Source organism: Colossoma macropomum, unplaced genomic scaffold, assembly GCF_904425465.1.
Source record: "Colossoma macropomum unplaced genomic scaffold, Colossoma_macropomum, whole genome shotgun sequence".
Lineage (NCBI taxonomy): Eukaryota > Metazoa > Chordata > Actinopteri > Characiformes > Serrasalmidae > Colossoma > Colossoma macropomum.
This window is the reverse complement of record NW_023495386.1, coordinates 1387804-1531982: the sequence shown is the minus strand read 5'-3', so window position 1 is coordinate 1531982 and position 144179 is coordinate 1387804. Positions and strand designations below refer to the sequence as shown.

Sequence of the window (144179 nt, the reverse complement as noted above, 5' to 3'; positions counted from 1 at the left end):
TTTGTGTGCCTAAATGGCCATAATTCATTATTACATGAATATTTTCCAACCTGTCCTCATCTCTTAGAATTGAGGCTTGTTTTTGTTACTGTGCTTTTAATTGAATGAGCTCTATTTGTTTGGCTGTATTGTGTTTCGTTCAAAAAGCTGCATTCCTCATAACGTCTATATGAATGGATGGGCTAAACTAGCCTGAATAGGTGAACAGATGAGTTGGTTCTCATGAAATCAGAGAAACAATGCATTCAAACCAGGCTGTTTTTTCAGCACAGTTTCCAAATATGTATTGTACGGACTGGGTAGTGAACACTTTCAAACTTTGATGGTATTTAAATATTATTTCAAACTTCTTTATTTCAAAATAATAAGGTAAATTTGGTGTTCCATGAAGGTTTTGGTTATTAAATCTGCATACATAGCGAATCACTGTGACCTGATTACATCTAATGCCCTTTACAAAGTAATGTAACATGCAGGACACTTGTACTAAACATTTCAAGTGAAAATAAATACACAATTCTGCACATTTTAATGCACAATTGCTGTTTATTTTCTTGAAGTTAACCTTAGAAAAGAAGAATAAAACCTAAGATTTTAGGTATTAGGTATATAATACATTTTATGTATTATATTTTATTCCTTTACAGTATGTTAAACTCAGCAAATAAATTGAACTTCTGCACTAAAATATTTCACTTATGTCTCTGTAGATGATGTGTTAACTTATTTTCATGTAAAAATTCAACAAACCATGTCATTGCAGGGGGGTTTTCAAACTACTGCCTCTGACTACATGTCTGCATAGGCACTCCTTCAGTTAGCTGTTTCAAATGCTTACTGGTTGACTGCCTGTGTAGACAGTAGCAAAAATATGGCAATCAACCTAACGCTTGACAAAACACTGATAGTACAATTTACATTTCATTCAGCATTTAGCATGTAATTTGAAATATATGTGTAATAGTGATCACATTTATTTATGTACAAATGAGGTAAGTGTTGTCAGTTTGGAAATAACTTTAATTAAAATTCCATTGGTTTGACTTGTAACTCAATCTGGATTGCACTGACTGAGTGATAAATGTCACCCACATTTTGAGGTGCATTGTGGGGTATTATTAAAATTTCTAATTTCTAACCATAACCCTTAAAAACTTATAGCATATTCCAACCAGTGCCAGCTCTACCTAAAAAGCGACAGAAGCAGTTGCTTAGGGCTGTGCTGCCGCCAGGGGCAGCCATAACAAATTCTGGGTTAAAACTTTGCCATTAAGTTGTCTAAAATGCTCGAATGTGGGATAAAAAACAACGGGTTAATCATGTCTCAGAAAAGAACATCTGAGAACATATACATCTGAGAAGAGAAGATGAGGAGAAAAGGCTTGAAGATAAAGATGTTTCATTTTATTTTGAGTTGTTTTTTTTTTTGGTGTTAATATTATGCCACTAAGTTTCAGCATCACGAAACCTAACAAACACAGTCATGGTTAACTCGTTTTTATGCAGTTAACAATTTTCTACCCTAATACTGGCAATAAGGGGTACTATTTGGGGTGCACCCAGTGCCTTTCTACACTTTAATGTCAAAGTTACAGGTTCATTTCAAATCCATTGTGAAACAGAGGATCAAAAGAACAAGAACTTTGTCACTGACTACAGTGCAGGTTTATTGCAGGACCCCTTTAGGAATGAGATTTCAATAAAGAATTGATAGTCTAATACTAAAGGGTTCTCTATTCCATTATATCAAATTATTTATGATTCAAACTTGGTATCTCATTCACTGATGTTTTAGCAGTGTTATGAGAAACACTGAGTTAGTGAATGTTGTATTTTTGAAGTCCACTGTGGAATCAAGACTGATTCACTCTAAAAATACTAGTCCTAAAAAGGGGTTATTTGCAGCAACACCAGTGAAGAACCACTCTTGGTACCCTAAATTACTTTCTAATGGATGGTTCTTTTAAAAAACAGTTGAAATCACAGAAAGGCTCTTCAGGAAACCAAGGCCTAATCTCATTTATTATTTTCACCCCTACCCTTGTTTTGAGTGTCATCTTTCCCCTTGGAACTGAGTTACAAGGGGTAGTGGTCGAAATCGTCCCCTATTAAATGGAACAACCCTCAAATAAAACAGAACATGACTTCATTAACAGGCTACTAGCAGTTGTCTGTAGGCAAACCTGTCAGTCTGCAGTGATAGCAGAGGATAAAGTTCAGCAACCTCGTTGCTTGTCTTTAGTTAAATTTAGGGAATCATATGCCTTCAAAGAATAGAAGAACTTGCTTCTGGTTCAAATTTTCCTGTTCCACCTTAAATGGAAATTTACCTAGCTAGCTACCAAGACATCAGCAGACTATTTTTATGCTTGTTATGAAGAAAAGGACCACAACACATTGAAATGACATTAAACTAAGATAATACAATGGTTTTCGTAATTCTTTAACAGAGAAAATACTCACATTTGTGGGTTTCTGTGGTTGCTTGTGCAGCCATCTTGCCGGTTTTTCTTTTTTCTCCGTTTGGAGGGCCATGTAGCCCTAACACCTTGCCCTACCTCTCTATCTCAACAAAAATCGGGATACCCTACCTCTAGGCGTGAAAACGCAAAATGACAGGGTAAGGGCTAAGTGGTAACGGTTAGGGGTGAAACGTGATTGGGCCCAAAAGTGGATCTTCACTCCAACCCTTTGTGACACATTTATTTTTACAAGTGGAGTAAATGTTAAAAATTTAACATGAACATTTGTGAAAACAGGTTGTTAATCTTGGTTCATCTTGGTTCGAGCTAGTTGCATTTGCCTCACCTACCAGATTTACCTACCAATGTGTCTTCCAAATGTGGGGCATATTTTTCCGGTAGGGGCTGGAAGTACTTTGTGGGAACATTATGGAAGTGCTGGAGATTAGCCCCCACAGGTTTTCCCACAGATCAGATTGCTCTGGCCCACCATGAAGCTATCTGAGCCTCATGTGGATGGGAAACACAGTGCCTATTCAAGACTGTTCTTTCATAGCAACTGTTGCTAGGGTGGACAAGTTTTACAGAATGCTGGCAAAAAACCTATTCAACCTTATGAGAAATTGCAGCGCATTCAAATTTTACATTTCATAAATCCACATTTAAAGTGTGCTATTGATTTCAAATTATACTTATTGTTTTATGCATGTGATATGATAAATCAGATTTGTCTTGCAATCGAGCAAATGTTGGCATGGTGGCAAATCTGTTGTCATTTCAAGCTGCTTAGTTTTGATCACTAACAGTGGTTTCCACAAAAGACAGCAGATCAGAGCGTGTCCATGATACACAACATCAGCAATGCAGTTTTCAATTTCCATTTTCAAACTTTCATTTTTGCAATTTTTAATATTGTATCAAAATTGTTACATCCTTAGAAGCTACAGCAAATCTGCCACTTTTGAATCATTCTCAAGGGTGTAGGTGTGGTTTCAGAAATGAGGGGGCACTATAAAGTTAGATGTCCTCCCCTACCAAGTGGAAACTACGCCTTTGATTGCTTCTAAAAAAAAGAACCTGGTGGCAGCGCAACATTTTAAACTGGAAACAACATGTTATGTAGCTACTCTAAACGAAATGTGCTACAAATTCTCATCAGATTCAATACATTTTTGCCAACAATCTATAAAACTTGTCCATCCTAGCAACAGTTGCTATGAAAGGGTGCATGGATAATCAATTTGACAGTGGAGCTCGGTGGAGGAGTGAAGGTAGTAAATGGCATCTTGCTGTTTCTTTGATTCACTACAAGAAAACAATTGAATTGTATTTGAAGCACTTCCACTTCACTGTCTGTGGGCAGTAAGATTCCCAGACACCAGGACTTCTGATTGGCTACTGTATGTACACGTCCTCTACAGTAAACAAATCTAAATATGTCAGTTTTCTTCAAATTTTAGATCACAATTTCTATTTATTTATTTTTTGTCAAATACATTACAGTCAACAAATAAATAGTAATTTTGCATTACAATGTGCAGGGGTGTCCCAAGCTTTGCATACACCTTTATACATACACTGGTATTCATTACAATCTTAAATGCATCTCCTTTAACGTTTATAGATCTGCGTTGGAAAAGCAGTGTTAGTCTTAGTAAATGCTCTCTGTGCACTGCCTGTGCTTACTGCCTGCCTGTCTGACAGAGAAAATGTATCATTTTGTCTATCAGTGACACTGACAGTGGGCAGCAGGGGGCAGCAGAGAGTTCATACAAACACACACTGTAGTCAGGCTGACTCTGAGTGTAGTGATAGAATGAATAAAGTGTTTTTATTTCGTTCATATTAATTTCAAATACTGTTCAGCATTCCATTCAAACGTGAAAACACAGAAACTTTCAAAGAACAACAACACACACATTAACATAGATAATAAACCTTTGGCGGTAAAATTAGGAATACTCTGTATGGTGTGTTGCACACTAATATCCTCTCCCACTATCTCTGACAAATAGTTTAAGAGGTTGAGACCTTCCAGAAAATCTTGAGAGAGAGGGAGAGAGAGAGAGAGAGAGAGAGAGAGAGAGAGAGAGAGAGAGAGACTTTGAGACAGGCAGATGGAGTCACTTTCTTGTTTTTGTCGTTGAGAATTCTTTTTTAGCTTGTTCTTTTTCCAAACTCTTCCCACTCTACTTCTGTTGTGTGTGTGTGTGTGTTATGCGTTCATGCCGTTATGCAACCTGTCAGTTCATTCTGCTCTTGATGAGTTTAGATCCAGAACAGTAGCCCACACACAATATGCACACACACACACACACACACACACACACACACACACACACACACACACACACACACACACTCACAGCCCAGCCCAAGTAGTATTTATATTTAGATAACCTGCTTAAGTCAGTTACTCAGCTTTCAAGTTTCAGATGCAGTTTGTACAGAGTTTATTACAGTTTGTTAGGGAGTTTAGGATGTTAGTATTATAGACCTCGGTCCAAAAGAGTTGTGACAGTAGATAAAATGCAAATAAAAACCAACAACAATGATTTGCAAATCCTTTCTGACCTGTATTTAGAAGATATTTAATATTTTAACTTATTAACTTAAATTAATGTTTTTTGTACATATACACTATACAATTTGATGCCTGCAACAAAACAAGCTCTTCCAAAACAAACTGGGATAGGGACATGTTTACCACTGTGTTACATCACCTTTCCTTTTAACAAAGTTCAGTAGTCGCAGTGATTGGAACCGAGTAATCAGAACTGAGGACACCAATGGTTGTAGTTGTGAAAGTTGAATTCTTTCCTATTCGTGCTTGATAACACATCAGCTACTCAACAGTCCAGGGTCTCCATTGTCGTATATTGCCCTTCATAATGCACCACGCATTTTCAGTGGAAGACAGTTCTGGACTGCAGACAGGCCAGTCTAGCACCTGCACTCGCTTACTACCAAGCCACGCTGTTGTAACATGTGCAGACTGTTGCTTGGCATTGCTGAAACAAGCAGGGACATCCTTGGAAAAAAAAAAAAAGATTGTCTAGATGGGAGCATAGGTTGCTTGAAAATGTGTATGTACCCCTCAGCATTAGGGGTGTCTTCACTGATGTGCAAGTCACCCATACCATGGCACTAATGCAGCCTCATACCATGACAGACGCTTTTGAACTTTATGCTGGTAACAATCAGAATGGTCCCTTTGCTTATTGGCTGGTAAACACGAACTTGTCAGATCACACCACACATCTCAACTTTGTCTCAGTTCAATTCATGTGAGCTTTAGCCCAGAGAATTCAGCAGTGTTTCTGAATGTTGTTGATGTATGGCTTCCACTTTGCACAAAGAAGTCTTAACATTCTTTTCTGGACACAGCGATGAACTGTGTTTAGAGTTTTCCAAAGTATTCCCAAGCCCATGTGGTTGTGTTCATTACAGAAGCATGACAATTTTTGATCTGAGGGATCAAAAGCACAAGCATTCAATATTGATTTTTGGCCTAGCCCTTTCCACACAGAAGATTTCTACTTTTGATGTCTTTTAATGATATTCTGCACTGGAGAAGGTGAAATACCTACAATCCTTGCTCATTGAGGATCATTGTTCTTGAACTGTTGATGTTTTTTTTTTGGGCAAAGTGGCAAGTCTCAGCCTTGCACATAAAGGACTTTGCCTTTCCAGGATGCTCGTTGTATACTGCAGTCTGATTGCATCACCTGTTTAAGATGTTTTCTGGAATATTACAGGTGGCCTGAAATGCATGCACCAATCTTAAGCCTTGCACAGAAAAAGTGCTTTGCAAGAAAAAGTGCTCTGCAAGTTTAGCACTCACTCAGTCTTTAAGTTCATTTAAGAGCCTCCCTCAGTGCAGTAAAATCAAGGGTACTAGTGTTTAGCTGCAGGGTAAAGTAAAGCCATGACTTAGCAACTGGTTAATTTATTTTAAGTAGCTTCACAAAAAAAACACTTTGAAACAACTTCAAACCAGTCGGTCACTGCATAGCTCAACTTAGAGCTCTGTAAGAAGATGGTCCCTGTAGTTTTATTCTAATATGGATGATATGCAGGTGCCAAAAACTGGTTTTCTAAAGAACATTTCAATGGATGATTTTTTAAAGATTTATTTTTGGAAAAATTAGATGTAGGAGTGTCATGAACATTTTTAAAGTTTGAAGAATCTTCACATAATGTAAAGTTTCTATACAAGGTGGACAATTCATGCTGTCTGTCAGGGTAAGATAGACTCTCAAATATAAATTCAGGGAAAAAAGTTAATTATTTAGCTGCTTCACCCGCAACCAGCGAACTATATGGAGACCTCAAGTATTTCTTATTCATCTCTAAACCAGAGATGCAGCACCAGTCTGCCTCAGGGTGGCGCTGTAGCAAATTGGGTCACCCAGTTCATCTTTCACAACCTAACAATTGTAATTGGGATGCCCAGATACCTCTGAAAAAATTTTACAATATCCCATCACATATTTTTGAATGTGAAAACTGGCCCAACTTCCCAAGTGTTCAGTAGAAACCCTGAACTGAACTAATTTCTCAAACCTAAGACAAAGAGATGATGTGTAAGGTCTCAGTTAATGTGTGGAATAGTGCAATACCATTGACGTTGAAGCTAGCATTAGTGCCGCTATGGAGAGTGAGTTAGTTTAAAAAAAACACATTGGATCCCTGATTGCCAGGGGGTATTTTGCACACTAGCTCAATAGCAATTAAACATTTTACTAGAACTGTATATCCAAGCACAGAATTATTTAGGATCCTTTATTGTGCAAAGTGTCCTGAAATCCTTCTCTTACCATTCCTCTCTGTTCCTGTCTCTTTCTCTCTGTCTCTCTCCTTCTGTCTCTCTCTGTCTGTCTGTCTGTCTGATGTTATATAATTGATAGCTTCAGTCTGTTTTGCAGAGGTCCGTTATTTAAAGGTTCTTCTGCTGGAACATCACTCTTTTCTTCTCTGCTGCTTTTCTCAGTCTCACGCCAAACAACGACAGGCAGGGTGTGCGTGTGTGTGTGTGTGGCAGCCTGGTGTTCTCCGTCTCTGCGTGCCTGTCCTCTAAACTGCAGTTCATTTGAGTTCAGCCTTTTCAGCAAAATGTCAAATCACATTCCTCTCACACACACACACACACGCACATGCACACACACAGAGAAGCAGACAATGAACTGAGAGAGAGAGAAAAAAAGCAGTCCCATCAGTCTCAGTTCTTTAGCTTCCCTTACTCGTGCAACAATCACTTCACAGGCTCAGGACAATAACACAGTCCCATTAGAAATTACAACCCCTATTAATTACAGCTGATTTCTTACTGTTAAAATGCCACATTATTCAAAAGCTACAAAGTAAAGTTAGTCTAAGGGTAAGGCTAGGGTTGAGTTTACAGCTAGGCTTTTTTAATACTTAAAGATACTTACATATGCAGTATATAGAGGTTTGATTTACTTAATTTACTTAATTTCATTGTCAAAATAGCCATTCTGTACAAGTCAGGAGATATTTCTATTCTGTTGAGAATACATATGAAACTGAGAAGACAAATCAGCACCATGAGTCTGAAAGGATGTGCAGCTGACAAGAAGCTGTTACTGAAAAAAGAAAATAGACAAAAAATCGGGCAATTTGTAAATCAAACAAAGAAGCTGCTGGTGTTATCAGAACATGGACTGACCATATAAGAGTCCAGACATCAACATCATTGAATGTGTTTGTGTTTACTTCAGAAGCAGAAAATGCAACTAGCTTCTAAGACTGAACTTTGAAGGAGTGGAAAAATATCCCTGCAGATGTCTTTGAAAAACTGAAAGCAAGTCTCCCGAAAAGAATGGAAGCTGTAAGAAAAGCAAATGGTGGACACACTGCATCTGCATCTACAAATTGTGGAACAATTTCAGAAAAATGTTCCTCAGCATAAAATTGCAAAGACTGTGGGTATCCCACCATTTACAGTACATAATATCATCAAAAGATTCAGAGAATCTGGAGAAATCCCTGTACTCAAGGGACAAGGCCGACGGTCAATATTGGATGTTCATGATCTTCGGGCCCTCAGGCAGCACTGCATTAAAAACAGGCACAATTCTGTACTGGAAATCACTGCATGAGCTCAGGAACACTTCCAGAAATCATTGTCTGTTAACACAGCTCATCATACAATTCACAAATGCAAGTTAAAGCTGTATCATGCAAAAAAGAAGCCATATGTCAACACAATCCAGAAACGTTGCCGTCTTCTCTGGGCAAAAGCTCATTTAAAATGGACTAAGGAAAAGCATTCTGTGGTCAGATGAATCAAAATTTTAAATTCCTTTTGGAAACCATGGACACCATGTCATATGGACTCAAGAAGAGAGGGACCATTCAGCTTGTTATCAGCTCACATTTCAAAAGCCTGCATCTCTGATGGTATGGGGTTGCATTAGTGCCTGTGGTGTGGGCAGCTTACACATCTGGAAAGGCACTATCAATGCTGAACAGTATATAGAAGTTTTAGAACAACATATGCTCCCATCATGACAACGTCTCTTTCAGGAGAAGCATTGCACATTTCAGCAAGACAATGCTAAACCACATACTGCATCTGTCACAACAACATGGCTTCGCAGAAGGTGCTGAACTGGCCTGACCTTTCAGACCTTTCACTAATAGAAAACATTTGGCGCATGATGAAATGAAAAATCCAGGAAGGAAGACCCAGGACTGTTGAGCAACTAGAATCCTACAGTAGACAAGAATGGGACAACATTCCTCTCTCAAAACTCCAGCAATCGGTCTCCTCACTTCCCAGATGTTTACAGACTGTTGTTAAAAGAGGGGATGCTACACAATGGAAGACACGGCCCTGTCCCAACTTTTGAGATGTGTTGCTGCTATCATGCTGCTATTGCATTCTGTTTTTATTTACATTTATTTACATTTTGCACAGTGTCCCAACTTTTTTGGAATTGGTGTTGTAAATGAAGTGTGGTTTCTGATTTTTGCATAGTGCTGCATATAATGCATACTTATATGATCAGGTTGTATTTATAACTCTACAAACTGACCATGTGTAAAAACAACCATGCGTGTGTAAGTGTGCTCCAAAAAGGACAGGATTTTTTTGGACTGCTGCAGTTATACCCTTGAGCTAGGCTTTAACCCCAAACTGCTCCATAGAGGCTGCGACACACAGGCACACACACAAACACATATGCACTCATGTGTGTTTATACCTTGTCAAGTCTTATACTATTATATCATATATACATTTACTGGCCACTTTATTATGTACATCTACAATCCCATTTCCAAAAAAGTTGGGACGCTGTGCAGAATCTAAATAAAAATAAGATGCAATGATGTGCAAACCATGCAAACCATATTTTTAAAGGAAAATACTACAAAGACAACATATCAAATGTTGAAATTGAGACATTTTATGGTTTTTTGAAAAATATGTGCCCATTTTAAATTTGATGACAACAATACATTCCAAAAAAGTTGGGACAGGAGCATGTTTACCACTGTGTTTCATCACCTCTTCTTTTAACAACACTCTGTAAGCGTTTGGGAACTGAGGAGACCAATTGCTGTAGTTTTGGAAGAGAAATGTTTTCCATTATTGTTTGATATAGGATTTCAGCTGCTCATCAGTTCGGGGTCTCCTTTGTCGCATTTTTCATTTCCTAATGCGCCACATGTTTGCAGTGGGTGACAGGTCTGGACTGCAGGCAGACCAGTTTAGCACCCGGACTCTTTTAATACGGAGCCATGCTGTTATAGTACATGAAGAATGTGATTTTGTATTGTCTTGCTGAAATAAGCAAGGCCTTCCCTGAAAAAGACGTCATCTGGATGGCAGCATATTTTGCCAAAACCTGTATATATCGTTCAGCATTAATGGTGCCTTCACAGATGTGCCAGTCACCCATGTCATGTGCACTAATGCTCCCCTATACCATCATGAATAGTGGATTTTGAACTGTGCACTGATAACAAGCTGAGTGGTCTTTAGCCCGGAGGATATAGTGTCCATGATCTCCAAAAGAATTTAAAATGTTGATTTGTTGGACCACAGAACACTTTTCCACTTCACCTCAGTCCATTTTAAATGAGCTCGGGCCCAGAGAAGGTAGCAGCATTTCTGGATCCTGTTTATGTATAGTTTCTTCTTTGCATTTTAGAGATTTAACTTGCATTTGTGGATGCAGTGATGAACTGTTTTCACAGTGTTTTTCAGAAGTGTTTCTGAGCCCATGCAGTGATTTCCACTGCAGAATCATGTGTGTTTTTAACGCAGTGCTGTCTGAGGTCCTGAAGATCACAGCCAGCAAATACTGTTTTTGGCCTTGTCCCTTGCATACAGAGATTTCTCCAGATTATCTGAATCTTTTAATGTTATTATGTACTGTTGATGATAAAAAGCGAAAGTGCTATTTTATGTTGAGAAACATTATTCTTATTTGATTGTGCAGAGTGGTGAACTCCTCCCCATCTTTACTTCTGAAAGACTCAGCCTCTCTGGGATGCTTTTTCATACCCAATCATGTTACTGACCTGTTGCCAATCAACAACCAGGTGTTTTTTTAGCATTTCACAATTTTACCAGCCATTTGTTGGCCCAGTCCCAACTTTTTTGGAATGTATTGTTGGCATCAAATTCAAAATGGGCATATATTTTTCAAAAAACTATAATATTTTTCTCAGTTTCAACATTAGATATGTTGTCTTTGTACTATTTTCAATTAAATACAGGGTTGAAATGCTTTGCACGTTATTGCATTTTGGCTTTATTTACATTTTGCACAGCGTCGCAACTTTTGGAAATGGGGTTGTATGTTGTATTTTCACTTACTGTCCATTTTATTTTACTACCACCATGTAGGTGCACTTTGTAGATTGTAGTCCATCTGTTTCTCTGCATAATTTATAATCTTTTCTTTACCCGATTAATCAAAGGGCAGGACCCCCACAGGACCACCACTGAGCAGGTATTTGGGTGGTAGATTATTCTCAGCGCTGCAGTGACACTGACATGGTACAAGAATCAGCCAGGAATCCAGCTCCAAAAACCAGCCAAAACCCACTCACTACCATTATATTAGCGTTCTATTAGCTTTTAGCCTTCATATTATAACAAAAGATTAAAAGAGTGACATGATTCAAATATCAGAACACTTATGATAGTAAATATGCAACTCAATTTAAAATAAAGCCTGTCTTGTTGTTGTAGCACTCAGGACAAAAATCAAAATCATGGTGGCCTTTCCTTTTTTGCAAATTTTTATTTCTACTCAATAATAAGCAATAGAATGAACCACCATCAAAATTCTTGCAAAATTAAGCTCACAGACACTCTAGACGAGCAATTTTTGAAGAGGTAACTGAACTGACACTTGTTTTCAAGATCTGTAAATTTTGCAGGTGCTAATTACATTTTTGATCAACAATTAGACAAATTCATAAAGATATTAGACTTCTGTTAGCACTTACATGTCAAATCATGTCATGTCTGAGTAGCCCAGGATCTCCCAAAAATAACAATGTATGGCATGTTTGACTGTTTCATGTAAATTCATTATAATTGTAATAGCAATTGACCAAATAACTAAAACAATTACACCATATTATCCCAGGGTTCTAAGAGTTGATTAAACAAGAAAGATTGTTCAGTTACTGCACTGCTAATAAAGAGGAGGTTTGAGTGATGGATGCTAACAGTTACCCTTTGCTAGATCTAATGCTAAAGCTAACACTGGAGCTGTAACATTCTGTAACATTATTTATTGCTAGACTTGATATTAAAATAATTTTTGGCAAACACAGTATACTAGATAAAAGTTTAGCTTATCTTAAAGTATGTTAATAATAGTGCCATTGAGCTGTGCATGTAATCTTCCACATAGATTCATCCCAAATCTTCACAGCTCCAAGAATGAAATAAAAACAACAACACCCTTCAGATGATCAGGATAGCTTGAGTCTCAATTATGTGTTCCCCAGAAACACCTTCCCTTAGCCTAAAGATTCAGACTAATTTACTGCCACCATCATTCTCACTGCAGGTTTGTTCTGTGGAATTTTCCTGGAGTTTGGCTTGATGAAGGAAGTAGCGCTTAGAAACGGTGGAGATTGGCATGTCAATCCTTATTTTACAAACAGTCAATAATAACCCGGAAAGTTTCGGTTCTAAATCTTAAGCTATTGTAAAGACATTGTGACCACTTGTGAAGTCAATCATGAGTGCACCCCTAAATCGTCATAAAATCATTGTAATTCATGGCCTCTCGTATTTTGTGAGAAAGAAAAATGAGAGACTAATAAAGAAATAGATTCAACAGCATTGAGAAAAAGGCAAAGCATTTCAGAGGAGTGGAGGAAAAGCAGGTATGAGAGGACCTGAATTTAGGCACTCAAGAGTAAACCTATCACATGAATCTTGGAAAATTTTAATGTCTTCTGCAAACATAAATCCTCACACAACTGCTCAGCATTCTTACTGATAACACCATGTTTACACACACACACACACACACACACACAGAGGAGTGGAAAGAAAAATGATGATGATGGCCGTGCGCTATGACAGGTTTAAAAGGTTAAATACGACACTATAGAATAAAGTCCATTTCTGGGCGGAGGTGATAAGATTGTGTGTGAGACAGAGAGAAGCAGAAAGAGGGGGAGGAAAGAGAAGAAAACAGGAGAGAGAAAGGAGAGAGATAAAAGGGAGGGAGATAGTGAGGAGAGAGAGAAGGAAGAAAGAAAGAAAAAGAGAAGAGAGAGTAAGGAGAGAGAGGTAGAGAGAGGAGAGATAAAGAGAGAGCGAAGGAGAGACAGAGAGAGAGGAGAGAGAGGGGAGAGAGAGGGAGAAGAGAGAAAGAGAGAGAAAGCAGAAGACAGCAAAAGATAGGAAGAAAGAGAGAAAGGTAGGAAAGGGGGATAGAGTGAGAGAGAGGAGAGAGACAAAGAGAGAGTGAGAGAAGGAGAGAAAGGAAGGAGATAAAGAAAGAAAGGAGAGTGAGAGAAAGAGAGAGAGAGGAAGGAGAGGACAGAGAGAGGTGGACAGAAAGACAGAGAGAGGTTGTAACTTATCCCCAACTCTCTTTAACATATAGTTTAACAACCTGGTCACAGCCCTTGAACAATCGTAAGGTTAGGAATATGAAAATGCAAGAATATGAACACACTGGTAGAAAAAGCAAGAAAGATATATTACACTATTAAAAGAATCAATAAACATGTTCAACCCAGCAATGCCAGGTCATTTCTGTAATTAAACCCATACTTTATATGGTAGTGAAGTATGTGGACTAATAATTTATCAAAAAGATACCTTATGGAACACAAATACCATAAAAAGTGTAATCTAGAATTTTGTAAAGATATCATAAAAGCGCATCCCACCAGCACACGCCACAGCCCAGTACGCCCTCTCACCAACACACACCACAGCCCAGTACACCCTCTCACCAACACAGACCACAGCCCAGTACACCCTGTCACCAACGCACACCACAGTCCAGTACACCCTCTCACTAACACAGACCACAACCCAGTACACCTTCTCACCAACACACACCACAGCCCAGTACACCCTGTCACCAACGCACACCACAGTCCAGTACACCCTCTCACCAACACAGCTGGAAATGATCCACAAAACACACCAAAAACAATACATTAATAATTGGAACAATACATTTTTTTCAATTAATAAATTAGAATTACTGAACAGAGAGTACACTAGCAGATTATCTGATTACAATAAGGAGAGGCTCCAGAATGTGTTCAGCTAGCAGGTAATATATGTGTACAGCTGCCACACATGCAGTGGAAAGAATGAAACAGGACCTTTAACTAATCCAATGTAAATATATTATTTATTTAATATTATATGTATTAGTATGTACATGTATTATAAGTCTCTACTTGTATCTATATATAAATGTATGATTTTACATTACACATGATAATTATAGTATTTTACTCTTTCTTTTATACATTATTTTCTTCCTCAACATTATCTCCATATTCTATTACTTGCTTTGGCAACAAGTGTTCATTACAGTTCATGACAATAAAGTTATTTGAATTTGAAAGAGAGTAACAGACAGACAGACAAGGAGAATGAGACAGAGAGAGAAGAGAGACAGAGAAGGTGAGAGAAAGGACAGAGAGGTGGTCAGAAAGACAGAGAGAGAGGAAAGAGACAAAGACAAAGGAGAGAGTGAAAGAGCGAGCGAGAGGAGAGAATGAGAGAAAGAGAGAAAAGAGTGGAAAAAGAGGAGATGAAATAGACAAAGAGAGAAAGGACAGTAAGTGAAGGAGAGAGGAAAGAAACAAAGAGAGAAAGGAGAGTGAGTGAAGGAAAGAGGAAACGAGACAAAAAGAGAATGGAGAGAGTGTGAGAGAGAAAGGAGAAAGAGAAAGGAGAAAGAGAAAGGAGACAGTGAGGGAAATGAGAGAAACAAAGAGAGTAAGGAGAGAGAAAGGAGAGGACAGAGAGAGGTGGATGGAAAGAGAGAAAAGGAGAGAGTGAGACAGAGGAGAGAGAGAAAGAGAGAGGAGAGAGAAAGGAGAGGACAGAGAGGTGGACAAAAAGAAAATGAATGAGTGAAAGAAAGAGACAGCAAGAGGTGAAACAAGGAGAGAGAAAAAAGAGGACAGAGAGAGGTGGGCAGAAAGAGGAGACAGAAAGAACAGAGTGCAAGAGCAAGAGAAGAGAGGAAGAAGAGAGAGATGGACAGAAAGAGTGAGTGAGAGAGAGAGAGAGGAGATAGGGAGAGAGTGAGATAAAGAGGGAGACAGAGAGGAAAGAGAGATAAAGGAGAGAGAAAAGAGAAGACAGAGTGGAGAGAGAAAGACAGAGAGAGGGAGGTGTGGGAGTGCATGTTTTATGGAGAAGGACATGAATATACTTTCCTCCTCTTTTCTCTCATTTCTATAAAAATAGTAACATCATAACATAGAGGCAACAGTAACACAGCAACCACAGTGTCGGCTGAGGGTTTGGAGATGCCTTATTAAACTGATCTTGACTGATTTGTCTGTGAGAGCAACTTACTGAGTCAGAACTGTTCACAGTGGTGTTAATAGGAACCAGACATCCATTGTTTTATGATAGTTTTGAGATTAGAAGTTGACCTTAAATGTATTTTTAAACCCCATACATGGTGTTTAAAGAGGTACATGCACGGTATTGTAAGGCACAATTGTCCAGAAAGAAAAATGATTTTTTGTATTTGGTATGGATTTACAACTATTTCATCATTAGCGTTACATAAAAAACTGGAAGACACATGTAGGTTCATGGGTGGTTTTGCATAGTAAATCAAATGATTATATTTGCAATGTTGACAACACAACTTCTGTGTAAAGTAGGAGGCATTGAGGCAGGATGCAAGTGTGAGTTGCTTTTATTTAAGTGAGTCCAAAAATACAGTGGCAGGGGTGAGTGGAACAGATAAATCCATGACAAGACAAAACAAAGTAAACCAGCTCTAAACAAGCAACAGGGTACATAGGCAATGCAAGACAAAGGGACTGAGCAAACAGGGGTATAAATACTTACAGAAAACGAGAAACACCTGAGACCAATGAGAGGGTGGGGCTAGGAGACAAAGAACAGGTGAAGACAGGGCAGGACAGGGGAGGAGCCAACATGACAACAAAAGCACATGTCACAAGAAAACAAAGGCACATGGCAGATATACAAAACACACAGCACTGGGAAACCAAGAAAACGGCAAAAACAGAGAGACCAGGACAAACAGTGAACAGAAATTACATTCTGAAATCTGAGTTGGTAAATTTCTTTGCAATGCACCATTTCACATCCAACCACTCTGTACACTCTCAGCAGTGTTGGATATAGTACAAACTCATTTTCTTCACCTAACCATTACTGCCACTGACCAAACTTTGACAGCATAGGTGTAATCTGATATAACATTTATCTCTGATTTTGAATTCACACGCACTTTCAGCTGTGCAATAGGTAAAACACTATACAACAGTTTTTCACAGTAAAATCCAGTAAACAGCACTTCATTAGGTTTCAAGCAGACATCTACATTCATCTAATTCTCCTCAGCAGATTTTAGTTTTTGGAACTTTTACGTCAAAAGCAAAACCGAACAGTGTCAGGGCTTAAGTTATCTGGCTTATCAGGGCTTAAGTTAAGTTAACTGAAAATTCCTGCTTTATGAAATACCCCCCTGGTTGTTGGTTGTGATTGCTTGAAGTCGTTGTTTTGAGGCCTTGTTTTGCATTCACTGTTGGTTTTCTCCACTCTTCTTAGTTTTTGATTTCTTTTAGTTAAGGATCTTGTTTTCTTGTGCTTTTCTTTGTCGTGTTCTTAGTTTCTCTTGTGGATTTCGTTCATATTCATCATAGATTGCAATAAAATTTCAGACTCACACTTTCAACCTGCCTCCTCACCCCCTTCACCATTATAAACACATGAAACTGAGACATTTTATGTTTTTTTGAAAAAAAAAATATCCAATTTGGAATTTGATACCAACAACATGTTTCAAAAAAAGTGGAACGGGCATGTTTACCACTGTGTTGGATCACCTCTTCTTTAAATAACACTCTGTAAGCGTTTGGGAACTGAGGAGAACAATTTCTGTAGTTTTGAAAGTAACATGTTTTCCTTTCTCAGCAAGGATTTCAGCTGCTCAACAGTTCGCGGTCTCCTTTATTATATTTTTCATTTCATAATGCACCAAATATTTTCAATGGGTGACAAGCATGGACTGCAGGCAGGGCAGTTTAGTACCCGGACTCCTTAACTATGGAAAGTCTCAGCCTCTCTGGGATGCTCTTGTTGTACCCAATCAACTTACTGACCTGTTGCCAATAAACCATCAGGTGTTTTTTTTAGCTTTACACAACTTTACTAGTCTTTTGTTGCCTCATCCCAGCTTTTTTAAAACATGGCATCAAATTCAAAATGGGAATATATTTTTCCAAAAACAATAAAAGTTCTCAGTCACAAAATCCAATATGTTGTCTTTGTACTATTTTCAATTAAATATAGGGTTTAAATGATTTGCACATCATTGCATTCTGTTTTTTTTTCAAATTTCACACATTTTGTGAAATGTGGTTGTATTTTCATATCAACAAAACTTATTTGACCAGGATTGTCACAAAAAAAGAGGAAGCATGGTATTAATTGTAGTTATCATACAATACCTGATTTGGCTAATCAATACTTCTTTGAATTTAAATGTTAAATCAGGTGTGATGATGATAGAATTGAACAAATCCATGTGATGGCTAGGGGGAGATATGTGGAACCATACTTCATAAGATATATGGATTTAAATAGACTGGTCCTGTGTAGCAACTATGATTGCCAATCAGGAGCATTAGGGGAGCATCAGGTGAACACTGTGACAAATTTAGTTCATCAGTAATCAGCATCCAATTTGATGACAATAAAACACATCAGCTATCTCATTTCTCAATTCTCTACTGCTCCTTTCCTCCTGCTCCTGCCCCCCTCCCACCTCTTCTCCACATTCTTTCAAAGTAGGAGCCAGAGTCATCCATCAAAGTGAGAAGAGAGCAGAGAATACACAAGTTTTGCTGACCCTCATAAACCAGGCTATTAAAAAGCTTTAAAAAAAAATTGTCTCCAAAGAACTGGAGCTACGATGAAACTGCCTAGAAGAGGATGGAAGTGTATTTTGCCGTACCCAGAGTAAGGGGGATGGTTTAAAAGGCTAAACTTTCCCTATCGATTACAACTGGACAGTTGCTGAACTTGGTTGAACCCCAGGATCACCAAGTCTCCAAATTGACAACTACACGCCACCTCTGTGTCAACAAACTATTTGGAAGGCATTGCTGCTCCAATGTAAGAGGAACTTATTATTGGAACTTTGCTTGAAATCAGGATCTGTGGGAACAAACACCAGAGATGAGTTTAAAGCAAAAGAGTCATGGCCATATAGAAAAGAACCTAATCCCTTCTGTAACATGTGGTTGTAGATTTGTGATGTTGTTAGCTATCTTCATTCCAAAGGCATTAGCTTAAATGGCATCAAAGCCAGATCAAAATAGTAAAATGGCTGTGTCTAAAGTTTTTGGGTTGTCCTACAGAATAATGCCAAATCCATATAAAAATGGTTCTATCCCCACAAAATCAGACCTTTGCAGTGGTCATCACAGTCCCATGATCGTTAGCCCTTTGAAAACCTGTGTCTCCACAAGTAAGGACCAATAACTGAGAGATCTGAAGAGGTTCTGTAAGTAGGCAGGGTCTCAGATTCTTTGTTTGTGTCCTCTCACCTCATCCAGCATAAAAGAAGACTGTTATCTTCAGTGCTCAAAGTGCTAAACACAGGTGTGCTTTAATTTTAGTGCTTTTAACAATTGTCACAATTATTGTAATTATGAAGGGCATTGTCTGTTAAGTTGCAGTTTGCCAGTGCAGAACTGAGAACTATAATAGATCAGTAAAGCAGTAAGCTAAGCATGCTTTCCATGTTAATTATAGGGGAATTTCCTGGAATAATCAATAAAATAAATGCAATTCATGTGTGTTTGTTTGTTTTTAAAACCACTGACTCTCCTCACGCTTCTCTTCTTAGAACCATGATCAAAGTGTCACAGCTTTCTTTTATGGATTTCAAGTTTCTTATAAAGGAACAACAAAAATGTCAAACTCCAGGTGCCAAAACATCTCTTTGGAGAGACATATGGTTTCCTAAATTAACCATTAAATGGATGATTCCTGAAAGAGACATATTTGCAATGAGATGAGTGTGAAGAACCTCTACATAATGTAAAGGAAAAAATCTAAAAGAATAGTTTTCTCATAGAATTCAAAGCAAGGAACCACATAAGAATCTTCATTTTTTAGAGAATAACCCAACAGAACGTCCATCACACATTCTAATACTGACTCGTCATTCACAGACCTTAACTTAATAACTTAACCAGCAATTCAGTTCTTTAAACATTTAATTAGATAATAGCTTTGTATCATTTGTATTGGAAAAAGTAGTCCAGATGATGCAGATAGCAAACTACCTGATGGGGCCTCAGGTTTGGGTTGTGCTCCAGTTGGGTTTGTGTTTGTTTTCTAAGGAATGATACTTTATGTAGTACTTTTGTATTAGTTTGAAGGAATATGATTATATAAATTCTGCATACTCTCTGGATTTCTCCCATGGGTTCTCTCACACTCTCTCTCTAGTATAGTGTATGAATTAGAGCTATAATCGGGCCTGAAATTGTGGTCCAAAGCTGAAACCAGCCCAGAGAATTTTGAGTACAAATCCAAACGAAGTCCAACAAAATTCTATCCAAACCCAACCCCACCCGAACCACATCATCAAGTTTTGAGTCTGAAACTGACCTGAACCCGCTCATCATCACGCAAAGTGTTGGATTAGACATTTCTAATGATGTTAATTTAATGTATAGCTAAATAATAGCTGTCATTAGATCATAAAATGTAAAAAATCTAAAACAACATAATAAAATAATCATCTGTCCAAATTCTACCTTACCAAATTCATTCATTCATACTTTCAAATACTATTCCAAATGTTTTTCAGTCTGACTAAGTTTCCCATAATGTGTTGTTCTCATGCTATGTGGTGATATAGCAAGTTAGCCCTCACCTGTTTAAACCTAAAATTCTTTCTTTACATAGAACGTTACATATAACATATTGAACATACAAAAAGTGCTTTTGGCCAAAAAAATTAAACCTAGTTTTGACTGCACTAAACTGAACTTTCTTTGGCTGTTTCACGGTTTATTTCCTGTGCATTTATTTTCTTACAAGCATGGGCCTTGTGGACCTTGGTGCTAAATTCTGTCAACACCACCAGTGCCAGATTAAAACTGTTTTAAAGTAATGAAAGGAAAGAGGAATAAAGTAAGGAGAAAACCCAAAGCAGTGAAAATGTGGAGTAACATTTGTTAAAAGTGTGAGGTGGATTATAAGAATGTGAAATCTGAACCTGAACTGAGCAGTCAGATCCCATAGGGTTTGTACGTATATTTAACAGGAGGGTGCAAAAAGGCAGCCCTGTCTCAAGCCTCGAAATGTGTGAAAGCTGCCCATTGGCTTTTAGTGAGAAATACTTTACAAGCAAAAAACATTCCATGCAGTCCACAGATTTCTCTCCTAAAGAAACTATCAACCCATGTACATCATGATATTGGCATTGTAACTGGAGTTATGGCCTTTAACGAAGCCTGTTTAATCTGCCTAGACAGTCTCACAAGTGAGAAGCCAAAGCAGTTTTCCATCAGCATTCTTAAAGCACATACACACTGTCTATGCACAACAGATCTGCAGGAGAACTAGCTGGCTTCCTAACTTAGTTAGTTAACTAGCCTACAGCATCACAGTTTGTGTTCACAATTTCGCAAAATGGCCAAGAGGAGCAGTGAAAGGTGCAACTGAGAGGAAAAGAGAAGGCGTCCTCAGAATTACTTATTCGGCTAGAGAGCAACGGGTCAGTCGTTACTCTCCTCTACTCACCTGATCACCTAGCAAGCTGCTACTGCTATAGTCTGTTTCCCTCCATCAGGAAATATCAAATTAATCCACAACTGATTTCAGTAATGATAACATGTTCAGAGTTTGCTTACAAAAATTGGCCCAAATGCTGCACCCTAGCATATTCATCTTCCAACTGATTTTACACAATTTGTAGTTTCTGCATAGGGCGATTAAAGTTTATTATTTTTAAATTTACATTTTTCGAGACATTCCAAAGTACTTTTGCACAATACATACAAAAATACTGTTATATTTCGAAGAGTTAAAGGTATCACTAAACTTTAACTTCACGTGTCCAAGTATTTATAATATTATATGGAATTGATCATCATTTACACTGGGGGGTTTAGGTGACTGAGCTGATTATGGTGCTGTCATACTTCATGGATGGGTATCATATTAAATAAGCTATATAGTATTACATGATGTACATTTTAAGTCTGGAATCACTTCTTATTGTAAATAAACAATAACAGGCATCTTATAATATGAAAAGTCATTCTTCTAGGCATAAGTGTTTATTTGTTCCAGAAACATCAACATTAGAATAAATAAATACAAATAAACAAATAAAAAATCCATTGTGATTTGATGTGTTTTAGCTAAACTGTGCTCTGAATCTCTCCTGGATGAAGTCTAGTATTTACAGTCACCATCCAATACCTGGTTTATCTAATCAATCCTTCTTTAACTTAAATCAGGTGCTGTGGAGTGCAGCAAGAAGTCAGGAAACAAACCTGTGTTCTTCTAACAGTATTCATCTAACCTTCACAATAAATAGCATCACTGCCAAAGAACACATTATATTTTTACTGTATTTGTGGTTTTTGTATTTATGCCCATGTTTTATAGCAAACCAAGTAAATTAGGTGCTAGTGGGTAAAGAGGCATGCCTTGAGAGCATCAACTCGTTTGAGACATAACAATATCGAATAAATAAGCAAATTACATTGTCACTTTTTATTTAGTAAAAGTAATTTAATGGAGGGAGGGGCATTATTTTTTGCACTAGGGCCCAGAGGATCCTAGTTACACCACTGAAAATTACTGTACTTGTGGCATGATAAAAGAGAATGTTATGATTTCTTTTTAAAAAAGTAGTCTTTTCTAGTGTAGTATGGATTGCAGCAATTAGAATTCCTATCAATTATCTGAATTACATTCTAAGATGTCCACAAAAAGAAAGTACATAATCGTAGACATTTCTTGACTTAGTAAAATGTCATTAATCATAACCCATCAGAAAATCTTAACTCAACAGTTTCACTGCACTCAACATACTGTCCTATGTTTTTTTGTGTTTTTTGTGGTTTGAGTTTGTCTTCATAGACTACTTCAGTATTGAATTCCACTCTCTTAACAAAGCTTAGCAAAGACTGACTGAAATGTAGACCTTACTTTGTGGTAGAGTAGGTTTTCATATTTTAAAATGATTATTTTAAATATATATACATTATATAAAATTGTATAAATTGTATAAAATTGTGTAAAAATCAAAGAAATATTCCCACTCACATATGTGTCAGTAAATTTAAATGTTAAAAAATGGCACAGTCAAATACATTTAGCACACATATTTGCTTATGTTCAAATATATGTGCAACATGTGAAATGTTTTAATATAAAAGTGCTAAATATATTTAACTTTGCTGTTTTGAATATTTAAATGTATGCCAATATATGCACATGTATGTCAACATATTGATTATAGGCTTGACACATATTTTGAAAAATATTTGGAAACATATTTCCTTTGCATATGGGATGTAAAAAGTAAATGGTAAATAGTGTAGATATTGTATAGTGAGATGTGCACGAATGAGTTGTGAAAAGCAAAAACAATACACAGGAGCAGGGCAAAAATGAAAATGTATTGTATTAACTGTACTGTTGAGCTACAATACACAACTAAAAGTGCTTTATACTTAAGGTGTGATCCACAGACAGAACAGCAAAAAAATCCCAAACTACCTTGAAGACAGTGGAGTGGCCAACTTACTTACATAAAACAATAAACAACATCTACGTGCCAGAAAATTCCTCTTAACTATTACACATTTACCTATAAAATAATAGGTTCTTACAGTACCATTAAATGTACTAATATAATACCATTAAAGTGCTACCAAAATTCCTCCACCAAGCAAAGTAGTTTGAGAACATGTTCTGCCTGCCAAGCACTACAATGATCAAAGACTCTATGAACATCACAATGGTTTTCAATGATATTAATACAGAATTCAGTAGATCTGTGTGACCAAATATGTGTGTATATAGAGTATTTTACAATGGCTTTGAATGCAGCCAATCAGATTTTAGAATGGGAATTTTGTATACATGAAACATTTTTGTATACATGAAAAAAGGCTTCAGCCTCTTTTCCTTGTTTAATAAAAAATGTACAGTGAGTCATTACCTTTAATCTCAGCCTTAATGTTATGCCACTTTTTGGTAAAAAGGGTCTTTAGGTGGCTGGTCACAGTGCCTTCATGCAGATGGTGTTGAACTCCAGGAGGCCTGTCCTGCTGCCGTCTCCCAGTTCCCCAACGACACAAAGCAGAGACAGTTGGGTGAGTGATTATTTGTGTTACTGTACGTCTATACATTGATTCTGTCTGGACACTGCCGACTGAGCACTGACTCAAATGCCAAAAGTGTTTGTGTTAAAAATGTCAGACACCCCAGGAGAGAACCCAAAAGAACACATCTACGTAGGCAGCACATAAACACACATGCCCATACACACACACGCATGCACTCACTTCTAAGGGGCAACATTGATCTGGAACTCAGCATGAGTCTTCTGAAAGAAAATATGAAAAACGCTAGGAGACGTGTAATAGAATGTGTGGGTGCGTCATCTCAGCAAGGATGACAGAGAGAAGTCAGAGTTCTGACAACTTAAAGTATCACAGAGCTTTCAGTCAGCTTTATCTGTCTCACACACACAAACAATCACACATATGCCGGTGGGGAACCTTCAGGGCCTTCTAGGCCTTCAGAGAAAGCCTAATGATTTTTCTGAAATAAAAAAATATATGTTTGTGATTTCAGTTCATTTTTATATAATAAAATCCTTCTATTATGCTTTTTGTATTTAAACTCTGCAAGTACTTTATAGTACTACTCTTGGTTGGAAGCAAAATGGTTAAATTCCTGAAACATTTTATGGAAAATGATCCTATCAGGATTTTCTCCCCTGTGATATCTAATTAAAAACAGTCAAGCTAGCTCTCCCTTTGGTTGGGACTTCAGGAGCTGAACTGAAGGCCTAATGTGTCAGATTATCGTGTAACATCATAATGAAAAGAACTGTCAGTGGAATCAACTTATCACGTTTTGATTTACAATGGCTAGAATAAAACTCTTTACTAGGACTCTTGAACTGTAACAAAAAAGGTAAAATGTATGTTAATTTCTGTTTCAGGCTTTAAAGATAACAGGGAATCTCTTTTAAAAGCTTCAGATGTTCGCATTTGGAACAGCCAAGAAATGTTCATGTAAATCTCCAAACTTCAAATCATGCCATTTTAACATCTGAAAGTCTGTGAGACTAAACTCTGTGAACCTCTTGGTGAGCAGGTCAGCCCAACAGACATTCTTGCCAAAATGAGATTAATAAACTACTAACAGGATATCTTCTGCAGCCCCTGCCGTGCCAAAGCCTTGATCTTGTTGAAAGAAATCCAACAAATAAATAGTTTTATTCCTCCAAGTGTCCTTTCGCATCATACATCTTGGTCAGTGTTTGGTCTTTCCTTCAATATTGAAGTTACTGCATCCCCTAAGCATCAGTTTTATTATCAGCAATTCATCATCCTCAACAATCTGCAGCTGCTGTTTCTTTCAGCCTGTCAGTCTTTACAAAGAATAAAAATTCCAATGAAAATAAATAAATAAATACATACATAGATATGGACGTCTTCGAATGCCTACAGTGCAAAAATTCTAGCTTATGATTTCAATGTAAGTATTACTCTACCAGGTCCACTTTTCAACAAGATTAGTTACAATTTTCAAACATTAGTTCCTTTCTCATGTGCACTTTGGCCTGAGAGATGTGTGTATGCAGTACTGTGCAAAAAGGCCGCCCTTCATTTATTCAAATTCCAGTTAAAACATGCAGGAGTGATTCACAATTCTGTATAATTCAATCATTAACATGTTAACAAAATCATTCAGAGTGTTTCAGTGAGAAATGGTACACTGTAGAGAAACGTACAGAATCAGATTTATTACAGTGGTGCTGATAGGAACTAGGGGTTGCCAAGTCTGCAATACAATTATAGTCATTTTACTTGCTATCCAAATCCAGTGAGCCTATACACATATTCTGAGTTTTTAAATGTAATGTTAATGATGTTAAAATAGTAGTTTATAGTAGTATATAAACTACTATTATTAATAGTAGTAAATTTGTTTTATTTGTGGACTATTTTGCCTGATGACACCCTGCATGTACTGCTCCACCATGATAGTATTTTAAAAAATATACTTTAGATCAAATTTATATCATAAAAACAAAGTCTCAGGCATCAACCAGCACATTCGTGACCATTTCATGTAATAACTTTCTGTAAAGGGGCATTAAATTCTTCACTTTCCAGGTTCCTGTCACCACCACTGTGATCATTTCTGACTCCATAACCATTTAACCTACTTAACTCAGGGATGTCAAACTCAACCACTAAAAGGGCCATATTAAAAAATCTCAACAAATCCATGAGCCAGAGAACAACCATGTTTTTATTTCTTTTTAATTAATGTTGTGCTAGAACCTGAACTGGCAATTGTTTATTCAAAATACATGAGAACTTCTACAGGAAAATATAGGCACTTGTAGTAGACCTTGAAATATTACATGAATACTTAAAATATTTAAATTTTAAATGTCCCCAAGAGCTCAGTCTTTTAAACCTACCTATTTGCTTGAACTAGACACCTGGCATATTTTCTTTGCTGCAAGTTCATTAATACTTGGGCTCAATGTCTGAGCTGCTGAGTTAACGTTAAGTGTTTATGTTGGTTGAACTGCAGCAGAAATGCAGCTAGTGCATTTGGTGATACGACTGGTGTACGGGCCGGATAGGATTGTGTCGTGGGCCTGATCTGGCCCGTGGACCTTGTGTTTGACTGATCAATAAAAACACTACATACATTAAGATCAACTGTAAAAAACTTTGTAAAACATTTAGTGAGAACTTCAATCAATTCACACAAAGCCAAACAACTAAACTGAGCCTCAGGTGCATCTGAGCTTTGAGTTGATGATTTTGTTAGTTTTGCTCCTTATTGAGAGTGATGCCTGTTTTGAGCTTGGTTTTCAGTTCTTTAATCAAATAAGTAAATAAATAATAATAAATAATAAATAAATGAATAAATAATAAATCTTCATTACCATGTTGGCTACGGACTAACCTGTAGCCTATAAACACAAAGAGTTGCATAAACTGGCAGCCCTTGTGGTCCAGCACCCCTGGGAAATTGATGAGTCTGCTCTGCCCACGCGCCAGCCCTGCTAACTGTGCACGTGCTACATAACGAAGAGTTTCACCTCCTCCCCTGCATTTTTTATCCCTTGTAAGCTCATTCTCATTTTCATTCCTCGCTCCTCATCTGGTAAATGCATTCAAAGCAGTCACCCAGGCCAGTGTTCATTGGCCACACCATCACCACCACTTTCAGGGACAATAACTATTTTCCTCTATTTCATTGTTATTGACATTTACCAGTTTATAACTAGTTTATAACGCAGATATGATGCGTTACAAGTAGTGGTGAACCTTACCACCCATGACACCATGACCCCCCGCAACCCAAGCACCCGACCCACCCAACCCACCTAAGTGAAGATACTATAAGTGGTGAAGAAAAGGGGGAAGGATGAAGGAGAAAAAGAAACAAAAACAATGCAACAAAAAGAGACAGCAGACAGATGAGCGACAGACACACAAACAGCAGACAAACAAGGCAGATATGATGAACAGAGAGATGAGAACACATACTGGATCGAGAGGCGGAACCTGAAAGTACATTGTTGGGTAATTTATCACAGCATGATTAAATAAAAAAAAATGTATGAAATACACACACACACACACACACACACACACACACACACACACACATTGTTCAGTTGGAGGGAAACGTATACATTACTCAAAGCCTGGAATCACTTTTCATTATGACTCTGGTTACCTAGGAAAGACCTTCATAATGCAGACTGAAATAACACAAACTTAATTATGACTTCTCAAACACAACCCATTCTATGTATTAATTTCACCACAATGTCATTCTCAAAATTGCACTGATTTCTCAATTATTTAGAGACCTATCAAATTACGCATTATCAGAATCACATTCAGATCAGTTCATAAATAAATCTTTCTGATATAACAGTGATTCCAAACTTTTGACAATCTTACAAAACTGACAATCTGCATACACAACTGCTGATTTATTACTATGCATTCATATGGATTTGATGCGATAATTGATGTGTCATTGAGAGAAAATATAAGTTTGCTGTAACTAAAAAAGACCAGACGGTTCCACTCCATCAGGCTGATTGGTTAGATGTGCACTCTGATTGGTCCAAGAGCTGTTTATGATCCAAAATCCTAACGTAAAAAGCCCCAGAGCAGGTCAGGATCCAGCATAACTTGCCTTGGTGATGCAGCCTAGTAAGAAGTGATCCACTGTCATGAGGCAGAAAATCCAGGGTTAAGATTGAACTAAGCCTCAAGTTAGCTGGCTAAGCCATAAATCCTGCTTCATGAGACAGTTGCCTCATACACTACACAATCCGCTAGAGACGTGGGCATGTTACTGCTCCCAGCTTGTTCTTAAAGAGCATGACGTCATGTAAAAGAACTTTGAATAGAATAGATTGACTGTACATGTTTTAACCCAGAGATCTTTAGCATGTCATTTTAAAAAATGGATTAGAGGTTAGACTTACGCATACCATTTGAAAGTAGGACGTATTTCCAGGCACAGAAGTTAGTGGAAAAAAGGGCATTTTCATTTACAGCATATTGCAGACAGTCTAAAAGACACAGTGGAACCATTTTTCAGAGAAAAACCAAAGGAACTATTAAGAGTTCACTAATCATTTATATTAGGAGCTGAGAAGTTTGTCTCTTATGAGTGTGTTTGAGTCTGCTCTTGTTGTCCTGTGTCAGTGTATACACTGCCAAGCTTCTGACAAAAAAGTATGTATTATGTATTATGTATTGCCCTTGTATTTAAAATATGAACCATGGGTATAAATGTACCAGTTTATATTTTTCTCTTCCATGTTTTGAGTGATATTGGGAATATACTGCTAGGAAAAGCGTTCAGAGAGCAGAGGCTGAGGACCTCGGACCCTTGTGTCTGCAATTGCCCTGAGGATTTTGTTTGTGCCAGTTGTTTAGGTTGTAGCTTCACTGCATCATAGGTTATTTGCATAGAGTTGAGAACATTTCAGCACGACTTGTCGTTCTGACGCTGTGTCGTTTGCTCCTTGTCACAAAATCACAGCTGCAAATTGCGCTCTCACATAGCAATGGACTGGTCAACTTTCGCTTTGTCAACTGCTAGTGTGAACGTATGGTGAGGCAGACAAACAGGAATTTGAACCCCAACCTCCACTGGGCAAAGTCGCAAGATTTCCCACTAAACTATGTACTTTCTATGAATTGAATTGTTATAAGAGTATTTAAGGGTTCACCAGAACATGGCAAATGTCTGTTTTTATAATAACCAAACTAATAGCACCCCTTCCAGCCAACATTATATTTGCTTGTTGTTCAAAATAACCACATAATGGAATGTGATGCTGAGGTTTTCGATGCCTAATGCTTCATAGTGATATACGTAAACACATTAGGTTAGTGTTACTGAGGGGAAATCTCCACATGCGGTTGGTATTGCACCACAGACTCCTCCATCAGTACCAAGAGCAATAAAGCTTGTGGAGCCAAAGCTGGCCCATGAGCTCTATTCCCAGTTAACTGAAACAGATCTTGAAGAATGGTCAAATAAAACATATTTAAGATACATGCCAACCAGGAGGGCACTGGTACAATCTGAGGGCAAAAGGGGGTTCAAGCCCCCTCTGAGATCTATCTGCGTTCATGCCTGCATATACCTAGGTGACATTTTGTTCAAGTTGAGGAAATCAGAGACACTACAGTGACGATACAATTCAGGTGTGTCTTGCAAAAAGGATGACCTAAATGTTCTCACTCTAGCCATTATTTTACAAGTTCCCAATTATGGGTAGCCCCATCTCATGGTTCCCCCAAGTTTTTGTGGCTGAATTGTATGAAGCATTGTATGAAAAGTTGGTTCAGGTGGTTGAAGGACTGTAATTCAGTATTCATAAATTGGCTGTGTGGTCTCCTGTGTGCATCCCTAGAAGCTGGTAAAGGCTCCAGGACCACTAATTGAACTCCTTCAGGAGCTGTTTTGGCTTTTTTGAGCTATAAAGGTCTGTGGAAGATTCTGATTAACAAGCCGTAGCCATAGCCATCCCTGCAGGTGTCGATGCTTAAAGTCCTTAATGAGCAGTTTTTCCTGCATGAGCCATTTGAAAGTCAAACCACATCTTTCTGTCCTCAGTTGGCATTTTTATGGCCTGATGCATGGTGAGCATCCTTGCAGTTTATCTGGGTTTGATTCCTGGCCAACGCGTGACCTTTAGCACATCTCACTCAGGAAATGTCTTGATGTCATTTCTGTCTAAAAATAACAACAACAAAAAAAGTTTATTATTCATTTTTATTTTCTACATCATTTGAGCACAGCAGCTGTCCTTTACATTTTGTGAAAATTTAATAAAGAGTGGACTAATAGAAACATTTCAAAAGAGCTTAGAATAAACACATTAACTTACATCACGTTTTTGCCTTCTCCTACAGTTGTCATTTTGGAAATAATTAAAAGTCTTTTTGGACAGCAATGATATACACTGACAGAATCAAGTAACAAGACTGGACATGACACATGATTTGAAGGTATGGACTACATGGACAGACCTAAAACTTGGAAAAGATTGTGAGAAGTGCCTTGTTTTTTTATTTTTTTTGTGCCACAGTTTAATGTTCTAATGGACAAAAAGTGAATTATCCACCAAACAACCAGCTTTTTTTAAAAACGGAAATAATGCACATGACAAAAGGCCATGCTGAAACTCAAGATTTAAGATTTATTTAAGGTTTATTGTCATAGGTATTCAGAATACAGATTATTAAAAATACAGTGCAAATCTTAAAATATAGCACTACGACAATTTCATTGTATTTTTGAATACATATGACAATAAACTAATCTTGACTCTTGAATTTCAGCACTACTAGGTGCTGCTTAGTAACACTAGCTGCTTTCCAAAATCTAGACAGCATCTGAGAAAGGTGGGTCCTTGACAGGACTGTCCTATTAAGGCTCCTCATTTGTATTACACAATGCACAATGAAACAGTCCACCATGATCAATAAATACATAAAGAAAATATTGCTGATGTAAATGTTAGTAAACTTGCAAGCAAAACATTACCTTTTTTTACAACTATTAACATGTTATTGTTTACAGTGTATAGTCACTTGTCACTATGTCACTCGTCTATGTCACTAGACGTGACATGCACCACTACACTGTCACCTGCATAATATTATATAATACGAAATTTTTTCCTTACTTATTTTCATACTGCACATCATATTTTGTGGCTGTTTTAGTCTATTTTATTTCTTTACTTCTTCTATTTATGCATCTGTATAATAGCGTACAATGACACTTTCTCTCTTGTTTTGCTCTTTACTGTACTTTGTGCTGCTGCAATAGACGACTTTCCCTCTGGGATTAATAAAGTGATCTATCTATCTATCTATCTGCAATACTATTTTATATGCAACAATATGTAGTACAATTTGCATAGCACATTTACTTTTAGTATTGGCCATGACTAGCCCTTCTGTCAAAGACAGACTGATTTTTGTTAATCCATCATTAATACAATTTAGTAAACTGTTACAAACTAAACTAACTGCAACATATAAAAGCTTTTAGAAAACATGAACAACTTACACTTAAATTGGATTCTGCAGATGTATTTGCAGATGCAGTCATTTATTCTGTTGGCATTTCTCTTTAGGTCAGACACGTGCACAAAGGATTAGCACAGAAGACTCTTGTTGTGTTGTGGATAATTGTCAGAATGCACAGTCTTTGAAAAAAAGATGCCACAGAGAGTTCTTCAAATGATGCAATAGAAAACGACTTTTATGTCCCTAAAAAACCATAGGCCTCATTCACCAATATTTATGCCTGTTGCTGCACATTTTCAATGTCTGTTTTGTACTATTGCTACTATTTGCACTTCTGGTAGATGCTAACTGCATTTTGTTGCCTTGTACTTGTACTGAGCAATGACAATAAAGTTGAATCAATCAATCAATCAATCAATCTATCTATCTATTCTTAAGTTTTTCCTTAAATGTGTTCTTGAGGAATGTCCTACACTGTTAGAAATAAAGGTGCTGTGCAGTTTTAAGGTCAAATTGTGTACCTTTTTCCACCAGGTGGAAAATTATGTATTTATACCTTTTCATAACTTAATGTTTTAAAACAGAACAATAAAATAAAAAGCCTGGAGATGAGACAGGGTGTATGGAATCAATACAACTTAGAAAATATAATTTCAATGGATTATGGTACAATTATGTTCCCTGACTATAGGTACTGAGATGTACCCTTGAGGGTCCCACCCCAGTGACAAGAAGGGTATTGCCCCAGTGACAGTTTTGTACTTTTATTTTTGAGAGGGTAAGAAAAAGTCTATGTCAGATTCATGATCTGTTTTTAAACTGCAGAACTGTTCACACTTTTGCGATCTTAAGTTTGTGTAGATTCTGTTCTTATCTAAGAACAAGTCCCAAAAAAGGAAACATTAGTGAATGTCAAAAAACTGCATGAGTGGGTTTTAAGACCAAATAAGAACAGTTAGTGAATGAGTACCCATGTTTGAAAAAGATGTGAAGAACCTTTAAAGGTTTACAGAACATTCACATAATGTAAAGCTTCTATACCAACTTAAGTGTTCTTCCTAGAACCTTTACATTATGCAGAGGCTCTCTTAGGAACCATCCTCTGAAAGGTTTTTCAAAAAACCAAAAATGGGTGCTCTATGGCATTATTAATAGAACTTGTGGCACCTTTTTTAAGGCTGCATTTCTTGGTTCTGTTCAAATAACCTAACTGATTGATCTACACACGCAGCCCACCTAGACTGCAGCCTAGCCACATAAATGGGTGAAACTTCTTTTGAATTTTTATCTCAAAAGTCCATGTGTCTCTGCAAACGGCCCTTTCAGCTTGTGAGCAATTAGTATTAGACATCTGACAACTAGATGCACCTTCAAATTGAGAGAATCAAAGCAACCTTGGTCATCAACCAGCAAGTTCTAGAAAAGAATTGACACTTAACTTAGGTACCTTGCAAAAAAGCAAAAAGAAGATACCGGGGTGTCTTTTGATTAATTTTGGTGGAGCAGCATGTTTGGCACTGCTCCACAGCTCCTGATTGAGCTCATGAAGCTCTTATGAATTTTGGTCAGGGTGTGAGGGCCTGTGGTAGATTCTGATCCACCTTCCAAATTAAAGCTTCACACTTGGTTTGCTTTGTTTCACCTCCTCCTGTGTTTTTGTCTAATTCAGTTTTTTAAGGTAATCAGTGAACACCAATGCCCACTCCTTTGCTAACACTACTGATGTGCTGCCCAATGCCTGTACAGGAAACAGAAACTACAAGATGCGGAGAATATTGATAATCCATGAGTGTGTGTGTGGAAATTAACTGTGCCTGAGAAATCAAGTCCTTTTTTCAGTGGGAATTTCGCATATGAGACAAATGCAATATCTGCATTGACACACAGTCAAAAAACAAGGATTTTCTTAACAGCCTTTCAGCATTGACAGCACTACATCTATGACGACTAAAAACTCTGATAATTCCAATAAATGTTCCTAATTTCTGCACAATTCAGTTGACATTTAAAGTCATTCAAAGTGTTTTGATAGTACAAGGTAGAGAAAGTTACTGACTCAGATCAGATCTGACCAGTGAGCCTACACATGACTTCTGTTGACATATTGTCACGGTGCAATCTTGCAGACTGGACAAACTCCGCTGCCATGGAGCAAAGTTCCGGCTCACATCCCAGTCAAACTCTGTCACTGTGATGCAATGTCCTCAGTCGACAATGTAAAACATCCGGGTCAGCGGGGAAAGTTAAAAAAATCACAAACATATTACAAACAAAAGAAACAAAAACCCAATGTATAGCGCTAGCCACAATGTGCACAGCATTCTTACACTAGACATGACCACACACACGCACTCACACACCAGTATGAACCAACTTTAACCTTAGGTTGTATGCTGTCAAATGCTAAAGGCCATGCATTGTTTTGCTGGAGCAGACCAATGAAATAACAAACAAATGAGCATGCAAACAGCATAGTTGTTTCTTGTAGCTGTAGCTGTCTCGATGTTGTCATTTGAAAGTAAGCCACGTGCCTCTGTCCTCTGTTGGTCTTTTTATGGCCTGAGGTATGGTGGTATGGTGAGCATAGCTGCCTTCCATGCAGACTTGGGTTCATATCCTGGCCAATGTGTCGCCTTTAGGGCATCTTATTCAGAAAACCGAACTGACGCTAACAGAATCCAACATCAAACTAGACCTACATTTTTGCTGAAAACTGAATTTTTTAATTTTATAGCTTGGAATCCATGTGGCAAAAATGTGTGTTATAACTAGCAAAAGCTAGGTGCACAGTAATAGTATCACTTTGCAGCTGTTAATGAGGAAGTGCTTCCAAAAGCAAGGGATGATTGTACTAGTACTATGTGATAACCGATGAAACATGATAACTGATGCACTACAAAAACCATTACAGCTTCAAAAAAACTGGCTAATCTTAATGGCGGTTACTCTTTCTGACTTAAGACAACACCCTCAACTAAAGGAAACTGAAGTTAAATATTATGAAAATAAAAACATGGTGTCTGAGGCGCCAGAATGTAACTGCAGCACCATTTAAGGTGGAACAGGTAAATTCGATTAAGAAGCAGGAGAGCGAGAAGCTGACTTCAGCTTAGTACCTTTTTTTAGTGTTTGAGAGTGTCTTGTTGCAGTTTAAATGTATCAGGAAACCAGCTGGAGTGCTTATAATTGCAAATAAGTCCATTTGTTCCCAAATTATCATTGTTCGTCTTAAATCTTTCTCTTTGCCAATTCGTTAGCTACTAGCTAGATGGGATTGCGTTGCTATGGTTACTCGCAGTCTGTGTGCCAATCTTCAGGGTTAAAGGTTGGTGAATTAGCAGTTATAGGCTACATTAACTCCAGTGTTTAAAACCATTTATTCCTAAAACTGTGTTAGAATTATCAGCAGAACTGTGTAACAGGGAAGCAGAGGAGCCGCGTGAAGCCGACCCCTGTTCTAGGCCATCTGGAGGTCCTAAACTATGAGCAGAGTGGTAGCCTGACCAATGTGTTTCAGTCAGATGTTGGAAATGAAAAACATGGAAAATGGAAAGCTTTATGCCAGGGCTCTTTACAAAACGACGTGGAATGGAAAGTAATGTCATTTACAAGCTTTAAATGTCTGTGTTTAATCTAGAATGGTCAAAACTATTCATGTGAATTGCCATTAGTTTAGTGCTAACATGCTACTAGAATCCTACAAGGGTGCAAGCAAAAATTATCACTATCAAAGAGGTGTTTTTTTTACTTTTATTTTTTTTTATTTATTTATTTTTGACTATTACATTTACAGCCTGAACTGAAGGACTAGTGGTAATAGTTTGCCACTGACCAACTGCAGTATGTTCTGAAATGCCAGAAAGAAAAGAACCAATTTATTATATACAGCTAGAGAGATTACTGGGATTGCAGCAGGACCAAATTCTTACTCTCATGGCCACAGAAGCAAACGTTACAGTCAAAGCAGTCATGTGACTTAGTATGAACTTGTGGTCAGGTCCAAATGCATTTTAATGAATGTTTTACTATGAAAGAATGTTGTTCATGTGATTCACAGAGACTACTGGCATCAATAAAAATGGGTTGTCATAAAAATGTCCCAGCTTTACTGGAAAAACAGCTAAAAACAGGGATAAACTGCAATATCAGGGCCCATAAAATAGTCCTGACTTGTCACACTTGTTCAAAACTGAAAGGGTAAAGGCATTTAATTTGACTATTCGATATGCGTTATCCAGTTCTTATTATATATAGCCACTCATATATATATATATATATATATATATATATATATACTGTGATAATGAGTTTATTGTATCATTTTACAGCCTGACTGCTACTACTGTTCATCATTATTCACACATATGCTGCTCAATCAATCAAACGTCAAATTTTTAAGGTTCATTAAACATGCAAGACACTGGAGTAAGAAAACATATTAAGAGAGATGGAGAGGAGGAGAGAAAGAGAGAGAGAGAGGGGGAGAGAGAGACAGAGAGAGAAATCATGCAGCTTTGATAGAGATTACGTGAGGAAATAGGATTATGTGTCTGACAGTTTAGTGTTTTATTATGCAACAGAAGAGCTCAGTTATCTCTCTCCCTCATGCTTGCTTTCTCTCAACCTCTCTCTCTCTCTCGCTCTCTTTTTCTCGTGCACACTTTTTCTCACTCTCTTGTTGGACAGTATGTTCTGTGATCCAACATGTTAAGTGTGTGTAACAGTGTTTTCATAATGTGTTAAAGGGAAAAGGGTATACTTTGGTGTATGACTGTGTTAACAGATGCTTAGACAACCATCTGTAGAGTGAAATCTCTTAATCACATATAATTCTATTGAGCTCAAAGAGCCTAAGCTTAAGACTGCCCCACCACACACACACAAACACATGAGCACACACACACTAGCCAGCACTAGAAATGGCATATCTGTATCGATTTGGCCGATATCAGCAGAAAATGTTGGATCAGTACTTGGAATTGGATTCAATCCTGTAATAAATGTAGACTGAAACAGCTTACACTCATGTTGTGTGATGTGATGTTATGTTGTTGTATTTCTTCAGGCAGGGTAGAAGAGTGAGTAGTTTGAGCATGACAGCCTACTTTTAAATGCTCATCTTAAATGGGAACTCCATCGTTTTTTCAAAATTTCGGCATAGTGAAGTAGTTAAGATGTAAACAAAGTCATCCAGAGTGGATTAGTGTGAGATGCACTGTTCTAGAGAAACTTACAGAGTCAGAATTGTTCACAGTGGAGGTGACAGAAACCAGACTTCTGAAAGGTTTAATGCCTCTAAAAGCTACATCACAAAAATGTTTGGTTTGAATGAAATGGTTTTTAATATGCTTCCTGGTTTCCAAGACACTGTTCTATGATATTTTTGAGATAAACCTCTGGGCTACCTTGTACTTTTTAAAATCCATTAATGGTGGAGAGATACATGCAGGGTGTCATAAGGCAAAGTAGTCCCCATTAAGTCTAGATTTACCACTGTTTTACTAAGGGGTAGTAAATTAAATGGCTATATTTATGCTAAAGATATGGAGACCCTTGGTTCCTATCATCACCACTGTAATTTGTTTCTCTACAAATTAACCATTTCACCTCAAACCGCACTGAATGAATCTGTTTACATCGCAACCACTGAATTATGCAGACATTTTGAAAAAAAAAAATCGATGGAATTCCTCTTCAAGGGAAGTGCTTAAATTTTACATTTACATGTTTTAAAAAGCTCATTTAAAGCATAGTTTTTAAAGAAAAATATCAGATCAATATGAGCCGATACTCAAGGTTTTAATATCGGTAATATTGGAAAAGAAAGAGTAGTATCATGGCATAGTCAGCACAAATCAAATCTTATCCTTTACACTGAGAGAGAGAGAGAGAGAGAGAGAGAGAGAGTTGTACTCAGACTTGTAGCAGTGAGTCACTCAAATGTAGGGTACTTTGCCCTCTGAAGTTCCTTAGAGCAAAAATGAACGTATTTTACTGTAAACGCTAGTAAATTTACCATTGAACGTTACCTTTCAACGTCTAATACGCACCTCGCTACTTAAATAAAGAATAAAATAGAGAAAATACTCGCGGAGGACACGAAACCCCTGTGATACTTCTCTTGACTTCTTTGCTCAGCGGCTCCCACTTCCGCGTTTCACTCCGACGTAACGCAGCCTAAAACAGGAAGCGCTAATCTCAAGGGTTAATCTCCCTCCGCGCGTCCACAGGTATTTACTGTAAACTCCTGCAGTTTAACTACTATGTCCGTTCTTCTGTTTCTGTTGAATACTACAGCGGAACACGTACACGTTCCACTGAACGTGTCAGAAAAGCTGAGAGGAGGGCAGTAATAGCCGAGCTAACGGTAGTTAGCTAGCCAGAAGCGCCTGTGTGTCAGAATGCAGGTGACAGGGTTGACAAGGCGTTCACTCCAACCGTCGCTTTAATCGCTCACACTGTGTCTGTGTTTGTGTTCCGACGGCTGAAATTCACTTCACATAATCGCCGTTTTCCGTTTCAGCGTGTCTCAGTCGACCGGGCATCAGAGTCGGAGGGAGCCTGTCTGTCTGTCTGCGCTTTTCGGTGAAAAAGCAGGTCCTGCGTCTCCACTAAAAAGATTCGATCGCAGGAGTCTATCTACACCCTCAGCTGCTTGCAGAAGAATGCCTGCCGGTAAGCGATGCAACAGTCTTGTTTGTTTCACTCTTTTGCTACAAGCGAATACGCTGAGACATGAACCACAACTTTCGATATCTCAAAACATGGGTACTCCGCATTGTTGCTGAGAACAGTGAGCCTAAACAAGTGGTTTTTACTTTTACTGTTATAGGGAGAGATACAGACTAATGAACGGGCTTCACTGGCCTTGTTGAGATTTTAAAGGGCCGTATCGTGGAAACTCGAGTTTTACACACTTTTTTTAAGAGTTTGATGTTGTAAGTAAACATTGTTAGCTAAAGTTCCAAAACATACCATTCACTCCCCAGTCCATACAGTCCGTATATGCAAATTAAACTGCAAAAACAGTTGTTTTCATCTATACAACCTACAGCTGTTTACTCCCGCCCATTCACGCTGAAGTTAGAAGTGTTTATGTCTGCTTTTTGGATGAGACATAATGCAGAGGTAATTTATGTATGCAGTGGTATACAAAAGTTTGGGTGCCCCTGATCAAATGACATGCTTTGTTGAAAATAAGTACACATCCTCTACAGAGAGCACATGTTTACATATTTTAATGCACAATTACCTTTTTTAGCATGTTGGAGAAAAAAGCATAAATGTGGCCAATGCAGAAGTTATGGCATCTTTTATATTCTATGTTTTATTTTACCCAACATGTTAAACTAAATTAGTGCACTAAAATTAGCAGAAATATGCCATCTTGAAGTTTGTTCCCTGTAGAGGATGTGCTGACTTATTTTGGAAAAGAAAAAGAAAACATGGAATTTGACCAAACTTTTGCATGCAACAAAAATAACAAAATAGCCTATTTAATTCTATGTGATTAGGAGAGGTGGAAAACAGTTGTGTAAAAATTAATGATGACCAATTTTGGTACATAAAAGCACACAAAACTCAAAAGTGGTCCTCAAGAAAAAAAAAAGAAAAATGTAGGTTATGTGCCCTTTAAATTGCTAGTCACAGAAGAGATAAGTGGCTTACTCAGCAAAGTCTGTGGAATGTGTTCTTCCTCCATTTCTGCAGTGAAGGAAGTTTGGGTGGAAATGACTGTAGCTTTCCAGTGCTGGAAAAAATGATAATCACTATCAGAACCTACACAGCGTTCACATGTGGATTCCATTTGTAACCGTTAGCCCTGTGTGTTGTTCTCGCGCATGTTTTTGGACAGGCACATGTACTTTCATATAACTGTTGATTTTTTGAGGACCAGATGTGTGTATAGTAGGGGTGTATGGTTCCCCATATTTTCAGGTTTGATATAATTTTCAATTTATAATTTTGCTGCACAAAATGTAAATAAAAACAATGCAATAATGTGCAAATCATTTAAACCCTGCATTTCATTAAAAATAGTACAAAGACAACATATCAAATGTTGAAATGGAGAATTTTGAATTTGATGCCATCAACATATTTAAAAAAAGTTGGGACAGGGGCAACAAAAGATTTTGTTGTAAAATTGTATAATGCTGAAATACACCTGGTGGTTAACTGTAAAATAGCAAAGAATTTGGTGATTTTATCATCTATGGTACATAATATCATTAAAAGAATCTCTGAATGCTAGAGACCAGGCGGAAAACCAGTATTGGTGAGCCGTAATCTTCCGGCCCTCAGGTGGCACTGCATTAAAAACAGACATGATTTTGCAGTGGAAATCACTGCATGGGCTCAAGAACACTTCTGAAAACCAATGTTTGTGAACACAGTTCGTCGCTCCATCCACAAATGCATGTTAAAACTCTACCATGCAAAGAAGAAACCATATACAAACAGGATCCAGAAACACTGGCGCCTTCTCAGGGCCCAAGCTCATTTAAGATGAACTAAGGTGAAGTGGAAAAGTGTCCTGTGGTCTAATGAATCAGAATCTGAAATTCTGTTTGGAAATCATGGACACTGTGTCCTCCAGGCTAAAGACCAACCAGCTTGTTAACAGTGCACAGTTCAAAAGCCAGCATCCGTGATGGAATGGGGGTGCATTAGTGCACGGGACAGGGGTGAGTTGCACATCTCTGAGCGCATCATTAATGCTGAAAGATATATACAGGTTTTGTCCGCTTTTTCAGGGAAGGTCCTGCTTAGTTCAGTAAGACAATGCCAAACCATATTCTGCACATTTTAAAACAGCATGGCTGCATAGTAAAAGAGTCCAGACTGCCTGTCACCCATTGAAAACATTTGGCGCAATATGAAATGAAAAATGAGACAAAGGAGACCCTGAACTGTTGAGCATCTGAAATCCTGGATCAAGCAAGAATGGGAAAACATTTCACTTTCAAAACTACAGCAATTGGTCTTCTCAGTTCCCAAACGCTTACAGAGTGTTGTTAAAAGAAGAAGTGATGCAACACAGTGGTAAACATGCCCTTGTCCTACTGACTAATGCACTCGCACTGTACAGAGGATGGAGACCAGGTAAACAGGTGAGAGACTCTTCCAAAGCATCTGTCGTTTCATAATTTGGGAAGTGTTTAATATGGATACGCACTCTAAGATACTAAATACAGTAGGTAGCACAGGTCAAAGACCTCTTTATCCAATGTGGCGACATCTGCCTGGATAATGGTGGAAATGTGTTTTTGGACAGGTCAAAAATTGTTAGACCACTGTTGAGTTTGGCAAAAATCAGTGATTTTCTCAGTGGAGGAGTGGGGCAAACACTCGTATGGCCCATCCAGAACGAGTTTAAATCCCAGAGTAGCACCTATAAAAGAGAAAATTACCCCAGGAACCAATGTCAGTTCAGTCCTGTCTGAATCTGGATTTAGATACTGTTTGAGTTAGAGATGTCACAATACCATTTTTTTTCTTTTGCAGTACTGAGGCCAATATCGAAACCTTGTGCATCGGTTGATACCAGTCCGATTTTTTGTTTTCTATAAAAATTACTATGCTTCAAAACTGACGTACGTCACTTCAAATGAGCATCTAAAAGTAGTTATCATGCTCACTCTACCATCCCACAGGAAGAAACACACAACTAACATCACACTAGGTCTGTTTCTCTTGTGAAAAACATGGTGACTTACTTGACTCTGTATCTACATAATTGTGTGTAACTGTACACATTTTTGAGTATTTTGTATACCTACATACAACAGTGTAGTGTATCATTTTGACAGTAAAACCAGTATTAGCTAGTAAGTAAACATAGCTAGGACGCAAGATAGCTAATCAGCCAAATTGACCACCTAAGACTTGTTCTTCAACAGTTGGATACAATAAATGAATAAAGACAATAAAGTAGTTAATCGCAATTATTTTTATGACACTTAATCGGCAGCTAGAATTTCACGATTGTGACAGCCCTACATTACACAATGTGTTTTATTTCAGGAAAGATTTGTTGGATTAATTTTTTTTTTCTCTAATATCCAATCCAGGATTTTCTACTGTTACCAGCTTCCTATTGACACCTATCAGTACAAATATGCCATCTCAAGTTTTATTATTATTTTTTTTTTTACAACTCATAGTTTCCTCAAAAGATAACAAATGTGAGACTGTCTGAAGAAACCAAGGCACATATTTTACATTTCAATACACTATTTTGAATATATATATGTGTATATGTATGTATGTGTGTGTGTGTGTATATATATATATATATATATATATATATACACATACATATATCTATTTTTTTCTATATATATATATACACAATATAAATATTATAAATTATATAAAATGTATATTACGTATATATATTTTACAATATAAATTGAAACAAACACACCTGTAGTGTATACGGTGTCCACTTCTCATCCATAGAAATTTAATCAAAACAGCTGTAGATTTTAAAATATTCTGTTTGTGTCCTTCCTTGTAATTGTCAGATGAAAAATCATCACTGCATGCACAAAACCTTTAAACAGTTCTCTTGCTAATTTGTGGTTCATTGCTAAAAGCCATAGTTTGCATGTTTCTACATCATTAGGTAATCATTCGTAATGTTCCAGACAGCTAGCTTTCTTTGCTCTGTTTACTATTTGTAACTTTTCGTAACTTCATTGTTCTTTGAGATGCAACTTCAAGGTGACTGTCTCACAGTTTTGATGTGAGTTTCGATGTACAGCTCAGCCCTTGAGGTCCAGTTTGAAAGTTGAAAGAGCAGTAGTACTACATAGCAGAGCGTTCTGTGGATGATAATGTAATTTCAGTTTTAGGTTAAATGTTTAAATAAGGTCTATCTGTGATGTTTTCCAATTTTTTTTCAACTTGTTTACATAACTTTTTCCATTTTTGAGGCAAATAAATTAAGATTTTGGGCATGTTACAGAGATGAGCTTGTTAATGGTGTAAGTCCAGTGTTTGTTAGCAACATTAGCCTAGCATGTCCCATGTCGGTTATCAAACGTGTCTTGGCTGATCGACTGCTTCTGGAGTAAGTTATAAATCATGTTAATTTGATTTTTCATATTACTATCCCTTTAAAAGACTTTTTTGGGTGCGGCTAGTGATGTGACATTCACAAATGTATCAGCTCTTTTAGGTGAATGTTGAGAGCTAACTCATGTTGAAGAGCTGATATGGGTCACATTATAAGAGCCTACGACGTGTTTACTTGAAGTGCATCCAGTGAAACCTCTGATCTATATCTGTCTTTCACCTGATCTAGAGCAAATCTTGCAAGAATTGTGAGATATTTGTTTGACTCTGTATATTCTAAACAGCTGCCACCAGGTTGCATTGCTGCTTCTTATGATGACGTGCAATGAACAGTCATTAAGTATGTACACTATTTGGTGGAATACAGAAATAAACAACACCAGCTTTCGCTAAGTACATTGGCTATGCTGTAAATGCCATTGGTAATCCAGAAGAAATAAAGACCTCTCAGTTATATCAAATATCTCAAACTCAGAGATCTAGAGATCACTTACTTTGAGATTTTTGTCACAAATGTGTATGTAATGAAAGAAAAATAAGCTGAGGCTTCATGACGGCCTCTGAACAATGGTCTGCCTTTAAATTTTCATAACATACAACATGCAATATAATTTTGTTGTTAATTGCAAGGCAGAGTAAGGTGCTGCTTAACAGCTGCTTAAGTTTTAAGTCAATCATGAGTTATAATATTGCGACATTTGCTAATTGCAAAGAAAAATGCTACTGAACAAATTTTGAAGCCAACTCTTATCAGTGAGCTGAGCCAATTGGTATGACTCACTGAAAAAGCCAGAATGCCAAGTCATTAGTTGCGACAGCACTGGGATTTTAGCTCATGATCTCCTGATGGCAAAGCGAAACTTGAGCCTTTTGGAAACCCTTGAAGAGTCACCCTTCAGCTATATTACAGTGATACATGCTGAACCGGTGAATTTGAACGTAACACCATTGTGGTGAGTAATACAAAAACATGTCAAATGTATTAACCTAACCTTTAACATGAGAATAATTAATGACAAATAAAAAAAAAATAGTGGTACTTAACAGAAACCAAACCTGCAAAGTATTCTGGGCGGCTCCACCACCAGTGCTACAGTGTTTTGATGTGTTTTTGCTGTTTATTTGCATTTAAGTAGTGTGACCATTGAAATCTGATAATCATATCTATCAGTGAAGCACAATTCAACTAAAACTATATATTCAACTAAAACTATGTAGCCTGTTACAGTTATCGGTACTGGTGTTCGTATCAGTCGGGTCCTGTTCTCTAGTGATCTGTATGATAATAAAACCTAATTTTAGAGTGTGTCATATTCAAATGAATCTGCAAAGCAAAAGATTGAAGAAAAAAAATCTTTGGAAGTGCAGTGAATGTTCTAAAATCAATTAGACCAAGTCCTTCCAAATGAAAAAGATGACATTTCCTCTGGTATGAGTGTCTAAGTGTAGAATGGCGTGGTATCGGGTAATCGCTAGAAGGCTAGCTACATTTTCTCTTTCTGTGGGTGCTCTGTGGCTTGCTCCATTTCTTTTCCAAGGCAGCTACGCTCCCTTGGTGCTTCAGTCCTGCTTCCGTTCCCACCTCTCTCCTCTCCACTGTAAAATTGATCTATTTTAAGGCACTTTTATTAAATAGCTCTTCAACGTTTTTGTTCTTAAAGGAACAGCCTGACCAAGATTCACAGTGTTTTTTTTTTATTGCTATTATTTATTTATTTTTATTTAGCTGCCTCAGTTATGTTCATTCTGCCAGGATATGACTTCTGTCGTTGTATAACTGTAGTCTCAACAGGCTGATGACGTTGGCAAGAAAGGAAAATCAGCACAAGCAGAAGTCTAGCACAAGCTTTTCCATCTTTTATTTTTTTGTTTTTTTCTTTTCATTTTTTATCAAGTAAAGAGCAAAAAGCGCCCCCCATGTTCACCATTTTTGTCATTTTAAACTTAAAAATGCAGTGCATGAAAGGCTCCAGAGTAATGTAGTAAATCAATATGAACATACTTATACATTGATCACTGTACATTAAAACCACCTCCTTGTTTCTGCACTCAATGTCCATTTTATCAGCCATGTAGATGCACTATAGTCCATCTGTTTCTCTGCATGCTTTGTTAGCCCTCTTTCACCCTGTTCTTAAGTGGTCAGCACCCCCACAGAGCAAGTATTGTTTGGGTGGTTGATCATTTTCAGCACTGTAGTGACACTGATGTGGTGGTGGTGTGTTAGTGTGTGTTGTGTTGGTATATACCAGATATGCGCCAGTATTTGGTAATTCACTTTACCACGATATTAAATACACACTAAAACATTATTATGGACACAGTAAAGTATCACCACTGCAATGTAATCCAACAAGCTGCAGTTTCAACAGAGATTTTCCAGAGAACATCCAGCTCGGTAACTGCTAAGAGGCTAATCCAGTAATATTCAAAGTTAGAGTGTTTACTGAAAGATTCACTGGAAAATAGGAAGATGTAAAAATGTTATGTGAACGTCTAATAAAAGACTCAGAATGATTAATTTATTGAGCGTGAATGGCAACTTTCATAGTACTGCTATATACAAACTGATCTGTGAATATAGTTTGTGTAAATTTGCAGTATTGTAATATCGTAAACTGTGATATAAGGCAACATTTCTTCAATTAAATATAAAATTTTGATTAGCACATGCCTAATCTATACACTGCCTAATTTGTAAATTGTTGGTATTCTGCTTCTGTTTATATGTATGGTATAATTTGCAAAGTGCCTCTGTTTGTGTATAAAATGCTCCTGTTTTTCAGTCAAAAGGGCAAAAATTGTCTCTAAAAGTATTCCCTACTCTGTCTCATGCTGAGAGGCTGAGACCACTTTACCAGATCTATAGCTTTTGAATGGCTACATTCTAACAGCTATTTGTGAAAATGTGTTTGTATCCAACTGATCATCTCTGTTCCTCAGTTCCAGAGTGTTTTCCCTGCTTTAGTGCTCCTGACTCATCTTGTGAAGGGTTTGATAATTAGCTGTGAGTGACTCAGAGGTGTTAGAAAAGGGCAAACAAAGAAATGTGGGGTTTCCAGCAAAGAAACTGAGATGCAGTGGTCTATGTGGTTGACTTTTGTTATAGTAACAACAGCACTTGCATTCAAAGAATAGTATGTGCTGTGCACCCTGCGTTATCTTTGTACCCTGCAATATACAGCACAGATTCTCTTCATCTCTGTGCATCTGCAGAGAATGCAGTGCGTAGGCTATAGGATTGTTGTTTTATAGCATCCATATTACATGAAATAGTAGGGATGTGCTATGATGTTGGAATCATTTCAGTGTCGGCAGATAATTGCAGGTAAAGCAAAATTATTGACATTGGACAGATGTTCAGATTTGGGCTCCTTTGAAACTTTTGTGCAAAATCATAGTTAGTAAACGTAGTCGTTTTTGTATAGAAAAATGTCAAATTTCTGAGCACAGAACAGCGTAAAACATTTCAACACTAGTGTTACATTTTTGAGCTCTTTTGAACAGGCCAGACTTCTCCAGACTTTCTAACAGTGCCTCACGTACATTCATGACATCAGAGAGCGTGAACTGCTTTTCTCAGCCAGTGATGAGCTCCCTAACCACTCACTCAGTAGCAGTAATGCAAGCATCATGCTGCCCAAAACCTGTTTGCTGTAGGAAAAAAAATACTCGTAAGTTGTTTTTATTTTTTTACTTCCCAAAATTAAAGAAAGTTCCTACATAAATGGCTAGAGGAGGCCTGGTTCCTCTTAAACAGGGCTCTGATTGTACTCTGTTTAAAAGAGCACAGACCAGAGGAATTTTGGGGGTGGGTTTAAGAAGGGGGTGTAACCCTGTTTGTACCAAAAGTTTACAAAGTTGTCCTCCTCATTATGAGATCACGCCTGGCTCCGCATACACACACAGACACAAACAGAAACCGACACTTTGTGTATAAATCTGAGTGACCAGAGGGCCGTATGATGAGTCCTTTATTCTTGACATCACAACAGCATGCAAAGAGTTGATGTGTGTGTGAAAGAGAGAGCAAAAGAAGAGAAGAATAGAGAAAGGATGAGAGAAATAAGTGAGAAAAAGATAATGCGTTAAATACACAGTTGTGTGCAAAAGTACATTACATATTTTTCTGTATGTTAAACTGAAATAAACAGAAATTTTGCACTAAAATTCACAGAAAAATGTCATATTTAAGTTTGTTTCCAGTAGATTAAATTTAGAAAAACTCTCAAGCATAATTTCACTTGGGTGCCCGGACCATTACATACAATTGTATGTGTCCAGACATTATAGAGGAGACAGAAAAAGTTGATGCACAAAATTTAATGGAGAAAATACTATTGATGTAATGCAATTCTGCATGCTAAAAAACTGGTAAACTCACTGAAAAGAGGTACATTTCACACCCTGTATTCAATTCACACTCTTTTATACTGATATACAATTAAAGAAATGGTTTATTGTATATTTTACTGGCCCTTTCGACCAAGTGTATCAGTTGGTTTCATCTGGTTTCTTTTCCCTTTTCCCTGTGAATGGATCAGATTTGGATTATGCTAGAAATTATCTAGAAATGCAGCCCACCTGGACTGCAGCCTAGTTTTTGGTACGCAGCTATGCTCTAATGCATGCATTCTCATGCTTAGGTTAAGATTCCCCATAAAGGAGTGCTATTAGCTCTCTGCTAGCTTTTGATGCTTCAGAAGAGCAGTGTTGTTGCTAACAGGTGATGTACCATTAGGGAATGCAGTTAATGTTGCAGTTAACTGAATTTTATGAGGCTTGGCTTTGGATTCTGTACTTCATGCTAAATATGGGTCATGTCTTGGGCAGAATGTTCTCCGGTTGTGTTCACGTTCAGAAAAACAAAAAAGGCCCTACTGTGAGATAAAGGTGCACCAGCACCTGTGTACCAACACCTGAATCAGACTGGCAAATGCTATCCCTAAAATACTTCAGTACTTTGATGTTATACTAATGTTTTTTTGAAGCTGAGTTTTTTATTGATAGGTTAAAACTGCATAGATTAAGGATAGCCAGTTAGAATGGATAAGAATGTCATAATGCAACAATTTCACATACAGTGGCTTAACCCCCCCTAGGCCCTCTATGGCATATACCCCTTTGCAACAGCTCTTGCATTTTCTACTGATTATTTCTCACTCTTAGCTCATTGAAACAAGCAGTAACATTTTGTCTAAACAGTGGCTTCTAAACTTGATATTACATTTGTGTTCATAAGCAGAACAAGTGACTTTTTGTTGTGATTTGAGTTTGGTGAAAAGTTATTGTGGTGTGTACAGCCTTGTTTTGTGGACAGAAAAACTTACTATTGTTTCTTAATGTTTCCTAATGTTTTTGTTGTCTTTTGCTGTAAAACAGTCAGAAAAACATTCTATAGATTGTGCCTGTTCACACAGAGTGTAAATTGAACATAAATATTAATTCAGTGTAATGTTACATTCATTACATTTACATTTATTTCATAAATGTAATTAACTATGTTATGAGTAGTATAATTATGTAATTGCTTGCCAGGTAATGATTCACAAAATACATTATTCGACTTGATATGAGACAATATTGTCTTGATTCTGTGCAATTATTGATACAGCAAAAATATAGAGTGGCTTAAAATGTGCTTCATATTAATATGTTCATGTTTCCATTTTCAGTTTATTGGAGCATCTAGAGCAAAAGTTGTCTAGCCACAAGTCTAATGCTCTAGCCTCAAGCTAACACACTTGTCACAAGCGAACATGTTAGTCATGATACAATGATATGATACAATGTGCAATGCTGTAACACGATACGATACGTTGTAACAATCTCAGGAATTGTCTGTAGGTCAGTGTTTCGCAGTCCAGTCCTTATTGGTTGAAGGTTGAAGCAAAAATGTGGACTGACTGGGGGGCCCTGAGGACCAGACTGGGAACCACTGCTATAGATAATTATGCCATTTAAATCACATATATTGCAAAATAATGATAATAACTGTGGACTTCAAGGTAAAAACAGAGCAATTGGTATTGATGTCATATCTCTCTCGTTCTCTTTCTCTACTGAACATAGTGTGCCAGACTTGCAGATATGTTACATACACAGCACATTGATGCTTAGTTGCTTCTAAGTGGTCTTCAGGCAGTTCACAAACAAATTTATTAGGTTAAATTTACCCACTTGTTGATAATGTAGACTATCATATAACTTAGTGATTATGATATTAAAAATAATTAATGTTTCAGTCCTAATATTCTCATAGTATTATTCTCATTCTTGCTTTCTCATTCTTTCTCATTTTCTCTCTCTCTCTCTCTCTCAAACACACACACACACACACACACACACACACACACACACACACACTCACGCATACACTGCACTTTGAGATGTTAATGTGTTTAGTTGTGAAGTGGTGTGGGTCTTCTTGCTTTTGGAAGTTTGATCTTCTATAGGCTTTGGTTTTAGATGTGTCTGTGTGTGTGTGAGAGAGAGAGAGACAGAAAAAGAGAGTTTGATCTCAGCTCTGTTTAGTGTGTGTGTTTGATGTGTTCTCTGATTTGTGTTGATGTTCCTTCGTTTCCCTTTGGCATCGTCTCATTCATATGCGATGTGGAAAACTCGCTCTAAAGATGAATTCAGGGCAAAAAATAACTTCAAAGCACAGGGCTCCATGTGTGCATGGAGAGAGAATGAGAGAGTATTAAGACTATTATCTTCATTAATATCTCATTACTTTAGATTTGCTCTTTCTATGAGAAAATCCTTCTTTGTATTTTGATCATTTTATAAAAGGTTTTAATATACTAATATGCAAGTATACTAATATACTAGTATAACACAATACTAGTTGTTATAACACTACTGTATGTTGTGATTGCGATACTGCTCTGAATAAAAAATAAGCAGATCATCCTTTAAATGACAAAATTCTTGGTTTTTGGTAATCTGGTAATCTTCCATCAAAATGTAGTGACTTTTGCTTCAGCAGGTGGGTGAATGTAATAATAAGCAGTAAGCTCATGTTTTACCTCCTCTTCCCACCACTCCCACCTATAGACTTAACCTGTCATCGAGTAGAAACACTCAGTATTGTGTCATCATTTATCACAATAACAATAAAATATCGTCTAAAAAAAAAACCTTTACTTAATGGACATTTGACTTTTGCACAGTGCTGTATGTTTGGGCGTATGCATAACTATGTGTGTGGGTGTGTGTGGGTGTGTTCACACCATGAGAGGGGTGTGGTGGAGAACATGCAGATGTCTCCTCTTGAGCACAGTGTGCCTTTGGCTGCTACTGAGAGAGCCACACAGCAAGGATAAACCTGCAGCACACTCACACACACACACACTCGCACGCGTATGCACACAGCTCGCCTTCTACCCTACAGCCAGAATTGGCTGTGACACAGAAACTCATTTCTCATAGGAGCACGCTGCTAAATCAACCACACTGTAAAAATCCATTTCTCATAGGCTGTTTATTACAGTGCACAGTACAATATAGTGCACAGTATAAATAACAATTACTAAGAAAAATATAACCTCACAAAACTTTGTAACAAGATAAATCACAAAATTTTGTTTGTCTGAGGTTCTTGAACAGGTTATAAATATCAAAATGCACCAGCAAGGCAGTGCCACACTTAAAAGAATGGTTTAGTGAAAATGTAAACCAATTTAAACCCAGATGTAGATAATCAACCAAGACATATTTAGTGTCTAAATTTTGTTTATTCAGTTTGGTGCTGGAGGTACAAGGCTAACTTTGCCAACAAACACTAGAAACCAATACTCACCCAAGTCTTTTTAGTAAATGCATCCTCAGAACTTCTCTCAACCTGCTCAAACCACATGCAGGTCTTAATTAAGATCACACAGACCTGTCAGTGCGGTTTAGGATGACTCACTGTGAAAATTAACTAAACTTCATCATGGAGCTGAGCACTGCAGGAAGCTGTTATAGACAACAGGTGTTGTCTCTGCAGTATCTGACTCCTGTACACATGCATCATGGATGCTAGATTACATTCATAATTTCTGTTGTTTCTATTTGTAAACATATGTCTATGGTCAAAATCTATAGTCTAAATTGTGAACGTAATCTATAGTGTCCATATGCCTCCATGACGTGTGTACAGGCGAAGAGGAATCAGAATTTGGCTCACTTGTTGTTTAAAGTGAATGTCCATTGCGTTTAGCTACACAGAATAGCTGCACATATTTATGGAAATGTTTTGGGTGACTATTGACCTCTGGTAGGTGTTAGCCTTTTAGCTCCGGTGCTAAACTAAAGAGAAAAAATTTGGACTCCAAACATATCTTATTTGAAGGACTGCATCTGGGGTAAGTGCAAAATTGTGTAGATTTGATTTTTTGCCTAACAGTTCATTTAAAAAAAGCCTACAAAAAATTGAGTACTATATTTTTTTCCCTTTGAAGAAAAAAAGAATAAGATGAAACAGTATACAAATTGCAGACAAGTAGGTCTCAAATGGAATTTTTGAAAATGTATTTTACAACATTATATTAAGTTTTGTTACAAAAATACTTCATAAATACCATTTCTGGGGAAAAGGGAAAGATGAATTTAATACATTTTATATACAGTATGAAAAAATGTGTATGTTCTAGAGGGCAATAGGGCGATATGGCACAAATACAGTATCACAACACTTCAAGATGTTTTCTCTATACACGATATCTCATCCCATCATCTAAGCCGCTTATCCTCCTGGGTTATGGAGGGTGATGTGTCATGATATTTATTTTTTCTGACATCAAGTTGCAAACATAGCACCACATTTAAAAAGACTGTCAAAATCTATGAACACAATGAATTGTATATTACATTTCATACACTGTGCTGCACTAAATTCAATAGAACAGGACTAGTCGTGGTTAAAAGCACATCCTAATTGCATGTCTCTAATGAAATATGCAGTTATGGAGTGTTTTTAGTACTGATGATATCCACAATATACTCACAAAAGCTTTTTGTGACATTTTGCGATGTGATTTATGACGTTAACAATAAATATTGTAATTTTGCCTGTCCTAATTTGTTCTTTCTTTGGCTGATGGGGTTAGGTTGGAAAATTTCTAGCAGGCCAGATCCATCGTCCTCCCAGGTCAGCTTTGGCCTGCAGGCCGCCCATTGACCAGTCCTGGTTTGTGCAGTTACTGTGCACTCGTTTTGTTGTTTACAGGCTCTTTATAATTCTATTTATAATAGTCTTTTTATTGTATTTTATTTTTCATTGGCTTTTATAAGAGTTGAAGTACTGCTATAATTTATCATAATCTTATATAATAATCTTAGCATGCCTTTGCTATTCTTTTCGTTAGCTTCAAGAACTGTGTTTCATGCAGCAGTGGCAGGTTCATAGAGCTTTAGGCTGATATTTCAGTTTTCATGCTTGAGGAGGAAGGACATTTGGGGGTTATAGCTGGGAGGCGTTTATTAGGAAAACTGATGTTGATAGCGCTTGTCTGCTTATTGGTGTATATGTTAAAGAGTTTCACCTCCTCCATCATTCAACATCGAGAGCGAGAGAGAGAGAGAGGGGGTAAAGAAGACAGAAGACCCGCAAGGTCAGAGAGAGGGGAGAGGTGTATGGGGGGTGGGGTAGAGTTTGTGAGAGAGAGAGAAGGGCCACATGCAGCTATGGACTCGGAAGGCTCTGACACTGGTAAGGCTGCGCTCACTGCCTGTGTTTGTGTTTGTGAGGGAGAGAGACACTTTTATTATTATTGTGGTTATTCAAATGATTTTTCTGCTTTGCGTTATTATGTGAGAGTTTCTGTTTTTATGGCCACTGTAGTTCTTTTTTTCTCTTAATTCAATTCAGTTGAGTTCAATTCAGTGTTTTATTGGCATGACAAATGATGCTGCATTAGTATTGCCAAAGCCTTGTGTACAAAGTCTCTTTCTCTCTTTCTTTTCCCTTTCGTTCATTCTCCTTTGTAAAGGATGGACTAACATGAGAGAGAAAGGGAAAATGGCATAGCTCTCCTGCAAATGGGATTATTTAATTGGCTGTTCAGCTCCTGGTTTTTCTAATTGGTCAGTGAGTTTGTCTCTCATAGTTAGTGCTTGTGTTTGATGGGTGGGGTTTGTGATTCACACACAGTGCTTCTGATTTGCTCAAGGCGCCCACCATTGATGAGCTGGGTGTGTGTGATCAGTTAGTCTCAGAGGGAGAGCGTGTGACAGTTATACAGTTGAGGTCATTTACTGTTACGTAATATTTACGTGTCTTACACACGTACACACACACACCTATATACATGAATGGACATATTATATATAATTAAATACAACCCCATTTCCAAAAAAGTTGGGATGATGTGCAGAATGTAAATAAAAATAGGATGCAATGATATGCAAATCATGTGAACCAAATTTTTAAAGGAACATACTACAAAGACAACATATCAAATGTTAAAACTGAGAAATTGTTTTGTTTTTTGAAAAATATATGCCTACTTTGAATTTAATTTCGACAACATGTTCCAAAAAAGTTGGGACGGGGGCCTGTTTACCACTATGTTTCATCACCTCTTCTTTTAACAACACTCTGTAAGCGTTTGGGAACTGAGGAGGCCAATTGCTGTAGTTTTGAAAGTGAAATGTTTTCCCATTCTTGTTTGATATAGGATTTCAGCTTCTCAACATTTCTGCATCTCTTTTGTTGTATTTTTCATTTCATAATGCGCCAAATGTTTTCAGTGGTGACAGGTCTGGACTGCAGGCAGGTCAATTTAGCATCTGGACTCTTTTAATATGGAGCAATGCTGTTGTAATGCATGCAGAATGTAGTTTGGCATTGTCTTGCTAAAATAAGCAAGGCCTTCCCTGAAAAAGACATTGTCTGGATGGCAGCATATGTTGCCAAAACCTGTATTTATCATTCAGCATTAATGGTGCCTTCACAGATGTGCATGTTACCCATGCCATGTACACTAATGCACCCCTATACCATCATGAATGCTGGCTTTTGAACTGTGTACTAATAACAAGCTGAGTGGTCTTTAGCCCAGAGGACACAGTGTCCATGATTTCCAAAAAGAATTTCAAATGTTGATTTGTTGGACCACAGGACACTTTTCCACTTCCCCTTAGTCCATTTTAAATAAGCTTGGGCCCAGAGAAGGTGGCAGCATTTCTGGATCCTGTTTATATATGGTTTCTTCTTTGCATTTTAGAGTTTTAACTTGCATTTGTGGATGCAGCGATGAACTGTTTTCACAGATAGTAGTTTTTAGAAGTGGTTCTGAGCCCATGCAATGATTTCCACCACAGAATCATGTCTGTTTTTAATGCAGTGCTGCCTGAGGACCCAAAGGTCATGGCCAGCAAATACTGGTTTTTGGCCTTATCCCTTGAATACAGAGATTTCTACAGATTCTCTGAATCTTTTAATGTTATTATGTACCGTAGATGATAGAAAGAAGAAGTTCTTTGCTGTTTTATGTTGAGAAACATCATTCTTGAATTGTTGCACTATTTGATTGTGCAGTCTTTCACAGAGTGGTGAATCCATCCTCATCTTTACTTCTGAAAGACTCAGCCTCTCTGAGATGCTTTTTTATACCCATATCATGTTACTGACCTGTTGCCAGTCAACCACCAGCTGCTTTTTTAGCATTAGACAACTTTACCAGCCTTTTGTTGCCACCGTCCCAACTTTTTTGGAGCGTGTTGTTGGCATCAAATTCTACATGGGCATATATTTTTCAAAAAACAATAAAATTTCTCAGTTTCGACATTTGATATGTTGTCTTCGTACTATTTTCAATTAAATATAGTGCTTAAATAATTTGCACATCATTGCATTTTGTTTTTATTTACATTTTGCATAATGTCCCAACATTTCTGGAAATGGGGTTGTAGATCACCTTTGTCATGTTAATGTTTACTAAATCTATGATTATTCTGTGTCTATTAGAGTCCCATGTAGTATTTATACATAGTGCATAGACATACTCACAGACATTCATATGGATGATGAATTAAGGAAAAGCCAACATAGTGTTTTAGTAAGTTGTTGGGTACTCGATAATTGATATGATCAAATGTTGTGATAGTTGCCGATGCTATGTTCTTTCTTTCTCTTTTTTTATTGCTTTCCCCTTTTTATTTCGTAACTTAAATTGAGTCATGATGATAATGTTTATGGCCGTAATTCTGCAGACAGTAATCATTTGTCTAAATTACACACACACATTCTCTAAACCGTTTATTCTTCTGGGTTGCGGGGGGGTGTGCTGGAGCCTATCCCTGCGGTCACTGAGCAGAAGGCAGGATACACCCTGAACAGGTCACCAGTCCATTGCAGGGCAGACAGACACACATACACATCCACACACACACTCACACCTAGGGGCAATTTAGCATGTCTAATTAGCCTGACTGCATGTCTTTGGACTGTGGGAGGAAACCCACACAGACACATGGAGAACATGCAAACTCCACACAGAAACATCCCTGGTCACCCGACTGGGGAACCGAACCGAGGCCCTGCTTGCTGTGAGGCAACGGTGCTACCCACTGCACCATTGCAGTATCCATTTGGTGTTTTGAAGATGACTTTGGAGGGCACTCTCTAACACTTTGGTCCGAAAAGTTCAGTTGGGTTGAAATCTGGGGCCGGTTGCAGCAACAGGTCTTGACTAAGATAGTCTTAACTGCTAAGTTGGACGTTGCTAAGACCACTTTTCAGAGAGGCCACTGCACAAACCAAAGGTACAGGCTCATGTAAAATAGATGGAACAATGGCGGTTGCTAAGCAACCTGGGTTACTAAGCAAAACTGCTATGCGTTTACCTACTACTGGCAACTTGCTGGTTGATGCTGGCAAAATAAAAAAAAAAAGTGAAACTTGCTTGTTAATTAAATTATAGAGTCTGCTACATCCAAAGATGTATTTTGAGATTGTGACCGCTCTCAACTCATAACACAGCTCTTGACATTCCTCTGTGTAAGGAATATGGATGTGAAAAATTGGCTCTGCAGCCTACTTCTGTTGTAAACACTAGCTACATTGCTAGCTCTGCTTCTACTTGTCAAAGCAAGGACTTTATCCCACAAGATGGCCACCGAACACATTGAAGAAAATGAAACCCTAACCTTAAATAAACTAAACAACTGTCCACTGTGGTTTTAAGTAGAATTTTAAAATGTATAGAAATGTCTGCAGAAATCTTAAAGCACTTTCTAAGCTCATTCTGAAGCAAGCAATATGTCTGCTTTTTTGCATGTTTTGTAGCATAGTGAGCTAGTCACATATCGTTGATACACCCTATACGTTATTGTTAGCACTGCTCAACACCAGACCAGGGGCTTGAGTTGCAGCAGAAGTCTCTAATTGGCACGGTGTATAGCTGTGTTTTGTGGCTGTTTTAGCCTAGCCTAGGTCTGCCCCCAGCTAAGCTTAGGAAGTTACGGACTTAATAAAAATTAAAATTACAAACAGTCTTAAAGTTACATACCAGTCTCTTGGTGTACAGCACACATACACTTGACAGCATGGTGAAGGAGGACTCGTCTTACCACATCAGTGACTGTCTTTGTAATCAAGGGTTTATGCATGGCAGCTCAGCTATATCCTTGTATAGGTAGTTGTGGATGGGCTCTTTCTGAAAACACAGTCTTATCACATCATTCTCAGTCACCTGAGGAAGAGTCTTCTGTATTCTGTACATGGCGCTCTAAAACACAAGCATCACAGCCATTGAAAGTGAGTTTTCAACCACAATTTCAGTCCTATTTACTGACTGCCTACCTATAGATGTAAGTGCAGATGTCACATTAGCCACTGTTCCTGTTGAAACACTAGACAGATGAGCAATCTTTTGGACTGAAGCGCCTGCTGTCTGTGCCCCAGTACTGAACCCTCTTTCAAAGTCACTTAGATTTTTTCCTCTTCTCACCTTTATCCAAGGTCAGCTGGATCTTCTCAGCATTTTTATACATGCCGCACAGCATGGTAGGATGATATACATGTCTAGGTTATTTCCTATGATGGACTTTAATTCGGTAGTTTTTTCACTGAAAATAAAACTTTAGGGATGGAATGTGTCCTCCATCAACACCAAAGAGAATTTATTCACATGCAGAGATAAACTTAGGCTTCAGCTAACACAGGGAATTGTTTCTTTAACCTTAGGGCTTGGGCACCAGCTTTGTGTTTAGAGTGGTAATAAAACAACATGAGCTATGCAAAAGCAACCCCGGAGACAAAGGAAATAACACTTAGAGTAACTCAAGCGAAAAACAGTATTAGCCGCTCACCCAGTTACACAACACAGGTGTGGAAAACATGAGTAGGATCTTCTCTTACTAATTAGATTAAAATTCACAAATAAATTAATTTTTCTAAATTGTTCAGCAGCGATTGTTACAAGTTCATCAAATTTTATTTTTATTTTTTAAATCTAATTTCAGCAAACCTTATAACAGTATAAATAAGCACCGATATAAAGCATTCACCCTCTTTTGGACTTTTTTTTTTATACAGCCTGAGTATATAAATCATAAGCTTTGTCTGTACATGGTGGTCTAGTCAGACTTACAGTGTGAGTCACCAAAGAAATCAACAAGGTTTCTACAATTGCACAGTGTATGCCTCTTTTTAGAGAACATTCAGCTACAGCTCAACCAGCCAAACAAAAGACTTCACACATAAAACTCCATAAGTGAGCTCTTCAGGTGCGTTAGCCTCGGCTGTGATTCCTGCTGTCACTGAGCTACAGAGACTGATGTTGAATGAGGCTGATGAGCAGCATCAAAACTAGCTGAATGGGAGTGCTTTTCTGATGTGGAACAAGTTCTGCTCTTCTCCATTGCAGCGCTTCTTGATGCAAGGTAACTAATGTAGCATAGCTAGCTAATGCACATCATTTAAAATCAGCTAGATTTTCATAATTTAGTAATTTGGTATGGTATTAGATGCTGTATCAGTAAGTACTAAATCACATGTTTGTACTTGGGCTGAAAAAAATTGTATCGATGCATCACCACACATGGTATAAATCACCTTTTTGTTTTATGCTAATTTGAATTACTCCCATGCTTTCAACGCCTTTGGTCTTTGGAAACCTTTCGAGATTTTGCAGCCGAATTGGATTCTGCTGTCGCCATGATTTTTGGATTTTTGGAAAATTGGATTTATTAGCTAGTCTGTGCAGCCCCTACTCTACAGCATAATGTCAAGCTGAAAACAATCAGGGCATTTTATGAAATCAAAATAGAAAACTCAAAATATTATCAATACTTAGTAGGACCTCTTTCATCAGCCATTCCTTGAGTCTCTTTGGGTCAGCAAGATAATTTTGCTGGGACTGGCTGAAGCTCAGTCAAGTTGGATAGAGCTTTATAAGTGACAATTTAAGTTGTTCCATACTAAAGTAAATTTTGACACTTTATCTTTTTCAACCTAGTTTCAATTAGCTAAAACTAGGGCTGTCACGATCATGAAATTTTAGCTGACAATTGTCACATAAACAATTATGATTAATGATTAAATTGTCTTTTTTTTTCATTGTATGCAAATAGAATTCAATACAGTACAAGCTAAAACTGGACCAAATTTGCAGATTAGCCATCTTGTTTCCTAGCTGTTTATTCAAACAGATGTCTACAGTTACACAGAATCATGGCTTTTTTATTTATTTGCCTTAATCTAATGTACATGTTGCAGCATAATATGAGTGTGAAACCTAATTACTGTGGAAAACGATTGCAGTCAACTTTAATAATTGCGATCATCTCAAATAATTGCAATTAGACGATTACGTAATAACCGTGACAGGACTAGCAACAACAGCTTGCTATAGCCTGGCATTTTAACCTCAACATTATGTAATGTCTATAAAAAGGGACATTGTAGAGATCTGATGTGAATTATTAAGATATGCTGACCAAGTCAGTTAAACTTGTCCAACCTCGCAACAGTACCTTCAAAAACACTTAGGAACTGGTCAGTTGGGTCCAAAGATAGGGGATGAAAAAACATTATGCTTCTCATATTAAAAAAGCCCAGACTACAGTCTGTGTTGTAGAAAAAGAAATCACAGTAATTGAGTGAGTGCTTCACTCAGAGCAGTTGGTTTTACATATTTTATATAAAGTTTGGGTGACCCTGGTCAGATTGCATGTTTTGTTTATTTTTAAGTAAAAATAAGTTAAAATGTCATATATAGAGGTCACACTTCTGCATATTTTGCTGCACAATCACTGTTTATTTGCTTAATTTAACATTTTGGGCGGGGGGGGGGCAATACAGCATAAAATGTGGCCTGTGCAAAAATTAGCAGGAAAAATTATTATATTTAAGCTTATTCCATGCAGGAAAATCAGCAGAACATGTAATATGTCATGTGTGCAAAAGTTATGGCACATTTTATGTTTTTTTTTTCTTTTGCCCAGTATGTTAAAGATTGACATAGTGCGCTAAAATTTGCAGAAATATGTCACATTGATGTTTGTTCCCTGAATATGTCTTTATTGTCACACATTATTTGAACAGGGGGTGTTTAAACTTTTTCATACAACCATTAATATTAAATAAACTCAGGGACTCACGTTTCAGTGTCCTGAAAAGCTTTTGTAAGGTTCAGCTGGAACATCCGTGACGTTGCGTCACCAGGTGAGCTGTAAACCAACACAGGTGTACATAGACACACATGCACACAACACACACACACACAGATGGTACTAGCTGGAAAAAGCTTTCTGCCCGATTGGTTTGTGATTACAGGTGTTGGCAGGTGAAGCAGTGGAGTGATTGGTGCACTGAGCTGTCAGTCACTGCTGGAGGTAGAAGGAGGGAGGTGGAGCCGATACAGGTGTGCTCCTCTCTCTCGGGTGAACCTGAGTTTGCCTCTCTGCCTTACTCTGCGCTCTCGCAGGGTCAGTGTTTGGAGAGGGGAAAGGTCGCTGTGTGCCGTCTTTGTTTTTGTGGGAAAGGTCAGAGGTCAAAGATCATGATGAGGAGGTACAGGCAGGTGCCACGCTCCGAGGCAGACGGAACCTTCAGATACAGATGCAGCAGGCAGAGGACCTCCGTTCTTAGCACACTGGGTATACGAGTGTGTGTGTGTGAGTGTGTGTATGTGTGTGTGTGCGCGTGTGTGTGTGGGTTTGCTGGCTCACTGTTTGTACTTGTTATTATGTTGTTGTTGTGATTTCTCTTAGACTGCAGCAGAAAAAATGCAAATTATTTCCATTTATTGTATCACTTGATTATTTACTGTGGAAAAATAACCACACGAGTAGTTGCTTGGGTTTGTGATAGCTTATGCTGCAGGTTTATTATTTCATTCTTATTTATCTTAAGACTGATTATTTAGGATTTCCTATAACTTTTCAGTAGCTATGGAAGAGTGGCACAATCTAACAAGTTTTGTGTTTTTTTGCTAAATAATTTTTGCTAAATAAGTATTTAAGCAAGATTGTTGAAAACATCAACTTTGTTACCACCTTTGTGGCAGGCATGCAAATGTTACGACTAACACCATAGCTGGGGTTAATTATAGCTGAGGGGCTACTTGTAACAGTGGCTAAAACGTGTGCTAAATCAATGCAAAACAGTTAATTCAATGCAAATTTATGTTGTTTTAATCCTGAATAAACATCCGCATTTACACAAATATGATCATTAAAAGGCATGCGTATCAAACATGACAAATTTCTTTTTGACTACAGAGTAGAAAAGCAAATATGAGCACAGTGCAGTTAAAATTTACATATATTTTATTTTATGATCTGTGCATAAAATCTTCCAAAAAATTGTTTTGAATTCATATGAAGGGAGATGGACTGCTCGTATTGTTTATTATGGGATGTTTTGTTGTAACAGTGTGTTAAAACCATGTGGAGGATGTACTTTGCCCTGACTTGCTAGACATGCTTCGGAAATGGTGCTGTATTACAGCCACCAAGAAGATGAATAAAATAATATAATTGTGAATTCTGTGACTTGCACACAGCACAGTAATCGAAAAACACTTAAGATGCAGAAAAGTCAGGGTCTTCAGGGTGATTCAGGAGGAATATCTGTATAATAGCTGTCAAAACTCTCACAGATGACATTGTAGTGGGAATATGAAAAGGTAACCAAAAGCATGTTCCACTTGAACCTGTGTAACTACATAAAATATCTGTTACATTTTATCCCATGTTCGTTTGTGCCCTGCTCTCCTACTATGAGACTAATGTGCAAGTTTGTAGTTTAGGCCAAAACATGGGCCCTTGTAGTTTAAGGGGTTAAATATAAAAGATAGCAAAATAAGATGTTAAAAATAGTATTATAAATAATGCATAGCACATCCTTTCATCGTCTCTCTCTGTCTCTTTCTCCCCCTCCCTGTCCCTCTTTATCTCTCTCTCTCTCAATAAGGGTATCGAATGTTTGATAATGGTCAACCCCATTTCCACTTCTCACTTTACAATACCCCCATTTTCAACACACACACACACACACACACACACACACACACACACCCAGTGGAAGGGGCATGAATGAGTTCAAGTCTGGCTTATCGAGAGAGAGAGAGAGAGAGAGAGAGAGAGAGGTGTTGAATATGAGAGGAGTCTGGTGGCTGCTCTGATACTCAGATTTCTTCCATCTTTTAATTATTAAGCAGCCATTCAGACAGCATCTCACACACACACACACACACACACACAGAAATGAGAACTGTCAGTTCTTACGCACATGCATGCACACACACACACACACTTTAAACGGAGGCACATGCTCACGATAAACGCATAATCATCTCTGTAACTACTGGCAATGGAGAGTGTGATTGCTCTCTTGGTGATATGTCTGGCTGCTTGTCCAGATGGCTGCAGAGGCTTGCTCAAGGTCAACTGCTTCTGCTGCAGTGTAGGCACGGTGGTTATTTATGCAGGGGAATCCATCTGAGGCTGAATTCCTAATTTGCTGACATTCTATTTGTATTACGAGTAATACAGCTAATGTCAGGTAAAAATCCCTAACAGAAACAATAGCATTAGGTGCTTACAACCCTAAAAAGGCAGTAGCTGCAAAAAGCCCTTCTGGTGTTGTTATACAGCATATGCATAAACAGTACAAAATACATTGTTAGTTTCCTCTCTCTTCCTCTCTCCTCAACACGCTCTTGTACACCCGCACACTCCTCCACTCCACTCAAGCTTTAGCAGCTGAATTATTTACTGTGTTTTAAGACTCTGCTGTTGAATATGCATATTTCAGTTTAGTATGCCTACTCCTATTTAACATACGTATCCATATGTTCCACATGACATCCCACCCTGCATTGTCGGGGGTGGCATTGATGCTGTTGGGTGCAGGATGCAGGATATGCTAATGCACAGAGCTCGCTTTATGGACCAGAAAATCCAGTCTTGTGTGAAGTTTACCTTGAGGCCTGTAGAGCAGGTCATGGTTATGTGTGTGTGTTTGTGTTTAACATATGTTACTGCCTTTTCACAAAGTTTGTATGGAAACTTGCGTGAGGCCAGAAGTGTGTCGATGAGTCTGCATTAGGAATGTGCATTCAGACTAATTTTGATAGTAATACCATTATTTCATTGCTGGGTTTTGATTGGAAACAAATGGTTAAGATCTTGAAATGTTCAACAGAAAATTATCCAATCAGGGATTTTTGTTGTTTCTAGGTAGATACAGCCAAACAAGCTTCCCCCTTTGATTAGGACTTGAGGAGCTTAACCAAGGCCTCAGGTGTCTGATTCAACACCTACGTGATTAGGCACTGACAGTGGAATCAACCAATCACATTTCAAATTCCAAAGGATTGGACCAATTTAGTGAGAAAAAATTACACTCCAGGGCTTCTAGAGGTCCTAGATATGCAACTGGCTTTGAGTACTGGCCTTCATCTAACGAGGTTTCAGTTAGTTGTGAGAAATGGAATACTACGCCTACGTCAGGGCTCTTCACTGAAAGAGTAAAGGCCTTTACATGCAGATTTACACAGCAGTTTATTTGTCTGATTTGTTTGGATGACTAAAGTAATTTGAGCACATGTATAACTGATGCTATCTTGCACAAAAAAACGTTTTCAGGCAGTGAGAATGCAACATTGATTACTCAACCTCTGTTCAATTTTACAAACTTTCGCTGGTGACATGAACTCTTTGACCTGTCACAGTTATCTCTGACGTCGGCATGACGACAACTAACCTGACAGATCGGATGTGTCCCAGCAACTGGAAATTTTTCACAAAAAGAATTAGAATTTCTAAAACCAGCTCAAATTGGGCTCAAACTGGGCTATGGACGTCTGAGCTATGTGTGGAGGCACTCAGAGTGCAGCTTCTGAATGAAGGAATAAAGCTCTCTATTCTGCTTTTACTTTTGCAGAATGGAAAGTAGCCTGTCCAGTGTCACAGTTACTCATTTTGTGCACTTCGACGTTCCACCAGTTTGTTTTGTGGTTTATCTGGTGTGGAGCTGCATCTCCACACTGATTTAAGTTACAGAGATCCCAACTATCTGAACAAGCACTCAGAATGTTTTAGCTCCTAAATGAGGCCTGCACAATGTCAGTTTGTCTGTTTATGAGAGGCGAATGATATCTATATAATATATACATATTCTGGTGAAATAAAAAAACGTTGTGTCCAGCATGTATTTGATGTGAAAAATCACGTCCTTAAAACTGCAACATATAGTAAGCTTCTCTGCAGTATTTTGCTTCAAACCAGTCTTTATGACTTTGTTTATACCTCAGAGATTTAATTATACAGAATTCCTCTTTAACGATGTGTGTTTGGCAGTGTGAGCTTGTGTTGTGGCTTCTGTTACTGTTTTGTAGTAGCAAAATCACAAATATGAGCACTTTACAGCCATCTTAGAACATAATCGGATTACGCTGAATAGCATAATGAATACTTGAATACTTTCAGTGTCTGAATGCTGACATGGGGAGTGGTTAATCAAGTGTTTGATAAATCATACACACCTCTGGTCTGTACGACAGCACTGTTATTTCCCTTTGTCGTTTTTTTTTTTACTCTTTTTTCTGGTGGTCTGGTGAAATTTCCGTTACACTAAATCATCTGGATTTGGGAAGAAAAGCGTGACTTCAAGCCTCCAGCTGCATGACCATTCATAACATCCCTGCTGTTAGGGCTGTGTGTGTGTGTGTGTGTGTACTGAAATGCACATTAAAAGACGTCTCTCTCTGCAGGTGTGTGTGGATGCTGTGGGCGTTGTCGGCCCCGTTATAAACGCTTGGTGGATAACATCTTCCCTGAGGACCCGAAGGTAGGACACCTTGTTAGCAAACAAATACACAAATGCACACATGCACACACATACTCGCTCTCCCTCTTTCAAAGCTGTTAAAATAGACACACTTTGCTGGTAGAAATTTAGAAAATTATGAGCCCCCTGCCTCCCCTCGTTTCTCGTAGCAGAACCTGTCACAACATTAAAACATGCCAAATTTTCAGAACTCTTTATTTTGTTATAGCTCCATAATCCCATCTCTTGCTGGAGTCTCTGGCATGTAGCAAGCCATGAATATGCCGTGTCAGCCATGAATGTGAATATAAGCAACATGACTGCATATCTATAATGCTGTATTCAGCTGGCTAAAATTGCATTTTGGCAGTAGAAGCAAAATTCTATATATATATTTTTCTATATATATATTTTTTGACTAATATATCGCTGCTGTTGAAACAGAACCTCGTATCTCCAAAATGATAATGTTATAGGAGGACGAAAAACATACTTTAGATGTATCAAGCCAATGGACTAGAATTTTGTAAGCTTGGCCCATTTTTGTTGGTCCATTCATCATTAAAATTACACCCAGTGTAAAGGGCAACGGGCATTTTCAAATGATGTCAAAAACTGAAAAACAACTACGTGGTTTGTTCAGACAATAGTGATATGACAGATACATTGACCACCATTGACCACCATTGACCACAGATACATTGACCACCATACATTGAAATAGATAGTGAACACTGGACCACTTTCTTCTTCACCTACAGTGGTCAAGAGAACATGACATCTTAACACAGCAAAGCAGGTTATGTTGCACTACTGCTTTATTAGAGAAAAACTCAAAAACACTAAAAATTGGTAGAACATGGAGTTTTGTTTTTGACAGCATTTCCATTTGAAAACTTTGAATGCTATAGCATTTAGCAAGCTTCCTTTCTATTACGGGGAATATTGTACTCAAACTGAAGTGTTACAAAGTCTTAAAATATATTTTAAAAATGTAAGCTCATAAAATGTCTGAAAAAGTCTTTGTTTTTTTTTCTATTAGGAGTGTTAAATTTTAGGATTATGCCTAAAGACTGAGCTGAAAAGAGTTATTGCTTATATTAAACATCTTCACAATGGTCTATCAACCAAAACTATCCAGGTGACTCTGATCCTGTGGTCAGAAACTGACCAATGACAAAGAGGTGAAGGATGGTACAACAGATAACAAACACACACACACTGAAAAGACCATGCACGGATTGTGGTCTCAAATTGCATATCCATGTTTGCTGTTCAGTTAATATTATTAAAATAATTAGCAAAATCGACCTTAATATATGCATATTTGGGTTTGTGTGTATTGTTGAATGGTTGAAATGGTAGGACTGAACAATTTTATGTCAGATTTATGCAATATTCTTATCGCAAGAGGTGCAATTCTGATTACATTATTCATTATATACATTATATTCATTATTCATTATAGTCACTATTATTTCTACATTATTTCATGTTGTCCAAGTTTCAAGTCAGGAAATTTAACCTAATAACACAAAACCTGGCAAAAGTGGCACACAGTGTTCAACATGAATTGATATGCTAGTCTTCTTGAAGAAACATGGTGGCGATTCATGCAAATTCTTGCAAAAACAAAAGAAACAAAAAAACAACCAAGTTCACCAACAACCAAGTTCAACCAAGTTTGTGCCTCTCGCTGGGACCCTTGGAATAATTTCAATATCTCAACCCCTGCTCCCTCTACCCATTTACGGCACCCCTACAGTGATGGAGAAACATACACGTATTCCTGCTCAGCACACACACACAGACTGAGGCTTCTTGAGGGTTCTTTTTAATGTGAGTGATATGATGACGTTGTGACACGAATGTCACAGTACTTACACTGCTGGTGTTGCTTAGGGCAGTGATGTGTTGTGCTGGTCAGAAGCTCATTAAGTAAATTATCAGTTTGAGAGCTGTAGGTGGGGAGCGCTCCAGGGGGATTATGGGTTAAAGCTGCTCTTGCTGACTTTCATGATTAGTAATGATATGAGCCCAGTGGGATTCCCACAGCTAAACTTTCTCACTTTCTCCCTCTCTCTCTCTCTCTCTCTCTCTCTCCGTAGGATGGATTGGTGAAGTCTGATATGGAGAAGTTGACATTTTTTGCTGTATCTGCTCCAGAGAAGCTGGACCGGATTGGAGAATACCTCGCAGAGCGCCTCAGCAGAGATGTGGTCCGACACCGCTACGGGTGCGATACACACACAGTCTGCCAGTACTGATGTTTAGTTATCATGTACTTGAAGCAGTATGACTGAACGTGTGTGTGCACACATGTATAGGTATGTGGTGATTGCGATGGAAGCGCTGGATCAGTTGCTGATGGCCTGTCACTCTCAGAGTATTAAACCATTTGTGGAAAGTTTCCTTCACATGGTTGCCAAGCTTCTGGAGTCCAAGGAACCAGATCTGCAAGTGCTGGGCACCAATTCTGTAAGTTGTTATTATTATTTTGCAAAGAAAACAAGTAGGATACATAACAAAATGCCAGATTTCTAAGTCAACATTATGTCTGCTAAATCTACAAAGTGCTCAACATAAATGATCAAGTATCCCCTAATTCTCAGTATTGAGTGTGTGGTTGGCTGCAGCTGTGGTGCTGCTTAGCCATGCAGCTAAACTAGCACTTTACTGCCTTATACATTTTACAAAATTATTAGCTTTCTGTGCTACTAAGCATCCACATATGGAGCATTAGCTTGTCAGAAGACATCTGCTGTCTAAAGTTGGTTATTTAATTACCTCATATGAGAATGTCTTCATGCCCTTTACTGTTATTCATGCCTGTAAAGCAGACATATTGCTTTATTTTGGATTGTTAAAAAGCTGCCTGATGTTTGCAAATATTCCCAAACAATGAATACAAAATCTCAAATTGAAGGCAATATACATTGTTGTTGTTTTGTTCATCGTCAGCAATGGTATGTTCTTCCCTTTAAACATTGGAATGGACATTTTCTACATTCAAATGTGCATTTTTGATTTGATTAATATTAGAATGGTGAATTTCATTTTGGCAGCCCAAGTATGTGTAATTGTATCTCATTACTCTCCACACAGAATGCTTATGCACTGATCTTTCAGACAGGGGTTCAGTTTATGCTATGGATTATGGAGGCATTTCTACTGAGTGTCCTCATTGACTTTTACACACTCATACTCACACGGACGTAAACACAAACACACATTATACAGTCATAAAACACTTTTCATTCTATTGCACAGGCATTTCTGCTGAGAGGCCTTAATCTTTATAAGGGCCGTCACTTTTGTCTACCAGTGATTTTACAAGTTATTCTTTTGACGATTAATGAAGTAATCAAAACCTTTTAAAATGGCCAAACTATAAATATATATAGCATAGCCTTTTAAAGATTTGAAAATGAACTAAAACATGTAAACTTTATTTGCTTGGGCTGTTTGCTTGATTTTCTCTGATGGGTGCTTTGGCCTCTTGAATGCTGGAGTTGTCCTGTCATAACCACTGTACTGTACAGTGCCAAAGTCCTTATAGGAAAATCTGTTCACTTGGTGGGCCATCTTGGCAACAACCCCAGGCAGTTATTTCCAATCAGACAAGATCAGACTCCTCTCTCCTGGAAGAGAGAGAAAGCTATAAACCTGAAACTGAAAGCCACATTAATGTTTGAAAAACATATTTGACATTTCAGGTAAACTCTAACAACAACCACATAAATAGTTTTTAGTGTCTGGCTCAAATAGAGCACAAAACATGTTTTATTGAGTTATTGCTGTCGCAGAAAATGAGAGTTTGCGCCTTTCTTCTCCTTACACTTTCCTACATGGCTTATTTACTTTGAGATCTTGTTCTAGCTACAAGTGCTGGAAGAGAGGCAGAAGTTTTGGAAAAGCAGGTGAGCAGGGAGACAGAGACAGACAGCAGAGACAGAGAGAGGGCGAGAGACAGTCAGAAACACAGCAGTCTGAGCAGTGAGAGCGAGACAGAAACCCAGCATGCTGGGCTAATGCCTTTAACCTTCAGCGAGTATGTTCTTTGTCAGAGTTAGTTTAGAGGGATCTCAAGTGGTGCCTCTGGACGGGAGACATGCTGCATAATTTAACAGAGGTTGGAAGGTTGGTTGGAGAGAGAGAGAGAGAGAAAGTGATGAGTGAACGAGGGAGGGAGAGGGTAGGGAACGGGAAAGGAGTCCAGAGAGACAGCAGAAGAGGAGAGGAGAGAAAGGGAGGGCTAATAGAATTGGCAAAAAGGTGGGTGGAAGGTGTGAAATTTGCTTGAAAAGTTTTGCTGTCAGCATTCTGACTCTGTCAGGAAAGTATGTTTTTCAGTATTTCTTTTTTGAGCCTAATCTTTCCATCTGTCTCTCTTAAACTCTCTCTCTCTCCCTTTCTCTCTCTCTCTCTCTCTCTCTCTCTCTCTCTCTCTCTCTCTCTCTCTCTTCTCTCCCATTATTCTGGTCAGAATTGCATCAACCAACACCCACTTAGTAACAGCATGCATTTAATTTTCACATTTGTTTTACCAGACTTCTTTTGATCACAATAAACACAACACAACAGCCTTTTGATATCAAAATTAGATCAAGATTTCAAGAAAGAAGGCAGATATTTTGGGTGAGCTAGTTTTAAAACGTGAAAGAAAGGCTTCTAAAATTCATAAAGAAATCTGAATGAAGGAATGTTGCGATAGATTTTTTTTGGAAGCAGCAGAATCAAAACTAATGTTTTGGCTCTTAGTGGTATTTGGAATATGATATATTTAGAAGGAGAAATCTGAGTCAAGGCAAACATAGTATACATGATAAATGAATACCATAAATTATTAATGATTTTACAAACAGAAACGGCTGTCCAAATCCCTGATTGAAATTTCTGCTCTATTAGTGAACCAAGAGGAGGTGCTCACTGAGTCAGAATACGATGGATGGTCTTACTAGCCAAGCAAGATATCATTTACAAGGAATTTGTCTTGGCAGTTGCTGCCATTAGGACAGACATAGTAACAAGTAATAAATTAAGTAAAGTGATAAGAGGAGAGAGAAAGAGACAAAACAGTAATAAAGTAGGAGAGTAAAAAAGAATAACATAAAAATAGTACAGGGAGATTAAAGGTACAAAATACACTATACACAGATTGTCAGTATGTACAGATTGAGTAATATTGTAAGTATAGTCAAAGTCACTCTTTCAGTATGTACAGGTTTAACAATATATAGTTGCTGTTGGACCAAAAATTTGTATCACCAATATGATAACTTTACAGTAGAAGGAAAAAAACTTTCTTAAATTTAAATGTAAATTAATGTAACAATTTTATTTTTAGACTTTTTCTTCTGGCCCATTCATCATCAAGCTTTCACACAAGGTAAAGAAGAGCTAGAGTTTTCAAATTATGAAAAAAAAACAAAAAATCAAGAAAAATAGAGCTTTGTAACCCAACAGCAACAATATAGAGAATACAGTACCTATAGCTCTGTAGGTTAAGTCTTGGGTTGACATGATACCATAATTTTGACTTAAGTACTGGCATATCAAGTGTAGTATCACAATGCTTGATACAAAAATGAAATAATTGTAAAAAATGAAAACCGCTTGCCATTGTCTGAATGCCCATGTGTTTGTTCAAGTCTTCTTTTTGATCAGTATAAACCTCAAATGTTAAATAAATCCAATAACTAACTGTCCCTGCCCAGGGACAGTTAGTAAAAACATAAGTTCAATACGTTCTGCAACACTTTTATAGTCCAGAAAAGCACGAGCAGAGGTTTGGCAGTGCAGATGTTTAGAGTAGCTGTACAGTGTGTTGTGGTTTGTTTTAGTCCCACACAGTTTATCTGCTGTCCCACTGAGGTGCAACCCTTTCACATACACTGCACACTACAGACAATGTAGCCTTTCAGAGAGAAAGAGAGACGGAGTGAATGAATACGATACAAAGTAAGAAGAGGCAAAGAGAGAGATAGTGAGGAAGAGAGACATAAGCAGACACTGAGGCATAGGAGAACAAAGAAAGATAGAGAAGACTTTTTCTCTGGGCTGACACCAATGAACTAGGAATGAAACAAAGCAGTGTTGTTAGCTGGAGCAGTTTGAGCTGAGGGCTGAGAAGGCCACAATGTAGAGATTTACCTCTGCACAGATTGTCCACTCTACAGCTTGAGAACAGGGTGAATGATCTGCCAGAATTACAAAACTTAAAGACATTTCCATGATACATAATATCTATGACGATTCAGTTTTTCTGAGCCTTGCAAACAAGTTGAAAACCTGTAAGTAGTGCTGGGCAATATTGATGAAATTCAGTATCACAGTATTTTCCGAATATATAATGGTAATGAATCCTCAAAGTGAGTGCCTCCTTAGTGTTGCTACTCTGTTAAAAGAAAAACAAGAGAGCACCCAGTAAATGACACACGGTCCAAGTCCTCAATACCAAGAGTAAAGTGCACAAAACAGAATAACAATAGCTGTATCATATCATGGATATACCAAGACATACCAACTGCCAAACCAAACCAAGAACAAAGTTTTTTATGTTTCTGAACATAAACTCAAGCGTGTTGCCTGATTCACAGCTTTCAGATATTGCACACACTCTCTATAATTGGCTTATAATTGTTATGATACATGTTTAGTGTTCTAGAAGCACTGACTATTCCCACTATACACTCAGAAAAGCATATTGATGTTATTCATTGCAATAACATATGGTGATATTGTCCACTCCACCCCTGCTTAGGAACACATACTCACTCAGTTTCGCACATAGTTGTGAATCACACAGCTACCTGTAGTGGCATATCTCCCATCTCCGGCTGATATAGATAACTTCCTCTTTCAGTGAGAGAACTTAATAATGAGTTCACTTTTCACACTCTCCCACTGTGTTTGCAAGTGTGTGCATGTATGTGTGCATCTGTGTGTGTTAGGGTAGCACAATATGGGCAGAATTAATTCATCACTCCAGAGTCCAGTGGTGGTGTGCTTTACACCTCTCCAGCTGATGCTTGGCATTACACATAGTCATCTTAGGTTTGTGTACAGCTGTCCAGCATGTAAACCCATTTCACCAAGCTCCCCATGCACAGTTCCATTGAACTCTGTAGTGAGTAATGCAACAAAGGATAGGTGATTTTTACATGCTGCAGATTTCAGCATTCAACAGCCCTGTTCTGTGATCTGCTGCTTCATTAGGAGGGGTGTCCTCATACTTTTTGGTAATTATTTTCCTCAGTAGCAGTCATATGGTTATGTCACAACAAACAATGCAAATTAGGTGCATTTTGTTTTGCTGAGGCAAATGCATGTAAATAAAAGTAAGCAGGAATGCATTCGTTGAGACGCATCATGGGTGTTAAGAAAACAACAAATGTTCTAATGTCTGGTGCTGAAACGCCTTTAGTGGTGAGTAATGTTTGTTTATTTGAGCTCAAACTGTCTCATCAGTTAGGAGATATTAAGTATTGACAGATAGGAAGCAAGATAATAAGACAAATTCATCACTTCAACCTTGTATAGACAATAGTTGCATACAGTGAACACAAAAGACAAACTGTTAATCGCAACTAATTATATGGCATTCAATCATCAGCTAAAACTTCATGATGCTGACACACCTATCAACAGAAACTCTGAAACTGATTAGTAAGAATGCTCACAGTAAGTAAGTACAGTAGTTGGTTAGATGGATCATTTGTAGCCTTCTTTGATATCAGTATTGCTAAGGCCAATTTACCTGTAACAGTTGAGCCCTTGCAATGGAAAACAATTTTTTATATATTTTTGTAATTGTATGTATTTAAAATAAAGGGGTCACTAAAATGTAAGTAAAGCATGGTTTGACTTTTTAATGTAAAATGTTATACAATATGAAGTAGAAAACAAAATAACTGATAATCCAAAAATATGATATATATATATATATATATATAGCTTTTCATTCTCAGTTGATAAACAGTATTGTACCATGCTTATGTGTGTTTTTGAATGTAATGATATAATTTAGCAAAACGTTTCTTTTCCCATCTGAAAGTGGAGTTAAAATGTGCATATATTGTTTTTTTTCTTGTACAGTTTGTGAAGTTTGCAAACATTGAGGAGGATACGCCCTCATATCATCGCCGTTACGACTTTTTCGTCTCGCAGTTCAGTGCAATGTGCCACTCTACACATGAAGACCCAGAGACACGCACCAGGTTTGTGCTTATAAAAGTTGTGCTTAATAGAATTCACTTTGTAAGTAGCAATCTTACAGGACCATAGGGGAAAAAAAAACAGTAGAAACTAGTAAAAGTAAACTAGTAGTACTGGATTGGGCTATTTAAAGTTGTGATACAGCTGTAACCAGGCGTGACAATTTGAACCAAACTATATAGGCAAACAGATTCTGTCTAAACATGAACCATGCCCCACAGTAACCAACTGCAGACACAATGCTAATAGCAGCATTTCCTTGTAGCATAGAGATCAGCAGATTTTAGATAAATAAAAATATCCTAATTTGTCAGCTCTCAGTTGTTAATTGTTAATTAAGTTTAAATACCTTTTTAATTAATTTATTCATCAATTTATTCCTTTACTAAGAAATACTAAAAGCTGGATAAACAGGTTAATGCATTGTTTGGTCTCCAAGCAAAGACCCAATAAGACTCTACATATGTAAATGATAGCGCTTGTTAATTTAGCATGTAGTGACAGTTAGAGCAGTCAGTCATCAATAAACAATGTAACAGTAGTAGCTTATGAATACAGTGCTTGAGATGAGTACATTACTACAAATTCATTGAGCAGCTGCTAGGACTGGGCAAAAGCATGCTGATTTAGCTAGTAACATTTACAAATGGTCCAAATAACCAATTTGTATGTAGGTTTTCACTACCACTATAAAGAACCTGGAGTCGTAAGTTTCTTGATGTTGCAGAAATTTTCACAGCGCCAAAAAGCAGGTGTCCAAAATGGCTTTTGTCAGGCTGTGTCTGCCCATCAGAGTTTCTGAATTAGGGAAAGTCATGGTGGGAGTGTTTTTTGCCAACTTTAAGACAGAAGAAAAAGAAATACAAGATGATAAAACAAAAACAGAAAAACAAAAAATATGGCTAAGAGGATGTTTTCTGTAGGCGAGGCTCTAGAACTGCTGTCGCAGCACGAAACAACACACAGTGTGACGACTCTTCAGATTCTGAATCATGTTAATTAGAAGATGTGAGTGATATTGGCATCATGATGCAGATGAAACAGACTGTGTAAAAAATAAATATGAAAAACTCCTTTCTTGTGTGGAGGTCTGCAAAGTGTTCTTTTGAAAATGCCAAAAGAACTTTCTTATACAAGCAGTGCTCCACACAAAAGGCACAGGGACACGTGCCCAGTAAAGAGAGCATAACTTATGAACAAAAATAAGTAAGAACTTCAGATAACTTGTGTTTAAGTTCAAAGGGTTTTGTGCAGGTTTTTGTTGTACAATTTTCTTTTGATGATCATGGTGTAACAGTAAAAACCTCTAAAACTGCAAAAAAAATTAAGCTTGTTTATAGTGTGTAGAAATATTTATTGAATGACTTTATTAGCTGAGGTTGTGCTGAATCTGGGGATATAAAATACTTTATGGTTCTGTCCAAAACAAATAAAAATAAAGTGCAAAACACAAAAGTATTCAAAAGGAACTGTGTCAGTGTAGGTCTTAATAGCCCAAAGAGATGGGCTATAAGAAAGCCAAATGTGAAACACTGAACCTTATCCAGTTATTGTAGAATTGATTTCTACACCTGAGGCTAATCGGTCTCAGACAAATATTTTAGCTCTATTGTGTTGCCTTTTATTGTAAACTTAAGTAAGTGTGTGTTTGTTTCCGTGGGCGTCTGTATTTGTGTTGGTTTGTGTGTGGGCGTGCAGGATCCGTATAGCTGGTATTAAAGGCTTGCAGGGAGTGGTGAGAAAAACTGTGAATGATGAACTGCAGGCCATCATCTGGGAACCTCAACACATGGACAAGCTCATTCCCTCCATGCTGTTCAACATGCAGGATAACGATGACACAGACAGGTACACACACACGCGTATGCACACACAACGACACAAACATAAGTCTGCGATTAAGGACAAAATGAGTCATAGAAGTACACTCATGCTCTGTGTGATATGTCACCCGTTTTGTGTGTCACAATAAGCATCTGACTGTGTACCACATTTTCTTTAGACCTTGAAAACTCTTGAAAGAGCAAAAAGACACTTTGCGGAAAAGAACATTTTTCAGCTTTTTGTAAAAAATAATGATGTTCATTTTTTTAAATCTGGGGGCTGCAACATTGCTTTAAATAAACTGATTCAGATAATGACACTGCTTATTCACCAGTTGCCTAAACAAACCAGCATTAGTTGCTTGAAAGGCTAAAACTTGTTATTTGTCTTGTTATTTGTAGCTGTAGGCATGGGCTTAAACAAAACAAAACAAAAAAAAGTTGGTTATGAAAAATGCAGGAGATGAGGACTGGGGAAAAATTGACTAGGGTACTCACTGAATACTATACATCTGCAGAAACATACACTTTCAGTCAGTACTTTTGCTGTATCATAGGCAGCATTAGAGTAAAAAGTCTATAATGCTGTAAAAATGCTGTAGAAAGTCTAAAAATGTCAGGTGGTTTGACCACCTAACCATGTTTTCAGATTAAGTGCACTATTTAAGTTCTAAATAAAACAGTTTGATATTATTCTGTTTGAAACCTCAAAAAAAAAATGTATCGTGAAATAGGGCAGCTTTGAAAGTACTGAAGTCATTGTAAAACTTTTGTCTGTAGATTCTGATGTCACAAAACACAAACATAAACAAAGGACTTTTATTCTGACATGCTTTTAGGAAAGACGTTGTATTGCATCGTAAAGAAGACCTTCCTGGCAGCTAAGCTGGTTCAGTTTACCAAATCAAGTGATATGACCCCAGGAAAGCCATGAACATGTTATTTTCATAATAATATCCATTTGTTTATCAAAAAGACCTTGAATTCAAGGTCTAAGTGTGTATGGGTGACCAAGAACAAAGATTAGATTATACATGTTTTCAGTAGGCATGAATAACTTTAAAATGTAGTTATTTTTTAATTATTGTGTGCTTGTAGCATGAAACATTTTCCATGTAATAAAACTGATGGTCCTGTTTATAACTGACCAATTTATAAAAAGTGCTGGATTCCAATACAGTCTTAGGCAAGAATTTGGTTGCTACTGGTCAAATGACATGCTTTGAAAATAAGCACACAGCCACTATAGAGAACTGCACATTCTAATTCACAGTTACTGTTTATTTGCTAAATTTAAAATACAGGGTGATTCAAAAAGATTCATCCGATTTCAAAATGATTTATTTCACTTGTAAAACGTTACAGAACAATGCAGTAAATTGTAAATGGTTTAGATAAAGTATATTATGTAATTTTACAATTGCTCAATATGAACCTGCTGTACGGACAACATCAACACCATAGTCAAATTTATCTCATACTCGATTGAGTATGTCGGGTGTCACTGTACTCACGGCTCTTTCAATGCGATTTTGGAGATCATCCAGTGTTGTGGAACCAACGACGAATGCTCTGAGCTGTTGGTGGCTCACTGCACTGTCACTGTGCAGTTATTACTGATTCACTCTTATTGAAGTGGAGAACGCAAAACGCTTTCTGCTCAGGGGTCGCCATCTCCTCACAGGCTGAAGGGAGCAATCTTCCGGTGACAGTCAGAAACTCTATGACCCTCTCCTTCAGTTGGTATGTGATTGGTTCCTAGGCCCCTCACAGTTGTAAAAATATTGCGCTTTGAAATGGGATGAATCTTTTTGAATCACCCTGTATTGGAAAAAAATATGTTGCCTGTGCAAAGGTTATGCCACATTTTAAATGTTATGCTTTTTGTTTGTTTGTTTGTTTGTTTATCAATATGTTTATACAATTAAGTAAAAAATAGTGCATTAGAATTTGCAGAAAAATGTCATATGTAAGTTTGTGCCCTTAGAGAATCAACAAAACTTATAATTTGACTATGGGTGTTCAATTTTTTTCATATAACTGCACAATTCACCCAACGAAGATATTAACATTCTTCATTTTAACCTCAGTCATTTCAAATCCAATAAGCTGGAGTGCAGAACCAGAACAGCAGAGTCTGTTACAGTCCAAATACTTAGGGGTTTTACTGTTAAATTAGACTAGATTTACTTTAGACAAAAATAGGGAGTTCATGTGTCATTATTTGGCAAATAAATAGGAATAAAAGAGAATAAAAAGCTCTTGCTACAGTTTTAAAATCTTGCTCTGTTCTTTGGACAAAAAGATCATGTGTTTTCTTCTTGTTTTTTGCTAGAAACATTTTGCAAGCAATGGACAAAAAAGAAGCTCAATAAGAGTGCTGCAAATCCAGAGCCTTTTTCCATCAGTGAAAAAGGCCACCATTTATAGCTTTGATTCCATTACCTCTGTTTCATTGTGCTTCAGCAGAAATTCAAAGCGTATCGTGCAGACTTATTGTGTTGTGCCGTGTTACACTGGGGCCTCCTTTTAGGATTGCTATTCTGAGCCGTTTATAGAGGTTAGAGGCGCAATGTATTTTCAGGTCAAATTGGAAGCGTGGAACGAATTAGCTCACAAAAGCTGAAATGGCAAGAGAGAGAGGGAGTCGTAGCAACAGAAGAGAGGGAGAGTAAAGGAAGAGAAAGTCAGATCATGCTGATACCAGAAGCATAAATGCATGTATAGAAACATTCAGACATATCTGATTTTGTATGTCCTTGTCTTTCTGTGTGTGTGTGTGTGTGCGTGTCGGTGTGTGAATGTGTGGTGGCATGTGTGCATTGGGAATCAATGTCCAGAATGCGAATGGGTCCTAGATAATAAGTGGCTTTTGTGTGTATGCATGGAAAGTCAATGTGTACAGATAATGGACTGGATGTGTGCGTAAGGGCATCTCAGTCTCTCTGCAGTGGCTGATGATAAGGAGCTGGAAGCCTATCAGATTGATTGATCTGTATTAGAGACTGCACCAGACTGTTACTCATTATTGTAGTAGTGAGCAATATACAGGTTCATTTGGTATACCAGTTAAAATGCTTCTTCTGATATGCGTTTTATAAAACCATTATACCACTATGTCATAAATATGTGCAGATATCGCAGCGTACAAACAGTGTAAACGATGCTAACATTAACATTTAGTTAAATGGCACGTTTCAAATGAAATTGAGATTACATAGGACCCTCGATCACCTCCTGCTGTCTAGTCCGTTGCATCTGAAGCAGTCCACCAAGACAGTAGACATAAAGGAATGGCCAGTAGGCCTGGGCAGTAGGGTGATATCATTGATAGTTGACAATTAACCCAGTGGCAATGGTGTTAAAGGGGATAACCGCCATGTTGGAAAGAGGACTGAAAGAGAGCTAGACAGGCCTAATTTACGTTTAAAAGCTTGTAAATATGTTGGGAAACTAAGGATCATGTTCCTTTAAAAACTATGCACACCCCAGTAGTTTGTTTTTCTGTTTGTGAGAGAGAGCGAGAGAGATTTATTAAGAAGTTGCCTGTTAGTTTGCTTTCTGCAGAGCAATGTAATGCTTGCTTTACGTAATATATGGCTTCACGTTAAGTTTAGCTTGAGTGTGTGGAACCAAAAATAAGTGTTGTACTTTGGAACTTTAGCTTGTTTACTGCAGAAAAACAACCTAGCTAAAGTGACTGGATATTACCGTACAGCAGCTAGATCTAGTCCCGGAACCGTTAGAAGTAAAGAAAGTTCATCTGATCCCTCGTGTACGGTTCAGGATCAGGAAAAGGTAACAAATGGTAATAAATAATATGTACACATAATGTTTTATTCACTTTTACTGTTAAGACACTGGTTTATTATGGGGCCTTCAAAAGCTGTGAGACAACAATTTCCATATCAGTGCATCCAACATTGCAATTCCTTCTTTTTTTAAATTTGACATGCTTTTACAATGTGCTTTAAGTTGTAGTTGTGCATACTTTTGCACAAGTGATTTTTTTATTTATTTTTTTTTATTAAAACAGTTTAACTGAATATAAAATGTCGTAGTTTTGTGTTAAGCTGGGCTTCTTTTTTTGGAAAATTGCTGCCTGGAGCATTTTTTGCATTGATATGAAAAAAAACAAGCAGCTTACACAATGTGAACACAGTAACAGCAATATTAGCTGAGTTCTGCCTGTATAGCAGCTAGCTATCTAGATTAGATATGTTATTTATAATAGTAAAGATTAAATCAATTTCACATTATGACAAGGAATTATTTTCAGCTTTTAAAAGTATTGTGCTGTGATGAAAAAAAGTTTTTTAACAACAACGTGAATCTGAAATCATAGCGAATTTTCCATCTGGTGATATGTTTCCAGGTAAGACAGTGTATCAGGGAGAGTCTTTGAGCGTTTTCTGTTGTGATAGATGGAGGTGGTGGCAGGCGGATGCGAAGCATGATAATATTGTTTAATATTATTTTTCCCCCATCAGCTAGAGCACGGTGACATAATCAAAAATCAGAAGACATTTTAGAGATGGGAAAAAGTCATTACGCTTCAGTGTAAAAATACGAGAAAACAAGCTTTTTGTCTTTTAAACACCGTATGATGAATTGAGCTTATTATGACCAGGGGCATGAACTAACAGGGTAAAAAGATTGAGGAAAAAGCACTTAATGTGAACACAGGCTAAGTCATGTTGTTGGCTGTGTATTCCTTCCTGTAGAGCGTTTGAACAGTTCGAGTACTTTTGAGGTGGTCACCTTAAGCAAACAGTTTTAATTAAAAGTTGTTTATTCTAAAACATTTTAAAGAAAAAATACCATATTCGTATCACCTCATACTCAAGGTCTCAGTACTGGTATCAAAAACAAAAATCAAGGACATGACCCATCACAGTATCAGTTATAAAATATATTCTTGCTGTTACGAGTGTGATTGGATGAGGTAAATTCTGGATGTACACATACTTATGAGCACACAAGTCAACTGAATTCTGTATTACTGCACACAAATATTAGTGCTCTTTGTATGGGCCATGTAATGCGGAACTAAATGGGCTAAAACTGTGCTGAACATAACCTATTCACCTTATTTTTCACATTTCACACTTATTTTGAGATTATTGCTGAAATAAAGAAAGAAGCTTTCTCTCGAGAATGAATAGCTTCTGTCTTCGCGCTTGTGGAAGTTTGCTTTTAAAATGGTACATTGTTGTAACTGTGCTCTTATTTTCTCAGAAACTGGTTTAGAACACCACTACTTTTAGCTGTGTGGTTCATTTTATTGGTTGACTTATCTAGGGAAGACTATAGCCTATTGCTCCCTCTTGTACATCCTTCAGCATTCCTCTTCAACTTAAATGATAAACATACCTATTCAATTAAGAACTCTTGTTTATAGTAAATGAAATGAAGTTAAAAGTGATGTTTTGTAACGAATAGCATTGAGCAAACAATTGTTTGTTGGTTAACGGATAGTTGGTTAATCATTTACATTTAATGACGTCTTATTTGTGTCAGTGATGCACCTGGATTTCGTCTGGATTAATTTGCGAAGTGTCTGCAACATACGTGTCTGAATTATTGATATAACTCAGTAGCTGTCTGCAATGTACGCATGTGTCTGAGTTATTGATATAATTACACATAAATAAATAATAGGACTCACATTAACACATTTCACATTATGTTCTCAAAATGACATTAACTGCAAGCCTTTGACCTTGAATACATAATTCATCACTGACTAAGCTGTCTTATAAATAGAGGAATACAACATGCACACATATACACACTCATGTGTAGTGGAGGAAATTGAGAATGTGATTTTATTGTGTTCTGGCTCCTGTAGCTGTGCGTTTTCACTGGTCAAGGGCATCTGAGCCTGTTAATTGCTTTTCAGGGGCTGAACGTGAGCTGAATGTGTGTGAGAGAGAGAGAGACAAAGAGAGGATACAAAAGAGTGAAATAAATGAATATGAAATCTGCATAAATGCAGTGTAACCTTTGTCTAGCACATTTTAACTGCCATAAATGGTAGATTTTGTGTCTGTTTATCTCTATTCTGAGTGGCATTGGCTGGTGTGTGTGTGTGTGTGTGTGTGTGTGCGTGTGTGTGTGTGTTTAATGTTACCTAAAGCTCTTTCAGCTGACCTCATGTTAAATATAGCCTGGTCTCTCATGAATGTTTTATTCTTCAGATGTTCCTTCATCAATCCATGAGGGGTGTGGGACATGTATATCTGTGTGTGTGATGATGTGTGTTTTTTTTTAAGCTCCTCCCTCTCTCTCTCTCTCTCTCTCTCTCTCTCTCTCTCACACTCTCGTGTGTAAGCGAGGGGGGTCAGTGATATGCCATGCTTCTTGATCCATTATTTACAATTCAATGATCTATTAAATATATACCACATTCTAAAAAGGTCAGATGGTGCAGCTGTCCATCCATATATGCAGATTAAATATACTAAATTTCTAAATAAAGTAGTTTGACCTAATTGTATGTCTTTAAACATAATAATAATAATAATAATAATAATAATAATAATAGTAGTAATAATAATAACATAACAACAACAATAATAGTAGTAATAATAATAACATAACAACAACAATAATAATAATAATAATAATAATAATAATAATTAACTTTATTAACTATAACTTTTTGCAAAACATTTGTCCATAAACTCTGATTTCCTCAAATGTCATGCAGCACAACCAGCAACATAGGACTTTTATTCTGGAATTCTTTTAAGAAAAAGTGGGGGCAGGGTATTTGACCCCAAGAAGACCCCAAGTGGCCTTCACAGTGCAGTGCCAAGGTCATAAACCTTTGTCATTGTCTTTTTTAATCGTGTTTAGGGTAGTTCTGTTCACCAGGTTCCCAGAAAATGTGTTTTTATAATAATACTTGTAACCTAAATTACAAAGGACAAAGACTAGTTCATAGGTCAATGGCAAATACATTTTCTAAAATGACCATTTTTTAAAAAATCTTTTGAAAAAGGATTTTTTACATTTGCTTATATACAGCCCCATTTCCAAAAAAGTTGGGACGCTGAGCAGAATGTAAATAAAATAGAATGCAATGATACGCAAATCATGTAAACCATATTTTTTTAAAGGAAAATACTACAAAGACAACATATCAGATGTTGAAACTGAGAAATGTTATTATTTTTTGAAAAATATATGCCCATTTTGAATTTGATGCCGACAGCGAGTTCCAAAAAAGTTGGGACGGGGACATGTTAACCACTCTGGATCTCCTTTGTTGTATTTTTCATTTCATAATGCAGCAGATGTTATCAGTGGAGGACAGGTCTGGACTGCAGGCAGACCAGTTTAGCAACGTTTAATACAGAGCCATACTGTTGTAATACATGAAGAATGTGATTTGGCATTGTCTTGCTGAAATAAGCAAGGCCTTCCCTGAAAAAGACGTTGCCTGGATGGCAGCATATGTTGCCAAAACATGTATATATTGTTCAGCATTAATGGTGCCTTCACAGATGTGCCAGTCACCCATGCAATGTGCACTAATGCACCCCTATACCATCATGAATACTGGCTTGTGAACTGTGCAGTGATAACGAGCTGAGTGGTCTTTAGCCAGGAGGACACAGTGTCCATGATTTCCAAAAAAAAAATTCAAATGTTGATTTGTCAGGCCACAGAACACTTTTCCACTTCCCTCAGTCCATTTTAAATGAGCTCGGGCCCAAAGAAGATGGCAGCATTTCTGGATCCTGTTTATATGTGGTTTATTTTTTGTGTTTTAGAGTTTTAACTTGCATTTGTGGATGTAGTGATGAACTATGTTCACAGACCATGGTTTTCATAAGTGTTTCTGAGTGATTTCCACTACAGAATCATGCCTTTTTTTTAATGCAGTGCTGCCTGAGGGCCCAAAGATCATGGTCAGCAAATACTTGTTTTTGGCTTTGTCCCTTGCATACAGAGGTTTCTGCAGATTCTCTGAATCTTTTAATGTTAATGTTTTTAATGTTATTATGTACCGTTCTTTGCTATTTTATGTTGAGAAACGTTATTCTTGAATTGTTGCACTATTTGATCGTGCAGAGTGGTGAACCCCTCCTCATCTTTACTTCTGAAAGACTCAGCCTCTTTGAGATGATCTTTTTATATCCAATAAGGCTACTGACCTGTTGTTAATCAACCACCAGGTGTTTTTTAAGCATTACACAACATTACCAGCCTTTTGTTGCCCCGTCCCAACTTTTTTGGTACGTGTTGTTGGCATCAGATTCTGAATGGGCATATATTTTTCCAAAAAACTATAACATTTCTAAGTTTCAATGTCTGATATGTTGTCTTTGTACTATTTTCAATTAAATACAGGGTGTAAATGATTTGTACATCATTGCATTTTGTTTTTATTTACATTTTGCACAGCATCCCAACTTTTTTGGAAATGGGGTTATATTTGCATGTGTATCTATGTGCATGTTATATCTTAAATGTAGTTAGTGTTATCAAAGCTTTCAGTTTACTGTTTCTGTTATTAAAACTGTACTGGTCTGGTTGCACCACTTGGCTTTTTGGTTGTGCCACCTGACTTTTCTGATAAATTTCAAATTAAACAATTAAAGTGTCTACTTAGACACTCATAGAAACCTTTGTCCATAAGCTTATGGCTACGTTAAGTTTCTGCCTACGTTTTTTTTTCAAATAAATAAATGTTATTGTAATAATTACACATTCTAACCATGATTCAAAAATATTTTTTTTCCAAAATTTGTGAAATGACTACAGACCTGGGCATTACTTGACCATGAAGGTAAAATAAAAGTTTGTTTTTTGGTTGTGCTGCCTGACATTTGAGGAAGTAAGAACTTGCAGATAAAAGTTTTTCAGTGAGTACTTTTAAAGTTGCCTTATTTTGCAAACTATTTCATTTAGAATTTTATATAACTAAATTACCTTTTTTGATAGTTTACTTAATCAACAAATATGGTTGGATGTTTGCACTACCTGACATTTTTAGAATTTTCAAGGCAAAAAGTAATTAAAATGAAATTTATACAGGTGCACTGAAAATTGTTTAACATAAAAGAGGTATTGTTGGGTAATTTGTTATGTCATGTATTTATTAAATTATTTTTTAGGAAAATAATTGACTCAAAAAATGCATATCATATCAGTGACCCGTGTACACATTTGCAGTAGTTGTAATTTACTTTAATATTATGTTGTAATACTTTTTAATTATTGTGGGATTGCACCAACTGATGTTTTCTGGGTGATACAATTGATCCTGATGCTAAAACAGTTCTTCAAATATAGGATAAATTCTTGCAGATATAAAAATGCATATCACATCCTTTTTAAGAAGAATTTTTAAATTATTATTTTGAAACCCCTGCTTGTCATTGACCTAGAGAATATTCAGCTCATTGAGCTGTGCAGATTCCTTCTTCTTGTAAATTGATGGTGTTGTTCAAAAACTGTACACCTGAAGGCCACAACACAAAAACCAGCAGCTAAATTCCTGTAAGTGATAGAGGCTGATAGAGTTATGAGGAACACATGCAGGCAGTTATTTCTGCCACTGGGTCTGCACCAGCTTCTCAAGCCAGAGGCCTCTGTAAAATAATAAAATGAATAAAATAACCTATGCTTTAATGACTTACTGCTTTTACAAAACTTTGTGTGGGTACGGTGTTGCGTTATGTGGATATGAGGTGAATACGGTGTTGGGTAATACTGGGATACGAGAGGATGGTCAGAGTGGGGGTAGTATTTCGTCCCTGTGCAGTTCTCTAGTCTGCAGAGAGGAGACAACAGTTTGTTCTGTGTTTGGTCTGTATGGACCTTTTTGGTCCATTGTGCATGTCCACACATCTAATAAACCGCACTTAAAGAGCATTTGTGAAGGGATGCATTTTAAACCATACCTGCCAAGTGTGAACATGCTATAAATCTTAAGTATCATTTTTCCACACATTTCACTTTTTCAGCATTTATTCTTTAAATTAAAATTCCTCATACTTCATTGCTTATTACTAGTCTTCAGAATTCTCTCTCTCTCTCTCTCTCTCTCTCCTCTCTCTCTCTCCTCTCTCTCTCTCTCTCAGGACTGGAGGAGAGGAGAACCCTGCAGCTCTAGCTGAAAGCTGTTTTCGGGAGTTGCTCGGTCGTGCTGCCTATGGCAACATGAACAATGCTGTTCGTCCAGTACTGGTGTAAGTACATTTTTATGGTCACACATCTGTTGTATGAGACCACTGCTGCCAGAGCCTTTGCAGGGACATTAGAGATATTGCTGTGTCAAAGCAGGACCAGATGTTTCTACAGCAGGGGTGCCCAATCCTGGTCGAGTGTTTTGTAGAGAATTTTAGTTTAGTCTCATTATTAGCTGAAGTCATTGCATTATACCAAGTAAACCCTGACTAAAAACCTGTCAGGTTCAAAACAGCTTAAAATAACAAGCCTTTCACTATAGAAAAAAAACCTTCAGTTTGAAGGACAGATCTGTTCCCAGTAAATACAGTCTTTAAAGCAAAGAGGCAAACCTTAGAAAGCATTGTTAGTCACATGGGGAGGATGTGCCTAAACTGGGTGCTACTCAGTTTATGTTTTTGAAATATTTGTAAATATCTGAGAATACTACCTCCAGTCTCCAAAGTTCTCTTGAGCAAACTCATAGCTTGTATATATTGGAGTATATGCATTGTATATGTTGGAGTTTTGACCATGGTGCCACCATAGATACAAATTGAGAGAAGGAAAGTTTGAATGGGTCACTCACTGTCTCTTTGGCAGAGTAATACTGATTCAGCCACTTAGCAAGTGTAGTATTTATCACTCTCCAATACTTAGCAAAGCTATTTGCTTGTAGCCTTGATTTTCTTGTAACAGTATCAGCCACAGCTATGGTAACAGCTTTCTCATTTGAGTTTGGGAAATGAGAGTAAGAGCCAATTTTCATGTGAACTCAATAACCAGCATGACTAACTAGCTTCTCCATTCACTCAGTTTAAACATTCGCTTACTCTTTCCATCAAAAGTAGGTTTGTGTGAATTTGGGGGAAAGAAGGGGAGGTAAATTCATCAGTGTTACATTGACATATATATGAGACAGATGTATTTATAGAAAAAAATTGACAGAAATCACTGATCAGGAACAGCATTTATTAAAATATGTCTTGGTTCAACGTTTCTACACAGTATTTTCAATTGAAAAGATGCAATTTTGTAATTCAGCAAGATTGAAATAACAGGTGTGGGACATTAATAAAATTGGCATTTTGACCCAAAATATGCTTCATAAATTACATTATACAGCAGTTATTTCATCATCACAGTCTGTTCTGTTCTTAGAAGCGGTACAGCGTCAACTCTGTCATTCCAGTGAGCACCCGTTGCTAAGTAACAACTGCTTTGCAGCCACCCATCATTAGTACATACAAAAACAGAAAATAAATACAATAAATAACTTTTATACGAAGAACTTCTTTCAGAACAAGTTATGAAGAAGAGTCTGACAGCAGACCTTATCATATTTTGAACCTGTTGTTGCCCATGAGCAAGATTTTTGGCCTGTAGCTGTGACAGCAAATCAATTAAACAAACAGAAATTAGTCAGAAATGAACAGAACACAATTAAGCAAACAAAGTGAGCTGTGAAACGTTTTACAGACTGACTAGAACACATTCAGGTTAGTCTGGTAAGCAAGTCTTAGAAAAGATGAGCTTGAACCTTACCTGCATTATGTTTAAAAATGTATAAAAAACATATCCAAAAATCAACTGCTGTTGCGTAAAAAAGCTTGTAGTTGCGTGAACACCCATAAACATGTGCATTGGTCTTGTGACTAATGATTGGAGAAGTCTTTGGTCTCTGTGTTCATGCTCCAGTGAAAATTCAAGCCTAAAATCACAGATATACAAGTATCTCATTGTTTTTAGGAGACAGGTCTCCTCAGAGCTAGGTGTACAAGATGAAAATATAATGCTGATTTCTGATAACCAATAATATCAGTCACAGACTAAAATAGTGTAAATATTGTAGCTTTGTGGGAGGAGCTACACAAATTCTTTGCAGTTTTGGCTTCTGTTAATTATCTTCTTGTTTTTTAATTTTTAATTAGGTTTGGTATTTTAACCTTGATGGTGTCTTGTATTCAGATTCAACAGTTCAGCCCATATTGCTGTTATATAGTTAAAGAGGGGATGACACACATTGGACTCAAAAGTGCCACACCCAAGGTTCTGTCCTACTGTGATCTTCTCATCAGGTGATCATGGGCTCGAGTCCTGGCGATACCTCAACCAAATAAAGTTGGTGACTATTCGCTGAAATATATACAATATTTTTACAGATTCCAATACTAGGTCAGTATTGACCAGTGTTATCAGCCGACCAATGTATTGGTCAGGCTTAGTGATTTGAACATCCTGTCAATTATTAGCTCTCCTAAATCCCACCCTGAAACTGAATCCAGACGTTACCGATGAAACTCATGGCTGCTTGGGCTTGTCAAGACGACATGGCTGGTGGCTCGAAAAGCTTGCAGCATGTGGGTGAGGAAGATTACATAGGCAGTAGTAGATTGAACCTCAGAATAAATCGAGCATGACTTTGAAACCCTCACCTGAAGGCACACTCATACTGAACAGAAGTGACTCGCATGCATTTTTAGGCGTATTGTAGGGTGTGTAGTTGGCCTGAAAACATAAACAACTCAACACCACCCAGTCAGTCACACGCACTCAGTGGCCAGAAGCTACAGATTTTGCAGAGAGTTGACCTCTGTGCTCTGCTTTCTTAATACATCTCAGTCTCAAACACACACACACAGAAACAGGAGAGTAAGAGGCGCTGTGGTGTGTTATCAGCTTGTCTGTGTGATGAAGTCTTTGAGAGGCAGCAGCTGTGTGAACTCCTCCAGGAGGCAGGCTACTTATGAGAGGATTTTTCACCCACTGCAGGCAGACAGCGAGCTGAAAGATTGAACTTGGAGCAGAAATGTCCGCTGGTGTCTCTAGTTTTCAGTTTTTACACATTGTCTTTAAGGCTGGCCTGAACAGCATTTTGCTGGCTTCAAGTACTGGTATTTCCAAACGAGGACTTGAATCCTCATTTTTAAAATAAAGTTTAAAAATGATATTTACATTTCAATTTACATTATGTGTTCATAACTTTAAGCACATTTCTTACTTCATTTCAGAATAGTTGCATGCAAAGTTTGGGCACCATGGTCAAATTTGTTGATTTTGAAGTGAAAATAAGTACATATACAGATAAGTAATAAATGATCATATACAGAGAACACTTCTGCACATTTTGTTGCACACTGTTTGTTTAGTGAAAATACATCCTAAAATGTGGCCTGTTAAATTTACACATTCTATGTTTTGTATTTTATTGTTTTCCAATATTTTAACTTCAGCAAATTAACAGAAATTGTAATGGAGGCGGCAACAATGTATTAGCAGTCAGACTGAAGGCCAGCTGTTTGCGCGCTGTGTTGCTATGACAGAATCACCAATTGATGCCCTCTCATTGAAATACAGCTTTAAAGTCATGTATATCACTTGTTTTGTTTGGCTAGTTCGCCGTTTTTTTTAATCATGGAAAGCAGCACAGAGGCCGACACACAGGCCAAGTTGAGCTCAGTCAATGCTGTGTTTAGCTCAGTCACAGCCGGGTTGAGTTCAGTCATGCAACGGACCAACCACAGCCTAAAGAGTCGCTGACTAGAAGGGCTAAAGTTAACTTCACCCCTACGGCAGACTTATCTGCCTGAGAGTGTGCCAGTGTTCTCCTCTTTCAGCACTTCAGAACTCACTACAGCAAAGAAGTATGATGATGGGTGGGGCAAGTTTGAAACTGTTAACAAACAGGTTTATGGTTCTTGTGGAGAAAAGAGTAGATCAAATCAAACTGAGACTTACTCATAAAATTCTTAGTAAATGTGTTCTGAACTACGTATTTAAGAATCTCCATAATTATGCAACTAGAGGTAGTGCAATGAATTTCATGCCTTTAATTTAATAGCTCAACTGGTAAAAAATACACTTTTAATATATCAGTACAGTTTTGTGGTATAAACTTCAAATTTATCTGAAACAAATACTAGTGCAAAGTAGTTTCAAATATGCTTTTAAGAAATGACTGATAAATTTGTAATATTGTCATTGTGTCTTTTTTAGCATTTTTTTATTCAGCGTTTGGCCTGCCTCATCTTAACATTTTTTTAAGGACCACATTGGAAAGCCAGTGGCTTTGTGTTTGTTTTGTTTTATTTTTTAACTTCAGCATTTTTTAAAGCTTGTAAGGTCTGTATGTATGAAATCTTATATGTCTTTTATGTAACTGTCAAATAAATTTATGTATTTATCTACCTGAGCTCACCGGTTTTAGCGTTGCCCTCAGACAGAAGTGCCACTATGCTTACATATTTGATTGCTTCAAACTTGTTGTGCCTCCATTGCATCGAGCATTTTTCTTACCATCTAATAATTTAATATGCTCCATGCGTGCATCTGCACTCTTTTAGCCTAAATGGAAAGTGTGAAAAAGACGTAAGTAGATAACTGAATACCAAAGTCAGGCACGAATACTTGACTGGTCGAATTATTTGAGCCAGCGCTAGCTGTCTTACATTCTGTTTGCACTTGCATAGCACTAAGAAACTGTTCCCCTAATTCTGTTTTCTGAGCATACATATGCACCTCTGTAGAATGTTTGTTAGGAAAGAACTTCATTTACTGCTGTCTCTTCATCACTGAACTTAAATTTTCTCTTTTTTATCCCGAGCTTGCTGACAGCTCCTATCTCACTGCAGCTTTTAAAGCCTGCGCCTCATACATATAACAGTTAGAAAATGGGTCTATGTGCAGTCAGAGACAATATGAAGGAGGAGACATGTCGCTGGTTGGGCTCAGTTGTGGAGATTTGCACCAACATTGCAGCCAGAACAACCTGCAAAAGCACTTGTTTTTTGCTTTATTGAGCCAAATGCTGCAAAATATTTGAGATATTTGTCAAATTTTACCATTGATTTCAAATATGTTTTTGAAACAGAAATTTGGCCTTTCTCCTTTCAAAGAGATAGTTGGCTGGTATTGTATGTCTGAAAACAACTGCCCAGCAGCATTGCCAAGGTGGCTGCCAAGTGGTCAGACTTTCTGTAATGATTTTGGTGCAGTTCACATGATCTACAGCCTTAGTAAATCATGTGTTAACCTCAGACACATTTTAAGCATGTTTTGCAGCCTCATCCAAGGCTAGGTTCTGTGTAGGGTATAGGGAGGTGCATGGGTACTCAAGTACTCTGTTAACCATTCGAGGTGCCTGTATTTGAGTACTGAAATCACATGGCTAGGCAGAGAGTGCATGTCCTGTTCTGGCAAGGCTTTATCACTAACTAGGCTAAATACACCAGCTGTTAGCTAGGTCCAGAGATAGTGAAATTAGATTTCTCTGGCAGGCTAAGCATATCGTCCACCTGTAAAAAGATGACAATTCCTCATCAACATCCAACATGCTGTACCATTTTGCTCTGTTAGGTCATTAGCTCATTTGATGACGTAGCCTCCATTATTCACACAGCATGAAAAGCAGCTCATTTTCCTTGTATATTTTTAATCATAATGCATATTATCAAATATATTCCTCACTTTTGTGTAACACCATTGCTGTCACTTAACCAAGTAACCCTGCAGCCATACATTAATGTCACTTTCTCCCTTTTTTTCCTTCCCTGTAGTTAACTGTTCATTGACTGTCCATTTAAGGCACAAAAAGTTCAGATAATGCTGGTAATATTAGCTGATATAATTTAATGTAGCCAAAAAAGAAACAGACAGTTGTTTTATTTTAACAAAGCTGTACTGACAGTGCAGCCTGAATTGCTGTAATAGAAGTTAGCAGGTGGTGACTGCAAATTTAGCAGTCTCTATAAAAATTTGCTCATGAGCACAAAACCAGTAAATCCTAAGAATGGAATATTTTTCACATCGGAGATGGCTGTATATTATGACATAAAACAGACCACTAGTTATCACTACTTTTTTGGTGAATAAATCCACGAGAGGTGGATCAGGTGATGTTATTCACCATCTCGTATCTCGGTTGGGCCTTAGTTCTGTGTGCTACAGTACTGTGCCAAAGATAGAGACTACCGTTCATTTTATTGACTGGAGTGTAATTTCCAAAACCAGCCATTAGTTAGAAGTTATTTATTTCTCAGGAGATATTTATATCTAAGGAGATTTGATGTAAGATAACTTGATGAAGTAAGGGAAAGTCAAAGGAAAGTAAGGGAAAAAAACATGAATTTATCTTGCTTAAGATCTGAAAGAAATCCACAGGTGTTTTTGTTCAAACTTCCTCCTTGATTGAGCATTTGCAAATCAAACAAAGAATCTGCTGCTGTTCTCAGATCAATGAGCTGGACACCCACACTGTCAGAAAAAAGGTACTCTAGGTGCATTTTAGTCCTGCAAGGTGCAGTGTAAATGTATCCCTTATGGTACAAAACTGTCCTAAAGGAGTTTTAAAGGTGCACAACATTGACTTTCACAAAGAAAATGTACATACTATACATAGTTACATGTATAATGTACATATAGTTAAGGAACATGAAGATATTAAAATACTTGAATGGTACCACCCCAGTGAGTGCTTAGCGCATAGCCCAGACCTTAACATCACTAAATGTGCTTGAGATTCCTTGGATGATAAGAAGCAGAAAATGCAACCAAATTCTAAGACTGAACTTTGGAGGTGTGAAAAAATATCCCTGCAGATTTCTTTTAAAAAACTGAACACAGGTCTGCCGTACAAAAAAAACAAAACAATGGAAGCTGTAATCAAGGCAAAGCGTGGACAAACTGAATCCTGATGAAAAATGTGAAATCATATTTAGTTCTTGAGGCTTCTGTGTCATTTTCTTTTGAATATATTTTCTGCATTTTTTCCTGCCACAGAAAAACAAAGAACTTGTCCTTAAAAGCTTTTGACTAGAAACAAAATAAATGAAGGGTGGTATCTGACTTTTGCACAGTACTGTATATGTAAAGTTTACTGTGGCCATGAGATTATAGACTTTGTTCTAGTCTCTGTGTGACCTAGCAGACCCTTTCTCCATCAGGGCTTTGTTAGAGCTTGGCTCTGACAGATGCAGGGAGACTAATGCGCTATGTTTGTGCTCTCAGGGCTCGCTAATGAGACGCTTTTGTCTTGTCTCAGTCATCGGCCAATTAGGGCCAAGCTGGATGAGTGTGAGAGCAGAATATCAAAGCATCACATTCAGGCGTTGTGTCGTGGGTATTACACACACATACACACTCCTCCTGTGTTCAAGAGTTATATCCTGCCTCTTTCTATGGTATTTGTGGGTGTATTGATTAGTTAACATCTTCACATTGTCAGGTAGGTGTCTGCATGTGAAAAGGCCTTCTTTAATTTTAGTGCAGCTGGAGTGTTTGAGCCTTTGTGTAAGTGTGGGTGTGTGTTGGAGGGTGGAGGTTTTGAAGTGTGCGAAAAGAAAAGGGGTTTAAGCTTTAGGGGAGAGATATGTGTCTCTGATATGAAATAAAGCTGTTGCTTGTGGTTGAGAGAGAGACAGACAGAGACAGGTTTAGAAGGAGAGATTGGGGAGGCATTCTTCCAGGCATTCTAAAAATAGCTCTGACCGAAGGGGGGGGGGCAGATTGACGTCACCATGGTGACTACAGGCAGGCAAGAGGGAAGGAGAGAGAAAAAAAAGAGAGAATGATGCCTTGGAAAAGAGTAAAGTAAGAAAAGAAAAGGGTGAGGAAAAGTACAAGATGAAAAATGAAGCATAAAATACCAGGAGAGAGGATTATGGGAAGTGTAGTTGTAAGTTCAACAAATAAAAGGACACATTTTGTCTATTACCATTCCAATACTGGTACCATTACAGCTTAGTGTCAAAGTACACTAAGCTGTAATTTGACTTTAAGCAATTTAGATTGATATTTTAGTGTTTTAAAACCAGCGATGCATTGATATGAGAACTGTAGGTTGAAGCTGATATTTGATATTTTCACATCATCGCTGTCAGGACAAAACCTTTTATATAAATTTTTGACATAATTTGAAATCGCCAGCTGCCCTTTACGTTGTGTCAAAATTTCATGATGAATGAACATAAAAATGCTCCAGAATGTCTTGGAATAAATAAATTCTCCATTAACTTACATTGAAAGTTAAGGTCATTTTTTTCTTCTCCTATAAAGGTATCATTTTGAAGATACAGGGTTTCATTCTGGCACTGATGATGTATGTCTGCATTTATGAAATTTAGACTTCAACTAGCACAAGATGTGCACAAGTACTCAACCGTTTGAGGTGCTGGTGTTTGAATACTAAAATCGCTGTTTGGGTACTCATTATCATAGGAAAATGAAGAAAATATAGAGAATAATTAAATGAAACAGCGCTTTTATATGCTTTAACAGGACTATAAAAGTCAGCTTTGCTTGTGTCGTGAGTAAGCATATTACATTTTGCCACTACGAAACACGAGTGCCTGAATGTGAGCACAACTCGTTAAGGATGTGAGTGAGAAGATGCTGCTTTATTGCTAACTAGGCTACTGTATTGACTACTGTAGCTGATGTTAGCGAGCTCCAGAAACAGTGGAACTGTATTTCTCTGACAAAGTAGCATGTTGGCACATGCGGAGAGAAAACCTTGTGTGAGATCAGCATCCTGTGTTCATCTAAAGAGGCAGCCTCCATTACTGAACTACCGATTCTTTTAGCTTTTTATGAAAAATAAAATGTTTTCAAATGTCTTCCTCTGCTTGCTGGTAAATCTTTGGTACTACTGATTTTTTTGCCTCTCTTTTTTCTTCCTTTTTTGCCTTTTTTTTTCTTCCCCCAGTTAAGTGGATATCCATTCACTAGCTCTTGGCATGCTTTTACAACTGCAGTGAAATAAATAAAATGCAAATATTTTAGCACAGTAGCCGAACAACACCTAAATGATGCGCTCTTCCAAGGTACAATAAAAACATCATCAAATATTGGTTTGAAATGTCAGTGAAATCTAACCTGTTGATGCTGATATTTATTCTTTAAAGCAAATATCTGCCGATCAAACATTCATATTTAAAAGCTCAGGTATTTTACATCAACACATTCAGAATATCTAGTATAAGACCAAAAAGAAAGTGCAAGGCCATTTTTACAGAGTGCTGCAGAGGTTCAGCTCCTGTAAGTAGTGGTGAGTTTATTTTTTTAATCAACTAAATATTTCAATATTTTTGTATTTAAAAACAAGTATATTGACCAAAAAAACTATCTATACAAAAAGGCCCAGGATTTACCCACAGCATTGGTGGTAGTAGTAGTAGTATTGGCATGATGTTAATATTAGACACTAATATTAGTAATAGAAATAAAGTGGTGAACTTATTTAGCAGAACGAGCTGTAACCCAGTGTCTGTATCTTTGAGTGGTACTGACTAAAAAATATGACTTTCTTGCTGTCACTGCTTCATGAATCTTTTTTTTTTCTTCCTTTTCATCTTTTTTCAGTGAGTGACTAATGTGTTAACAATTGCATCAGCTTTTTCATCCATAAACATCAACTCTGTGGGAAAAAAACCCACGAAGAATAAACATTAAGCTATAATTATGAGTGAAAAATATTGCTTCTGACGCCATTTAACCCATGTAGGAGCGTCAGTATGACTGCTGTGTATGTAAATGTAGTAAAACAAGTGCTGGAGGAAAAAACTTAAGACTTCATGTATAATAAATTGATAATTGGGCGGAAGTACTCTGCTATGTTAACAATTAATCAAGTGATCATAAGCCCAAATGAAATTAATCTGAAGTGAATAATTACAAACTATACAAAACATTTTGAAGATTGCAAAATACTTAATTTGAGAAAGATATACCAGAAAATGAAGAAAAGACTTCACTGGGAATTATAAAGACACAATGTAGCAAAATTCAGTAGGAGAATTTAAAAGATGCATTATCAAGCAAAATTCTTTGTAAATGGTAAATTTTAATCTACGATTTTTTTATGTTAATTTATGTTCACTTAGAAAATCAGCAAAATAAGGTCGACTAAACTTTTGCATGTCCATTCATGCATTTATAGCAAAACACACTACCTTTTAAACTGAAAAAACTCTTTCTTTCAAGGTCAAATTTGAGCATAAAAAATGTGGTTTGTTACAGATAACTACACTAACTACTGCAATTAATTGCGATGAAGTATTTAAATGATTTGACAGCAAAAGAAAAAAACTAAATTATTTTAGGAGGTTTTGACAATGCAATTTGCCATTGTATAAAAAAGGTGTGCGTGTTTTTGGTAGAATCCAGGCTTAGTTAGAACATGAGTTGTAGTGTAATTTTGTGAGGCCAGGCCTTCTGTATGTGAGGAACTGGGCATGTTTGTATTGAGTAATTTGCTGTCCAATTAACCTTTCCACTATCTGAACAGTATCTGTCGGCTCCTTATTGGGGATTTTGTTTGGTGGCTGAAACAGTGGTTGACATTTTCATTGTCTTATCATGTTCAGTTTGTTAGAAACATTATTACATGTTCAACTGATATTTTTTATGTATTTAATAATGTTAATATTAATAAATATACTTTATTGCTGTCCACACTATGAGGAAAGTATTTCTGAAAGCTTTTGAAATATGTCACTTTGCTCATAGAGGCTGTGCTTCATATTTGTTGATGCTTGTGTTTGTAAGGATGAATCTTAATCCATCCTAAAGGTCATGCAAATGCAAATGAAATGATTAGCATAATATATTCTCATGAGCTGCTGTAGAGGATGTAAGTCTGTGGGGTCACCAGGAAATGAAAGTTACATGGACTTAAAAAATGAACGATAAGTCTTAAAATAGCTTTAAAAAAGTTTTATTTACTGAAGTGTAACACAGTTTGGGGATCTTTATGGTGGTAACTGCTGTTATTCTGTATGGAGTCAGAGTCACATTCCTGACAGCCTTTCTTTCTTATATACTTTCTCTCTTTTTCTCTCTTACTCCTTCTTTCTTTCCTTCTTTCTTTCTTTCTTTCTTTCTTTCTTTCTTTCTTTCTTTTTCTTTCTTTCTTTCTTTCTTTCTTTCTTTCCCCTTCTTTTTTCTTTTTGATTTTTCCACTCCCTCCCTTTCCACTTCCTCCCACTTTTCTCTCCCTTTCTCTCTTCCCTTTTTGTCTTTCTTTCTTTCTTTCTTTCTTTCTTTCTTTCTTTCTTTTCTTTTTCTCTTCCCTCCCTTTGTCTTTCTTTTTTCTTTCTTTCTTTCTTTCTTTATTTCTTTCTTTCTTTCTTTCTTTCTTTTTCTCTTCCCTCTCTGTCTTTCTTTCTTTCTTTCTTTTTCTTTCTTTCTTTCCCCTATTTTTTTCTTTTTTTCAGTTTTTCTCTCCCTTTTTCTCTTCCCTTTCTTTCTTTCTTTCTTTCTTTCTTTTTCTCTTCCCTCCCTTTGTCTTTCTTTCTTTCTTTTCCCTTCTTTTTTGTTTTTGTTCACTGTTTTCTCTCCCTTTCTCTCTTCCCTCTCTGTCTTAATTTCTTTCTTTCTTTCCTTTTTTCACTGTTTCTTTCTTTCTTTCTTTCTTTCTTTCTTTCTTTTAAAATTCAGTCAGGCCCTAATTAAGAACAAAGTGTGTATGTGTGATGTAAATCACTTTCTCTCTCTCTCTCCCTCTCCCTCTCTCTCTCCCCCTCTTTTAGGCATCTGGATAATCATCGTTTGTGGGATCCAAATGAATTTGCAGTGTCCTGCTTCAAGATCATAATGTACTCAATACAGGCAAGACATACACACTCTCTTCCTTCCTCCTGCACTCCCTCTCTCGTTCTGTTCAGCTCCACCCCCTCTTTTCTTTGATTTTCTTGCCTGCTGATCCCAGGTGTTCAACAGCAGCTATTAAAGATAAGAGACAATCGATTCACATCTACAAAAGGTGTTTAAAGAGGTTTGTTTGAGTGTGTGTGGGCGCCGGAAAGAGTGTGTGTGCTTATGTGCATCTGTGTGCTTGCGTGTGTATGTCAGGCTGGGTGTTAGTGAAAGAAGTTTATGTTCTTATGTGAATGTTATCACTGAAGAACATTAAGTCCAGTGTGTAATTTACTAGCAAAACATGACATTGATGCTGACAGTATCAATAATATCAGTAATGTTAGCACATGAGGACACTTTCAGCAGACTACAGTTGATAGAACTTGCGGGAAAACTGGATAAATCAACAAGCAACAAACTGACAAAAGAAACAGTGTAAAGCTTTAGATCCCCTCAGAACAAGATGTAACATAGATATCTCAGACCAAGAGAGATACAGTCGCAGTGGAGATGGCACATGCAGCCACTGTTGCTCTCACTAGATGAAATTTGGCTACTGCGTTTGCCTTATTTTCATGTTCACCCTGCATTCACATGTTTTCATGTTCAGGTTCGAGTTGAGTTGTTGAAAGTAATAAATACAGTTATGCATAAAACTTTGAACACTTCTGGTCAAATTACATACTTTGTTGATTCTCTGTGAAATAAAAGTGAAAATAACTTAACACATCCTCTACAGGGAACAGACCTAAATATGGCATATTGCTGCCATTTCCATGCACAATTTGCAAGTTTAACATATTGAACATAAAAAAAAACAAAATATAAACTTTTACTCAGGTGATATTCTGTTTTATTTTTTCTGTAATAAGTTAACTTCAGCAAATGAACTGTAATTGTGCATTAATTGTGCAGACGTGTGTTCTCTGTAGATGATATGTTAACTTATTTTTACTTAGAAAATCAACAAAACCAAGAGTGCCCAAACATTTGCATGTCCATTCCTGCACGTATACCAAATACACTACGTTTTAAACTGGAAAAAAAAATTTCTTGAGGGTCAAATTTCAAACAAATGCGGTTTGTTACAGTTAACTACACTAATGTGATTAAATGCAATTAATTATTTTAATGATTTGACAGAAAACATAAAAACACCAACATAAAATGAAGTTAGGAGATTTTGACATGGCTGGCTTGTATAACATGTGGAACATGTATGTTTCCACTTAATGACATTGTATAAAAAAAGCTGTGTGTTTGTGTGTTTCAGGCCCAGCACTCTCATCATGTAATCCAGCAGGTGCTTAATCACCTGGACACACATAGTAAGAACACTCCTCGTGTGCGGGCAGGTATCGTTCAAGTGTTGCTGGAGACGGTAGCCATAGCAGCCAAGGGCTCCATTGGTAAGATATGTGTCTGTGTGTGTGCATGTATTTAAGACAGGACGGCTGCTTTGAAGTGTTGATCCTAAATTTTTGATTGAAAAATCATGTTATGCTTTGTTGTTTGTTAGTGATTTTCTTGTCATCTTTTCATTGTTCTGTCATCCTCTGTTTCCTGTCGTCTGAACTCATCATAAATCTTACAGCTTACAAGCCACAAATACCTGAAATCTGTTTCCACTCTGTTTCTACATGCTTTTCTGTTTGTTTTCTCCTAATACATCTGTTTCTCTCTTTTCTCTGTTTCTTTTTTCTGTATTTCTTTTCTCTCTGCTTATTTCTTTTTTCCATTCTTTCTTTTCCCCTCTTTTTGTCTTGTCTTTTCACTGTTTCTTTCTCCTGCCCTTTCTTTCTTTCTGTCCTTTTGTTCTTTCTCTCTTTATTTTCTTTTATAAATATATGTGTGTGTGTGTGTGTGTGTGTGTGTGTGTATACATATTTGTATATCTTTCTATATATTTCTCTTTCTTGCTTTCTCTGTCTCTCCATCTCTCTTTCACTTACTCTTTCATGCTTGCTTTCTTTCCTTCTCTTTTTTCTTTTTCCACTTCTCTTTCATGCATTCGTTTATTCTTTCTATCTCTCTTTCTCTTTCTTTTCTTTTTCTTTCTCACTTGCCTTTTTTCTCGCTTTCTTTCTCACCGGTGTCTCTTTTTCCCTTTTTGCATTCTTCCTCACCCTGTCCCTCTTTCTTTCATTCTTTCTTTCTTTCTTCACCTTCATCTCTCAGGCCTAACAGCTCCTAAAAGTCAAAGTGCTTACACGTTTGTTAATCCACCCTGCACTCCACCCAATCTCTGGTTGGGTAGGTTGCACAGCAGAACCTTTCAAACCTCCAGCCTGTTTCTCTGAGCGTGCTGTTCTGAACTGCTCTTGTTGGGATGTAAAGGGTGTTTTGTGTAGGAGGATAAGCTGGCTGCTTATCAGCTCATGATCACTATTGATTTGCTATTTGATTAGTTAAAGGTTCTGCACAACAGCCTTTTTTCCAAATTCCCAGTCCATCATCGTTTGAGCCCCGGTTGTACAGATAATTGCATCAGTGTTTGAAAATGTTTGAATTGTTTTGTGTGGTGTAGTGCAGAGCTAATTATCAAGATCAAAAGCCTTTATTGAAATGAAATGAAGGGTGACTATAGGGAATACAATGAGAGCTTTCTGTCTGAAGGCCATTATTTCTCAGCTTTGAAGAGGAAAATTGAACAACTCATGACCCTATTGTATTTGTGTGTAACCCAATAGGGAGTCTGTGATTTGTTATTGAATTTCCTGTCTCAGAGGTTAGAAATAATGGTGTTCTTTTATTCACCAATAAAATGTTTCCAAGGCCTGGGAGGAGAGCCAGTGTCTCATCCATATTCATGCTGACACAATTTCGCCTCTTCAGATAAATTGAGGATTTTTGTAAAAAAAAAAAAAAGATATATGTATATAGATGTATGTATAGAGATGTGTATATATAGAGAACCCTAATTACCAGTTGTTGGAGCCATCTGGCATAATATTGACACTGAATGACATTCATGATGCCGTGGTGGACTGGAGGTCAAAAATGACCATGTAGGACATTTGCTTTTGGCTGAAGGTTTTGATGGTTTGCTCTGTTGTTGCCACTTGTCTCCCCCTAGCTGTGTTGTATAGTAACTACACTTGTGGGATAGCTGCTTTCCTTTAGGTTAGGTTATTATGGGACAGTGGTGATTGTGGGAGCTTTTTGTTGCTAAGGAAATTAACTGCAGCATTTTACTTGCATTTACTTTGAGCCATTTACATACGGCATATGTGAACAATATGAAAGTGTGTTACCATGAGTTGTTCTGGAGCATAAGATTTAGCACCTTGATCATGTGAAAGTAGATGAATTGATAGTTAGAGAACAGTTAGAAATAGTGAGAGTCTTGTGCATCTAGTCTAGTCTGCCAAAGCTAGCCTAAAGTTTTGCCTTTAGTATCATCTGGTAATGTTTCCTCACTATCATGTCAAATCTTGTAACTCCATTCTTTACATTTGTTTCTTATTTTTACATCTTTTGTAAAATGACAAGTGCATTTTAGTTTGACCATTCCCTGATGAGTGGACCAACAGAGTGGAATTAACAGAGCTTCCTTCAAGAAATTAAATGTTACATTATTGTACAGTCCTGTACTTTATTTTGAGTTAAAACAGCCATCAAGTGAAAGTTATTCATTTTTAGAGTCAGAATAAAATGAGGAAGCTCTTTTTAACAGAAAATTACACAAAGGCTCAAATCTATCAGTAATTATTTTGTTCAATCTTTACTTCTTTTACCTTCCAAACTTAAAATCAACTAGTTACAGCTGTGTCCCCCCAATAAAAGCAGTTCCCAAAGCTCTCACTGACATTATGTTCTCCTTCGAAGAGAAACTAACGTTCACAACAAACAACTTCTGAATTTAGGTGTACACTAACTTACGTTCATAAGGAAATCACAAGAATAAAGAAAATAAAATTCAAGTCTTATATTAATACCAAGAAAATAAGTGAAAAAACAGAAGTTTTCAAAAACAATGAAGAAAATGGGACTCTTAACAACAAAAGACCTAGAAGACCACCAAACCACTTACTATTAGCTTTCATCTTTGGGAGAGAGGAGAAGATCAAGCTCCGCTCTTGCTTAGATAAAATCCACAGATGTTTCTGTCCATACACAAGAAGACAACACAATGCTGTAGGCCTGCAAGGATGTGTAGCTGTCAAGAAGCTGTTACTGAGAAAAGAAAATAGACAAAAAAGTAGAAAATTCTAGAACATTTTTAATTGAGATTATTTGGATCGTGAGAAGCAGAAAATGCACTTCTAAGACTGAACTTTGGAGGTGTGGAAAAATATCCCTGCAGATTTCTTTAAAACCTAAAGCAAGTCTTCCAAAAATAATGAAAGCTGTAATGAAGGTAAAGGGTGTATACACTAAATACTGCAAAGTTTGATATTATATTTAGTTCTTGATGCTTCAGTGTAATTGTCTGTTAAATATGTCATTTTGGAGCATCACATTCATCATGAAATATTCACACTATGTAAATGACAGCTGCCCCATTTAAATTGTGTAAAAAAAAAAAAATGAATAAAATTTGAAAAAAATAGACAGCAGTGATATATTATCTGTGTTTTTTTCTTGATGCAGAAAAATGAAGAACTTTTGACACTTTGACTGGAAATTAGATAAATGAAAGTGTCTCTGATTTTAGCACAGTACTGTACATTAAAGGTAGTAACATTTTTCCATCTCCCTTATAGTTACCATTCTGGAGATGCAAGGTATTGTTATGATAGTGACAGGGATTAATATGCTCATACACATATGTTTATGTCTGTGCGTGTGTGTGTGTTCCTCAAGGCCCCACTGTGTTGGAGGTTTTTAACACCCTGTTGAAGCACCTGCGTATGAGTGTAGATTTTGAGCTGGGTGAGGGCTCCCGGAGGAATTCTGGTACGAGTCTTTCATCCGGCCGCGGAAAAGAGAACGAGGAGCGCATTGTCCAGAATGCCATCATCCAGACCATCGGTCAGTGAACCTCTCCACTTTCAGCTCTGATCCCTAACGTTACCCTCACTGGGTTAAACTACTTAAGGATCAAAGCACCGACACTTTCTCTTTAGATACCCTCTAATGTTTTAATATATATATTTATATGTTTTTACATATGTTATGCCTGTGTGCCTCTGTGTGTGTTTTCAGGGTTTTTTGGAGGTAATCTACCAGATTATCAGAGAGCTGAGGTGATGATGTTCATCATGGGGAAAGTTCCAGTATATGGAACGCCCTGCCACACTCTGGACACTGTCAAAATCGGGTAAGAGACTGTGTGTAGCTTGTGTGCAAGAAATGGAGACTCCAGGGTGGGGATTTCTGAGAAAACTGTTTTCAGCGTTGGCTTATGGATGGGCAAGTAAGAGAAATGCAAGCAACAATACGCTGACATCATGCTGTTAACTTGCACATGGTTGTTGCTGTTCTTTGAAAATTTGGGGGTTGATAACATTTACAGCTAAATTTATCTTTACTTTTTCATTACACATAGTACATAGAGGTAATTATCTGCTGTGCTCAGTTGTTTTAAAGGTTGTCTCAACTCAATGCTAAAGATGTATAACTTGATCATTAACCAAAGTCAAATTTGAAAGAAAACTCTCTTTAACTCTACAGTTCAAATAGAGTGAAAAGCTAGAAAAACTCCTTCTTTTAAACTACATTACTCTCTCTCTCTCCCTCTCTCCCAGGCACCAGGGTACTAAGAGGATTCAGACGATGCTCCTCAGTTCTCTCATTATGGTACATTTCCTCTCAGTTGTCCTCTTGAACTGTTTGTCTGGCTTATTAACACTGACGTAAGCTCTGGCATCTATGCGTCATGTCTGTCAGTGAACATTAGTCATGCTGCTGTTTGCTAGGTGTGGTGCATTAGTTCTGTAATCTGCTTGTAATGTCTGGTCCTTCCTGTATGTGTGTCTCGGCTTGAGGAGGCGGGCAACAGAGACAAGAGACGCAGGTGTGGACTGTTCGCGCTGCCTCTCTGACATTACAGCCACCCGCTGCGTGTGTGTGTCTGTGTGAGCGAGTGAGCGAGCATACAGCTGCAGCTGGGTCTCATACTGAAGAGCAAAAACCTGTCTGTCAAAACTCACCAGTTTTTGTGTGTGTGTATTTGTATAACTCCTCCTCATCCTTTCTTGCCAGTAATTGTTTTTTAGTTCTGCTTTCTTGCTTGTCACCTTGAACAGCCACTAATGAACCACTGGTTAAAGAACTCGGGGAACAATAATTACCTCGTTTAGGTTCCCTGATTTAGTCATCAGTTGCCATGGAGACGAAACATGTTAATTGTTCTCTGCCAGAAGAGCCTGATTTGCATGTTCTGTCATGGCGTTTAGTTACGGAATGATGTAGCTTTTTTTTTCCCTCCTGTATTGATATGTCATTGTCTGTTAATACTGTAGCGTGTGCATTAGCGAGAGACTCATACAAGACATAAAGGGCGTAATAAAAGGTTAAAATCAGCCTCTACAGGAGAAAGACAGGGTGGGGAACTAATTAAGGCGCTAATCAACGTACCACTGATAAATATCAAAACTACATTTTTGTAAGGCTGCAAGTATCGAATGTTTTCATTTTCAGATACTCAAGAGAATAATGTCTGAAATATTCAAACATTCTTTAAGGATAAGAAAAGCCAAGACATGTTTTACTGCAATAACTGCATTTTATAAATACTTTTTTTATTATTGTGATTTATTTATTAATAAATAAATACATATTTATTTCATTTGCATTTTTAATATAACTTAACAACAAAGTGATGGAGGAAAAAAGAGGAAACAGTCTTTGTAACCATCAGCATAAAAATGAAACCCACCTTAAAAACTTTGTACACACGCTAAACCAAGGTCAGCTTTAACGGCTGGTGCAGTCTGAATAATTTTCGTGGGCAGCTTGTTAGCCAGCTCACTGTCATGTATTCTCTGTAATAAATGCGACTGAGACCATGCTAGCTAGTAATACAGAACATTAGGAAACTTATTTGAACTGCATCTGGAGTTGCATCACCAGTACTGTGGCCACAAGTCTCACAAGTTACGCCAAATCACAACCTCCAGTGAGTCCAGACTGCAGACCTGGAAGTGGATGGGTTTTCCTCCAACCTAAGTTTAAACATTCCTTCACCCAAGTGATGTCTTGGCCTTAGGCAGGCAAGGATGTAAAGTAGGCAGGCATGAAATAAACCGCGTGCTACTGGTGGCAGGCTACTACACCTGGTTAATAAACATGGTACTTCTTTTTTGGTGTAAAGTGGTGTAAAGATGTCTACACTGGAAATACAAATGTGTGCATCAAGTCAAGTCATAAAAAGTCACAGACCTATCAGAAAATAGCGGTCTTACTGCCAGAGCTGTCAAGCTGTGGTTTGGGGCAAAGTTGGAATAGCACTATACCACCTTAGTGTTGGGCAAGCTCAGTATCTGCTAACTTGCATTTGCTAAGTCTCCTTTAGCTAACTAAACTTCCAGCACTCTGGCAATTTCTCTCCAAGTTGTTTACTGGAGGGGTCGTTGAGATCTCTCCTTTTTTCCCACTTCATGGATGAGTTTCACAGCTGGTTTAGACAGCTACATTCTGAGCATTTTCGTTTTGTCATTAGAACAAAATACTGTTAGAACATGGAACTTTATAGGCAGAAAAGGAAATTAAATAAAAGGTTTATATACGTTACCTTCAAACTTCTCAAGTAATGTCCTGCATTCCAGAGTTTGCATGGTTAACCTATTAGCTCACTGCAGCTAATGTAGTCCAAGGCGAGCGCATTCTGATTGAAAAATCCGCTGCACACTGTCCCCTCCTCCCCTTCCCTTGGCATTTTCTGTAACACGGGTGTGACAGTGCACTTTCGAGGGGTAAGGCAAGTGACGTGATGGCCAAAAAAAGTATTGAAACCATAGCAGTGGAACTCACCTGTATGGTGTAGTGCGTGTCCTGTAAAACTCATCTGAGTGGCTGAGCCATGTTCAAGCTGACATACACATGACATGAATTGAACTCTATTTTAATGCATAGCTTTAATGTATTTTAAAGTTATTAAAAATTCTTGTTATGTTGACTATTATGTTGCTTGACAGCCATAGCCTACTGTTAATGAACTACTTGGTTGAATAGTTATTCATTGCAATTATTATTAATAATTATTTATCAGACTGTATGTGTGTTATATTTTATGTTGGTGTAACTGAATATGTTATCTGATTAGTGATCACATGCTTCTGTTTGTGCAGGTGACGTCTGGTTTTAAGTGCAAGACGATGAGTGCGGGTTTGCCAGCAGCGTTTCTGGAGCCCCTCTGCTCCATCTCTCTGATGGAGGACAGTGAGCTACGGCAGCTTGTTCTCGAGATCCTTCACAACATCATTGATCGCCATGACAACCGAGCCAAACTCCGCGGCATCCGGTACGTTTCCATTCTTCTAGTTATGTATGTGTTTGTGTTTCAAAGTGTATGTGCATGAGTTCTGTTTGAGCTTATCTGTGAGTGTATGTCTGTTTGTGTGCATGTTTGAATTATGGATGTGTTATAGAAGTGCTCAGCTAAAAAAACAGCTGCACACAAGCCTGAGATCACTGTGTGCAATACCAAGTGTCAGCTGTAGTGGTCTAAAGCATACCACCGCTGGATTCTGGTGTAAAATGTGTTCTCAGGAGTAATGAATCATACTTCACTATCTGGCACTCTTATGGACAAATCTGGGTTTGGTAGATGCCAGGACAGCGCTACCTACCGGAATGCATAGTGCCAATAGTAAAGTTTGGTAGAGGAGGGATAATGGTCTGGGGTTGGTTTTCAGGAAACATTTTAGACATTTATATGCTTCCAACTTTGTAGCAACACTTAGTTTCCTGTTCCAGTCCATAAAGACATGGTTTGCCTGGTTTGGTGTGTGTGCAGTGTTTGTGCAGTGACCTGCACAAAGCGCTGACCTCAACCCCAGTGAACACCTTTGGGATGAATTCGAACATTGATTTTGAGCCAGGCCTTCTCATCCAACATCAGTGCCTGACCTCACAAGTGCTGTTTCGACTTTATGGGTACACTCCAAAGCCTTGTGGAAAGCCTTCCCAAAAGAGTGGAAGGTGATATAGCCACAAATGGGTGTCCAACTTCTTATTAATGCCCATGGATTTGGAATGAGACAAGCTCATGTAGCTGTGCCGGTCAGGAGTGCACGTATGTTTGGCCATATAGGGCGCTGAAGTGTAGCCTGTGTATAGGAAATCCTTCTGTAGCACAACTAAAACGGTGTACCATATTTGAAAGTAAGCATCCACAAGAGATAAGACAGACAACAGTTTTGCTCATATTCTCCAAGAGAAAGTGTGATGTGAGATATGAGGAAATCACACATGGCTGTGTGGAATCATAGAGAGGTAGATGGGGGGGTGGCAAGAGCTCTAGAGATACACTGAGCTAAAGCTAGCACTGGTCATGGCATTTATGTTTGTTTAATACATCTTTAGTACTTAGAATTTAGACTTTCAGTAGTCCACCATTATATATTCCAGTCTTTTTGTCAACTTATAAGTTTTGGTTATATATTCATGACCATTTAAACAAAACTTGGTTCTTGCGCAGGGTGTGTTTAATATGGTTTCAGACTGCTGTCATATACACGCATATGCCTGGCCTCAGTACTATGTTCTCTGTGCATTAATATAGAGTTTAACAGATGTGTTTTAAATGCGGCTCAGCCAATAGAATCGGAGCTCACCCGGAGTCAAAAGAATTTGCTAAAATTTGCATTCCCTATTTTGTATATTTCTGTATTATATATCTTTGTGTGTATAATTTCTATCTATCTATGTGTAATAGCAAGGTCTCTATTCTGTCTTCTAGAATTATTCCTAATGTGGCTGCTCTGAAGATAAAGAGAGAGAAGATCTCTAAACAAGATGTCGTTTTCATGAAAAAGGTACAAACACACACACACACACACACACACACACACACACACACACACACACACACACTCACTCACTCACTCACACTCATTTGCTTGCTTCTTCTCAAATACTGCTGCTATGGAAACCAATGAAGTTCTCAGGAATAGTTCCAGAACCTCACAGCTAGAGAAATAGCTCTGAAATTATGTATGATTCTTTAATGAAAACTCTGATGACTGTTTAATTACTGTTTAATTAAAACACAAATGATTAAAAACAATTCATTAGGTTTTGAAGGCATAGATCATTCATGCTTTTACATTGTAATGTAAGGAGCAACTTTCTTATATTTTATAGTTTCTTTAGACCAGATATGTGTCTCGTTCTCTCTCTCTCTCTCTCTCTCTCTCTCTCTCTCTCTCTCTCTTTCTCTCACTCCCCCTCTCTTTTTTGAGATATATATATATATATCTGAATTGCAGTGACATAGTTTTTATTATGAGCGTGTCAGTCTGCACAGAACTGATCTCTGAAGTGAACATCATTATATTTAAGCAATTGAACACGAGAGGGAGTGTGTTATCGTGTACGTCACGGCTGAAATTTGGTCGCTGATCATCACAGCCATGATGTTATTCACGATAACACACGACCTTGAGTGTTCTGTTGCTTTTATACAACAGTTAAATAAGTACTAACTAAGCCATAAAATGGCCGCAATATCAAGTTTAGCTCAGTGTTGTCATTTTTTGCTAGATCAGTATTAATGTTGTTTTGTTCCAGCCAGTCTTTAAAGTATTTTACAGCCCATTTTGTTTGGCGAATGGTATTCAGTTCATTCCAGGTTGTTTAGGTGTTCTTCTGTCACAGCTGCTGACTAAAAAGGTTGCTCAGTGGTAACGACAGTTTCGGAATTTAGTGTTATCTCATCTTGAGAGTCTGACCAAATCAGCTGTAGGTTAAATGTAATCTTAAAAGTATCCATTTTCTGTTTGTGCACAAAGTAAGCAGTAAAAACGTTCAAATGGCTTGAGCGTCTCCTAAAGCTGTCAAAGTCGCTGCCTAGCAACAGTGTATCATCAGAGTGATATAGTGTTTGTGAAAAAAACATGCTGTTATGGTTAACAGCACGGTTACAACGCTTCTCAACCAATCAGCTTGCATGCCCGGAACTAACTGTTGTATAATATACAATTCCTCATTCCTCATTCCTTTAAAGGCACGAAAACTGACCATTTGACTGGTATTCTATTCTGGACCTTATGGTCTGTCATAAACTTAAAATTATACAGATGCTTTAGCATTAATACTGTAGTAAAATAAATGAATAAAGAATAAAACAACACTGCAAGTAAAGAACAGAATAAAGAAAAATCAGAAAATTAAACAAATTCCACATTAATATCTATTTTTCTCTGTCCCTCTGTAGCATGGGCAGCAGTTGTACAGGCATATCTATCTGGGCTCTAAGGAGGAAGATAACGTGCAGAAGAACTTTGAGCTTCTCTTCACTGCACTGGCTCTACTTACTATAGAGCTGGCCAATGAGGAGGTGGTCATAGACCTCATACGCCTTTCCCTCGCGCTGCAGGTACACACACAGACACATACACAAACTCTGGTGTTAGTATCTTTATTGGAGTTTACTGTTGAATTTTGCATGAATAAATTATTAGTGAATAAATTACAGTTACTTAGAAAAGAACTGACTTTTATAATGATAACAAGTATAACATCACATTGCTTAATTCCAAAATGACACTATGGCAAAAAAGTTGCACTTGGTGCTCTGGAGAGCGAATCAAATATTAAGTTCAACACAGCTTCAAATAATGAGCCTTTCGTTATAGAAAAATATTTAATCTGAAGGACTGCTACAAGCAGTAAATGTGGTGTTTTAAGGATGTTGTATGTTTCTACAGCATATAAGCTAGTTAGCTTGCAAATTAACTAACCCAGCTGAAACTTTAGTAAGTTTTAAAGATATGTGATCTGTAATTTACTAAAACTTAAGCAAGATCAGGTGAGAACTTGACCTGTAATAGCATGTATGCTAGCTAGCATGCTTGCTATCCAAACTAAATGGTGGCCAACAATTTCAAATTGAAAAAGAGTAAGGAACAGGCAGGAGAAAGCAGTTTTTATGCATTTTGTTAGCACAGAAATACTACACAAAACCAAATCCCCTGCAAACTGTGTAAGACTATGTTGAAATACAGCCTCAGGAGTTAGATTGTCTAAGTTTTTTAGAATCTCAGTTTGACCGACATGCAGAATGACCAAGTACAAATCACTGTTTTTGTGCACCATAGTACACTGGCAAACCTGTAGTCTGTACAGAAAGCTGTAGTATTCACACTCCTCTATGCACATACATATGCAAAATCCCAATCATAGGGTAGGATGAAAAATAAAATTGGACAAAGAGCCAGTTTCATGTGTTTTGCGATTAGTGGTGATGCACACATTTAACTTTTTTTTTATTGTCTGTTATTATTTTTTTGTCTATGCTGTAATTGACTGTAGGATATGGCTCTAGCCAATGAGGAGAACATGCCGATGTTTATTCGTTGTGGCATCATGGCACTAGTAGCGGCCTACCTCAACTTTCTCAGCCAAATGATCGCCAACCCTGCCTTCTGCCAGCATGTGAGCAAGGTGCGTGTGCACACACATATACACACAGAGGTTTACTTCTCATTCATTTCTACACCCGTGAAGTCTTACACTGACCTCACAGGTTTAGTAATAATGGGGGAGCTAGCGCATCATGTTGTTATCGTCAGAAGTCCAAATAAGGAGCTCTGGGTCTATGCTATTTTTGTCTATGGGGGAAAAATGAATCCCAGTTTTGAAAATCATCATTATGCTAACCCTCCAGGAATTTGCAATTTTGCATTTGTGAGAATTCACGCAAATTCAACTAATCCTCATAGTATTTACTAGAGGTCATAATTTTGACCAATCACCACATTTTGTCTGCATTAAATATGTAAATCTTTGAAGTGGTTTCAAAATGAAGCATGGAGGTCATGCTACATACCTTCACATCTGTCTGGATTTTGTCAGTTCCTTTCCAATTGCATATCCACACATCCGTGTTGCAAGTTGCAAGCAGTCTATGTGCTGTGACTAAGCCTTTTGTGTTGCTGTGATGACTGACGCAAAGCACATTAGCTACTGGGTTCATATGAGTTCAAAGTCAAATTTGAATACAATTCCTCATATTTCCTGAATATTCAGATGTTCTGTAAATAAGTTTATTTAGGGAACAAGTTCAGTTGGCACGTGCATAATCAATCAAAACTTTGTTGTAACAGAATTATTTAGTTCGAGTTCAACAACTATTTAAACATGTCACTTCCAAAAATGTGTTCTAGATATTTTGACTTATTTGTTAAAAATCTGTCAGGTACCGTACCAAAAGGTTAATGTGTTCAAAATTTGGCAGACATCTTCTTTTGAGGCCCCACATATATTACAAATAGAGGCCATGCTGCTGTTAACCACGGAGGACAATGGGGCAGTTTTCAAAAACATGGTCTATTTTCCCCATAGACAAAAACAGCTTAGACCGAGGTCTCGTCCAGATGCTGGTGACAAACTACGTACTGACAGCAAGTCCTCAGTGGCCTGTAAGTGAACATTTGTGAGGACCAAAAGCTCACACACAAATACAGCACCTGACTTCCCTTCTCCTCTTTGTAGGTCATTGAGTTGAGGAATATGGACGCTCCCTATTTGCTGCCTGAACACGTGTTCCGAGAGAAGTGTGTGTAAGTATGCAGAGAGACGGGTGTGTGCGCATGTGCATATCAGACTATGTGTTCATAAGTTGAAATGTTTGCATAATTTCTAGAGGTAGGAACAAATAAAAAATTCTTAGATGAACTGCAATTCTCTTTTGAAATATTCTGATCAGATTCACATCTGAATAAATTCACAAAATGTCTTAACACTATTAAGTACAATACTTAAGCACAGCTGGGCTTGGAGGAGGAAAGAAATATAGGATCTCATTGATGCGTGCATGTTTGCAGTCACAAATGGCTCACAAATATCTTGTATACGAAGTAAAAGGCCCAAAACTGTAGTAAACATACCCTACATGAGAATGCAGCTTTGTTTAACAATCAGCTTAGGACATTGCTAACCAACTAACAAACAAGCTATTCCAGTAATATTCTGGGTTAGACTTTAAGTTTAAATATTTACTGAATGATTTACTGTAAAGCTGCAGTATACAAAAGTACAATAAATATGCTGGGGGTTCCTAGAGTGCAGCATAATGTCTGAGCAAAATTCTCAGCATTTTCTGTTCAAGTATGTCGATCATTCAGATGAGTTCTTTATTTATAAAAAAATAATAGTTTCCCACAGGCATCTGTAGCTGAATTCCAGAGCTCATGTAGTAGCCTAAAGTTTCATTGAAAGAATAAGAAGTGAAAGTTTTTAAATGTTTTTTTTACTTAATATTATAGTATTTCATGTGATTTTTATCTGATTCGAATTAAATCAGTTAATATTAAAAATATAATGCATAAAGTAGATCTAAGCTGCAGCAAATCTTGTTAGCAAAAAATACAGGAGAAAATTTTAAGCTGTAGAAATCAAAAATGGAAATGCTTCAAGATGCATAAAGATGCATAAAGAATTGTTTTACAGTTGTATCTTGGCATAATGAATACTAAATGATTCGGTGGGGGTTCCTAGAGATTCACAGCCCTAGTAATTTCATAAATCTACAGTTTTGTTGATCATGTTTTAAGATAAACTCAGTTATGATGTGTTCTTTAAGTATTTTTGTGCATGTGGTTGTGTGTATTTTTGTGTATTACAGGCTGCCTGAGTCTCTGGACCGTGATGACAGTGGCATGTATTTTCAGACGGCTGACATTGCCGACGCTCTCTCTGGACCTGGATACAACGCAGAGAGACTTGCTGTGCCATATGTTCCACAAGTTACAGGTACACATGCACACGTATAGACTGTATTCTCTATAACACCAGATTGTACTTTTTTACTGTAATAATATGGTGATAATATGCTAAACTCTCTCTCCCAAGACCCTTATTTTGATGACAGAAGCTGTATTTACAAACACCTCAACCAAACAGTGTACCATGGAATCAGTATTTTAACCCTAGAAAGACACGTGTAAAATAATTCTAATATGTTAGTCCTGCACAAGTTCAGAACTTCAGCTGTGTATGTAAGTTGACTGAAAGATGTGTGGATTGTCCCAGAATGCATTTCGTTCTTGTGTAAAGCTGTGACATTTATTTTTTCCCCAATTGTCCTTGCAGCAAGGATTTTACTTGAGAGTGTCTAACATATATTTGGAAACTCATTCACGCCAAGTAGAGGAGAACGATCACCTATGGTTTGTTTCTCTTAAAATGCCGACTTAGTTTCTAGAAATAATTACTTAATTTCACAAAATATTGACTTAGTATCCCAAAATATGCCATAATTACTTACTTTAATTACTTACTATAATTACCTACTTTCTCATAATAAAGAGTTACTTTCATGAAGTATTGATTTCAGCATCATGACTACAGCATCATGAAAAATTTACTTTGCATCTTGAAATATAACACTGATTTTGAGATTCTCTGTCAGAACAACGAATTATTACATTTCAAGGATGTAATTTATTATTTTCAGATAATAGGACATTATTACAAAATGAGTCATTATTTTGAAATAGTGTGAATATTTTGAGGAAATAAGTCAATATGTTGACATAGTAAGTAAATATTTTGAGGAAATAGGTCATTCTGATCAAGTAAGTAAATATTTTAAGGAAATGTCATGATTTCGATATATTGGGTCAAGATTCTATGAAACTAAATCATGATTTTAAAAATACTACGTCAATATTTTGTAAAATTAAATCATCACTTTGATATATGAAGTCACAATTTTGACATACTGCTGCCAGAAACAGAGAAGGACAAAAAAAAAAGTTGTATTTTTTTTCCCTCTCCATTGGATAGGACTGAGCTTCCATAGTAATATTTTTAGGGCTGCAAGTCACAACTGTTTTCATAATCAGTTAGTTGGTCCAGTATTACTTTGATTAATCACTGAATTGGGAAACAAAAATTTGCAGATATTAGTCTGGTAATAATGTTTCGTTCTCCCAATTACAATACAAGAATTATTCTTCATAAACATCTACATAAAACATGAAATTGTGAATCATATTATCTAAAGGGTTTTTTTCAGTGTCACAGCAGCAGATTTTCTGCCTTGCTCTTGAAAACTCTTTTTGAATGCAGCGAAAATAATAAAAGAAACAAAACAAGCAAATTTTACATGGTAGTCCAAGGCTGCTCTTCTGTATTTCTACTCTAATGATAAAGCAGAAATTAATGAAATATCTTCAGTGTGGTTGATACCAGCATGTAATGAAATCTGACATTGCAGATCACTGTCCAATCATCAGCCACCTTCAGCTTAAGACCTAAGGGCAGTTCAGCACACATAGAATGGCAAAAATCATGCATGTGGCCTCTGGGTTTTTAAATATCAACATTTTTATCAGTCCATATTCAAACACTGAAAGCAGAGTTTTAAAAAACGCCAAAAAACATCCAAACTGCAGTTTCTACTGTGGATGTAATGTGTATTGTCTCATATTCTCGCGCCTGGTAGTTGCACTGCCTGCTGAGCTCGGTTTGACATATCACACTGGAAACGTCTTTTTTTGTCGACATTAAAGTAATATTATTTCATTGTTTTTATTTTTTGGTTTAGGTGCAACACTGCGCTTCCGTTTGCGCTGTCTGCATTACTATTTCAATCATGTGATGTAAATGAGACATCCAAACATCAGTAAGCCAATCGATAACATGATTCGTTGCCAGCTATTTTTAATTATTGACAGTAATGATAATGTAGGTTACTTGTTGCGGCCCTATATATCTGTTTATCCATTTATCCAACTAAATAGAAATAAAAGGTTAGAAAAGCTGTAGCTGTTAGCTACAAAATCAGATGCACATTTGTTTGTTGGTCAGCGTTCTGTTTTATGGTGTTTCAAGCTATCCCAAATCTGTTCTCTCTCTTTTTTTGTGTGTTTGTACGTGTCTGTTATATGTGTGTATGTGTGTGTGTGCCCGCACACTCACCGTAGTGCTTTATACAGTAGGGAAGATTCTGCATAGATGCAAACAGACGTCCAGAGGTACACATGGTGTAGTAGCAAGGAGAAGTGTGTGTGTACGTGTGTGTGTACGTGTGTGTGTACGTGTGTGTGTACGTGTGTGTGTACGTGTGTGTGTACGTGTGTGTGTATATGTGTGTGTGTACGTGTGTGTTTATACTTTGGATGTTCCTGTAGTATTTGCACAGTAGTTGATACAGGTAGGCCCTTAGTTACCTGAACCCTGTGTTACTTAGCAACCATAGTCTCAGATATAAGTAACCATAGTCTCAGTCTTGTACCTGGCAACCACAGCAGGTGTGCTGTAGCTGTATCTGCTAATGTCCCTTTATTGATGGTCAGTCCAGTCTAATCCTGGAGGGCCACAGCCATGCAGAGATTAGGCATAATGATATAGCATATTTTGAATTCTCTTACTGCTCTCTCTTACAGTAAGAAACAGAGTCTGGTAGACACCTTATTTAAAATACTGTGCTGAAGTCAGAGACCACCCTTTATTTATTTAATTTCCAGCCAAAATAACCATTAAGTACAGGAGTTCACATAATGATTAAAAGTTACAGAGAAAATGGTACTCCTAGCAGCCATGTAAGACCTGGTAGACCACCAAAACTGTCACCATCAGATAAACAGTACTTAAAGCTTTCATCTTTGAGAGAGAGGAGAAAATCAAGCTCCACTCTTACTTCAGGTTAGAAAAATTCTCAGGTGTTTCTGTTCATGCTTCCACTGTGAGAAGACAACTCAACACTATGAGTCTGAACGGATGTGTAGCTGTTACTGAGAAACGGAAAAAGACAGCAAAGACCATCATTTTCAATAACAACAAGAAGCTGCTGGTATTTACCGAACAGTGGACCTCAGCTTCATTGAAAATGTTTGGGATAATTTGAATCATGAGATGCAGAAAATCAACTTCTAAGACTGAATTTTGGAGGTGTGACAACATATCCTTGCAGATTTCCTTGGAAAACTGAAAGTAAGTCTTTGGGAATAAATCGAAAGTTTAAACAGGCAATGAGCAGCACACTAAATACTGAAAAATGGCTGTTTTGGTTGGAAAATAAATAAATGAAGGGGGGTCTCTGAGTTTTGCACAGTACTATACATGTTTGCAGTATTTTTATGCATTCTGTAGAGAAAAATATTTAACAGTATCTTTTTCGAGTCAGGTGTTTAGAAATCTTTGAAATTCAATGCATCATTTGCTATTGTTCAGTTCTATTTTATTGTTTGCCCTTTTATAACTATAATGAGTTAATATTTATTAAGATGAATATGTATTAATAATAATAGTTTTATTGCTAATAATAGTAATAATTATTAGTTTAATAATTAATATTTTCCTTCTACTAAAGCTGCAATCACCCTGAATGCAAGTAATATCTACCTGATAGACAATTCACTTGAAGGGGAAAGCATACAGAAATGCAAAAAAGAATTCAGTTCTAGTAGCCATTCATTTTTATTTGTGCCAGGTTCATCTGGGTGAACTTTTAACCCCTTGGAACTGTGAGCCAAAATGTTGCTGTTTTCATAATAGAAAGAAACTATCTGCTCATCAGTTAACATAATGTCATTTGTGGCTCAAAAGTAAAAAAAAAAAAAAGAAAGAACTAGCTAATGTCGGCTGCTTAACAGTAATCTTAACATGCCAAATCCTACTAATGACATCTGTAGGCATTAGCTGTTGAGCTGTTGAGCTGTCGAGAGTCAGGAGTGTTCGATGAAGTAGAATGCTGAACTCTGCAGTGCCATGGCCGCCAGAACTGGAGTCTAACACCCCTAGAGCCTAGTATGAAAATGTTTAATGATGAAGCAGTGCATGTTATGTAATAAATCTAAACGATTTCAAATGTGGTGTTTATGCTGTAATTATTGTGCTCTCCCTCGGATTGATGACCTGGTGAGTCTAGTGGTAGTAGTGATTAGTGATTTTTGGTTTGAGTTCCTACTTTAGTGATTACTTAATTAAACTCGGTTTAAAAAATCTTTGATTGCAATGTACTTTCAAAATCAATCTACAGTAAATAGTTGGACATCTGAGTGATGATAATGCATATTGCAAATTCACCTACTGGTCTCTTTGACCACACCCATTTATTTGCATTTTTCACATGTAATGGTTTTGTATTGTTTATATTGGTTTAATTTTATGTTCATATTACTGTAATTTATCAAAAAGGTTAAGTTCATTTTTTAAGTTCATTTTTAGTTTTTGGACTTTTAAAGACTTGAGTGATATAATCAATCTAATAATCTAATATAATCAATATTGACATTTGATATTCTTTGTTTTTATGTGGTATTAATATATTAGTTTAAAGGAAAACACTGAATTTTAAACATTACTAAGTGGTTAATTAAGTTTAATAACAATATTTAATTGCATTTTTAAATGGTTAAGATGTTAAGATGTAAACAAAGTCATTCAGAGTGGTTTGATGTGAAATACTCCATTCTAGGGAAACTTAGTGAGTAGGCATTGTTCACAGTGGTGATGATATGAACAAGATATCTGAAGCAACGTTTCTAAAAGCTCCCTCACAGATTGTTATTACATAAAATGGTTATGAATATGTTGCCTGATGCCTGAGACATTGTTTTAGTTAGTAGTTTTGGGAAAAGATTTTGGCTTAAAACTTATTTTACAGCCATTCATGGTGGAAAAGTGCATGCAGGCTGTTATAAGGCAAAATAGTACCCAAAGAAAACTTTTTTACCACTAATTTACCATGATCAACATATAAAAACTCAGAGGATTTTTTGGGCTCACTGGGCAATTTGGATTGTAAATGAAGTGGAGATTGAGTTGTAGACATCATGACCCCTGGTTCCTATCAGCACCACTGTTAAAGAACGAATGAGTGAATGTCTGAATGACATCTCAGCAATTTAATTAGGCAGGAACTTAAGGCATCCCCCTTTTGATTGATGCAACTGTGACATTTTTGATTTGTCACAAGGGTATCGAAATTCAGTATTTTTATGGTACGGACTGAATTACTTCCATACTACCGAGTATCAAAAAATACTGTCATTCAGTACCAAAATTCAGTACCTAAGAAGTGAGTCTTAACAGCATCCATAAGCCAACAAGCATGCTTGTTCTAAAATCTAGACCACTGATTGGCTGTCTAAATTGCATTCCACGTGTATGTCATTAATGTCAGTCCTGCTTGATTAGCCTGTGATCCGTTGCGGTCAGTAAATTTATTCATATTCTCCAAATTACACTCATTTATGAAGTAAAGCAGCCACTTTCAGTTTAGAAGAAAGTATCTAAACAGAAAATTTTTGACCAATACCCAGCCCTAGTCACAAGTGATCATGAGTCCCTGAGTGATGTGATGTCATATTCACCTCTGACCCGCAGATGAAGACCGGCTGACTCGGAGGAAGAGTTTTGTTGACACCATCTCACTTCAGGTGGACATCCTGTCCAACAGCTTACCTGACCAGGTACAGACTCATGCACATACACATACACACCAAAACACATTTATAGTTATTTGCATAAATTATTAACAGCATACATTCAGTAAATTACTTAAGAGCTGTATGTTTGTGCTCTAGTCAACGCTGGCAGAAGAGATTACCTTTGAGACTCTGAAGAAGGCCATTGGTAAGTTTAGCTGTCTGACTGTATGTACCTACAGCTCTCTTTCTGTGTGTATTTGTGTGCGTGCATGCATTTATGACTCTTTCTTTTCCTTTTTTTGCATCCTCTCAGACACCACAGGTCTGGAAGAGCAGGAGAGAGAGAAGAGGCGGCAGGTGATGGAGAAGTTTCAGAAAGCTCCATTTGAGGAGATCGCTGCACACTGCGAGTCAAAGGTGTGTGTGCACGTTTATTGTAGTATAGTTGCACGTGACAACTTTTTAAAACACCTTCACAGCTGACTTTACAGCTATATCTGAAGTCAAAGTAGAAAATGCACATTTCTCACTGTCAGAAAGGCTTGTGGGGGTGTCACAAAGAAGCTTTAAAATAACCCTATATAGGATACGTAATTGCATGCAATGTAAGAACATTTTGTAACATCGATTGTGCTTTGGACCCGCACAAGTGGATGAATCTGATTTTTGTGAGTGGGTTGAAAGAGTATTGAAAGAGAACTCAGTCAAAACTCATTGAAGGATGTGTCTTCCACAATTTACTATTGTCATCATATCTATATGAGTATAATGTTATTTTGCATTGTAGACCTAAACATCGAGTCAGGCCTAAAACGTTTAGTTCGTGCTAAGCAAATAAAAGTCACAAAAAAACTTTGAACACAGAAAGTCTACTTGACCTTAATGCTGCAAATGATGCTGAAATGATGTCAGCATGCTCATCAGAAATGAAAGTGCAAAAGTTACACTTTTGTCCAGAGGCACTCTTTTTCTGCACAGTTTAGTATTTGCCCTGCTCTCACATGATTTAGCAAATAAAAGACTTGTTAATTAGCTTGTTTAATCGGCAGTGTCAGTATGCTAGAATGTAGCACCTGTAGCTTCATTCACCTTCGCTCTAAAGAGGCTCTGTTGTACAGAGCACTATTAGTATCTGTATTAGGCTGGTGGCCAATGGAATGTATCAATGTGCGACAATTTTGGAGCATTAGTATTTGACAATTGGTGAGATGAGGGTTTTTTTTTTTCCTTCTTTCTGTTTAGGCCAACATGCTGCATGATCGCTTGGCTCAGATTTTTGAGCTAACCATACGGTGAGTTCCAGTTTCATCTGCTGATTAAAAATGTTCTTTATTTTAGAAAATCCTGTTTATCTGGTAATATGAAATATGATTAGTCTCTTATCCTGTTCATCTCTCTGCAGCCCACCCCCGAGCCCCTCAGGAACAGTTACTGTGACGTCAGGCCATGCCCAGTACCAGTCTGTGCCCGTCTACGAGATGAAATTTCCCGATCTCTGCGTCTACTGACCTTTAATCCTCACCGGATCATAACCACTCAACACTTTGACCTTCACTAGATCACAGTCACTCACATTTAAGCTTTGACCTTCACCAGATCACAGTCAATCACCATTAAACCTTAAACTTAACAGCCATACACTTAAACATTCACTGAATGGGTCAGCAAAATTCTAATTTACTCAGTGTTCTACTTATCCCAGACGTAGTTGATCAGCCAAGACATGTTTGGTGTCCAGAGTTTGATTTTTTTGTCTCTCCAAGAATGAGTACTTCCTTCACTTATTTTCTGATATTTTATAGAATATGTTTGTAAGGTCACAGCTCTTCCGCCTGCCAGTGCTCACACTGCTCCGTTTGATTGTACACCAGTTCTGGTTTGAGTGTTGTTTGGATCTCATCCTAGCCTATCAGCGTTTGCTTGGCACAAAGCTACGGACATTTGCACAACACATAGTTGAGATTTTGGTGTGCACAGTAAACCCATTCTCTGCATCTTGATACAGAAACATTTATATGCATTCAGTACATGAATACAGAACATAAATCAGTCTCGTGCTGTGCCCTAAACCGATGAGGTGTGTCCTTATCGAAGAACTTGATGCAGTGTGAGTGGGTTGAAATATGTTTGGGGGAGTATCAATCCAAAGGATTTGGGTGATTATTGATTTCTAGTGTTTGTTAGCCTTGTAGCTCAAGTTTTAAACTAAATAAACAAAATGTAGACATCAAACATGGTTAGGCTGATGAAGTCTGGGAAAGTGGAAGATTGTGTAAATTAGATTTTTTGCCAAACCATTCCCTTAACGTTTGACCCCTAAACTTTATCACTAATCTGTTTTTTCAGCACATTCTTACAATACTTCCCAATACTTTAAACCATAAACATTGACCACTGATGGTGGCAGAGATGCCCCTCACATGTATGTCCATCTGCCGCTGTGCTGTTTAAGACAATAAGTGACTGTACTAGAGTCTTCAGCATGTCATTCTGCTGTAACAGTGCTCAGTACATTTAGCAGCTCTTCAAACGTACACCAGCTCCACATTAGGTGTGTTTGTGTATGTGTGTGTGTGGGGGGGGGTTAACAGGTTTTAATTGTATTGGTTCATAGGCTGCGAGTCATTTGAAGCCCGCTGTCTCTTTGTGAATCATAGCCTCAATGGTTCTTGTGTTCCACTTAAATAATATCGTTTACATGACTCATAGTGACTCTGAATAGAACTTAATGTGAACCAAGAGACTTAATATTTCTGTATGATGTAAGCATACAGACATTGTCACAAACTCTCTCTCTTTCTGAATGTAAGGCTAGTTTGAGCCTCAATAGCACACAACTCTGTCCCTCAGACTATGTGAATTGTCACCACAGTCCGTGCCCTTTCCACATACTTGATCCACAACTGACTGAGTTCAGTACCTTCAGGGTGTGAACTAATAACTTGTACCACTAAATGTCAAGTAATGGCATTCAGTCTACAGGGATTCCCAGCCCGTCCATATTGTTGTCCTTTTCCAGGTCCTAAAACACCTGAATTATTCCTCGATTACCTAGGCTTGGTGTGGCTTGAGCTGGAATACGGACTTGGTGAAGTTATCAAGAACAGGGTTGGACATTTCTGAATTATATTTTGTACACAGACTGTATTGGGGGAGTGCACTCTCCCTCTTAAAATCATTTTATATATGTTATATAGTAATGCACAAATTGTTACTGGGTCTGCACTTTTTAGAGGAGATTAATGATGATCATGGTGGTTATGTCATCAATGAAGCCCCAGTCAGACTCATCGGAATGGCTACTTGCAACCACCACTTAAAGTATGCGCACACATAGACTACTGTGCAAAAGTCAGAGAACACCCATCATCTATTTAATTCCTGGTCAAAAAGTTAATTTTGGAATTACGAACAAAATGAAAATATGTATATTAACAGAAAATTACACAAAAGCCTCAACAAGTATAATGTCAGAGTATTTAGCATGTCCATGTTTTGCCTTTATTACAGTTTCCATTCTTTTCAGGAGAATTGCTTTCAGTTTTTCAGAGAATGTGAAAGTTCAGTCTTAGAAGGTGGTTCTGAGAACTTCAATAGCTTTTGAATTTACATATTTTCTTCTATATGTCTGTTTCAAAAAGGATGGACAGAAACACTTGTGGATTTTTTTTAATCTGAAGCAAGAGTGGAGCTTGATTTTCTGCTCTCTCTCAAAGATGAAAGCTTAAAGTACTGTTTATCTGAAGGTGATTTTTTGAACTTTAGTTTTGGAAACTTTTGTGTTTTTCTCTAATATTCCCTTGACTTTCCCCTTTGTTATGCAAGTAGATTATCGTATCTGATCTCTTCAGAAACATCTCATGAAAAATTATTTATGACATGAAAAACTTATTCAATAGCCAGTTTGCCTGGAAATGAAGTAATGAAGGGTGGACTCTAGGCTTTTGCACAGCGCTGTGGAAATGGTATTGTATTCAGAACCTGTGTTTCCTGAAGTGGACATTTTCGCAGATTGCATTGTAATGTGAGAAAATGCACAGAACACAGCTCTCCTGATTGATGATCTGTTGAAATGGCCCCTTGTATACATGTATCAGTAAGATCAGGTCCTTCTTGTGCATACATAGTCTAATAGTCTTGAGCTAAAGATAGTAAAGAACAAGAGTTGCTTCCTAGCAACTGTTGCTAATCCTTCTAGCTAAGCAAAAAATACCTATCTGATAAAAGTGGAATGTTGAAGTTTATATTGTGACTGTTAAAAGCTTGAATACTGTGCAGTATGTAAATGTATGCCTTGGTTAGCTTTTTACAGACGATGCTGTTGACACTTATTTTGCTGTTATCAACCTAATATAAGTTCTTAGTGTTAGCGAATAATGTTCTCAAATGTTTTGTCTGAAATAGAAGTGTCAACACTGAATACTTAGTACAAATCATCCTCAGTCTTTTTCACTTTGTTCTGTAGATTCAAAAGTGAGCCTTTTGTGCATATCGGTGTAGAATTGGTGTCTGAAGAGCTTTGTTGCGGCTTCTTCTTTGCTTTCCACGTCCTGTATTTGCGCATTTACTGTAGTTGCAGTTGAGGCACTTGCAAGATTTGTGATTGTTTTATCAGCCTGGCGTCGGGGCTCAGGAAAGGCATTTATCTCTGTTGAGAGATGGCTGTATTGTTTGTGACACACTGAAGGGTAACAGGCTGGAATGATGAAACTGACCTGTCCGAGCCCCACCCACAAATGCGCTGTTTTGTAGCTATCTAATAAGAACCTGTAGCAGACAGCTCAACTTTTGTCAAAACCCCTACAGTTGGAGTGCTTTATTAATAGAATATTTATTTTGTGTGCCAGCTAATGTTAGCTTGGTGGCAAATTGTCATTTGCAACCTGCCTAGTTTCAATTAGCTGCAACATCCTCGTCCAGTGTATTATGTAGTGACCAAATTCATTATTCGCTATCATTCTGTAAAGCTCATCCAACCAGTTTTTGTGAAAGAGTGCATTTTTGGGTGGAGCATGAAGGTCAGTTACAAATAGTTTGATTTGCCTGGTGGGTTTGAATGTTTTATGATCTTTCCACACCTATTAAACCAACACCAACCATGATAAACATTGTAATTTAAAAGCAGTTGGCTTTAAAAAAAATATTTGAAACTGGTCAAATGGACCAGTGTGAATGGAGGAGAATGTTCTAGAGACTTTCCAACAATAACAAATTTACTGAACACCATTTGGACTTGTTGCCAGTTTGTTAGTAGGTGTGGAAGGGCTATTGGGAGGTATTTGATTATTGAGTCGATTTTGTTGGTGAGTTTGGTGCGAATTAGAATTGTAAATGACTAGTTTAGATCAGATTTTATTTTTGCTAATGGAACATGGTACATATCCAGTATAAAAAAAATATATTTTCTGAAAGTGGGCTTAAGGGTGGAGGTAAAGTTAGATGATGTGGTATTGTGGTACGATGGTGCAATGACATGTTGGCCTTCAGGATGTAATGGCTTTGAGCAACACTGTCCTGGCTTTACTGCAATGAGTTCCGTTCTGGTTGATTCCGTTTGGCGATCCCATGCAAGGCATTTTTTTTATTATTGTCCTTATCTAATACATCTAATACATCAAGATCTTTGTGATTAAACCTCCTGTTTCATTTATTAAGCATGTCTCATTGACTTGATTGATTTTCTTTTCAAACCTGAAAAAACAGTGGACCGAGCTAAGCCATGGCAATAAAATACTTCAAAACTTCAAAACTGAAATATTTTACTTTGACACATCCAAACTGAGCTCTATTTAGCAAACTACTCTAAATAATCTGTTGTACCTAACTGCTGATATAACCTTGTTATTATGCTAGTTTGATAGTCTAAGGGCTACAAAAAAGGATTTATGCCGCACAATTGTTATTCTAAACCTGAAGCCTAAATCAGACAACAAAGATTATATATGTTATGCTTGTATACTTGTGACTTTGAGTCCATTCTTATACTGTTAAATTTGAAACTCACATTTGACTCAAACCTACTTGTACACAGAGATGACTTATCACATATGCAGGTTTATGTGAAAACACGAGAGTTTCACATCGTATGAGCTACAATTTTAATTACATCACACATAATTTAGTGTTGTCTTAAGTTTTAAGTGGGTAAATTTAACCTAATGCAGAGCTCATGAACTGGCTGTTTTACACACTACATTCAGCATTGCTGGTCTTCTTGAGGAAAATGGCCTTGAGCTTAATTTATAGAAAATAATCCCATTTAAATCACAATCATTGGTATTGGCTGGAAAAAACGCAATTAGATATTTTCCACAAATCATTCGGCTCTAGTCCCGTTCTCACCTTATTCTGTGAGTGGCTACTTAGTGTGTAACATTGCTACACACTTCTGACTTAAAAACAATATAGAAACGGAGGATGCAAGTTAAATCAGATATGTTAGACCAGCAAAAACAAGAGCATCCGCAGTGCATGGGAATGCAGGACTGGGATTGAGGAGCACCGGGGTACTCAAACAGGGCCTAGTTTCGCAAAAGCAGGTTTAACTGATTAATGTGATGATGTGTCTACTACTTAAGAATCATCTTTATGTTAAGATGCTTTCAGGAAACCCAGGCCAGGATGGTATGGTGCATTGTGGGTACTGTAGGAATGGCTGGTTGCAGTTCATGTAGGTGAAAGGCACTTCACAGTGTGGTAAATGAAAGGGGAAAATGCATGGTTATTGATCGAATCTTCTGGAGGATTGATTGATGAGTTGGTTGGCTCACTCAGATAGACAGACAGCCCACAGTCTTATCTGGCAGAGAAGAGTAACCAGATGGAAAATGACCCTTAGGGTCATCGTCTAACCTTTGACCTTTGAGGGTTAATTTGCTGCATTTCAGTCGATGTTGCCCTATAGCTTTATTCTGCTTAATGGGATAATAGACAGAAACCTTTAATTCTACAAAGATGTCTGTATTATTATATCGTATGTATTAATGATCTATTTTGTAAAGTTAGTGCAATATATTTTTGTCTTGATCTTAATGAGAAGGTGTTGTCTGTAGACACACAGTGTATTATTCAACTGTCTTATCTGTAATGCACATTTAATAATGATGCAGTAGTGTGTGTGCGTGTGCGTGTGTGTGTGCATATGTGTTTGTGAGGACGGAGGTTTATTCACTCTTGCATGCTGGTCTTTTGTTATTATATTTCATATAATTGGTTATAAAAGGCAGTGAGTGAATGCACAAAGAAATCTTAGTCTTATAATTGCCGCTGGGAAAATGTTACTTATATTAGCCGAAGCATTACAATTACTGTTATGATTTTACAGTTTATTGTTTTTTTTTTACTTTTGACATAAATGCTAGTGAGGAAACTGCAGCTCAGTGAAACAATGTAGTTTGCTTTCATATGAGTCTGTGTGCTATGGCAGTATGTACGGCATCATTGAGTGCTAGAAAAAGTGTTCATGTGTTGCAGGACCACTGAATACTCAGGGCCAGATATACATACGAGCGCAGGTGCAGAATGCACATTGATGCAACCTCAGTTTGTTTGAATGTGCCTAAATTTAATATTGTGTTTACTGCAGCTTATCATGCGAAATGCATGTAGCCCCACCCACTAACTTCTTACTTGTGAGGGATTAAAGACGTAGTGAAATACAGGAACTATCACCAAGCTGGAGACAAAACAAAAAATGCGGCTGCATCACAGCACATTTTGCACCACATCTTCTCAACACTTCTCTTCCTGAGAGTTTAAGCAGTGTTATTCTGTTGGTAAATACTTTTTTAGTACATGGTTGAGACTTATGCCTCCATCTAACCACTGTGTCTGTTGCCATTGTTAATGGAAGCCTCTCAGCAATGCGCCTTTCAAGACCCTAACACAAATTTACACCTGCTTTTAAAGATGAAGAAAAACAGCTTTAGTGAATCAAACAGAATATATAATCAGCTGCATGTGTAATATCTCCACCCACGTTTTGCTCAATCCTCCCTCAAATGCATACACGAGATTTCATACATAACACACAGCCAGAGTGCGTTCGAGTAGTACATCAGGCCCTGAGCGTTCACTATTAGCATGATTAGCAAGTTCACAGAAGTGTGTGTGTGTGTGTGTGTGTGTGTGTGTGTGTGTGTGTGTGTGTGTGTGTGTGTGTGTTTCAGTCAATAAAAAGCAGTCTTGAGTGTGCAGACATATGCACAGCTGTGGAATTCGCATTTTCTTGTAAATGTTTATTAATAGTAAGGCGCTTTAACTCAGCCAAATGCAAACCACCCGTCTGAGATAGCACTCCAGAGGGGCTTAGATGGATAACCACTTTTATGTGCACAATAGAAGAAGCTTAAGCAATCTCAATAAAGATTTTATATTCAAACTTACACTGCTTCTCGCGTGTGAATTTATTGAAGACATCTGTATTTGTGAAATGAGAAACTATCAAAGAATTATGTAACCTTTACTGCTGTGTCAGCTCAAGGGGGTGCTGATGAACTGTGTGTGGGGTGAAATGCCTGCTGTGTCTGCTTCTAACAAGCAGTAGCCCTCAGGAAAGATAAATTACAGTAAAAAAGCCAACCTGTGTGTGTTTTCCTACTTCAGTTAAAGCAGAGTTGTCAACCTTCAGTTCTGATAGTCCACAGAACTGCACACATTCAGCCTGTCACTGAATACACTGATGAGTTGCATCAGAAAAAAAAAACGTGCAGTGAAGAAGCTCTCCAGGACTGCAAGACCCACATCCACAACCAGTATAGTGCACCACATAGTGTACTATATAACCACTAGAGTGCCATTTTAGATTCATATTTCTTCTTCTTCTTCTGCCGCTTCTTCTTCTCCCTTTTCTTCTTCTTCTGCTTCTTCTTCTCCTTCTTTTTCTTCTTCCTCCTCCTCTTCCTCTTCTTCCTCTTTTGCTGGTTTCCCCACTTCCTTGCCCTTTTCCTCTCTAGGGCCCTTTTCCTCTGTGGGCTTGGTGTGTGCAGGTTTGTCCTGTGTGTGTGGGTGATGTGGACGATGCTGAGGGTGTTTGTTTGTCTGTGGTTTGGTGATTTCTAAACTCTCCTGGCTGGAGTCATCATTGTTGGGCTGAGGTGGGTGTGGCCTACGTATGCAGGGTGGGCGGGGACCAGAACACTGAGTGCTGATTGAATGGTTGAAGTGTGATGCTGCCATGCATTCCGCCGTGGTGCGATCACACACACACTGCAGCCGATCACACACGCTCACTCCCAAACCTGCATCCGGGAAACACACAACACACACGATCAGTCCAGTTACTCATAGCTGAGTAGGTCAGCCTGGTCTGTTAAACAGCAGTGCAGGGGCATTCCGGCCTAAAACTACAGTTAAGGATATCTGTCGTGATATGCAGTATCCAGTAGTGTAGCATTACACCACTGTGCCTCATTACTTTGACAGAATTCACAATTGTGTATAAGTTTTATGTTTTTGTTCATCAGTTTTGTCTCACTACAATACCCAACCATTGGGAATGCCTGTGGTGTCAACTAATCCTGACTGCTAGCCCGGCCACTGAGCCCTAGGCTAAATACAATCAAGCTAGCATTTTTGTAACGCTTACCTTGATCATCAAACAAAATCAGAAAGAAAACAGTGATTCAAACTTTGCTCAGCACAAAATGGATTCCAGACAGTCACCACAGTTACTGTCTTCTGCAAAAGTTTGGACACCCGATCAAACTACATATTTTGATTTTCTGAGTAAAATAAACTAACAAATCTTATTTTTCATTTTAATGTTAGTATGTTCATTAATCGGTCAAGTTCTTTATGATTTTTTTTTAAACCAAAGCAGTTGTTTAAGTTTGGAGGGATTTTGTGAGTTTTAAACACTGGTGCAGCATATTAAAAGACATTCCTGGTCACTTTCACTTTCCCTTTTATTTTACTGCTAAATGTACAAATAAAAACAATTTTGCATAAAAAACTAAATTTGGCAAATGCCTATAATATGTTGAGCTTACTGCTTGATCTAGCAAAATGGTAGCATCAATGTGAATGTAAAACATTTCACTTCTCACTTATTTGGAAATCATCCAAATGGATAAATAGTTAAAAGGTCTTTCAAAAGGAAAGGTAATAAGGCTGGACCATCTACAAGTGAAGGGACCATAATATTTCAAGCTGGGAAAACCAAAAAAAAGAAGCATAAACCGAAATGAAGAAAATACAAAAGTGGTTAGCATATTGTGGCCTTCACGTGCGTAAGAACTGAAAACATGCAACTGACGCTCTGTGCAGTTCGCTCACAGGTCTTTTCAAATGAAGCCTTGACCAACGATTAGTGCCATCAGGAGACTAAACATAGTGAAAATGTATCTAGACCTGTCAAACTGATCAAGAAATCCATATGCAGCTTTGACATCCAGCTCTCAGGAGCTGCCAAACAGAATCAGCTATCTGTTTAGGGGTGTCAGAAAAAGTGATCTGATTAGTTGAACCTTCTTGTACCTTTTGTGGTTGTTTATGTGTATCACGAGTTGCAAAATGTTGGGAAACACTGATCTATGCTAATCAACTGCACACAGAAATGGCAGATAGAGATTAGTTTAAAACACTCAGCTGCAGGCTTTAATTGATCATTAAGTTTAACTGCTTAGTTTAAGTCGAATCTAAAGTTCAGCTCATCTCCTCACTACTTTTCAGAAGGCCCTGACGGTACACAGGTCTATATTTTTCCAATAAATAACAAAATAAAAATATATATTTTTTTAAATGTTACATAATAAAAATGTGCTCAAACTTTTTTGGCCCTTGCGATTGCAGTGAGCGTTATGTTTAGCAGGAGGTTCTCAGTAATGTTCAGGGTTATGATAAGGGCAAGATTAGCTAATTGAGATGTATACATTAATGTAAATCCTGCAACTCACATCGGGGCTTGCCCTTGTTACAGCTGACACGGACGTTGTGTTTCCTGTCTCTCCTGCAGCCCAGCAACACGATTTGCTCCAGACAACACTGATGAAGAAAACAGCACCTAGAAAAGAATACAAACAGGAAGAGAAATGACAATCTATAGTCTATATGATAGTCACCTTTTATGTGTTGCATACAGGAGTGGGAAAAAATATTGGAAACATCTGACAATATATTCATTTCAGTGTTTGGGATGGGGTCATACAAGTCCTAAACTGTGTATAGTGGAATATTAGACAGCTCTTTTATTTTAACTGCAGCATCATGAGCAAATAGTGTCTGCACTATTCACTGAACCTGGTCTCATAAAATGGTCACATTTATTGACCATTATTTAACCACACAGAGATGTTATCAGGCGAAGTAACTGTAATGAGAGGGCTGCCTACACAAGAATGGATCCATCATGTTTAACAGTTGGGAACCAACAGTTGTTATTGTTGGTTGACGGGTTCCTTTGGCTTTCTTTACATGTAAAGAAAATCAGGAAAAGCGACGCTCCATTGCTCACCTTACACCTGACTATGCATCTTTATACACTGGCCTTGGATATAATCAGTTTCACAACATACAGTTTTTGCTGAGACTTGCTTATAGAGGTGCTCTAATTACGAGGTCATATTTGTCAGCTTTAGTTTTATGGTGTTTAGCGACTGTCCTGTAAAGCAGTGGTTCTCACACCAGTCATGAGGGACCCCAGACGGTCCCCATTTTTGCTCTATCCCTGTGTGTTGCAAGATAGGTTGGAGCAAAAATCTGGACCGTCTGGGGTCCCTCATGACTGGTGTGAGAACCACACCAGCTGCAAAGTGTCCATCTGTCCCTGTCACTGTTTGCGTGTGTGGTCATAATTTGTGAGGCTGTTATTCTTAACATATATTATAGTGTTTGGGTACTGACTTTTAAACTTTTGTTTTGCATTGCATTGATTATATCCAAATTTGAATTTGCCTTTTTGGCTAACGTTGCTAACTAGCATTTAGCCTAATATGAGCTCTGTTTGTAAATGTTAAATGTTAAATGTTTGTAAATTCTTCAAATTTGAAATCCTTCTTTACATGGGTTGTTTGTGTAGTTTTGGCCATAGTCTGTAGACCGACGGGCCACACCTCCTTGAATTTACACTCTTTGTCAATTTTTTTTAGGTCCATTTACCATATATACGCACTTTGTAGTTTTACAATCACACACTGTAGTCCATCTATTTCGCTGCATGCTTTGTTAGCCCCCCTTCACCCTGTTCTTCAGTGATCAGGACCACCACAGAGCAGGTATTATTTGATCATTCTCAGCACTGTAGTGACACTGATGTGATGGAGGCAGCATGTTAGTGTGTGTTGCGCTGGTACATGTGAATGAAATAGAAGTGTTCTTGGAGTTTGTGTCAACTCACTGTCCACTCCTACTTTGCTGGGCTGCTGTATGGATGTAAGGTTAGAGTTTGTGTTGGTCATCTTCTAGTCCTAGTGGTCACAGGGCACTTTTGGCTGGATGGGTTTGTTTGGTGGACTATTCTCAGTCCAGCAGTGACACTGAGGTGCTAAAAACTTCCAGCAGCACTGCTGTGTCTGATCCACTTATACCAGCGCAGCACACTCTAATACACCACAACCACGTCAGTGTCACTGAAGTGCTGAGAATGATGCACCACCCAAACAATACCTACTCTGTGGTGGTCCTGTGGGGGTGTTACCATTGAAGAACAGGGTAAAATGGGGCTAACATAGTATGCAGAGAAACTACTGGGCTGTAGTTAGAACTACTCCTATATGGTACGGTAAGTGCAACTGTTAAAATGGACACTGAGCGTAGAAACAAGGAGGTGTACTTAACGAAGTGGCCATTTGGTGAATATATACCTGTGTTATGTTTATTAGTGTATCTTTTTCTATCCTATACTTTCTATGTGTCTGATGTAACTGGTCCAGTTGGTTTGGAGACTGACCCCTTGCTTGGTGTTTATGTGTGTCAGACTTCTCCTGTAGTAGCGTGTGTATTTGTGTGTGTTATAGTCCTAAGGCTGTCCCCCATGTGCATGTGTTGGTACTTTACCGGTCCAATTGATCCTGAGGCATACCACTGCCCTGCTGCCCACAGTAGCAGCCATAGTACTGGTACTCATGAGGACAGCGGCCGGTCAGACAGTGCAGCATCTGCCCCAAAGCCTCAAACTCCCTCATCACTGCTCCCACCGAGTTGTACTGGGTAAATGACATGCTACACTCTATAAGCACACACAAACAAAATACATGCACAGAGATCATAATCATTCTCTTTTCGCTATAATGTACTATAAAAATGTCTCAGGGTATATGAAAAGAGCTCAATACTTTCCCCACTGCTTTACTCAAACACAAATCAGTACTTTCCTCAGTACTGTAGTTCTACACTACAGACCTACAGGAAGCTATTATAGTAGCTTAGCTCTGTTTGTTTGGTCTTTATCTCTATGCAGCATCTTTATTCAGTAGCTCTACTGGCAGCTATTATTCTTATCACTGCTCTTTATCTTTCCTTTGTAGCTGTATGTGCAGCTGTGATAGTAGCTGTAAGAGCAGAAACTACACTGTATCCTTCCTCAGTAATACTACAGCAGTGCCCACCAACCCTCTCCTGAAGATCTGTTTTCCTTAATGAACACTAATGCACCTGATCAGGTCAGTCAAGGACTTTTGAAGGAAATTATCAGCTGAAGTAGATGTGGCAGATTGTGTTTGGAACTAGACTCACAAAACATAGATCTCCAGGATTGGCTCTGGTGACCACTAATGTAGAGTGTATTCAGCTACTCTCTTGCTCTGCTATACACTTATACACTCTGTATTTCCTTGCCTGCTTTTCCATTACCTTCTCATCATTACATCATAGAGATTAACCTCAAGGCAGGAAAACATGCCATGCTTCTTCCCACACACAGCAGCATGCACTCATGTTTATTCTAGTGTACTTTTTTGACTTTATCCTAGGTACTTAAGCAAATTGTTTAAATCAATTTATCTGCACAATAGTTGCATTTTTGCTTGTAAAAACATACCATAACATTAGAATATATTAAACATTAATGCAGTACAAGGTAACAATTTCTTGTTGATAGTAGTTGATATCTTATGAGCTAGTTAGAAGAACAGAGGTTTGGTTCTAGATTTCTTTTCGAGGCCCTCAGCCAATGCAAGGATTTTTTAGGATTTTTAAAAAAGGTTTGGAAATGGTTAAATGCAAATAATATCGGATTTTTAATAATTTTCAGAGAAACACGCTTACTGTCCAGATCAGTAGGGGTGTAAACTTTTGCACAGTACTATAGTTGTCTGATGACACTATTTTTTTACTAGTTTTTTTGTTAAGCTTAGCAAAAAAATAGAAATTCTGCACCAATATTTGCATAAAACTGCTATTATACATTTTGTTCTCTATGCAGGATGTGTTACGTTTTCACTTGAGTTTCAGTGAGTGAAGGGAGAGAGGGACAGCCAATGCAGCCACCCAATAATGCTCATTTGGAATTGCGGCCACAGATAGCTCCTCACGATAGGGCCAACATTTAAACCAGGAGCCCAGCCCTGGACCCAAAGCTGTACCACACTGGAGAGTACTCTAATATTCAGATGACCCCAAAAGCCTTCATTACCTAGATAATGTGGTTTCATTACAGTTGGAGCAAAACTCTGGCTTAGACAACTGTGCAACTCAGTAGCCTATGACTGTACGTGTACGACTGTATGTTGCATGTATTGGTATTACGGTATGTGTAATATGCAGCAGAATTCACTCACTACCAGTTCCAAACTGCCTCTGGAAGCAACATCAACACAAGAACTGGGCATCAGGAGCTTCATGAAATGGGCTTCCTTGACTGAGAAGCTGCACACAAGCCTAAGATCTCTATGTGCAATGCCAGTTGATGGCTGGAGTGGTGTAAAGAGCGCCTCCACTGGACTCTGGAGCAGTGGAAATGTTTTCTTTGGATTTATGAATCACGCTTCACTATCTGGCAATCTGAAGGATGTTTGGAAGATGCCAGGAGAATGCTACCTACTGGAATGCACAGTTCCAACAGTAAAGTTTGGTGGAGCAGGGATAATTGTCTAGGGTTGTTTTTCAGGGTTTGGGCTCAGCCCCTCATTTCCAGTGAAAGGTAATGTTTATACGACATGTTGGACAATTACATGCTTTCAACTGCTTCCAACTCATGTGCTTCCAACTTTTTGGAAAGAGTGTCGGGGAAGGCCCTTTCTTGTTTCAGCATGACTGTGCCCATTTACACAAAGCAAGCTCCATAAAGACATGGTTTGATGAGTTTGGTATGAAGGAACTCCAATGGCTTGCACAGAGTCCTGACCTCAGTCCCACTGAACACCTTTTGAAAGAACTGGAACATCGATTGTGAGCCAGGGTTTTTCGTCCACAATCGTCCAACAAGCACATAAAGGTGTTAGTGTATTTATTTGCGTTATATTCTGCGGCTATGTGTTGTAGTTGTTGTATTTATTTGTTTTCTATTTGTATTCTGTGTTGTTCATTTATACACTAAATTATACAACACCAACAATTTCCTTGTACTGCAAGTACTTGACCAATAAAGTGATTCTATTTATGATTAGGCGCCCCAGTAGCTCTATAGTGATCAGCTCCAGGCGGTTCCTCTCACCCTCTGAGTGTGTGTGTAGCTGAGCCTCAGACAGCCCTGCCGCCTCCAGCAGGGACCAGGCAAAGAATGGCATCGCTCGCTTCTGGGGATGAGGGGGCTCTGAAAACACACACACACATACACACAGAGAGTCGTTACTGACATTAAGATAACCCAGGGTTGTCAAACTACAGTCAGTCAGCAGAGGCTATTTTTAGATGTTTTATTCGATATTTAAAAGGCCATTAAATGACACTGTAATTATCTATTCATAGTAATTTCTTATCAGGTTATGTGCCTTGAGATTTGATGATCACTTTTCAAATATGAGGCATACTAGATTCTATTAGAACTTTCTTTCTACAGCTCTGTTCATCATTCTGGAGACATCCAAAAGGAGACATCCAAAAACTATTCCTGCAAATTATTTGAAACCTATTAAGCTGTAGAATACTGTTCCGTTATCAAACCATTTGATCACCATTAATTACAATAAATGAATTTTTTCATAATTCATAATTCATTAAGTTAAACGCCTTTTCTGTACAAGTTATTCATTTTTCACAGTAAGGAAAAAAGCAGGAAATGACACAAAAAGCCTGCAACACTAAGCAGAATATCAAATCTATTTAATTTGTCCTCTACTGCCATTTTAACCCCTTAAATTCCCAGGCTTATCACATTCTAAGGCTTATTATTTAGGGACTTCAATGCAAACTAGTTGTTGTAATAAAACTTTGGGCCTGCCGCTGGGCCCTAGCCATTTCAAGGGTTAACTCTTCCATCTTTCCAATCTTAAGACCAACCTGATACAGCTGTGTCCTCCTAACAAAAGCTGTTACCAAAGCTCTCACTGATATCATGTTCCCCTTCAGACAGACACTAACATTCACACAAGCAACTACCCAAACTCACTTCAGCTGCTTTGCACATTTCTTTCTTGTGTATATCTAAAATGGCTAAAGGAGATGTTTCTGAGGAGATAAGAGATAATCCACCTGCATAAGGAAAGGCAAAGTCAAAGAAGAAAAAGTGGGAAAAAGCTGAAAGCGAGTCTTCCGAAAAGAACAGAGGCTATAATAAAGATAAAGCGTGGACATACTAAATACTTAAAAAATTGTTACTTTATTCAGTTGTTGAGGCTTCTGTGTAATTTTGTGTTATGATTTTTTCCTTGATTCCCAAAAAAATAACATTAATAACTTGTACTTTGGTCAGAAATTACGTAATTGGTAAGAGGGAGCTCTCTGACTTTTGCACAGTGTGTCTGCAACAAAATTGGGTCTATAATATTGAAAACCATTTTAAAGAGTGAAACTTTCGTACACTATTGTATGTTGTTACTCCAAGGGCCGTATTATAGAAACGTCCTATCTTTTTTGTCCTAACTTAAGACCTGACAGATCAAGATAAGATTTGTATTACAGAAGCAAATCTTCATTTAGAAATCTTACCTCAAAGCATCTTAGCTCGAGTTACAAAATCTTAATCTACTCGATTGAAATTGACAATGAACTGTCATGTCTGTTACCTAGCAACCAACCATGCGTGCACAGCCGGATCGTAAACACATGATCAAAATAATCAAGTTAGTTAGCAAGACAGCTCATATTAGCTACCGTTACTGATGTAAAAAAGGTCAAAGAAAACTAAAGTGTGATAAACTTGAAGTCAAAAATATTGTGACAGTGCTTTGTTCTGTTTATCAGAGCATCACTGCTCCCCAGTTTCAGTTTCCCAAACACTTTAGCCAGCCACACTAATGTTATTCCTCCTAATAAACAGACACACGTTCAGCTCTGTCTCTTCATTATTCACCTGTCATCCCTGTAATATTTTATCTGGTGACTTTTCATCAACATTATACATCAAAGTAATAAGAGAGGATGGTGAAGATCATGTCTGCAGGGTCTGGAGCTTTTAAAATGCTCTTAGAAGAAAAAACCCTCAGTCAAAACAGTTTTCAATGTAGATGAATGTAATGTCATCATGCTAGTTATAGTCAACTATGCTGACTGTCACTGCATAAAACAATAGAAACAGACGGTTAAAACAGAAGTTAGGACACCTCTGGGGTTGTCTTAAAGTTAGGACAGAAATTAGGAAATTTAGTCTAGTTAAAATGTTTCTGTAATACTGTTTTTCTTATCTGAGTTAGGATAAGATTATGAACTTAAGAACTGTTGTTCTGTAATAGCCTCTGTCCTTAATTCAGTCCTAACTGAAGTTGTCATGGTGACTGAGCAGATGAGAGAAGATTTCAGACTTAAGGCGTTTCTGTGATATTAGGATTCCATAAACAGCACTGATTATGTGTCCAGAAGCACCAGCAGATGTGCTCACAGAGAGTGCCTTGTAAGAGAGTTTGGGTCTTACTGTCTGCCTCTGTCTCCTGGGAACTGTCAGACTGCTCTGTTTTCACCTCTTCCTCTTTCTCCTCCTCTTCTTCCTCCCCAGAGTGCTCCTGTGTGGTAGGGGGCAGTGGAGGGGGCATGGTGGGGGGCTTTAAGTTGTGATGAGGGGATCTGGGAGGGGGTGCCTGTCCCAGGCCAGGTTCGGCTTTGAGTGTAATGGGAACTCTAAACGTGACGGTAGGCCTTGTTGCAGTGGTCACAGTGGGTTTGTGGGTGTGTTTCGCAGGTGGCATATTGGTATGTATGTGTGAGGGTTGTTTATGTGATATGGGTGGGACATGTGTAGTCTCTGTGTATGTTGTGCGTGTTGTATGTGCGGTCTGAGTGTGTAAAGTGTTTTGTGTGTATGGCCTGTGTGTACTTCTTGTATGTGAAAAGTGTGGTGCATGAGGAGTATGTGTGGTCAATCTCACGTGCATACTTGTTTTAGGGGCCACTGTCCATATCATCTGTAAAGGGTCATCAGACTTAACCTCTGTGGTTTTGCCTGAGGTTTGGGTAGTGCTTGCTGTGGTATGAGCGAAAATGTTGTCTTTCATTTCTGCACTCTTCTGCACATCGTTTTCATCACTCTCTCCATCCTCAACCTCCTCCTGGCTTTCTATCTCTCTTTTCTCTTCGTCTTCAAAGAGAGGCCTTATGGTGGTGTATTTGTGCATGTTAGCTGAAGTGTGTGTTGTGGTGGTAACCTGTACCTTGTCTCTTATCCTTTCTTCTGTTTCTCTCTTTTCTTCTGTATGTTCATCCTCATCCTCTTTACTTGTCTTGTCCTCACTTTCATCCCTTTCTCCTTCTGAAGACAACTGTATAACAGTAGGGATGGTAGCTGCAGTCTGACTGACTGTCAAGGACACGGTTTTTGGGTGAGATGTGATTTGACTGCTTGTTGCTGGGACTGGTGTGGTTGAATAGAGCGTAGATTGTGAGCTTTTTTCTTCCTCTTTTTTGTCTTGCTTCTTCTCATCACTTTCTTTCTCTGCACTTACTTCATCCTCCACATCTTTATCACTTTCTCTATGTCTCTCTTCCTTGCTCTCTCTCTCTCCCTCTGTCTCCTTCTCAGGCCTCTCTTTGCTTTCTGTAACTGAAGTGGTCTGGTTCAGGTATGCTGCAGTGATGTCATCGCTGATATCATCGGTGATGTCATCAGGGCCAAGCAGCAAGTCACTGGTGCCCCAGGTGTGTGGAGCTGCTGTTGTTTGGAGGGGTGGGTTGTCCGTCGGAAACTTTGCATCTCCGTCTCCATCTTCTTCGCTCTTTTCTTGACTCTCCTCCTCTTCCTCCTCCAGCGAAGCGTATGTCTGTGTGTGTGCGAGTGTGGGTGTAACAGCTTTCTCAGGGTCAGGTGTGTATGTATCTGTCACAGGAGATGTGGACACACGCTGGGGATTCTGTGGTTGTGTCACTGGAGTTAAATCCAGATTTTCCTCCCCTGTCAATCATATTAGCAAATCATGTTAGATTCTAAATAAAGCTGCAGCGTTCAACTAGCAAAGTGGACCTGTGCTGGTAACAGATTCCTCTTATATACCATCACCATCCTTTTAGTCATCATGGAGCAGCCTACATGTCAATTTACCCGTCCTGCAGTGCAGAAAGTACCTCAGAGACGGTTAATTAAGTGACCATGATGACCCCTGTGAAAAACTCATTTATTGCCAGTTTTTTTAAAAAAAGTTGTTCATTTTTTTTAAACTGGTTTCATGCAAACCATAGCAGGACAGCAGTATTCCAACATAAACATAACTGAACTTTTAAACGCTGGGTGATACGCTATCCTACATTAATACCACACTTATTGTACCTAAATTAGATAAGACTGGGGAAATGCGACTGTTGCCTTGTGATGGACATGTTTTCCCCTCGACTTCACTTAATTTTGACTAAAAAAGCATTTGTGCCAGCAATAAAGAAATAAAGCAGTGATTTAAGCATTCTAAATGTAGTTTACCCAATTTTTGAGTATTTACAGATTATAGTGATATGAAAATATACAGATACCTAATAGGTATACCTATTATACCTACAGTATATATATCAGGTAGCTTAACAAATGATTACAGCTGACTAATTTTTGAACATGTTATCATCAGATAACACACTGTTCCTTGTACCATTTCTAATTATTGTATATTGCAACCCTAATTATGAACAAAATGAAGAGCTTAGTTTTCCATTGCAGAGTTAGGGTGCAGTGTGGAGGCAGACTTATTGAAAAACATTTTTGTGCTGGTGAGCAGCATTGGCATATAATAACGGTTGGTAAATAACAAACTCTGGCTCCTCAAATTCTTTCCTTTATTAGACACGCCTCTGTCAAACTGTCCCTCAAGCCGTTTATGATGAATGGAGTCCACAAAATTTAAAAGTCCACTCCTAGCATTACGACTCTCAGAGTCATTGGCCAGGAATTGCTCCCAGACGTGTTGGAATTAAAGAAATTATGCTTTCAGGATCAACTCCCCATCACTGGATACTGCTGCGCTGGATAAACACACTCTGTGCAGCAAGCAGATATCTTACAAAAAGCCACTCATGTGGTACACCACAGTGTCAGGTTTCAGACAGAAAATTGACAGACTCCAGAAAAACACAAGTAAACATGTCTCAGCTCTCATTCATCAGGTGAACTGAGTTGTTTAGAACAACCTCAGGCAAAATAGCTTCAGAAAAGAAGGCAAAGGGCTAAGCTAAGCAGCCACAAATGCTCAGAAGGTTAAGTTTGTGACCAATTTGCCATTCCTTTCTTTCCTACTACATTAACACTACACTTTTGTGACTAAATTAAAAATGACAAAATACTGCAACCACAGCTTTAACAGAACTGCACTATATTACGTCCTTTCATTTGACAAAGATTAATACTCAACTTACATGGTATCGCTGTGTTTTCTCCCACATCCGCTTTAGTGTAAGGACCTGTTGGGAAATTATAGGACGAAAAGGTAAAGCAAAGGAAAAACTCAGAGCTCCTTCAGTAATAGCAGTCCTGTTCAAATCAACTGCTTGGTAATGAACTAACAAATCCTGAACAATGGTACTAATCTCTAAAATGGCGCTCTTTATACTTATAAAATGGTATTAACTGTAAAAAAAAAATGTGTTTGTTTGTTTGGGTCCATTTAATTCTAATCTTAATGCTGAATTGAGCATCTGGTTCAATCCAACCAGTCAAGTCCCATACAAATTACATTACTGGACATCATTTGATAAACCTTATCCTGCTTGAATAGGGTTTTTGTTGCCTGTTGCTTTAAAAAAAAATCATTCAAAATGTCATTAGCCAATTTAGCGGTCACAAAATCATAATCTGCCATAAAAAAGTCATATCTGGTGCATCCCTAGTTCATATAATATCCATGTATACTACACTATGAAGAACATCCATTGGTTTTTTTACACGACAAAAGAAGAAGTTGTTTGTCGCACATATTTTTGAAAGATGGCAGAGCTGTGACAACATTTTCAGTTAGTCAATTGTAAAAAATAACTGCTAATTGCAGCCCTAATTTAGTCTGCAGCCATTATAGAGTACCTAAAATGTTCCTGTGAATGTTCTTAACACAGCAGTTCTCAACCCAGTTATTAAGATTGACCATTCAGTCATTCTCATTACTGCAGTTTTCCTGCTGGGACAGAATGAAGAGAATGAATAGAACCTTTTCTGGCCTAATAGGGGGGTGTTCCAAGGACAGGGTTGAGAACACCGTTAGTGGTCTTTATGCTGTTTTATGTTCCTGTATGCTATTTTATGTATGTGTTCATTTATTTATAGTTATTTATAGTATACCATTCAGTGGTAGACCGGTGGCATTGTGAGTAAAGGTGGCTAAATAGCTTTCCTCTTCCTCTGTTTCATTCACTCCAACTTTCTCCACCGTCTCCAACAATGTAACTATTAAAGAAACAACAAATCACAGAAAAAAATGCTTTTCAGTCCTTTTAAATTTATTTTCCTTTTCTTTCCACTTTGCTACTTTCTTTTCCCCTCCATCATCACCACTTCTTTCCGAATGCGTGGGCTTCAGCAATAAATCTGTGTCCCAGCAGACTCTAAGATCACCACCCAGCACACCCACCATTAAAGGCCTCACTCAGCTGCTGCTCCATTAAGTCTGTTCGGTTTTTCTCTGCATCTCTCCACCACTCCATTTCTCTCTCCTCTACTTCTGTCCCTCGTTCCTCTGCTCCTGAGGGACAGCCCACAGAGCAAGTGAAATTATTAGAACATCAACATGGCAGTGCAAACTTCACTTAATGCTCAGTGACTTTGAAACAAGGAAAGCATAACTGGCTTTAAAGCTACAATCATCAGGTTCAGATCTGCAAAATGTACTAAATGCATTTTAGCCAGTAAGGTACTGACCTCCTTCACAGTGGAGTTTTCACTGTCTAGCATGGCACTTTCTTGGGTAATAGTATCTGCAGTCATCCTAGTACTTCTACACTTAAACAGTGTTATTTTGCCTACTACATTATTCCTGAATTTTGGTAAAAGCAGTATAAAACCATAAACCTATTTTAGGCGCTTATGAAAATCTTTTTGTTTCCTATATGTAATTTACAATATAATTAGTAATAAAAACTATAACACCTGAAATAAATTTCATATGTTTTTATTATGCAAAACAGTTCAAAACTGAATTCAATAATAGATACATAAACCTACATGTAAGCATGCAGAAGCTTCTCCAGCTTGGCAAAAACAGTGCTAAATTTGGTTTCACACCTAAATTTCTCAAGTCATATGTCTAGTAAGTGCATCTTGCTGTGGTGACTGCTGACTGAAGAAGGTGCACCACAGGCAGGGCTAGTGGACAGCTTTGCTTAAGACTAAACCGATACTAAGCTATCGGTACTAAGCTATAAGCTATCATTACCACAAAAGACTGGCAGCTCCTTCCCTACCTATTGTTCACTCTCTCTGTCACTACCTTAACTAACAGTAACTCAGACTGTAACTGAGTCCACCGTGAAATATTACTGAGAAATTGCTGAAAGTAAAGCATTACCATTGCACTGTATATACACTATATGGACAAAAGTATTGGGAAACCTACACATTACACCCACAGAAGCTTTCATGACATCTGATTCTAAATCCATTATCTAAATGCATTAATATGGAGTTGGCCCCTCCTGCAGCTATAACAGCTTCCACTCTTCTAGGAAGCTTTCTACAAGATTTTGGAGTGTGTCTGTGGGAATTTGTGCCCATTCATCCAGAAGAGCATTTGTGAGGTCAGACACTGAGGTTGGACAAGAGGGCCTGACTCTCAATCTCGATTCTAGTTCACCCCAAAGGTGTTCGATGGGGTTGAGGTCAGGGCTCTGTGCGGGCCAGTCAAGTGTTTCCACACCAAACTCACCCAGCCATGTCTTTATGGACCTTGCTTCCTGCACTGGGGCACAGTCATGCTGGAACAGAAGAGGGTCTTCCCCAAACTGTTCTCAAAGTTATAAGCATACAGTTGTCCAAAATGTCTTGATATGCTGAAGCATTAAGATTTTCCTTCACTGGAACTAAGGGGCCTAGGCCAACCCCTGAAAAACAACCCCATACCATTATCTCTCCTCCACCAGACTCAACCATCAGACTGCCAGCTAGAGAAGCATGATTTGTCACTACAGAGAATATGTTTCCACTGCTCCAGAGTCCAGTGGTGGTGTACTTTACACCACTCCATTCAACACTTGCCTTTATGCATTTTGATCTTAGGTTTGTGTGTAGCTGCTCGGCCATGGAAACCCATTTCGTGCAGTTCTTTTGCTGATATTGCTTCTAGAGTCAATTTGGAACTCTTTAGTGAGTGATTCAACAGAGGATAGGCACTGTGCAGTTCAGCACTTAGCGGTCCCACTCTATGAGTTTGCATGGTGTACTGCTTCATGGCTAAGCTGTTGTTGCTCCTAGACACTTCCATCTCATAATAGTAGCACCAACAGTTGACAGGGGCACATCTAGCAGGACAGAAATTTCACAAACTGACTTGTGGCAGGGGTGGCATCCTATGACAGTGCCATGTTTAAGGTCACTAAGCTCATCAGTACGACCCATTCTACTGCCAGTGTTTGTCTTTTGAGATTGTAAGGCTATGTACTTATTTTTCTCCAGCACGTGAGAAATTGTTTCTTGGTATCTGTATTCTCTATTGCCGATGCCAAACTGCAATTAAGTGCCAGTATTGGTGCCAATACTGATACCATGCAACTTTAATTTCAATTTTATTTTAATAGAAACAGTGTGATATATAAACAGAAAAACAAGTCTGACTGAGAATATCAACACAGAACATCAGTTTGCATATGCAAGACAGGTCTCACTGCAACGACCACTGCACATTTGAAAGTTCAGTGATGTAAAACCCATAGGCACTGGTCTACAGAGATGTGGAAAAAAAGTTATATGGCCAGATGAGTCACCCTTTATTTTCTCCAGGCAAGTGCATGTGTGGCTTGGGGTCTAGTGGCTCTGTTGTGTTGTGGGGGCATTTTGCTGGCATGGTTGGGGTTCATTTGTCCTCTTAGAGGGAAGGGTCACTGTAAATCTATACAAAGTTATTTGGAGTTATTTGGATGGGAGTGGTTTTCCAGGATGTCAGTGCCTTCATTCACAGGGCACCAGGGGTGACTGAGAAGTTTGATGAGTATAAAAATTATGCAATCTACATGCTATGACCTTTGCAGTTACAAGATTTCAATCCAATTAAACACTCAAAGATGCATTTACAGGTCTCAAATCCACACACAAAAGCCAACAGTCCTAGTGAGGAACCATGAGAATATAATGCTATAATGTTCAAATCAGCCTTTTCTTTTACACTTACCGAACCTGCCTTTAGATTAGTGTGAACATCAAGGAAACACATCAGATTTCAGATCCTAGTGAAGGCAGCCATAGTCTGGATTGGTTTTATGTAGCTGGGCACAGTGGAATCGAAAACCAACCTTCATAAAGAAGAAGAGGAGCACTGTTCTTGAGAGAAGGCCTGAAGAACATTTTTACCTGGTGCCGGTCTCCCAGAATTCCCTGGGCTGAGGGTGTAGTTTGTCACAGTGTCATTAGCCAGTAAAAACCCATCAGTGAAGTCACCCAGAGTCTCATTCACAGTGGCATACAGGGCTGAGAGAGGGAGAGAGAGAGAGGTTGAAAAAAGCCATGTGTACAAATGTAAAATATTGTTGACTCTCTGATTGTGAGCTTATTTTAATTGTAACTAATGTAGTTTTGAAAATTGTTTGTTACCATCAGGTCTTATATCCATATCTGATATTTGAGGAAATGCTTCCATCCATTCTGAGAAAGAGACAGAGAAACAGAATCGAGGGAGTGAGGGACATGTCATGTTACAGTGATAGTTTTCAACACTTTTTCCTTTAGCCCAAATGTTGTTCAGTGTTTTGTGTTCATTAGTTTTGCACAGGAGCTACGCGGCTGATGTAGCTAACAAGTAGGGGAACGTGGGTAACAACCTTATGGAGGCACAAATGAACAGAGACTTTTTATGTTGTCAAGCAGCGTGTGCTTCTGGCCACGTTACCATATTTTCTAGCCATCTCAGAGTGATTTGTCAGTGTTTTAAAGAGATATAAATTTAGAATTATTAACTTTGCATTAATTCATCAGACTTTTCTAGCAGTTACAACCGACCCTCTGTCTGATATAGTTAACCCCACCCATGGGGTAAAACTGTAACATTGCGCTTCCTGTCATTTTCAGTGGAATTGTACATCAATGGAAGGTGCTAGAAACAACGTTCAAGTGTTCATTTGTAGAGGAGATGTACATGTTGCTTGTGTAAAAGAGTGGATTATTCCAGCTTAAATATTCTTAAAGTTATTCATCAAAAAACAAAATGTGTTGGGTTGTGCTGCGGTCTCCCCTAATGCTTATGCAAAACTTATTAGCCAAATGCCATCGTACAAACTGCATGACTTAATCATCAAACTATGTCATTTTAAAGAGTTTCAAGTCTTGTTTATGTGGTTTGTGACACTGACTTACTGCCATCTATGAAAACTGGCAAATATACAGATGGCTGAAAAAGCTGGTCTGTGAATCCTGCTGAATCTGTAAGGTTCTTGCTATGCCTTAAGTGGGAGATACTCCCACCCCAAATGAACCTGTTGGTGGTATACCTTTCATCTTGAATATCAGCATCAGATCTGGATAGAGATTATCCACCCAGAAATGCACATGTAAACACACCCAAGTTTAAATCTGATTGCTCAAAACACTTCAGGTGGTGGTCTGAGATACATTTTAGCCAGACAAGTGCAAATGCATCCATCTCTCAAAGCCATATTCGATAACCAAAACCCAACCCAATAATGTGGCCATGCCTCCTTCTGCTGTTCTGCATATGGGAAAAGAACGGCCATTAGAGTGCCACTTGACTTTATTGGCCTGAGCTAAAAAAGCACCAGTTCTGTTGATCTTTACTTCTCCTTGTCAATATTCATCACCTTGCTACAATACATTATGTCTTAATGCACAAGGTTCATAACTGTGATGACTAATACAGGAAGCTAATTATTCTAAACAGCCTTCTTGTAAAGGTGTAAGGAAATGAATAATGCAATGAAAAGCTGTGATGTTTAAGGCAGCAGCCTGTGATTCTTGGCAACATTGGTGATTGGTTGTTGTATATGAGATGATTTCCATATTATGTGCCATACAGCAACTGGATTTCAATCCAACTAACTGAAGATGAATTTGATTACCAAGTATAAATGCATGTGGTTAAAATCTTCACATGAAACGACTAGATGGAAACAGGGTCTCAGAGTTTGATTAGGAGAGGAGTTAAAAGAGTATAGGGGAGAATGGATACTCCTTGGAGGGTCATAGGTACCTAGATCATTACTGATCCTAGCTCTGGGCTGACCATGGGCTGACAGCTCTCAATGTAAGCTGACAGCAACAATTAGTTGCTCCTTCAACAAAGACACTCCCTAGACCATCTCCTATTGGATCGTGCATAGTTACGCATTGCTATGTGTTGGTGCCAGCTGTCCATTAATGCATCACTGTGTATCAATGGCAAGCAGAGCTTTTCTTATGCAGACCCAAATGACCTTGTGAACGTGACCCAAGACTTCAAACAGCCCTGAGGCTTGAGGGCAGCAACCTAATGGTTATAATTTTCTCCCAAATCACATCTTCCAGTGACCCAGAGACGCTTCAGATTGTTGTGTTAAGGTTATGGTCTGTCATGCAGAGGACCTGTTTACTTATTTGTTTGTGTGTGGTGTTTTTTTGTTTGTTTTTGTTTGTTTGTTTAGGTGCTGTAATCTACCTTCTAGATATGGTTAGTGAAGAAAATGTCTAGTGAGCTTATATTTATGTATTGCTTAAAATCTCTTTCTCTATCTCTCTCTCTCTCTCTCTCTCTCTGTCTCTCTCTCTCTCTCTCTCCCTCTCTCTCTGCCTCTCTCTCTGTCTCTCTCTCTCACTTATATCTAAAGGTCAGTGTTTTGATTGCCTGGGGTTGACATGAAGGTGTGACTTAAGGCTTGAGGTCCATAACTGTAATGACTAATACAGGAGGCTAATTATTCCAAACAATCTCCTTTGTAAATATCGATGTAAAGCTGGTGTAAGGAAATATATACTGCAATGAGAAACTTTGATTTTCAAGGCTCAGTTACACAACACGGGCTTAAGTCTCGCTAAAGAAGCAAATTTCAGACACTGTACTGATTTTGGCTGATTAACTGTATTTGTGATCTTTTTCATGAGGCATTCTGGTATTCGTCACATGTTGCTGGTTTATTTGTAGGCATGTCTGTGGATGGAGATTGAGGTTTATTCCTTATGTGACTAGAAATCATGTACGCTAGTAATGGCCATTCTGGTTCTTTTCAGTGAGACATATCAGTTGGCACTTTCAGCTGCCTAATGGCTTTTTGTTCAGTAACATTGCCAGGTTTTCAAACTCAACCAAAATTAGTGATATTATAAACTATGGATCGGTTCTGTCTGTCTATGACCTAAATCGTTAAAGAACGTCTTACTCTACCCCCTAATCAACAAAATAACACTGTATGGCAATGTGTTTATTACAAAAACTATAAGGCAGATAATTATTCAGAGGACATCTAGGAGGTCCCTTTCCCTGTCATTCCATATGTGTTTTTACAAAAATGTCAAAGTAAGTAATAATAACACCATGTTATTATTACTTACTTTGTTTATTTTTTTTTTTTTGGACGTTGGTTTTCTTTGACAGCATTTACACTATAGCTGATCTAACATACTTAGCAAAGGAATGCCGGTGTTATTTATTTCAATGTTCCTTTAAATAGCCTAAATATTCTAGTCTGTCTGTTTATTGCATGCATTCCTGCTGCACCTCACAATATAATCAGAAAGAGTGAACAATGCAGTCTGGTAATGCATAGACTAAACAGACTACACACAGGTTAGAGTCAATGGATAACACAAGTAAAACAAGCTAGCTAGTGAAAT

At 37.8% G+C, this 144179-nt stretch overlaps 1 protein-coding gene across 1 annotated transcript; it reads left to right on the top strand.

Annotated features, from left to right (window-relative positions):
• The first annotated feature begins 36929 nt into the window (after positions 1 to 36929).
• Positions 36930 to 124110, top strand: efr3a (EFR3 homolog A (S. cerevisiae)). Its single transcript, XM_036562446.1, has 24 exons — positions 36930 to 37261; positions 37555 to 37706; positions 63326 to 63402; positions 65490 to 65617; positions 65709 to 65859; positions 71479 to 71600; positions 73297 to 73446; positions 83519 to 83626; positions 95129 to 95207; positions 96511 to 96646; positions 100044 to 100211; positions 100386 to 100500; positions 100928 to 100979; positions 103472 to 103644; positions 105085 to 105160; positions 106561 to 106722; positions 107658 to 107789; positions 108840 to 108907; positions 109972 to 110099; positions 115683 to 115768; positions 115883 to 115931; positions 116040 to 116143; positions 116969 to 117018; positions 117129 to 124110. Exons 2-24 carry the CDS (start codon positions 37697 to 37699, stop codon positions 117232 to 117234), a joined length of 2430 nt encoding a protein of 809 aa, XP_036418339.1. The 5' UTR covers positions 36930 to 37261; positions 37555 to 37696; the 3' UTR covers positions 117235 to 124110.
• Positions 124111 to 144179: the final 20069 nt, after the last annotated feature.

What these genes read in the sequence shown, in the direction of transcription:
- efr3a (XM_036562446.1), top strand. An exon ending in GACCCAGAGACACGCACCAG is followed by an intron (nt 71,601 to 73,296) that starts GTTTGTGCTTAT and finishes GTGGGCGTGCAG; the next exon opens with GATCCGTATAGCTGGTATTA. An exon ending in ATTTTTGAGCTAACCATACG is followed by an intron (nt 117,019 to 117,128) that starts GTGAGTTCCAGT and finishes ATCTCTCTGCAG; the next exon opens with CCCACCCCCGAGCCCCTCAG.